Here is a 144,179-nt window from a genome sequence, read left to right on the forward strand (position 1 = left end):
CGTTTTTAGTAAAGAGCATGCTATGACCCTGCCGCCGCACCGTCCCTACAATTGTGCCATCAACTTGCTGCCCAATGCCCCACTGCCAAATTCAAGGTTATATCAGGTCTCTAAACTGGAGCAGGAGGCAATGAGGGAAAACATCTCCTCTTCCTTAGCTGCTGGCCTTATTCGCCCTTCGTCTTCTCCTTTGGGGGCAGGGTTTTTCTTTGTCGGCAAAAAAGATGGGGGTCTTAGGCCGTGCGTTGACTACCAGGGTCTTAATGAGATTACTATAAAAAACAAATACCCCTTACCATTGTTGGATTCGGCTTTCGCCCCATTAAAATCAGCCACCATTTTCACGAAATTAGATTTGCGCAGTGCTTACCACCTGGTCAGGATTCGTGAAGGGGATGAGTGGAAAACCGCTTTCAAAACACCGCTCGGGCATTTTGAATACCTGGTCATGCCTTTCGGTCTGACTAACGCACCTGCGGTATTCCAGAGCCTCATAAACGATGTGTTACGCGACATGTTGAATGTATTCTGTTTTGTATATCTGGACGATATTTTAATTTTCTCAAGAAGCCTGCAGGAACATCAGCAACATGTCCGCCTGGTTCTGCAAAGACTTCTGGAAAACAAACTGTTTGTCAAAGCAGAGAAGTGCGAGTTTCACCGGGATTCAATACAGTTTCTGGGGTTTATTGTGGAAAAGGGACAGCTCCGGCCTGATCCCGCTAAAATTCAGGCAGTAGCCGGGTGGCCGACTCCAACATCGCGTAAGCAACTACAAAAGTTTCTCGGGTTCGCCAACTTTTACCGACGTTTCATTCGTAATTATAGTATGAGGGCCGAGCCCCTTACTCGACTAACCTCCAACAAAAGGCCGCTTACGTGGTCTTCGGTGGCAGAGGCCGCATTTGTAGGCCTTAAACGGGCATTTACGAGTTCACCTGTCCTGGCCCATGCTGATTCTGATCTTCCGTTTGTGGTCGAGGTTGACGCATCGAGTTCCGGAGTGGGGGCCGTCCTGTCCCAGAGGTCTACAGTCAACCAGAGACTGCACCCCTGCGCATTCTACTCCCGCCGCCTCACCCCAGCGGAAGCAAACTATGATGTCGGCAACCGGGAGCTACTCGCCATTGTGCAGGCTTTGCAGGAATGGAGGCACTGGTTGGAGGGGACAGAAGAGCCGTTCCAGATACTCACAGACCACTAAAACTTGGAGTACCTTCGGGCTGCCAGACGCCTCAACTGTCGCCAGGCCTGTTGGTCGTTGTTCCTGACCCGCTTTAACTTTGCAATTACTTACCGTCCAGGGTCAAGGAATGGAAAGGCTGACGCACTATCAAGGATCCATGAACCGGTGGAGGAGGGTCCTTCAGAGGAGCCGGTCGTACCTGACAGCCTGATTGTTGGGGCGCTACGGTGGGAGGTCGAGCGTCTGGTGGAGGAGGCCTTGCGGGGTGTAACAGTGCCTGGAGGCTGCCCCGCTGGCAAGTTATTCGTTCCAGATGCTCTACGTGCAGGAGTGCTGAAATGGGGTCACACTTCCAAATTCGCCTGCCACCCAGGTGTGTCTCGCACGTTCTCCCTCATTTCCCAGAGGTTTTGGTGGCCGGGTATGCGCAAGGACGTCATGGACTACGTCGCTGCTTGTACCATCTGCACTCGAGGCAAGGCGGTTCATCGTCCCCCACCTGGATTGCTGCATCCACTTCCTGTTCCATCTCGCCCTTGGTCCCATGTGGCGCTGGACTTCATCACTGGACTCCCGCGCTCCAAAGGTAATTCTGTCATCTTGACTGTGGTGGACCGGTTCTCAAAGATGGCACACTTTGTCGCACTCCCCAAGTTGCCCTCAGCTCTGGAGATTGCTGATCTGTTGGTGGCGCACATATTCCGGGCTCACGGCATTCCTACTGACCTGGTCTCTGATAGGGGGCCACAATTCGTCTCAAAAGTTTGGGGAGCGTTCTGCAAGGCATTGGGAGCCACGTCAAGACGGTCTTCTGGTTACCACCCGCAATCGAATGGACAGACAGAATGGGTCAACCAGGAGCTAGAGGCTGCCCTCCGCTGTGTTTGTCAACTTCATCCAGCCTCCTGGTCATCACACCTCTCGTGGGTGGAGTATGCTCACAACACCCTCGTTTGCTCGGCCACCGGGAGGTCACCATTCATGACCGCGTACGGGTTCCAACCCCCGTTGTTTCCGTCGCAAGAAGCGGAGGTAGTTGTGCCGTCTGTCCAGGTCAACCTGCGGAGGGCCCATAGAGTCTGGAGGAATGCTGCACTAGTCCGCACGGCAGCCCGCAACCGCCAGATTGCTGACCGCCATAGAAAGCCTGCTCCGGTCTATCGTCCGGGCCAGATGGTCTGGCTGTTGTCACGAGATTTGCACCTCGCTGGGACTTCTAAGAAGCTGAGCCCGAGATACGTCGGTCCGTTCGCTGTGGATGCTGTGGTGAATCCGGTCTCTGTCAGGCTGAAGCTTCCGAACTCCATGAAGGTCCACCCTGTTTTCCATGTCTCCCTGCTCAAACCGGTCTCCACCAGTCCCTTGAACCCCCCGCCAGTGCCTCCTCCTGCTCCTCGTGTGGTCGACGGTGGGCCAGTGTATACGGTGCGTTCCATTCTCGATTCTAGGAGGCGGGGTAGGGGGGTGCAGTACCTGGTCGACTGGGAAGGTTATGGCCCAGAGGAACGCCAATGGGTCCCCCACTCCTGGATCCTCGATCCGTCGCTGCTGCGGGATTTCCACTCCCTTCATCCCACGAAACCAGGTGGTCCGCCAGGGGGCGTCCGTTGGGGGGGGGGTTCTGTCATATTTGTGCGTGTTCTTAGTTCTCTTCTTAGTTCTTTTCTTTATGCAGCACCTGATTGAGCCAGACTGGCGGGGTAATGCGACACACCTGCGCTTGATTAGGAAAGCTCAGTATTTAAGGAAGCCTGTCACCATCTGCAAGTGTCGGACTATTGCTTGCTATTTGCCTTGCTTACCGCCTGTGTGTTCATCGTCAGCCTTCGAGTTTCCCGACGTTCTACGGTCGTATTTTGGTTTGGTCATCTTTACTTTAGTGCTCTTTTAGGCTTTGTAGTTAGATTCTTGTACTCTGTTATATTCATGCATTCTAGCGTGCTTAGTTATACTTTGTTAAACTCGCATTTCTCGCGTGCTCCCTTTGTTGTACTTTATTATACTCGCGTTTATTGGCGTGCTCTCTCAGTTTGTTATACTCGCATTTTTAGCGTGCTCCCTTTGTTGTACTTATTAAATAAAAACATTAGCTCTACCTGATCTCCTGGTCTGTTTTTGGGATCCACATCAACGGCTTGCCGTTCATAACAGTTATATAACTACCGTTTAGCAAAGCTAATGATATCTCAGCTGTGACGCCAAACAGAATTGTAGTCAAATTGAACATAATTGTTCAATCTTACTCAGACATTACACGTATTGATTAGCAGCAGTTGCGAATATAGCTTAGTAGTTAGCATGTGTCGACTTTTGCTTGTGGACAAAAGCAGTCGTGTTTTTTTAGTTCATGTTATTCCCTGACTAAGACGATTTTTGTTGTTGTATTTAATTCATTTAGACGGACAATTTTGAGTGGTATTAAGACAAATGTTCACTTTTTTGCATTCCTGGATACTAAAGAGATGATTAACAAGTTTGTATTTCTTATGTATGTTAATATAATCTTTGTTCGGATAATGCAATATAAATTTGCTTATATAATCCAGACATTTATTCTTGAAGTTTTCAAAATGTTTCTTAAGTAGTTTTTGAAAACAAAGGTTTGAATCGAACGGTGTATCACCTGAACCAATACATATGCACACCAGGATGCTGGAGCCTATCCCAGTTAACAGCGGGCAGTAGGCAGGGTACACTAGCAAATTGGTTGCCAGCCAATCACAGGGCACAATGCAACATATCGAAGCAATAATTTCTTTTTTAATCCCAACATCAACTGCTGCTATTACATGAGGAACAGTACAACTCTACCATTAAAATGAACAATAAATTATCAGTAATACAGCAGAAGTATCTATGCTAACTTCAGTAATATGAGAGAATGTATGAATGAATTTATAAAACTATTAAAAATAATTGTCATATCCGAAACATGGCTCAAAGCAGATAAAGGTATGGATTTTGAACTGGATGGTTATGAGTTTACACCAAAAGAATAAGAGTGGAGGAGGTGTCGCCTTGGGTGTAGATAAAAATTTGAACTACAAAGTTATACAAAGTATGAAAACTATGGTTGATAACCTTTTGGAATATATAGCAATTGAATTAGATGATGAAAAAGCAAAAATGTCATAATCAGCTGAATATAGAGAGCACCAGGCTCTAGTATGGAAGCATTCAGGGACTGGATAGGAGAAATGTTTTCAACAGCCATTCAAAAAGTTGTGTTCATTTGTGGGGATTTCAAATAATATTGATTTTCTCAATCTAAACAAGTACCAATCGGTTGATGAATTTATCAATACCATGTACAGTATGAGTATGTGTCCAAAAATCACTAGACTGAGTCGAATCACAACCCACAGTGCTACTTTGATAATGTGTTCTCCAATGACATTGAAAGTAATCCCGTAAGCGGACTGTTAATTAACAGTATGAGTGATCACCTACCAGTTTTTACAGTTTATAACGGCACCTAGCTAAGAAAGTTGCCAGAGCAGAATGTCAAGTACAGGCAAGTGAGGAACTCATTCAAAAAGAATTTATTGGCACAAATTTGGGAAAATGTATGCAATGGAATTGGCATTGACTGTGTATATGAAACATTTCCGAATATATTCACATCATTATATGATAAAAAACAAAAACAAAAAAAAAAACCTGCCCAATACAACGGCAGAGCAGAAAACAACAAATACATTGTATAGAGAATTCATAAAACAAAGAAATACAGAGGCAGAAAAAAATATATAAATATATACTGACCAATATCATATGGGTATGTAGGAAAGAATACAATGGTAAAATATTGTATAACAACAAAAACAATATTAAAGGAATGTGGGACATATTGAATGGAATTAGTAAAAATGGTGCAAAGCAAGTTTTCATCAATGCTTTGTGGAAAATGATGTGAAGAAGGATAATATGGATGAAAGTCAGCAGCTTCAATGATTTCTTTGTAAATGTTGGACCAAATGTGGCGCCAAAAAAAAAAAAGTTCATCTGAGGAGTGGAATGAAAACCTCATTGAAAGGAATCCCAGTTCAATGTTCCTTCCAGCAGTGGTGGAAGAAGAAATAATTGACACTGTAAATACATGTAAATGTAAAACATCCACTGATTCAAATGACATTGACACGGCAGTTGTGAAAAAGGTCATTGAGGGGATTTTAAAACCACTAACATATATCTGTAACTTATCATTTTCAACGGGTAAATTTCCAAACAAAATGAAAATAGCTAAAGTAGTGCCATTATACAAGACTGGAGATAGACACCACTTCACAAACTACAGGCCTGTTTCTCTACTTCCACAATTTTCCAAAATTCTTAAGAAAATTATTCAACAACAGATACAATAAATTCATAAGTACCAATAACTTACTTTTCGACAGTCAGGATGGATTTAAGGCAAACAGTTCAACATCACTAGCTTTCATTGAATATTTTAAGGAGATCAGTAATGCTATTGATCACAAATTACACTCAGAATATTCTTAGCTCTTAAAGCATTTGACACTATTAATCATGACATTTTGATTAATAAACTTGAAGAGTATGGGATCGGGGGGTGGCACTACACTGGTTGAAGAGGGTAACTATTCATCATTATGCTTGGACATTGCTTGTGGCGTCGCCTAGGGTTCAGTGTTAGGTCCAAAACTGTTTATTCTTTATATAAATGATATACGTAAAGTTTCAAGAATACTAAAATTGGTTTTATTTGCAGATGACACAAGGATCTTTTGATCTGTGGGATGGTTGAAGAAAACAACAGTTTGGACATTAGGTTATGGTGTCCTAAAAAAAGGGACCTTATTTGGCAAAAAAAAAAAAAAAAAAAGTTAAATTCTATTCTTGTTCTTTCGCACAGCCTGGATTGCCATATAACTGCTCATTTACAACCCGCATTTTAGCGGTGTAATTGACCGCTTGTCTGGCAACTTGTGTCACCTCATATGACGCACAAAAGAAGCAGCCAGATCTGTCGCGTCGGTACCGGCGATCCTTTGGGTATTGCAGTAAAGGCAGTACAGTCACATTTTCTGAATCGAAGAATCAACTTTATAACAAAGTATCGGTTTTAGTTACAACCCTAGTTTCGAGTTATAATATTATAATTATAATTAGGCTTGTTCTGAACAAAGGGAATAGGAAGTTAAGCCTGAATAAAAAGTTGTTTATAATGAATAAAATTAATCACAGTGAAGTACAAGCACTTTACATTCGAAGCAGAGTTGAGAGATTTTCATCGACGTGGGTGGGCCTGAATGATTAAAAGCACTAACAATTTTTATCATTATTGTCCAATTTGTCCGAAAAAGTATCAGGCCAAAATAAAGAAAAGAGGACTACGAGATTATAGTCGCACTGTTACGTAGGGGTAATGTAGCTGAATAAGCAGCAACGTACTTTCTGTAGCACTTTGCCACCTCCACTATAGTCAACAATAATGAAAGCATCTCGTGAGGCTGTGTTTTAGAATCAGTTTCCAAAATAAGAAAATCAGTTATCTTTTAGCTCATCTACATCAAATTATAATCAATGGAATTATTTTACTGATGCTTTGTTGGAGAGACCAGCTAAGGAACATGAACATAAAGTGCGTAGCCCCTTATTCAGCTACAGTACCCCAACGTAATAATACTTTTTTTCTTGTAGTAAGAGTACAACTTTAATCTCGTAGTCCTTTTTTTCCCTCCCTTTATTTGGCCCCAATACTCTGTCATAATATGTCACTGTCAATCAAGGGCAGTAATAGTAACTTTTTAAATTATATACTGTATAATCACCCCTCCGCAAGTAACAAATATTTGTGAGCCAATCATAATTTTCACATGTAAGGCACCAATACTGCCAATCCTCAACAGGATTTGAGGTAACTCTACAGACTACAATTGACCTCTGTGCAAAATCTGATGAAGGCAGCGTGGATGACAGGCAAAACAGTCATTTGCCAATGCTTCTCACACCAACACACACGTCTCTTAATCCAATCCTTGCGAGGGAATTTTTCACCACAAACTGAGCAGGAAAAAGGTTTTTCACCAGTGTGGGTTCTTTCGTGCCTTTGTAAGTGTGGCTTTTGAGAGAATCCTTGACCACAAACTGAGCAGGAAAAAGGTTTTTCACCAGTGTGGGTTCTTCTGTGTCTGTTTAAGGTGCTCTTCTGAGTGAATCTTTTTCCACAAACTGAGCAGGAAAAATGTTTTTCACCAGTGTGGGTTCTTGCGTGTACTTTTAAGGCATTCTTACAACTGAATCCTTGACCACAAACTGAGCAGGAAAAAGGTTTTTCACCAGTCTGGGTTCTTGTGTGTACTTTTAAGGCACTCTTATGAGTGAATTTTTGACCACAATCTAAGCAGGAAAAAGGTTTTTCACCAGTGTGGGTTCTTTCATGACTTTGTAAGTGTGGCTTTTGAGAGAATCCTTGACCACAAACTGAGCAGGAAAAAGGTTTTTCACCAGTGTGGGTTCTTCTGTGTCTGTTTAAGGTGCTCTTCTGAGTGAATCCTTTTCCACAAACTGAGCAGGAAAAGGGTTTTTCACCAGGGTGGGTTCTTGTGTGTATTTTCAAGTTTTGCTTTTTATTAAATCCTTGACCACAAATTGAGCAGGAAAAAGGTTTTTCTCCTGTGTGGTTTCTTGTGTGTGTGTTTAAGATGTTCTTGTAACTGAATGTTTTACCATAAGCTAAGCAGGAAAAAGGTTTTTCGCCAGTGTGGGTTCTTCTGTGTTGATTTAAGTGGCTCTTCTGAGTGAATTCTTCACCACAAACTGAGCAGGAAAAAGTTTTTTCACCAGTGTGGGTTCTTGCGTGTACTTTTAAGGCAATCTTATAACGGAATTCTTGACCACAATCTAAGCAGGAAAAAGGTTTTTCACCAGTGTGGGTTCTTTCGTGCCTTTGTAAGTGTGGCTTTTGAGAGAATCCTTGACCACAAACTGAGCAGGAAAAAGGTTTTTCACCAGTGTGGGTTCTTCTGTGTCTGTTTAAGGTGCTCTTCTGAGTGAATCTTTTTCCACAAACTGAGCAGGAAAAATGTTTTTCACCACTGTGGGTTCTTGCGTGTACTTTTAAGGCATTCTTACAACTGAATCCTTGACCACAAACTGAGCAGGAAAAAGGTTTTTCACCAGTCTGGGTTCTTGTGTGTACTTTTAAGGCACTCTTATGAGTGAATTTTTGACCACAATCTAAGCAGGAAAAAGGTTTTTCACCAGTGTGGGTTCTTTCGTGACTTTGTAAGTGTGGCTTTTGAGAGAATCCTTGACCACACACTGAGCAGGAAAAAGGTTTTTCACCAGTGTGGGTTCTTGTGTGTGTGTTTAAGGCGCTCTTCTGAGTGAATCTTTTTCCACAAACTGAGCAGGAAAAAGGTTTTTCACCAGTGTGGGTTCTTCTGTGTATTTTCAAGTTTGGCTTTCTATTGAATCCTTGACCACAAATTGAGCAGGGAAAAGGTTTTTTGCCAGTGTGGCTCCTTACATGCATACGACAACTATAAATATTAACAAAGGTTTTCCCACACTGAGAGCATTTGCAGAGTTTGTCGTCACGGTGAGATTTCTTCTGACCATCATCTTTGTAAGGTGAGAGTGACGTGGGGCCATTTCTATCTGATGGTGTGATGAAAATGTGTGCTTGCGATCCTTCTGTTGAGCTGCTGCTTGGAGGCTCCATCGCTCCGCTGGCCTCACTCGGACTATCCTCGCTATTCAAGGGCTCACCAGTCGACATGGTGATATCGTCCTCCTCTTTAATATATGTCAGCTCTACCTCCTCCTTTTTGATTGGAAGTTGTACTACTCTCTTTAGCTGTTGAGCGCCAGGACCAAGATATTTGCTGAAACCTGCAAGACACGAGAAGACAAATGATATATTTTATGGACCGTCTATCCAGCTACTACACCGTGACAGACTCGCTGAGAGAGCGAGTGAGAGAGTGTATGTACGCGCTCGTACAAGATGCATTCTGGGCTATCATTACCTTGACAACAATGCAATGATTGGCTGTTAGTCATCGTGCATTGACACGCCCTCATCCTTCAGGTGCAAGCAGTGGCAATTTAAACTTTTATAATTTATTGATTAAAAAAAAAAAGGCAAACAAAAATTTAAGCAGTTACAATTTTAATCATTACTTGAGTATTTTTCACACCAAATACTTTTTTACTAGTACTTCAGTAAAAAATGTTTGGGATTATTACTTTTACTTGAGTAATATTATTTTGAAGTAACGTTAGTCTTACTTGAGTCAAATTTTTGTCTACGCTACCCACCTCTTCTGAAAAGGAAGTGACTCAAGAATGTCCCCAAATGAAGTATTGAGAGGAAAAGAACACCCTATCTACTGTGAAGCACTGAGCGGAGGGGGGATAGGCAGTCATGCACTGGGGTTGTTTTGCTTCTTCAGCTACAGGGAATCTTCAGCGTGTGCAAGGTATTATGAATTCAGTTCAATACCAGGAGATCTTGGCTGCAAATGCCATGCACTCATTGACAAAGCTGAGGCTTGGGTGAGGTTGGACCTTCCAACAGGACAATGATCCTAAGCATACCTCAACATCTAACACATCATGGTTGCAAAAGAAGTGCTGGAAGATTCTGGAGTGACCATCGCAATTACCAGACTTAAATCCCATTGAAAATTTCTGGTGGTACTTTAAGAAGGCAGTTGCAGCACAAAAGCCCATAAAAGTTAATGAACTGGAGGCCTTTGCCCATGAGGAATGGGCAAAGATACCTGTGGATCACTGCAAGATACGTGCGTCAAGCTATGCTTCACGTCTAAAGGATGTTATTGTTGCAAAGGATGTTGTACTAAGTGCTAAAGTTATACCTACCTAAGGGGTTGAATAATTTTGTCAATGAAGTAATCACAGAAAGGCCATAAATTGGAATATTTCCAAAAATATTTTGGTAATTTCAGCTCTATTTGTATCTTTGTCATGTCATTATTTGATGTGATTATAGACCCTACCCACCGACGTCATAAAATCACGTGATTGCTGTATTGTTCCGCCCCCTTGTCCGTCATTTTGTGTCTGTATTATCAATGGTCTCAATTGATCGAGCAATTTATAATGCATTTCATGGAAGACCTGGTGCTTTCGGATGCCGTAAACTCACTTGATGCGTTGCATAAAAGACGTTATGTGGAAAAGCTTCAGTTTATCCATTCGTCAGATCCATATTTGATGCCTAAATCGATGTTTTTCGACCCGCTGTCTGCGCCGTGTTTGCCAGACATCTGCTAGCTACCCTGATATTTAAAACTATCTTGTCCACACAAAATCAGCCTATTCTCACGAAAGTTTGAAAAACTTTAAGAGCTTGGAGGCTTATAAATACTTCGTTGCTGGTTGGGTGAAACAGGTCCTCGTCCACGAAAATTCAAAAATTCGGCAGGAATCTATCTTGTGCTTGGAAAGGTGAGTTACGAAATTTTCAATTCAAAATCTTTTGTTCTTGCTAACATCCACTGTCAAGTCTAATGTATTTCATGTCATTTGTCAATGGAGCTAGGGCTTTTAATGTTTATATGGTTTAGCGATAGCACTCTCACTACATACATACGTGTATGTTGTCGGCGATTAGCCTAGCAATGATCTTAATTGTGGTTGTCAACCCCAAACCCTCTAAATATATATTAAATGCATCTTACCAGATATAAAATGACTACTACATAATCTGTGGTAATCGTTTGGGGCCCAGTTTTCTCGTCGAATTGCAGCAGCCCATCTCGCTCTCTACTCACCGGGTCACTCGGAATCCGGTAGAACTTCAAGTCTCTCCGTCTATCTTCACCGTTATTGCAACCGACCGCCACACATGCCTTCACCATTTTGATTATTAATGTTAACGAGCAGAAAAACACGCCGTAAATAGGAGGAATGTACGTAGCCGTAACAGGTAAACACGATGTGTTGACGGACAATTGGGCGGCACCAGTCAGGAGGGCGGAGTTGTGAAATCACGTGGGTAGGGTCTATAAACAAGGTTAAAAATGAATGTCAAACTTGCAAAAACACCGTCTACTTTGGGGGTTCAATAATTAGTTACACAACTTTATATGTAGTAGTATACTATAATATTAATGCTACATATTTTAGATATATATATTTTTTTTCAAGAATTGTTTAATAATCATGTTGGAAAGGTGAAATCACAGTGTGTTGCCTATATGCATCAGTATGGGAAATCAGTTGACCATTCGCAATGTGTTGGTGCCACCTACCGGTCAGAATAATTCGTTGCATCTTTTTTTGTCACAGTTTGGCTCATTCACTTCCACAGTCTGGTGTCTAGAGGTGGCATTGACACTCGTGAATGCTTTCTGTTACGTTTCTGCCCCGGAAATATATTTCTAAGTATTTTATGTTTATGATAACATGAACAGAGGGTATATAAACATCTCTGTGCAAAAAAGTTGTATGTACAAAACGGTCCTTAGTTGTTGTTGTGTTATAGAAGCCAGCCTGTGCTAATGCTAGTAGCTCAAGCAATTTATGTAATCCATATAACAGTTGTGTATATAAGTGTGTTGTGTAGTTTATTGAATATTGAGTATTGAATATGTGTATGTTTCTGTTATAGTTTCACAATATTATAACGAGATTCTGGCCAATATTATATAATATTACTTAAATGCCGAGAATTTGAGTCTTCCAAAACGTTTTTGTGATAACCACCATTGACTCACAAAAGTACTGGCTGTCTCGTTACATGTAGCCTTTGTTTCGAGTTTCGTCGCATTAATGTAATTGTAATTCCAAGTAGTGCTTGAATTGGATGCTTTTAGCGGTCGACAGTCTTTTTCAACCAGCGCAAAATTCGCAACACACGGAGATATTTTTGTCATCTTTACTAGACAAAAATGTGGAGTAATAGCTGTGTTTCCAGTGAGCAAATGCAGCCGTTTGTAGTACAGCTCCTGCCTCTTTCATTGCATCCTGGTGAGGTAGCAAGCCTATGTTGTTTTGGCCGCAAAATCCCAGCGCTCACGGCTCATGCAGCACGGTAATACACATGACCTGTTTTTTCCCCCCATCTCCGATTCGAAAATTTAACATGCGATGTCACTCCCATGACTACAGTATTCTTCATTCTACATACATTATGAGGCAATAACAAAATAGTAATGCACAGGCATCAAGGAAATTAACTTTAATCCGATTACTGATTTAGAAAAATGAATGCGTTAGATTGCTCTTTACTGAAAGAAAGTGATCAGATGACAGTTCTGCTTTTATATTACTGTTAAGTACACGAGCTTGACGCTAACTTAACGGAAGCTATTTTTTCACCGGAGATTTGGCTACCTCTGGCAGTGTTCAACGCAAGCTGCAACGAACGGCAGTAACTTTGTTACACCGCAAAATATGAAAACGATTGAAACCATTACTCACCAAATTCAATATGCTGGCAAATGCATTCATTTAAAAAATAACATTGGGTTTGAGACCTCTCCCCGTCCAGCGAACGTGAATTTGTGCTTAGGGCAAGATCATCTGTCGCAATTAGCGATCTTTTTCCACTTCAAATTTGTTTTTTCGCTGTGATTATACAGGCATGAAAATGGGTCAGGGTTAAAAAGGTGAGAAGGGTGTGGAGGAAATACTGTATGTTCCAGTACACTGTACACCCCAACAAAATATTGAGCTCTGTCGATCCACACTGTGTTTCAACAGGGCCGTGCAGAGACCGGTGGAGGGGCGGGTGCTCGTAGATCAAAAGGGGCACATGAACAAGTATTTAATACACCTTAAAACAACATAACTTCAATTTTAACCAGCTTTAGATAATAATTGGCTGCGACTGTGACATACTTTAATTGGGAGGGGGCAACAGTGAATAGAAATCAAAACTGTCATCAACACTTTCTGGCTGTGACTCAGTCAGTCTGCCTCTTTTCTTCCTTCAACCTCTGCATCAAAACGTCCTTCCTCAACTTGTTCATCTGAGAACAAACCACATCAGATGGTCACTGAGCCACCAACAGCAGTTTTCTCAAAACTTTTATTTCATTATTATCCATACTTAACAACTCTAGCACCTAATGATTAATAAAGCAATGACATAAAATGTTATAGAAAAATAACATTGTAATTGTGTTTATAATTGTATTTCATACCCGACTATCCTTGCAAACTTGTTCTTACCAGGTCTGCTATTCACCCAGCTGATGAGGTATCCACTGCCTTTAGCAGCCTCATCCAACTCCTTTTTTTATCCCTCAATCTCCTTTCCCCTTCGAGGCATGTCTATGTAATGAAATATAAATATTGAAGGAAGGGAAAAAAAAAAAAAAAAAAAAAAAACAGACTCCCCGGTGGCTTTTAGTTTTAAAGCTTTCTTAATTTCTTTCTCTCTCAATAGCGATGGAGATAGATTTGTGTTTTTATTATTCAATCAAAAAACAAAGTTACTTCTATCAAAAACAAAGTTGCTTCAATCAAAATACAGTATATACTTTTAATCCCAAAAAACTAACTTCAATAAAAAAAATGTTTTTCATTGCAAAAATAAGTTTGAGACAAAAAAAGCATTTGAAAACTATTTTTCTTGATTGAAACAAATTTTCCCATTGAAGTAATGTTGTTTTGCGTTTGGGCCACATTTTGGCTAGGACATTTGTGTCTTTATTATTCAATCAAATAAGTTGCTTCAAACAAAAAAATATATATAAAAAGAAAAACTTAGCACATGGTGTCAGTCACCGTTTAACAAAGCCTGAGAGGGTTTGAGTAGACTCACTATGAAGCATTTAATAAAGCCAAGCATTTTCTTACTACTTTATTCTTGTTTCATAATTCTTACATTTTGAAGTGCTTGAAAACCATTTATAAATGATACTTTGGTGAAAAAAGTGAAAAAACATGTCATATATATGTATCTTTTTTCCAATGTAAAATCTGAATAAATACATTGAACACTAGCGGTGCAACGGTTCAGTTAGCCCACGGTTCGGTTTGAACCTCGGTTTTGGGATCACGGTTTCGGTCCGGTTTTGGTTTGCGTTTTGCTTTTTAAAAAAAAATTTTTTTTAACTGCCTTTATTTTGCTTTTGAGAAAATGATATAAACACTTAAAATGTAAACATTTTCGACTGTTAAAATGCCTCTTAGCTCTTTGGCTAGTGTAGTGACTGACTACTGAAATACACACACAGTAATAAAAAAGTTACTTGGCAAAGTAACTGGTGTCACCTTTCATGTTTTTCTTTTGTTTTTTTTCCCATTTTTTCAAAAAAACAAACAAACAACCAAACAAACAAAAACATAGTAACCTTGGCTATGTTTGGAGGTCATTTAATGTTGTGAATCAACCGTTAAAGATGATAAAATTGCTCCCGTTTTTGCATTAATTCCCTTCTGTCTACTTTCGACATGTGAACATTTTAAAACAGTTTCATCCTTTAAAGATAGACTCAAGTCAAGATTTTGCCGATTTTTTACAGATGGACTCAAGTCAAGATTTTGCCGATTTAGGAGTATTTTAGATAAAAATGTACTTAGGTTCGCTAGGAAGGTTCACTACAAAAGAGCTTTTCTGAGAAGTTTACTGCTCTAAAATGGCGGCTGTTACTAACGCTACCGAGCCTGTCATTTCGTATGTAGTTCTATATGCATGAGATATCTAGGCGTAGATTGTAGGCTGAAATGTTGCCACACCGCAGATTTGAAAGAAGCCGGTGCTTCCTCAAAATTCGGTCTCTCCACTAGAGCCTAGAACTTGAGGCCGAGCCGGAACCCGACCCGACCCAGCCCGGCCCGAAATGTCAATCATTTACGTTCGAGTCGGGTAGGGGCCGGACTTCTCTCTCGCCATCTTTTTTTTTTTTTTAAATAAATATATATTTGTATACTAAAATGATGTATGGATGTTAAACTAAGGAATAATTGTTATAAAATAAAGAAATTGGATAAAACAGAGAGAAGGCGCTTTGGTACTCCCTATCATGAGCCGAATCACAGCCAGTGCATTGTTTGCGCACATGAACGCCGTGGCCCCGCCCTCCTTTTAATCTTCCCCTAGCGCTCTAGCGCTCTCCGTGAGTCTGCAACTCTGCATCCTGGTATTTCCTTTTCGAGTTTCGATGTAGAGCACCAAGAGGTGAAAAGAACACTAACGACGGGGGGATTGCAAAGGCAAGAATCCACGAGTGGTGTGTGGAAAGGATTTTAATTGATAGTGGAAGATGCGACTGAAAACAGTGTCGGCCTTGCAGAATGCAACAAATGTTGCGCTTTGCTCTCGTACTAGAGTAGAAAGACTGGCACATTGACGCTGAGCAGGCATTTTAAAAACTGTACTGGCCTAAAAGATGATATTAGCCAAACATCGTTATTATCATTTGTTTCGAGGGCTGCACCTCTTCGTGCTAAACAGGACATCGTGGAGTTCGTGCATGGTGTTCCTTAAAATGTGATTATTTATTTTGTTTCAGTGCTACTTAAGGCAGGTTGTTCTTTTGTGTGTTCTGATGCGAGTCATTAAAATAAAGAATGTTATTTAAAAGTTTTTTAGTTTATTTTTGTATATGCTGCTGTTCCTCTCCTTGTCAGAGAGGCGCTTCCATGTGAGCACAATATCCCAAACAGAAATATATTTAACAAACCTTTCCAGCGTTATTTCGTTGTGTACGTGCATTTATAATTATCATAAAAATATGTAGACGATTTAAACATGAAGAAAACCTGTGTTTTTTTTCTGCCAACTCGAAGAAATTAAAATAAATGTCTGTTGCTGTATTTTGTCAAGGAAATGACGCAGGAACTATCCACCTGATAGAACAGACACACAAATATAAACGATATGTTTATTGATTATGCATCTTACAGTCCTGTTTAACTGGGAGAATTTGTTACAAAAGAGAGGTTTTAACTTATCATTATGCACATAGGCATCATCACAAATGTGATCACACAAAACGCAACCACGCATCGCATCCCGCATTTGCTCCTCCTCGTGTCCTCACAATTAAAACGGGCTCGGGCCTACAAATGAAATGTACATTTTCGGGGGGGTTTCGGGCTCGAGCCTACAAATAAAACGTAAAATTTCGTTTTTTTTCGGGCTTGGGTATACAAATAAAAAATAAAATTTCGGGTTTATTCGGGCTTGGGCCTGCAAGTTAAGTTAATTGCTCGGGTCGGGCTGGATTTTTTAGGCCCGAACTAGGCTCTACTCTACACTCCTCCGCTCGCCACAGCTTTTTGTTTTCTTTCTTGTTTCACTTTCACTTCGCTCGTAAGCGAGAGAGTGCGTTACTTGGCTTCTATTACACAGGTGCTTGACAGCGATCGGACATTTACTTGCGGCGGGAATTTCTCCACAGCTGTGCTTCACGTCGCACAGTCACACAGAGCTCGACCAATTCATTCCACAAGCGTTCCGAATAAATTAATTTCAAAACCGAAAAGGCGCGGTTCATAAAGGCGTATTGAACCGTACAGGGCGAACCGTACGGTTCGGTTTTGAACCGCGAACCGTTGCACCCTTATTGAACACGCACAAAAAAATGGGGGGCGCTACTTCGCGGTTTTCACTTATTGCGGCGGGTTCTGGTCCCCATTAACCGCGATAAACGAGGGATCCCTGTATTTCTGAAAAGCTTTAAGAAACAAGAGTCATTCCCACCACTCGTCGGGCCGGTGTTGTGCCGACACCGGCCGTCAGCTCAAGTCCCAGCCGAAAATAACGCGTCTTAGGCGGACGACGGAAGCGATGCGATGCGCCCTCTCCATCCGAGAGCATGCCGCTTAATTTGACTCAACAGTGTGTTTCTTCGTTTATATTACCGCTAAATACACAAGCTTGACGCCAATTTAACGGGAGTCATTTTTTTTCATGGGAGATTTGGCTAGCTCTGGCAGTGTTCAACGCAAGCTGCAACGAATGGCAGTAACTTTTTTATATCGCAAAATATGAAAACGATTGAAACCATTACTCACCAAATTCAATCTGCTGGCAAATACAGGCAAGTGTGTATGCTGCGCTCTGGTCTGCCCCGGTGTGGATAAGGCCTGCTTTTTGTTTTCGCAGCTTTGCAATGCAACCAAAGGCTCTCCGAGCACTCCAGGAGTGCGCGCGTTTGGAATAATGGAACGCAGCTTGGGCCGATGATTGGTTCTCGTCAGCGAAGCATCTAGAAGGATTTGCTGACTGTCCAGGTGTCACTTTTTTTAAACAACCGATTTCTTAAGTGCTCAGTTTATGTACTAAGTTAATCACATGATGATAATAATAATAGTAATTAAATAAAACCTTCTGACCCCCCCCCTCCTCCGCCCAAAAAGAATTTCTCCTCGGATCTACGCAATTCACGTAGGTCGCCCTTTTTGACTTCGAAACGGCGAATTTCACCGAAAGGTGAGAGATTTTCATGCCTGATTATAACCTCAACAAAGTTGCTCTCCCAGCTAAGCCAAGGCTAACATTCGACTGTGTATTAAAATGACAAACCTGTTGTGATATTGGGCTACACAAATAAAATTGAATTGAATTTGTCTTTGTAAGTTTTTAGTTAGTTTGTATATTGAATTTGAAAGGAAAATGTGTGTTTTGTTTTTGGCGAACTTTTTCATGAAGCTAACCCGTTGAAGCTACTCACACATGGAAAAATACTATTGTATAACGTTTTAAATGTATTCATTTGGTATATTTCAGTTACCATGATTTGAGAGCTCAGTAAATTGAAGAAAAGTACGCCTTGTGTTTGGAGTGTTTGTTTTTGGGTTCGCTGGAATAGCGTCACTGACACACGCAGCATCAAACAGCGGAAGGGGTAAGCGCTGCCGCGCCAAGCCACTTCTGGCCTTATTTACTTCACAACGGCGAATTTGACCGAAAGGTAAGAGATTTTCATGCCCGATCCGGGCGTTGTTTGTAGCGGCTGTCGGCGATTTATCTAGCGGCATGAGTTGTGGTGGATATTTACTATCATTCCATTCCTTATTGCGTCCCGAAGGCCGCGCTGACTGTTTTTTAGTTCCGCTTTACTTAGCATATTTAAATAATTGGAATATGGATGTTTGTAAATCATTCTTGAATCTTCAGCGGCCGAATCGCGAATAATCTAAGAATCTGGAAATTTCACACAACTTTAATTGTCACACCCCTATGAGTAAATGTTCCACTTGATTTGGTGTGGTTGGAGTGACCAGATGTTTTCCATCAGTGTGTTTGACATTGCGTTACGCACTTGTTTGCGCTACTCAGTGTGTCTGTTACACACTTGTAACTGCGCGGAATATATCTACCTCATGTAATAACTTCAAACAAAGCAAATTTCTTTACATAGAAATAAATCTTTCTATCGGCAAACAATAGTCAAGTCGATGCCGTGGCGCAAACCTTACGTCAGTTCACGAGTCCATTGCACAGCTACTAAGAAAGCAAATCCACTATATTAGACTGGAAGACATTTTCGTACTAATGAGAAGGTACCATATTTGATTTCTGCCTCATCTTAAGGAAAAAAACAATGCTTGGGATGACCTTCATTGGGAATGGACTCTTCCTCCTTGATGTATAGCGACTCTTCCTCCTCCCCCTTGACGAATGAAGACTCCTGGTGCTCAAGACGACAGGCTTGGCTGACACATAGATCTGCAAGACCGCAAACAATTCTTATTTCTTCATTTGCAAACTTGTGTCCCCAAAATTGTTTTCTGTTGGAGAAAATTCCTCCTTGCCCATTTTTTGTTTAATCATGTTTTGTTGTCATCCAATCCAACACAAATGAATTCAAAGTGATTGACACCACATTAAAATCAGGAAAACATCAACAAAAACAGTCTCATAAAACACATTAAAAAGGAATAAAAGCATAAAAGAGGCCAAGCCATATATTAAGTATGTGCGTAGGGCAGTAAATGAATGGCTTTTACGTTCTGAAATGAATGCCTAAAACATTGGAAAACTTGAGACTCGACACCGTTTCCATTTTGAATGTAATCCACAGAGAGTGAAAATAAATCTCAACTCTTAGCCTATTGACGGCATGAAAATATAATTGAAGACCAAAGCATGCCCCAACAATTTGTGATAAAGAAAAGAACTCATTTTATTTCAATGTAAACAGAGAGGTGCTAGTGTTTTTTTCCTCTCATGTGCGACTCGACGGCTTTGTATGGTGGTCCAGATGTGCAAAAATTGAATGATAATATGTGTCGTTAAAATGCTTCTATATCAAAATGTATTTTTTAATTTCAATATTTATGTATTTATTTAAATTTGTATTTGTTTCACGTTTTATTTATTTATTAATTTATTTTTATTTCATCATTTATTCCAACATATATATTTATTTATTTCAACATTTATTTATTTCACTTTCTATTTATTTCATTCTTGCTACCTCTGTACTGAATGAAATCTTTTTATCTTTTATTTCACCTTCACCACATGGCAGCGATTGCTGAGGTTCTGCACGAGCTCTCTGGGGATTTATTAGACTTAGCAGAATATGTTGACGCAGAAAATTCGGACCCTGAGCATGTGGCTTACAAAAAAGGAATTTAGTTTATGACTGCGATCAGGCCAGCCTCCACAATGCTACCCATATCGGGAAAGAAAGAGAAATGGCTCGACTCGATCAACTCAAACCTCGTCCATCGAGTTTGATGAGCCAATGACAGATAAAATTATTTCATGCAGTTACAAGGGGAACGAGAGTGGAAGAATGAAATAAATATTGAAATAAATGAAAAAATTGAAATAAATGTTGAAACAAATGATTAATCCAGCTAGTGATTTGTGTATGTCGCCCTCTCGTGGTTGGCCACCATTACAGGGGTGTTTTCATGGCTCTACCAGCCCAGCGTCAGTCAATGAAGGGTGTGCCGCACAACCATACCATAACAAAAGCTGCCACGTCTTGCAAATGAGATGTTTTTTTCTGCATTTAAAAGATACATTCTAATTAATCAATTTTAATTTGTATAATTTAACATGACATCTATATGATTATATTTAGCTCATTATTTACGCACTAATTTGCCAGAAGTCGTCTGAAAGCATATCAAATACGACTTGTTCCCTTACACTCCAAATTTTTTAAAAATCACATCAGTTCTTCTTTGGCAAGCTTGTGCCTGACGACGTCGTCGCAGAGTTGGAAATTGGGAAGAAAGGTATCTCAAGATAATGAACGTAATTCTGTTTGAAGCCTGTGAAAACGCCATTAAAGTGCACGTGACACGAAAAAGCATGTTTATTTTATAATACGGTATTTTATGCTCCTGAATGATATGGACCGCTTGGATGTGTGTGGAAGCGATCACTATATTTATTTCGTTTTTTTTAATCCTGCGCCATGAAAATGAGTGACTTCCGGCTTCGGTCTTGCATCTTGCCGATCCGCGAAGACAATCGACAACCCACTCGTCATGTCAAATAATCCAGGCTAGTTATGTGTGATTTTCCGCTTCGAAGACTTTGAAACATCACTCGGTTCGGGTTAGCATGTCGGCTAGCTGTCACGCCTTTTGGTTTGTTTACATTCTCCGAAGCCGGGGAAATGACATATGTCTGATTTAGGTGTCGTAAAATATCGTTCGGGAGGTGCGACAGTAAAGGTGAAGTCGACAGTTTTGACCATTATGGAGTAATTTTGCCATGTCGTTCTGAATAAATTCATTTTTATTATATCATATTCCATTTAGCACAAGACTGTTATTTGTCATGACCATGCCATTTATTTAGAAATTGGGGAAAATACTTGGATAAAAAGAATATCCTGTAAAAATATTGATGTAAAGAGACAGAAACAATGACATTTTGCAGCTCTCGTCGCGTTTCCTCGTTGTGAATAGTTCCCCCTCGACGGGCTGACTGGTCCTTCTCAAGTCATTTATATAACTATTGGGGAAAAATACTTGGATAAAAAGAATATCCTGTAAAAATATTGGAGTAGAGAGACTGAAACAATGACATTTTACGGCTCTCTTCGTCGCGTTTTCCTCGTTCTGATTAATTCCCCCTCAATGGGCTGAATAGTAAAACCAATGAGCCCAGTCTACCGCTGACGTCATCCACCTGTTGGGGACGCTAAAGCCCTATAATGGTAGGCGTGGCTAACCAGCAGATTAAAATACTAATTTCTCGTCATCTGTGCTTTGCTAAATTGTTGTATATAGTCGAATCGTCTCAGAATATGATTCTAATTCACATAATAATGCCATTTAAGACTTTGTTTCTCATGTCGTATGCTCTTTAATATTGACATTCAAGTAACAACTATGTTCTTCCATCTTCTATCTGGAAAGAAAAAAGTTGTCAACGTACGAGGGTCCGTTAACAGAAGGACTTTTATTGTTGTGGTGATACAGTACGACAGAGTATTATGGCCAAATAAACAATAAATTAATTTTTAAAAAATAAGAGATTAAAGGCGTATTATTGCTGCCAGAAAAAAAGTTGTGTTATTATTCAAGGGTAATGTAGCTGTAAGCCGCTACGCACTTTGCATACATTCTAGACCAGTCGTCCCCAACCATTTTTGCACCACGGACCGGTGTGATGTGGGTCTTTTTTTCCACGGACCGGCAGAAAAATACAGTAAATATAAAATAACACGACAGGGCTAAAAAACGAACATTAAGTGCAGGGAAAATGTAACTTACTACACACTGAATCAAACTTTTTTTTTTTAACAGCGGCTTCTCGTAAAACTTGACAGCAAATATCTAGGTCACAGGCATAATCAATTCCTCTCTAATCATGAAAGGTTTCTTTGCATTAGCATTTGGTTCACCATGAGGTATGATGATCTCAGTGTATTTGCTTTTGTTGATTGGAGGCCCAAACTAATTGTTTCTGTCCTTCATGCTTGTGGTTTTTTGTTTCAAAAATTCTAAAGGCTTATCCATTATTTCAGGGTGCTTCGTCTCTATGTGCTGAAGCAACTTTGAAGGCTTCATTGCCTATTTTGCTAACTTTGGGCACATATTATGCAGAGTGGACTTCTCGTCAGGTGGCCTTTTCCCTGTAAACAGCTGTCCAAAGACGTCAGTATTTTTAAATGGTAAATGGTGTTATACTTGGATAGCGCCTTTCCACCTTTCAAGGCCCTCAAAGCACTTTACACTATCTCGCCATCCACCTACTGTTGACACACGAAGGTGGGGTTCAGTATCTTGCTCAAGGACACTTAGACGAGTTCATCAGGGCGGAGAGGTTGGGGGACAACAACTCTACCCTGAGCTACGCCACCCCATTTTAGTCATCTTCGCTAGCATGTGGGCTTATCATTTCCAGTAACAAATCTGATGCGCCTACGCCTAAGGGCGCATAGATATATTAAAAACATAGATGCTGGCTCCAACTGATTTCTATGACGACATCCTATCCAGTTTTATTATTATCTTGATATTTTGATTTTCTTTCCTTTTGGATGAGCGTCCGAGCAAAACGACCGGAAATACCCCGTCTGCCTTTGCAGCTAGCGTTAATGTTTACATTGACTGATGCTGGGTTGAGGTGTGTAAACACCACAGTAATTGAGGCCACCACTAGAGCGCTACGTCCACATATCTCTACTTGGACTAGTCAATAGGGTAGGCAGGCAGAATGGTGTGTCAAGAGGCAGAGCCCAGAATGCGGTCGTTAATAAATCATTATTTCTGTGCGGCCCGGTAGCATATGTGCCACAGACCGGTACTAGTCCCCGGCCCGTTGGTTGGGGACCACTGTTCTAAACCACAAGATGCTTTCGATTTTTATTCTCGTACTATTAGTTTATTCTCGTAGTAATAGACTTTTTTCTTGTACTATTATGACGAGAATTTTTAAAAATCGCATTATCACGTAGGGCTAATGTTGCTGAATAAGCAGCGACGTCCTTTATGTAGCGCATTGCTGCCTCCGTTAAAATCAATATTGAAGGTATCTTGTATTTTAGAATCAGTTCCACATATAAGGAAATACTTCATATTTTGACTTTGACTATTAATGGACCACCTATTGCCGATTTTGCTAATAAAACAGCCCTCAAATTGTTTTATTTTTTTTCTCAAAAAAAATCCAGGAAAATCAATTGTTCCTAGCCAGAATGAAACTTTGCAAATAGATCTTTTTTTATGGTTCTTATTGGAAAAAAGTGAATGTTGTTCATAAAAAAATCTCATTTGTCATGAAATGAAACAATTTTGCAGCGGCACGACTTGGTGCAGCCCACACACTCGCACCACAGCTTCAAAAAATCTTAAGGGAAACCCTGCAATGTAAACAGTAACGTTAACTGTTCTTGGCTGTGTGCTGCGGGCGACGACGTCTTTGCACAGCTTTTTTACGAGGGAAGCCAGAAGAGGAGCCTACAGCAGAGTCCATTCTGCATAATATGTGGCTAAAAGCTAGCAAACGAGGCAACAAAACCGAATGCACGGAGAGCATCATGCAGGCGACCAAGTTTTAAGAAATGCCGCTGTTAAAAAAAAAAAAAAAGGTTGATTCCGCGTACGGAAAGCGACATTTTCCCTGTACTTAAAGCGGATATGTGAAGTAAGGTTGGCCAACCATGTTTTTGAATAATATCAATGGCTAAACAATTATAAGCATATTTTCATTTTTTTTTTTAACGCAACCCTTCCAGATTCTTTGTTTAACCCATGGCAACGCCCTTGACAACGAAAATGCTTTTCTTCGGCAATCTTCGGAAATTACGTCACACAGAGATCTGCGAGGGAAGTCTGCCATAGAACAGTATTGTTGCATTGCTTCTCGGTAAGATGCCACGGCGGTGTGTGGCGATGTATTGTTCTCAATCTAAAGAAAACTTGTATGACTAGCCAAAGGATAGCAGGGCACGTAAATGGACATCTTTCGTTCGCACGACGCGAATGAATTTCACGCCATCATCGAGTAGTGTTCTCTGCTGCAAACACTTCGGAGATGCCTGTTTCCTCAACCGGTCTGCTTATGATCAAGGATTTGCCAAAAAGTAAGTGTGATTTTGGATAGATGACTGATGACTTTGTCAAAGCAGAGCTGCCAACTGTTGTGAAATGAACAGTCGAAGCTAGCGACGTTAGCCGAAATCTAACCCGTGGCAATCCCCGATCATACTTGTTGTTGTTGTGATCGCTAGGTTAAGCGTGTTTAAATTGTGCGTGATCTACGATCTTGTCCGAAAGGGTTAATCCACTGTCAATCGGGAAAGGGGTGTGGATGTGCATATAAGCGGGTCGGCGTCGCGTTAATTTACGGTCACGTTGCCGTAAGAGACACACACCGCCGGTGAGTTTGTGCACATTTATTTGTATTATGTATTTCCACCTTTATGCTTCAAGCATTGCATTGCTTTTGGACGGTTCGGCGTTTCTTTCACGGTGATCGCTTGATAGCCTTCTGTTGAAATTCGCCCCCCCGGCCACGACGCACTCGGGAACAGCGCCAGCCAAAACAAGTGATGCTCGACTGACGCTGCCTCGCGTGCGCCCGCCGGCCGGGCAGAATCTCGCGCGTCCCCTTATTATTTTAACCCTTTGCACTGACTCCATGTTTCAAAAGTTTGAAGAACACTCACCGAAAACAGGTTGACAATTTATTTGTCGACAATGGTAAAAAACAAGGCAAAAACAGACGACGGAGGGAAAATTCTGGATCTAAAACAAGGCTACATGTTTCCGAGCAGCAAAAAATCTGTGTTATCTCAGTGTCCAGTCTTTTTAAAGTCTCTGCTGAAGCGGGCCGTGTCGAAGGCGTGTCCGAAGGTGTGTCTGGGCGTTGCTTTTGGGTCTTCCCCTCGGTGGCCGGTTTTGGGCGGCTTAGGTTCGTACGCGGATGGGACGCCCGCTATCAACTTTGCCGTCCGGGCTGGCTGTACTTGTTTTAGGACAAAGTGCTTTGTCCTTTGAGTTTGCTGGGAAAGCTGATTGCAAGTGTTTGTGCGTCAATCTTGTGATAAGACGGCATTGTGTATCTCTTCTATTTTTTCTCATTAAAATACGATGTGCTATTTATTTTATATTAGTAGTGCAGTCCTACCGTAAATATGAAAATGATACAATTTCCTGATTAATTATATTACGTGTGTTAGAGTAATGCAAACAGTTAGACGGTGCCTACGAGAACCTGTACCATATGTATGTGTTAGACTATACTATATGTGTTATACTAATGCAAACAATTATATGGTGTGTGCGATGACGATATCTTTTCCCCTTCACTTCTAATTTGTGTTTTACGAGAGCCGCTGACAGGTGACAGTTGAAAACTAATAGAGGTGCACGATATCCATTTTTTAAACCATTTTTTATTATTCGGCCCCTTTACTTTCAGTGCAGCAAACTCACTCCAGAGGTTCAGTGAGGATCTCTGAATGATCCAATGTTGTCCTAAATGACCGATGATGATAAATAGAATCCACCTGTGTGTAATCAAGTCTCCGTATAAATGCACCTGCTCTGTGATAGTCTCAGGGTTCTGTTTAAAGTGCAGAGAGCATTATGAAAATCAAGGAACACACCAGGCAGGTCCAAGATACTGTTGTGGAGAAGTTTAAAGCCGGATTTGGATACAAAAAGATTTCCCAAGCTTTAAACATCTCAAGGAGCACTGTGCAAGCCATCATATTGAAATGGAAGGAGCATCAGACCACTGCAAATCTACCAAGACTCGGCCGTCCTTCCAAACTTTCTTCTCAAACAAGGAGAAAACTGATCAGAGATGCAGCCAAGAGGCCCATGATCACTCTGGATGAACTGCAGAGATCTACAGCTGAGGTGGGAGAGTCTGTCCATGGGACAACAATCAGTCGTACACTGCACAAATCTGGCCTTTATGGAAGAGTGTCAAGAAGAAAGCCATTTCTCAAAGATATCCATAAAAAGTCTCGCTTAAAGTTTGCCACAAGCCACCTGGGAGACACACCAAACGTGTGGAAGAAGGTGCTCTGGTCAGATGAAACCAAAATTGAACTTTTTGGCCACAATGCAAAACGATATGTTTGGCGTAAAAGCAACACAGCTCATCACCCTGAACACACCATCCCCACTGTCAAACATGGTGGTGGCAGCATCATGGTTTGGGCCTGCTTTTCTTCAGCAGGGACAGGGAAGATGGTTAAAATTGACGGGATGATGGATACAGCCAAATACAGGAACATTCTGGAAGAAAACCTGTTGGTATCTGCACAAGACCTGAGACTGGGACGGAGATTTATCTTCCAACAGGACAATGATCCAAAACATAAAGCCAAATCTACAATGGAATGGTTTAAAAATAAACGTATCCAGGTGTTAGAATGGCCAAGTCAAAGTCCAGACCTGAATCCAATGGAGAATCTGTGGAAAGAGCTGAAGACTGCTGTTCACAAACACTCTCCATCCAACCTCACTGAGCTCGAGCTGTTTTGCAAGGAAGAATGGGCAAGAATGTCAGTCTCTCGATGTGCAAAACTGATAGAAACATACCCCAAGCGACTTGCAGCTGTAATTGGAGCAAAAGGTGGCGCTACAAAGTACTAACGCAAGGGGGCCGAATAATATTGCACGCCCCACTTTTCAGTTTTTTATTTGTTAAAAAAGTTTAAATTATCCAATAAATTTTGTTCCACTTCACGATTGTGTCCCACTTGTTGTTGATTCTTGACAAAAAATTAAAATTTTATATCTTTATGTTTGAAGCCTGAAATGTGGCGAAAGGTTGCAAGGTTCAAGGGGGCCGAATACTTTTGCAAGGCACTGTAGATAATAACCAAATAACACTCTCTGGGTTCTTCACAGAAAAAAAGCCAGGAAATAAATAACACTATTTGGGGGGGATGGGTAAATCAAAATGCTCTCTGGTATTGTTCAGTGGGCCGGACCAAATGTGGAGGTAGTTTGTGGACCCCTGGTGTAAGTGATTGAACCAAACTACTGTAACATAATATAGATGCAGTGAATTATTCTGACCAGCAGGTGGGAGCAAGGGCCCGCAAATGGTCAACTGATTTCCCATACTAGAAACTGTAAAGCCAGAACAGTACATATTATCGGTCCTATTATAAATGTTATTGGATTTATCGGGATGACGTGATAATTCCTATTATCGGACCAATAATTATTGTGCATCAGTAAAAACTAGCATGTCTCGCAGCGAATCACCGAGCAGCGCAGGTCACGCAGTGAATCATGGGAAATGTAGTCTCGGGACAACACTGAAGTGGTGCTTGTAATCCGTTCGCTTGCGAGAAAAAACTACATTTCCTCACGCAATTAGACGCCACTCCAACTAGTAATTTAAAGCATTGGTCGGTGTTCGTAACTTGTTGAAATGAATTAATGCTTCGACTACTGCATTAATGAAACGATGGAAAAAATGTGACTTTAAAATAATGCGCAATGTTTGGTTATTGCAATCTTGATTGTGAATGAATTATATCTGTATTAAGCACAGTACATTATTTATTTACAAATTTGTATTAATGTATGTACATAAAACTTGGATCTCCTCACTTGCGCTCGATCTATCCCTTATAGACCCCACACACGACGTCACAACTAAGCCTGTCGCAATATGCAATAATTCCATTTATCGCACGGTAAATAAAAATGAAGGTGGTAAATTTTCCGCTGCGATTTATCGCCTCGCGTGCGCGTGCGGCTGACGTGCTGTTAAAAGTTCGGCTTCCTTGTTACCAACTGTAAGACAAGGCCCCAAAGCCTTATATAAAGGAATGTTGTTTTTAACCTCATCAACTGACATCAAGCTGCAAGGTAACATACAAATCGGAATGTGTTGTTTTCAACCTTACCAAGCTGACTCCCAAAACATCGGCAACCTTACCAAGCTGACTCCCAAAACATCGGCAACCTTATCAAGCTGACTCCCAAAACATCGGAATGTGAACATAACATGTTTTTCTCGTCAACCGTGTGAAACATCTAATCACTCGAACGGGAGGGGAAGTTACGGGGCGCGGTACTTGCTATAAAGAAGCGACGGAGACAAGTACAATCAGAGTCTTCTGTGGGTTCACGCGCGCGGACGCCCAGCCTTGGTATTTCCTTGCTCGCTTTACCGAGGACGCCCGGCTCTCCGTCCTTCCAGCACACGGTAATGAGATTTATGTTATTGCATGTAATCTATGAGCTGAAATACAATTGTTGCTTGTTTGCTTGTACACTTTATACTGTGGGTTAAATAAAATGTGCCGCTTGTTTAACGCAGTGAAGTGTTATTGTTTGCTGTCCATGTAAGTCGCCGACGATCCGCGATCCTGAAGTTAATAATAAGTCATAGCAATTGATTATGAGTTGTGACTATTATATTATTTGATACTGTAATTGATTATAAGCAGTGTCTACTCAAAGAATGCTTGTCTGATTGGATATAACAGACAAATTAACTCATTGTAGCCTGGTGATTGGGTATCAGCCTCGCTACTATTCATTTTCATTGATACTGTGATTGATCATAAGCAGTATCGGAATTGTTTCAAAACACCAACTACGCAAAATGAGTTTTCGTTCTGGGTCCGGCAAAAAATAGCGCCGGAGCCAATTTGTTCCCATTATATCCTACTGTTCAACATATACCGGCCCCGTCAGTGCTCCGGATTGACTGCTGAATATCTCCAGCGTGCCGGAGCTCGCCGGATGGTTTAGGCTATATTTTAGTTTAGTGCAGTTTAAGTTTGGTGCAGGTGGAGAGAAAAAAGAAAAGGTGACGATTACCATTGAAATGAAGATGTGAATGATAGCAAAATATAAAGCATGGTGTGTGCATCCATGGACTGGGTCGACAATAGGGCCGTAGAATGTCTATCTCGGCTGGCGGTTCTCCTCCGTTCGCCAGACTTTATAAGTTAAGATGACAGTTCTTATTGTGGTAACATTGCCAAAGAAATCGCCAGCTTCATCAGGTTTCTAATCAGTTATTCCATCAACTCGCCGAGTGTCCACTGCTGTTGACGCCAGGATCGAAACAGAAAGTAAAGTAGCGCTCTCCTGCTCACCGTCAGCCCCACAGTGCGTTCAGGTACACCAAATAAAGTCCGCGACATTAGAACCAGATTCGTTACATTACAGGTACTGTACTGTATTATTATTATAATTGCTATTATTATATTATTGTTATTCTGATTTTTATTAATATTCTATTTGTTTTCCTCTTTGTAATTGCTATTTGCAATTGTAACAGCAGTATTTATTAAGGATGTAGTGTGGGTTTTTGGGCTGTGGAACGAATTCATGGAATTATAATGTATTCTTATGGGAAAATCCTGCTCGACATACGACCATTTCGACTTACAAACAAGCTTCTGGAACGAATTAACTTCGTACGTAGAGGTACCACTTTATTACACATGGAACGCCATAGCAGAAGCTATAAGGGGATTAGTTTTCATTTGCCTAGATGCTTGAATTATTAAGTGGAATTTAATTTTTTTCTTAAAAAACACATTTTATTTATTCTGTGTTTCTGTGCAATATAAATATTGTTGTCTTTTTACTTAAAAGAGGCATGGTGTATTGTTTTTACTTGTGATTTCTTAAAAAGTATTTTTGAATTTGAGAGTAAACATTTATTGCGTTTAAATGGGTGTACGTGATCAATTAATATGTTATTGTATTTTTTTTTTTTTTAATGGGGTCGCAATAATATCGCATATCGCAATAATTTATTAAATAAATTATCGCTCACTAAAATTTGTTATCGCGACAGACCTCGTCACAACCACGCCTCCGCGCCATATTGTCCGTAAGCTTGTTGTGTTTACGCAACACATTACGTGTCACATTTGCTTTATTATTTTTATTTTTTATTCATAATTTCAACAATCTCGCCTTTGTGGCGTTCTCTTTCGACACTTGGGCTCTTGCGAAATACTGCTGCTGTGAAATTAAACTAGCTTCAAGTTGCTTTCATTTCTCGCTGCGTATCTTCCCTGTAATGTTGTCGTACACGTCAGCGTGTCTTGTTTGGTAATATCGCGTCACATCGAACTCTTTGGAAACAGCGACTGTCTCTTTGCAAATGAGGCAGACACAGTTGTTGCGTATTTTACTGAAGAAATAGTCCAAAATCCACCTATCCTTGAAGCGTCAGCCATCGCAGTCAACTTTTTTTTAATTGATTGTCGCTATTTTAGAAAATTGGAAGTAAAGGGTCACACGGGGTAATGGTGCTTAAAGCGCTACTCTTAAAGTTTTTTGTTTTTTCTTAAAGTTGCATGAGAATAGAGCCTACCCACCAACGTCATAAAACCACGTGCTCGCTGTATGGTTCCGCCCACTTGTCCGTCATTTTGACTCTGTATTAGCATTGGTTTCAATTGATGGCGGAATTTAAAATGCATTTCATGGAAGACCCGGTGCTTTTTGATGCCGCAAACTCACTGGATCTGTTGCATAAAAGGCGTTATGAGGAAAAGCTTCGTTCTATACAGTCGCCAGATCCATATTTGATGCCCAAATCGATGTTTTTCGACCCACTGTCTTCGCCCTGTCTGCCTGACATCTGCTACGCTGATATTTACAATTATCTTGTCCACACAAAATCAGCCTATTCCCACGTAAATTTGAAAAACTTCAAGAGCTTGGAGGCTTATAAATACTTCGTTGCTGGTTGGGTGAAACAGGTCCTCGTTCGGCAGGAATCTATTTTGTGCTTGGAAAGGTGAGTTACGAAATTTTCAATTCAAAATCTTTTGTTATTGCTAACATCCACTGTCAAGTCTAATGTATTTCATGTCGTTTGTCAATGGAGTTAAGGCTTTTAATTTTTATATGGTTTAGTGATAGCACTCTCACGACATACATACGTGTATGTTGTCGGCGATTAGCCTAGCAATGATCTTAATTGTGGTTATTTGTCAGCCCCGTAGACGAGGCCAGTTTCTTTCACTTGGTACCAGCTAAATATTATTCAAAAAAATAACGATGGTGGAAGAAAGGGAAGTCACAAACATCTTGAATTTGAAACTATGTCGTACTACGTCGTATGTTGTCGGCGATTAGCCTCGCAATGATCTTAATTGTGGTTATTTGTCAGCTCCGTAGACGAGGCCAGTTTCTTTCACTTGGTACCAGCTAAATATTATTAAAAAAATAACGATGGTGGAAGAAAGGGAAGTCACAAACATCTTGAATTTGAAACTATGTCGTACTACGTAGTATGTTGTCGGCGATTAGCCTCGCAATGATCTTAATTGTGGTTATTTGTCAGCCCCGTAGACGAGGCCAGTTTCTTTCACTTGGTACCAGCTAAATATTATTCAAAAAAATAACGATGGTGGAAGAAAGGGAAGTCACAAACATCTTGAATTTGAAACTATGTCGTACTACGTCGTATGTTGTCGGCGATTAGCCTAGCAATGATCTTAATTGTGGTTATTTGTCAGCCCAAAACACCCTAAGTATATCTTAAATGCATCTTACCGGATATAAAATGACTACTACATAGTCTGTGGTGATTTTTTGGTGCCCAGTTTTCATGTCGAATTGCAGCCGTCCATTTCGCTCTCCTCTTTGGATCCCTCGGAATACGGTAAAACTTCAAGTCTCTCCTTCCATCTTCTCTGTTAGTGCAACCAACAGCCACACACGCCTTCACCATTTTGATTATTAATGTTAAGGAGCAGAAAAACACGCCGTAAATAGAAATGTACGTAGCCGTAACAGGTTAACACTATGTTTTGACGGACAAGTGGGCGGTACCATTCAGGAGAGCGGAGCTGTGACGTCACGTGGGTAGGGTCTATAGGCTGAGTTTCTGTGGACAAGATAGTTGTGGATATCAGGGTAGCAGATGTCAGGCAGAGAGGGCGAAGACAGCGGGTCGAAAAATATCGATTTAGGCATCAAATATGGATCTGGCGAATGGATAGACTGAAGTTTTCCACATAACGCCTTTTATGCAACGCATCCAATGAGTTTACAGCGTCTGAAAGCACCGGGGCTTCCATGAATTGCACTATAAATTGCACGACAAATTGAAACCATTGAGAATACGGATAAACAATGACGGACAATATGGCGGCCGGATACAGCGACACGTCATTGTGTGACGTTGGTGAGTGGGGTCTATATCGCTATTTGAATCCTTGTTTGAACGGCTAACTGCTTGAACATGAAGTCTGATTATTTTTTTTTAAACAATGTAATCTGACAAAAAAATAAAATTATGTGCAAATGCCTGCATCTTCAAATCATAAAAGTAATACTGGCCTATATCTTACCAATCTTGTAATCTTGATGGGTCTTGTCCATGTCAGGTCGTGTGGGCACATTGTTTGCATCCTGATTAGCATCTGGCAAATACATGTAAGGTCCAACATAAAATTTCAACCTCCTTGTCTTCCTCCAACTCTTCAAAAACTTGGATCTCCTCACTTGCGCTCGATCTATCCCTTATATCGCTGTTTGAATTCTTGTTTGAAGGGCTATGTATGACGGCCGTGTGGAACGCTGCCATCGCCGTTTTCTCTGTGTGACGTATCACTTTCGGGTTCGTCCCCTTTCAGGCTCGAACTTCGGAAACGCGATTATTTTGTCAAATATACAACATATACATTATTTTTTTCATGCTTTATTTGTTGAACAATGTTTAATTACTTTAATTGTGAACCTATTTGGCATTTTATGAAATCACATTTCTTCTTTAATGTTCGTTTTCAGCCCCTTCGTGTTTATTTTATATTTACTGTCATTTTCTGCCACACATTGCCGGCCCGGGAAAATAAGGCCCACATCACACTGGTCCGTTGAGCAAAAAGCTTGGGGAACACCGGTTTACAGTATACGTATCATCGAAAGTGAACCAACCTTCGAGTCTGCGAAGAACAACCTTTGCGTGCATCATTTTGCACATAGTCGAGTCTTGGTGACGTGGGGGCTCCTCTTTTACTCCACAAAGTTCCTCCTGGAACTTTTCTGCAGCCGGTGTAGTTCTCGCGAACATATTTTGATATCTGAACGCTTGACGACGTGCCTTGCAGCTGTGTTAGCAGTTGGCCAGCTAGGCTAGGCTAGGCTAAAGTAGGCGACAAAACTTCAACGAGTGCCCAGACTTGAAAACTGATGTTTGAGTCCGTACTGTAGCTAATACTGGACACGTCGTCGAGACTTCGATTTAGTTAAGTGACTGAAATAGAGGAAAAACAATACGTGCATAAATAAAATACTGCTCCAATTTGGCCAGTCTTTTTATTTTCCAACCAGCATTGCATGATGGGAAAGACAGTCTCCAGCCCAATCACAACGTAAAACCCGCCGATTTCAATAATAAAACAAAAGTAGCCGAAATTACAACTTTCCTTTTAAAATACAATTATTTATGCTATACAACTTAATCTATATTTTGACATGATAGGGAAAAAAATCAACAGTGGGATCGTAGCGTTATCATTCAGTGCGTTCAGCACAGCCCTGTGGCGGTATTATTTTTATTTAAAAAATACAATATTATTTAACGGTCTATATATTCATTAAATTACTAAACATGTTGAGGTGGTTGCAGCTTAACGTTGCATTCGTAGGAATAATTTACGGAGATTAAGTTTTCTTTCTGCCAAAACTCGGTGCGTTTAATTTCTATCGACATGACCGACATGCATATTTAGGCCAGGGTCTCCGTACGTCGGACAATGAAAAGTACGCCAAAAAAAAAAAAAAAAAAAAAAAAAGCAAGCGGCGTCGTGTACGTGCGCGTCATTCGTCATGGCGTAGAGGACGTAAGTGGCTGGAGTAGCCGTCCGATTGCTTTGGAAAAGTGGTGCTTTGAAGACAATCCACTTGGCCCCACGACGCAATGTAATCGACTGAAAGGTGTCAGATATTTTTGGACAGGAATCCGTTCAATCTCGCTACTGCTTCGAGTCGTTTGGGTGCACGTTGAAACTTCGAGGCCTGCTTTGTTAGCCTAGCCTAGTTTAGCCGCTAACAAAAGAAAACAAACAACGCGCCTGGGATAAACACGTCGCCGAGTAAGGAAACGTCAAGTCCCAAAATGTCAGGTGAGTAAGTTAACTTTTGACTGAACTGTCTCGCAAATGCTATACATTAACTCGAATGTTTAAAGAGACAAAATGTCTGATTAGTGCTTGACACGCAGCACCCCATTTGTGGCTTTCTATCTTCACTGTTTTTGTTAGTCTCTTTCTAATTTCAATGTGATGTAGAATACTTGAATTAAAATATTCTCATGTAACAATTCTACATATTTACCAATCGGTAAATGGAGAAACGACTTCTTCTTCTTTTTGTTTATTGGCAGTTTACCCCTCGGTGCCGTGGGGCATTACCGCCACCTACTGGACCGACGGTTTAGCACGAGATCTGGCAGTTACAGACTGAAAGTAATCCCTCCTGACAACCAGTGAAACACACCCAGAGTGTAGATCAAACCCGAGCCAAAAAATTGGATAACTGACATAGTAACAACCGAATTAAATACTAATGAATTACCCTCTTCCTATATCCTGTCCAACAACCCTGTGTCCCTGAGAAACTTTATTAGCCCTTTTTGAATATTGGCCCTTTTCATCTGCAGAACATTTCCCATCCCAAATGTCTCTTCTGCCTGGTGCAGCACCATTCTGAACCGATCCCTCTGCTCTCCATACTTCCCGCATACCATTAGAATGTGTTCAACCGTTTCACGCTCCCCACAGTGTTTACATTTCCCATCTTTGTGTTTTCCTATCCTATGCAACGAATCATTTAGCCCCGTGTGTCCTATCCTCATTCGACTCAACACCACCTCCTCCCTTCTGCTTCTCCCCAATCTCCTTCCCACACCCACCTGTGACTGTATTGAGAAAAAATGTCTCCCCGTTTCTTGTGCTTCCCAATACTCTTGCCACCTCTTTTGTATGTAGCCCCCAATAATGGATTTCCCTTCCGCTCTACTCAGGACGCCCTGCCTTTCTATCCCCAGTGCTCTCAGCGATTGCTTGGCCAGGATGTCCACTACCTCATTTCCCTCAATCCCCACGTGCGCCGGGACCCACACAAACTCCACCCTGAGCCCACCTTTCTGTGCTTCATACATTAGCCTGTGCAATTCAAATACTAAGTCAAGTCTACTGGACTTCATGGTTAAAATACTCGTGAGCGCCGACCAACTGTCCGAAGCAATCACTGCCAATTTTATCCCATTTGTTTGAACCCAACCAAGTGCCATTATAATTGCTGTTACTTCCACTGCATAAACAGACAGGTGATCTGTACACCTCGTTTTAATGTCCACATTGTAACTCGGCACATGTACCGCCGCCCCAGTACGTCCAGTTTCCGGATCCTTCGACCCGTCCGTAAATACCAGAACGCTTTGCCCATACCTCTGTCCCAGATACTCCTCAGCCACCATACCCTGGTTTCCCCTCTCCCGGATCACTTCCTTAATCCCAAAATTTACCACCGGCATTGTGAATAGCCAGGGCGCAACACTGGATACTGGTACTGTTTTGCCGAACTCCAACTGGCTAAGCCCTGCCAGTTCTGCCACTGCATTCCCCACCCCGCTGAAGGTCATCTTCTGTTGATTTGTGTCCTCCCACCTGTCCATCAACACTTTCTTTACTGGATGTGTGTCTCCATGGCCCCTTACACTCACCCAATACGCAAGCATAATTTTCAATCTTCTAAGTCTCAACGGGAGCTCCCCCAATTCCACCTGTACTGCTGCGACTGGTGACGTTCTGAAAGCTCCACTGCATATTCTCAGACCGTGCGCTTGTTGCACCTCCAGCTTTCTGAGGTGGGAGTTCGCTGCCGAGGCATAAGCCATACACCCATAATCAATTGAAGACCTCATGATCGCCCGATATATATTGAGTAAGGCAGCTCTCGCTGCTCCCCAATCCCTCCCTGACAGGCACCTCAATATGTTATTGACCTTTTTACATTTTTCCACCAATCTATCTATATGCTGTGCCCATGTAAGCTTTTCATCAAACCACATCCCTAAAAACCTCACGCTTTTTACCTGTTCAATTACTCGTCCATACAATTTTAACTCCACCTCCCTATGTCTCCCATAGAAGCATATTGCCTGCGTCTTCACAATCGAGAACCTAAAGCCCCACCTGTCCGCCCACTCCTCAACCCTATTAATAGCCATTTGCATCTTCTTTTGAAGAAAGTCGCCATTTCGCCCTCTCACCCACAACACCCCATCATCGGCATACAATGCCCTCCCTACTCCTGGTCCAACATCATCAAATATATCATTAATCATAATATTAAATAAGGTTGGACTACAGACACTCCCTTGGGGAGTCCCATTGTCCACCTGGTACACCCCAGACAAGTCTGCACCTACCCGCACTTCTATTTTTCTATTCAACATAAAACTCAATATCCAATTATACAATCTCCCCTTCACCCCCAATCTAGTCAATTTAATAAGAAGCCCCTCTATCCACAACATATCATATGCTTTTTCAATATCGAATAATACAGCTATCACCATTTCCTTATTTACTCGGGCCCTACTAATCTCGGATTCCAGACATATTATATTATCCATCGTTCCTCTCCCTTTTCGGAACCCACTTTGACACTGAGTTAAACAGTTGTCCCACTCCAGAGCGTGATTCAACCTATGCACCACCATTCTCTCCATAGTTTTCCCCAATTGGGAGGTCAGCGCTATAGGCCTGTAATTTTCCGGCCTCGTCGAATCCTTCCCTGGTTTTAGAATTGGAATCACCACTGCCTCCTTCCACTGCACTGGCACCTCACCCGTTTCCCAGATTCTGTTAAAAAGTTTTAGGACCACTCCCAACCCTTGTTCACTCATATGTGCCAACATACTATAACACACCGCATCCTTCCCCGGTGCTGTGTATTTGCGCTTCACGTTCGCTAATGTTTTCTTCAATTCATATAAGCCGAATGGCACATCGAAGTCCCCGCCTGTCACCGGCCTCCTATTTTTAGTTCCCGGATACCGACTGAGAGTCTCCTCCCTACTCGCTTTGGCTCCATGTGTCAAATTCCCCATGCTGTGAATCCCAACAAACGTCTTAGCCAGCAATTCTGCCCTTTCAGCTCCCACCACTGCTTTGTCCCCCTCATGTAGAACTGTTGAAACGGTGCCCCCTTTAAGTCCATTCATACGCCGTATCATGCCCCACACATCCGACAACTGAGTTTCCCTACCAATTTTATCACAATAACCTCCCCAAAATGCACGTTTTGCCGACCTTATGCGCCTTCGTACCACTGCTTGTTTCTGCTTATACTGACATAATGTCCCCATTGTGTGGTGCCGTTTGAGGAGCCTGAACGCTCTGTTCCTTTCCCTAATTGCTTGCCTACACTCATCATTCCACCACGGAACCCTCTTATTGTAAGTACTCCCACGTGACCTAGGGATGGTATCCTGCGCCGCCTGCACTATGGCCCCCACCACTGCTTCATTAAATACCCCCGTGTTTTCCATCCTTTCTTCTGAAATTTCTCCACACCTGTCATCACTCTTAAGCCTGAACCCATCCCAGTCCGCCTTGGCGAAGTTCCATTTCATTGTTCGTACCTCACCAATCCCACACGGGTCAGTTCCTATCTTGCAAATAACTGGGTAGTGATCACTCCCCACAGTTGTCCCTTTGAGTACTCCCCATTCACAAAATCCAGCCAATTCGGCTGATACAAGTGTCAAATCCAGTGTACTTTCAGTGTTCGATGCACTATTATATCTAGTCCCACCACCATCATTTACGCACACCAGATTATTTTCCTCCAAATAGTCTTCTAATGCTGCCCCATTCGTGTCCGTATGTTTGCCACCCCACAACGTGCTATGTGCATTAAAGTCACCACACCATACCACTCTTCCCCCCTTCTGTCCCCTCACCATATCAAGATCCCCCTTATCTATTCTATTGCCCGGATTGTAATAATTTATTATATCCACGACACCCAGCCCAGTCCACAGCTTTATTCTAATCGACTCAAACCCCGCACCCTTTTCCTCTACCTTATAGTTTAAACCCCTTTTAATAAAGGTCGCCACCCCGCCCCCTCTCCTATCCCCCCTATCGTTCCTCACTGTTTCATATCCACCTATTCTGAAATCCCACTGCGGCTTTAACCACGTTTCCTGGATGCAAATAACATGTGGTTCCACCCTCAATTCCGCCACAAACCTCTTCATCTCCTGGCCATTGGCTATAAGGCTTCGAGCATTCCATTGCATCAAAACTAAGCACATGACGGCCCACCATTCCACACTTGTGAGCTCAGAGTCTCCCCCGCCAGTTTTTCCGTTACAACTTCCCAACGTAGATCCTTAATATTCAGATATTTCTCAGCCGCTTTAACAATAATCTTGATTTTCTCAGTTTTGCTACTTGTCTGCGCAGTACAATTTATCGCCTCAACCATAAACAAAACGAAGTCCCTCTTACTCACTATTAGAGAGTCTTCATTCATTTTGACACCGCCCACGCACGCTCCATTATCCCCTAACGCCGCTATGTCAGTACCGTCCAGTCGCCTTGTCCCCACTTTCTTTGCCGCATCAGCGTACGAGATCCCCTGCGTAACCCGCATCCTTTGTATCTCCGCTGCTCTCTGACTAACCTCACAGCCCCTATACGCTGAGGCATGCTCCCCACCACAATTACAGCACTTCAGTCGAGCCTTATCCCCACACTTCCCATACTCATGCTCCCCCGCACACCTTCCGCACCTGAGCTTCCCCTTACACACTGCCGCAATATGACCAAACCTTTGACACTTATAGCACCGCAGTGGAGGAGGAACAAATGGTCGCACTTCATAACTAAAATACCCCAAGAACACTTTAGTAGGCAGCGATCCCCCCTCAAACTTAAACATAACCGATAAACTGTCAACTTTATTCCCATTCCTATTAGCCTTCAATCGGACGACCTCTGCCACCTCAGCCCCCTTCACATTTTCTTTAATCTGGTCCACAGTCACACTCGTAGGGATTCCAGTAATCACTCCCCTGTTCAGGCGTCTCTCATCCGGCAATGAACAAATCACCTCTTTCCCGTCAATTCTAGTCAGCCGCAGTGTCTTCCCCTGTTGCACTCCGTTCTGGCACAATATTAACAGCGATCCATTCCGCAGTTGTTTTACCGACTTCGATTCCCCTATAGCCCTATGGATTGCTTTAGACAGTTTAATCGGGTTCCACTCACCAAACGACGCCCCTTCCTGCGCCAGCTTCACAAATACCTTGTATTCGTCGCTTTGTCTTTCTCGATCACCGCGTTCACCGTCACTACTCGACTCCAAACACTCCAATTCCCTTCTCCTCGTCTCCTTTTCCGATTTCTTGCGCTTTTTCCGGTTTAACTGCCGTTCACCCACCTTACTCCACCCGGCATTTTCCCGGTTCGCCGTTTGACATCCCATCCCCTCCATCTCACTTCCGACTTCGTCACTTCCCTCTGCCATCACTCCCGCCAAACCGTGAGCCAATCCGACCGAGAAACGACTTTTCAGTAACATCCGATAATAGGGAATGGGACGTACTACGTCATTGTTTGGACCCGCCTCCATGCTGGCAATATAATTCACTTCCGGGCCGGCAGAGTCAATGCGGATTGTAACGTGTGATAGTGCTAAGCTAACTCTTTCGGTGTTTTAGAAAGAAAACATGGGTGCTTTATTGTTGCGTTACCGGGTGCAACAGCGTCTCCTACGACAAAAAAAAGGGGTGAGGAAAAATGGACTCACTTTTCACCGTTTTCCTGCATGGAGGACCAAATATCAGATCACGAAGGTACGACGGATGGCTGGATTGCAGCGGTTCGTCGGAAAAGCATTTCTTATGATCATATTTCTGCTGGAATGAGAGTGTATTCCCCTCATCTCTACTCTTGTAAGTTGAACGATTTATCCGTTTTGGTTTCAATACGTTTTTTGTTTTTTTCTTTACTGTTGTGTAAATCTGCCTCGGTAGCAATGCTAACCTACTCCTCCTCATCACCTACCTGTTGTGTTACTAGGAAAACCTGCATATGAAATGCTGACAACACATCCCGATTGGTCACCATATCTCTTCTTGGGTTATTCTGAGATCAAGCGCACCACATCGGAGCGTTGAGAGGTTGGAAAGGCGAAGAGTGCACGCTGAAACTTCAGTTTGCTCTGCTCTTACAAACACGATCCCAAGTGTTATGAAAAGTCAATAAAATATGAATACCAAAACATGACTTGAACAACTTCTTGACTAACTGTAACTGCTTGTTGTTTACTTCAGGTCTTCATAATAAACAGGTGTAATAATTACAAAGTCAGGTGACTTAATTTTGTTAGTCTATTTGGAATATGCATTGACAATTTTTGGACAGTGTTGTAGACAAGAACTGGGACTGATAAGTTGCAATAGATTTATTTCAAGTAATGCAATTTCTCCAATACGATATTTGAATTGACAGTTTAAAATCTTTAAATAAGTGCAAACAAGGCCCACCCTCTGACGGTGGCAGCAAATATTATATAATTATAAGTAATACACAAATACAAGATCACAATAAACGTGTCTTTGTCAAAGCAGTTTAAAACACTATTTACTGGCCTTGGGTAAATTGCCAGACAGGATAAATATGTGCTTTAAAGTTCTTGCATTTCCATTTTAAGTATTGCAAGTACTAGTCTCCAACACAGTATTTGAACTGACAGTTTAAAATCATTTTAGTACAAAATGGCCCACACTCTGGCAGGGGGCAGCAAATATTATAATACATAATACATTATAAAAAGCTATATACTATATAAATACAAGATCACAACAAAACCTGTATTTTTCAAAGCAGTTAAAAAACATCCAGTGGCCTTAGGTAAATAAAGGTGTATAAATATGTACTTTACAGTTCTTGCATTTCTATTTTAGGTATTGCAACTTTTCCAACACTATTTGAATTGACAGTCTAAAGTCTACATAAGTGCAAATAAGAATATTATAATTTAAAAATAATAATAGAATATATAAATTCAACATTACAATGAAAGGTGTCTTTGTCAAAGTGGTTAAAAAAATAAAATAAAAAAAGTCACTGGCCATAGTTAAATAGCCAGGCAGAATAAATATGTGCATTAAAGTTCTTGCATTTTCACAAGTTAAAAGCCCGCAGTTCATCGACGAGAAGGGCAGACCCAGATGGCGTCTGCTGCAGGGGCTTGTTTGAGTCCGACACAGGACAAATGGAACCACTCCATTGAACAAATTTTCTTTGTCAAATGATCCAAGAAGAGAGATGGTGACCAATCGGGATGTGTTGTCAGCAGGTTTACCTAGGAACACAACAGGTAGGGGAGTCGTAGTAGGCGAGCATACCTCCGTGAAGTTGGCCCCCCATCAGACGCAAATTTATATAAAAATTATGTCAATCGTTTGTGCTATGATTGTGCTGGTTTGTGCTGCAAAAAGTTTCGTTTGTGCCATCATCGTTTTGCAGTTATTAAACATTGTTTTTTAGGTCATCCAGAGTTCACCCAGCCCCCCATCTGTGGCGGAATGGAACCCCGGTGGTGTCATTTGATTCTGCCTCGTTAGTGCTGGATTGTGCTGAAAAAAGTTTTGTTTGAACTGCTACGGTTTTCGAGATATTCATAAAAATGTATAGTGATGACGTCACGCGCAGCCCCCCATCAGACGCAAATTTATATAAAAATTATGTCAATCGTTTGTGCTATGATTGTGCTGGTTTGTGCTGCAAAAAGTTTCGTTTGTGCCATCATCGTTTTGCAGTTATTAAACATTGTTTTTTAGGTCATCCAGAGTTCACCCAGCCCCCCATCTGTGGCGGAATGGAACCCCGGTGGTGTCATTTGATTCTGCCTCGTTAGTGCTGGATTGTGCTGAAAAAAGTTTTGTTTGAACTGCTACGGTTTTCGAGATATTCATAAAAATGTATAGTGATGACGTCACGCGCAGCCCCCCATCTGCGGCGGAATGGAACGGCGATGATGCCATTTTTTTCTTCGTCGTTAGTGCTGGTTTGTGCTGAAAAAAGTTTTGTTTGAACTGCTACGGTTTTCGAGATATTCATAAAAATGTATAGTGATGACGTCACGCGCAGCCCCCCATCTGCGGCGGAATGGAACGGCGATGATGCCATTTTTTTCTTCGTCGTTAGTGCTGGTTTGTGCTGAAAAAAGTTTTGTTTGAACTGCCACGGTTTTTGAGATATTCATAATAACGTGTAGTGATGACGTCACGCGCAGCCCCCCATCTGCGGCGGAATGGAACGGCGATGATGCCATTTCTTTCTTCGTCGTTAGTGCTGGATTATGCTGCAAAAAGTTTCGTTTGTGCCATCATCCTTTTGCAGTTATTAAACATTGTTTTTTTTTTTTTGTAATGAAGACGGTGCTCAACTTTTTTTTTCGGTCATCAAGAGTTCAATTGACCCACCCCCTCCACTCCTACTTTACCCGGAAATGTTATCTTTCATTTGTCCCGTTAAAAACTATAATTTTTGGTTTGCACTGCTTCGTTTTAATAGATATTGGTGTCGCAACCACAAACAAATGTTTTCTTAATCGATATACATTTTTTATGCTGTAGTGGTCACGTCACCAACACATACTCCTGACGCAGCCTTCATTTGTTTTGGTGCCGTCGCATAAGGTTTGTCTCGTCCAACTACACACAGTCAATTGCTTTTGTTGTTTTTTTTTTCATCACAGGTTTATAACCTGGAATTGACTATAGGTTTTTTTGTTTTCTTAAAAAAAAAATTCTGCCCATTTGACATTCTCAATAGTCAGGATATGCCACTGTTTTGGGGCGAGCTTGCTGCAAATCGTAACATTCGGTGAGTACAGTCAGATTCGTCACAAAAAGAACATTCTAATTCCTCCAAAAATTAATGCATGTGCAATTAAACTGCGGTCACCGCAGTATTAAATTGATGAGTGCCTGTAGAAGAAACTTAAAGAACCATATGCATCGCAACAGTTAAAAGGAAACTTGAAATAATAACTTTTATTTAACATTTAACAATTAGTTTTGTTAAAAAATATATATATATATATCAAACTATATACATTTTAACAATTGAACAATCAACTATATACACCAGATCAATGTCAATATCAAACATTCACTGCTTAAAACATAAACTGTATACACTGTAACAATTAAACAATCAACTATATACACCAGATCAATGTCAAGATCAAACATTCACTGCTTAAAACATATCAAACTATATACACTTTAACAATTAAACAACTATATACACCAGATCAATGTCAATATTAAACATTCACTGCTTAAAACATAAACTATATACACTGTAACAATTAAACAATCAACTATATACACCAGATTAATGTCAAGATCAAACATTCACTGCTTAAAACATATCAAACTATATACACTTTAACAATTAAACAACTATATACACCAGATCAATGTCAATATTAAACATTCACTGCTTAAAACATAAACTATATACACTGTAACAATTAAACAATCAACTATATACACCAGATTAATGTCAAGATCAAACATTCACTGCTTAAAACATATCAAACTATATACACTTTAACAATTAAACAACTATATACACCAGATCAATGTCAATATTAAACATTCACTGCTTAAAACATATCAAACTATATACACTGTAACAATTAAACAATCAACTATATACACCAGATCAATGTCAATATCAAACAGTCACTGCTTAGTATAAAACAAAGCATGTGGGGTGACCTTTATGTTATCTGACTTTGCTTTCACTCCACTTCCAAGGTCATCGTACATCTCCCATGAACATGCAGCCCTCCTGCAGAATGCCACATAATGTCCAAGAGAATCCTGGGTCAAGCCTCTTTGAAATGCTATGACTGCTCTCAAAGTAAAGGTGTTCTCTTGCAGCACCAGACTGGAGGGAAATTCCAGCAAGGCAACTTCTGCAGTACTGCTGCCAAAGTCGGTGTCAATCCACACAAATGCTCCCATACTGTAGCTGTGGCAAACATTCCCTGAACATAGACCCGCTTCTGTAATTTTGCCTTGTTTTTCAAATGCAGATGTGCATTGAGATGTTTTTGGGATTGACCTGAGGCAGGTGGAGTCGGGAAGGCTGAGTCCTGCTTCAACAGCTGCCTGAAGATGAGCCATGCCACAGGTCTGCAGCATGGCGATGTCGGTACACACAAGGGGAACTTCCCTTGTCACCTGTGTGCTGAGATCACATAACTGTGAGGAACATTGTTTTTTCAGGAAAACACTTGGAAGATTTTTCATGGCTCTTCCAATCAGAGTGGAAATGTGGCAATTTGCATCTACTTGGAGAGCACCGGAGGTCAGGTGGACAGATTTGAAGATTTCTCTCAATAGTTCTGCTCTCTGTGAGTACACTTGCTGGGTGACACCCCGTGTAGTAACCGTTTTCACAAGGCTGAAGAATTGGTTGTCACATTCAGGGCTGCGAACAGCATTTTCAAAAGAAACGCTGTCACAAAAAGCACAACATAAACTTTGGAAAAGCGCATCAAATGCACATGTATTTAGGACAGAGATTTTGAATTTGCCAACTTTCACAGGCTGTTGGTGGTTCCCATTCTTTAACACTGGCACCTTAACTTTTTTGCGTCCTACAGATGGATCCACATGGAGCCATTCAGAACATGGCGAGAGATAGGAACTCAGCTTCCTTTTTTTGGGTGGAACCACGAGACCTCTCCAATTTTCAACCTCATTCTCATCCATCTTTTTGTGGGCAGCAGCGTCAGACTCATTACTGGGGTGATCATCATTTTTGTTTTTGTTTTCATCACTGTCAGCCTTTTCAAATTTTTGTTTAGCAGCGCAAATTCTCATGTTCCCCTCAATAAAGGACAGATGACGAGAAATGAAGCGGTCAACACGAAGAGGCAGGCTCTCGTGCTTGAAAAGCCCATTTTTTATGAGGTTGAACTCTGCTTCAACAGCAGCGGAACTTGCAGTGATGCTGGTGCTTTGGAAGAGAGGGACCATTATTCCTGTCCAAAGTGGTAAGTAGCATCCAAGTCTTATTACGTGGGCAATAATCTCAGGGAGGAAATGGATGTTATCTCTGTCCCCATCAGCCTTGGCAAGTGACCTGCTCTCTTCACATATTTCTGTCACCCACTGTCTGGCATCTGTATGGATCTGATGACTATGCGCATCCAGTGGTTCTTGTCCCACAACCTCTTCAACTTGGGAGCTGACAAGTTCTTCAGCAATTTGAGATTTCAGGTACATCTTGCACCTTTCTGATGGGAGAGGGGCTCCAGAACTGTCATTCCCTTCGTATTCACTAAGTGCCACAATAGTGATGGCACTTAGAAGTTTTTTTGCGTGCTCCAAACTTTGTGACTTGACAAGCTGTGCTAATGACCTCACAAAGAAATCTTTAACACGGTATCTTTTATTTTTCAGGCAGTCCCACCGGCAGATCATCTTGATGCAGTGTGCAACATCTACCCTGACAAAACATGGGGGCAGCTTTGCAGGTTGATTGCCAAGCAATACTTTAAAGCATTCATTGATGTAAGTCTTCAAATCAGGATGAGGGGTGAAAGCCTTGACTAGAGCTCCAAGAATGGCTAGAGAAAAATCGCTCACAACCTCTTTTGGAACAGGTGCTCCAGCATGAATCCATTCCTTTAGCCATTGTGTGATCGCACAAACATCATGCTTCTCTGACAGCATCTGCACCACTGGTACACTCGAGCTGTCATGCCCTGTCATAACACCTTGATAAAGGAAGATGTGGCCAGAAGAGCCATTCGGTCTCACCAATTTTTTAACTACTGAGCCAGTAGCATCAAAACATACTGTTGGGTGAGATTTTTTGTGTAGTGTCTTGTACACGTGCATTTGCGTTTGACTCCAGTAGTGACAGAAAAACTTGTCCAGTCCAATGTCTTTAATGCTACCAGTGTGAGGCGCACTGTACTTCATTAATTGCAATGACAAAATGGGATTTTTGTCACCTAATGCCATATCGTTTTTCTCTTGTTTTGCCTTGCGCAGGGTGGCCAAATTTGGTAGATGACTCGGCTCAGGATCTCCAAAGTTCATCAGTTTCTCTGCCTGTGATGCCCGCCATACATGCGGTTCCATCCTGCCCTCCACAAGTTCTGTGGCAATCTGGGAACGCAACTGCCCAGACATGAACCGCTTTGAGTTGCCAGTGTGCAGGGAGTCATCACTGTTCTTAATGTAACAGTTGAGCATCATTGGACTGTTGATTTTGGGCTCTCTGTCACAATTGAGGTTGAGAAGACCATGACACTCCTTGCAGTATCCTCTGATGTCAATATAATTATTTGTTGCCAAAGGATACACCTTAGCTCTTTTAAAAATAAAGGTGCAAGGACTTTTTACTGCTTTCCAGATTTGTTCATTTATAATGTGGGTCCAGGTGCCAGGCTTCAAAATTGTATATTTTCTTTTTTGGGTTTGACAGTACTTATTTCTGTATACAGCCTCTTCTGGAATAAATTTCCTCCACTCATCAAAAGGCACTTGAAGCTGAAATGACCTTTCAGGGTAAAGGTCATCCAATTCAGAGCTTGTGTCGTCATCACTTGTTTGAGGATCAGTTTCATGATGACTGAATCCCAAAGCTGACAAGATGTTGTGTCTGTCTGTTTTAACAAAGGTGTAAAGAGACTTTGCCGACATTTTCCCGCCCAGCTCCTTACTAAGTTCCATCCAAACAGTGGCATTTGGAGTGGCTATGTTGCCAGTTTGAAGTATGGCCTCCTTGAATGAGCAGAGAACTGCAAAAACTGAGTCCCTGTCTACTGCTGGTTGTTTGGGCATCTAGTTTAAGGACAAAAGAAAATAATTAGGATTCATTGCTTCAGTTATATTGGCCTTTACCACCAATTATAATGTGCTATGTGCTATACTTCTAAACACTTGTTACACTTGATGAATGTAACTATTAAAATGCAAAATGAAGATTAATATGGGTCGGCTGCATTCATAAATTAATAGCAGTAGACCATGCTCTGCACATATATACTTCTTATAAATGTATATTTCTTGACTTATTTGACTTAGAGGTAAGAAAAATAATAAGAAAACCTGGAAAATAGCCAGGCAAAACTGCACTAGATGAAGTGTTCCCTTCTTGTGCACTACAGTTGCTAAATTACAATGTGCATTATGTTGGCTAGCTAACCTGCAGGGGGGGGATCATTTATTTTGCAGACAATGTCCCAAAACTAGCAGTGATGGCACACAGTTTTATATGTCGTATTAACTAAGTTTACTTACCCTTACTTTACCCTACTTGAAATTAACCTTGAAACTTGGAACGTAAATGGACCAGAAAGATTCAAATTACGACGAGTATACAGGTTATTTTTATGCACATGCCGGGGCAGGAGGGGCTTAAATTCAAACTGCATGAAATAACTTTTTCTTTCTGTGTCTATTACCGGGCAGGTTGCTGTGGGTGGAGTTGTAATGCGACCCGAGAAAACTTTTTCTCTCGACATGTCTAACAGATCAATGTCCTCATTTGTGACACAAACTTACATCTTTCTCTGCATTGACACAGCATTTCGAGGAACGTACAAATGCCGACAGTTGTGTGAGGCTGGGTGCATTCTGGATGACCTAAAAAGAAGCTTAAAGTTTTGAGAGTTTACATTACAAACCAAACATACTATTTCACCCGTGATCATCACGAGAACAGAGAAATGAAAAAAAAATGTAGAAATGTGTTTATTAGTATGCCTGGACAAAAATGATTGTACACCTTTATTACTGCATTTTGTTTCACAACCTTTTGAGGCAATCACTGCAAACATGACTTTAACCAGAATTGACAATTCCGCACCTCTCAGCAGGCAGTAGGTATTAGCACACTGACGGAGCACTCACGTTATCAGAAATTAAAATTCACAAAGGAACCGCCATATGTGGAGGTGAGGGGGTGAGTCAATTGAACTCTTGATGACCGAAAAAAAAAGTTGAGCACCGTCTTCATTACAAAAAAAAAAAAAAACAATGTTTAATAACTGCAAAACGATGATGGCACAAACGAAACTTTTTGCAGCACTAACGACGAAGAAAGAAATGGCATCATCGCCGTTCCATTCCGCCGCAGATGGGGGGCTGCGCGTGACGTCATCACTACACGTTATTATGAATATCTCGAAAACCGTAGCAGTTCAAACAAAACTTTTTTCAGCACAAACCAGCACTAACGACGAAGAAAAAAATGGCATCATCGCCGTTCCATTCCGCCGCAGATGGGGGGCTGCGCGTGACGTCATCACTATACATTTTTATGAATATCTCGAAAACCGTAGCAGTTCAAACAAAACTTTTTTCAGCACAAACCAGCACTAACGACGAAGAAAAAAATGGCATCATCGCCGTTCCATTCCGCCGCAGATGGGGGGCTGCGCGTGACGTCATCACTATACATTTTTATGAATATCTCGAAAACCGTAGCAGTTCAAACAAAACTTTTTTCAGCACAAACCAGCACTAACGACGAAGAAAAAAATGGCATCATCGCCGTTCCATTCCGCCGCAGATGGGGGGCTGCGCGTGACGTCATCACTATACATTTTTATGAATATCTCGAAAACCGTAGCAGTTCAAACAAAACTTTTTTCAGCACAATCCAGCACTAACGACGAAGAAAAAAATGGCATCATCGCCGTTCCATTCTGCCGCAGATGGGGGGCTGCGCGTGACGTCATCACTATACATTTTTATGAATATCTCGAAAACCGTAGCAGTTCAAACAAAACTTTTTTCAGCACAATCCAGCACTAACGACGAAGAAAAAAATGGCATCATCGCCGTTCCATTCCGCCGCAGATGGGGGGCTGCGCGTGACGTCATCACTATACATTTTTATGAATATCTCGAAAACCGTAGCAGTTCAAACAAAACTTTTTTCAGCACAATCCAGCACTAACGAGGCAGAATCAAATGACACCACCGGGGTTCCATTCCGCCACAGATGGGGGGCTGGGTGAACTCTGGATGACCTAAAAAACAATGTTTAATAACTGCAAAACGATGATGGCACAAACGAAACTTTTTGCAGCACAAACCAGCACAATCATAGCACAAACGATTGACATAATTTTTATATAAATTTGCGTCTGATGGGGGGCTGCGAGTGACGTCATCACTATACATTTTTATGAATATCTCGAAAACCGTAGCAGTTCAAACAAAACTTTTTTCAGCACAATTCAGCACTAACGAGGCAGAATCAAATGACACCACCGGGGTTCCATTCCGCCACAGATGGGGGGCTGGGTGAACTCTGGATGACCTAAAAAACAATGTTTAATAACTGCAAAACGATGATGGCACAAACAAAACTTTTTGCAGCACAAACCAGCACAATCATAGCACAAACGATTGACATAATTTTTATATAAATTTGCGTCTGATGGGGGGCTGCGCGTGACGTCATCACTGTACATTTTTATGAATATCTCGAAAACCGTAGCAGTTCAAACAAAACTTTTTTCAGCACAATCCAGCACTAACGAGGCAGAATCAAATGACACCACCGGGGTTCCATTCTGCCACAGATGGGGGGCTGGGTGAACTCTGGATGACCTAAAAAACAATGTTTAATAACTGCAAAACGATGATGGCACAAACGAAACTTTTTGCAGCACAAACCAGCACAATCATAGCACAAACGATTGACATAATTTTTATATAAATTTGCGTCTGATGGGGGGCCAACTTCACGGAGGTGGCGAGCATTGCTACCGAGGCAGATTTACACAACGGCGTAAAAAAACAAAAACGTATTGAAACCAAAAGTGGATAAATCGTTCAACTTACAAGAGTAGAGATGACAGGAACACACTCTCATTCCAGCAGAAATATGATCATAAGAAATGCTTTTCCGACGAACCGCTGCAATCCAGCCATCCGTCGTACCTTCGTGATCTGATATTTGGTCCTCCATGCAGGAAAACGGTGAAAAGTGAGTCCATTTTTCCTCACCCCTTTTTTTTGTCGTAGGAGACGCTGTTGCACCCGGTAACGCAACAATAAAGCACCCATATTTTCTTTCTAAAACACCGAAAGAGTTAGCTTAGCACTATCACACGTTACAATCCGCATTGACTCTGCCGGCCCGGAAGTGAATTATATTGCCAGCATGGAGGCGGGTCCAAACAATGACGTAGTACGTCCCATTCCCTATAGTTGCTGGACTCAAATCTGTAAAAATACATTTACCTCGACTACGAATCGGTCTTTGTCAGTCACGTGCCCAAACTAGCAGACACGCCCCCATGCGCCATTTTGAGTGTATCACGGATGTAAACAAACCAGAACAGGAGTAGCTCCGACGCCACATTACTGCCTCCAACTTCATCGCTGGATATAAAAAAAAGTCCCTCGTTTACGGTATCAGCACTTACATTTTAAAAACTATAAATCTCTCGAATCTCACGGACATTGAACGAATGGCTCGGTGCAGGAGCTTCGCATTTCGACCGCAGGACTGCGACAACACAGTCGTCACTCGTTGCTACTCTCAGAAACATGATACAGCTCTTACTTGAACATCCTTGAACTTGAATTGTACCTTGAATATAATCTTAAACATCACATGACTAAAACAGGTGAAGGAACTGTCATAATAACATGCAAATTCATGTATATTGCACAATATATTGTTTGTGTTGACATTGCCATGCAAAGATGTGCAATTCTCTCAATGCAGGACTTATAATGTGAAATGGGACAAATTTACTTGAACACGTTATTCTACAACTAGTTATTTTACTTCATATGCACGTTTTATATTTCCTTGTATTGCTATTTTCTGTTTACCATTGTGCTGCTGCTGTGTTTTGATTGAGAATTTTAGTAAAAATTATAAATCCAAAAAAAGTAAACCTGTCAAACATCTCGTTTTGTTAGCAAACATTGTATTTCCTATTCAGTGTTTATCTCCACAAAATTGTTTGAATGTAATTAGTAAAAAAAAAAAAAAAAAAAAAAAAGTACTTTTCATTATCAAAACCAACACTAGTGTTTTACGTACCTAAGAGAGGCAAGGAGTCAAGACTTCAAAATTGTCACTGACATACTTTATTAAACAGGTTTAAGTCATCTACAAACGTATAAAAAAACTGCTTGTACAAACACTACGAAAAGAAAATTATACTGTTGGGCAATGGCTTATCAGGGCACAGCAGAAAGTGACCTTATCCAACATTGTGGCTTCTTCACCTTCACATAGAAGAATCATGTTTATGGGTATGGTTCCTGTTAAGATCTTATACTTCTGACAAACATTTCCGATGACCCTTTCAACATGGATTCTCAAATGTGCTGACAGCGGCCTTTTGTAAATGCTGGGAGTTTGACATCTGAACACTACATGCCCACACATTCTTGTGTGTCAAAACCTCTGTCAGCCAAGACAATGTCCCCAGGTAACAAATTATCCAAAAAAAAAAAAAAATCACTGTTCAGGGTTATATGTTTGTCACTTGTACGCCCTCCCCAGCCTTTTGATAAGAAACAAATGGCTCCCTTGGGTGTAATACATATTAAATACTTCATAGTGTGGTGGTGCTTGTAGCTGGAAAACATTTGGGCACGTGCTTTCAGATTTGATGGGTTTTCTGTGAAAATTTCAAAACTGTCAATAATCACAGTCTGTGTCACATCCTGATTGGTGTTGTGCGTCTCATCCTCTGTGATTAGCTGATCACCTTCTTCTCCAGCTTCATGTATCCCCTCTTCAGTCTGTAGCTGACCACTTTCTTCTCAAGCGTCAGGTGTCCCTTCCTCATTCTGTTGGTGACTGTTTATTTCACCAGGCTCAGATGGTCCCTCCTTGGTCTGCAGTTCATCAATGTTTGCATCCTGCTGGACCCCCATCTCTGGTGCTTGCAGTGTCTCTTTCCGTAGCTGCTCACGTTCGTCTTGCAGAGCGTGCAGTGTTTGTCGGTGTAACAGATGTGTGTCCCAGATGTAGGGATGGTGCCCAGTCTGGGTCAGTCTCCATCATTTCATACGCTGGTTCACCTGCAATCACAGGTTTTATTTAGAAAGCTAGGTAAGATTGGATATTTCCATGGCATTTCACTTTCTTAAACACTTAATCAGACATGCTACCATCCCATCAGATCTCTCAGATCACAAAAGGAAATCTCGCGCATTGATAAATATTTCTGTGCATTTTTGCTGTTTACCTTCATCTTTTAAATCATTCACTCTATAATGTTTTTATAAACGATGACAGAATACATTAAACACTGATTTATCACGTACAAATTAACCCATTTCAACTGCCCTCCCTCTTTGCCTGTAGTTTACAAGTGAGGCTAGCTAGCTAAGGTTAGCCAATGAGAAAATAGCGACTTTAGAAAGCAAAAAAAACAGCATATTCAGTATCAATACTTTGAAAAAAACTGACTTGCCTTTATGAAAATGCCGAGAGCAAACACGCCGGAAGGGAGATATGGTGTAGAAAGTCGTTTCACCGCTGCGACCCAGGCCATCCGACGCCGCTTCGTTAGTTCCTCAACCTGCTGTCTATAACCTCTTTTCCAAGAGGGAAAACGAAAAAATCTTACGTCGTGGTCAACTTTGCTGCCATTTTTGTCGTGTGATTTAGTATGGCAGCCTTTCAAACAACACGAGTGTCCCATTTATCAAAGACAATGATGAAAGCAAAGACGATTCTCACTGCTCAGTTGTTTACAATAAATGTACACTCAAAATGGCGATTCAACCCACAATGCACTGCGGCTTTTGACAGCCTTACGTCACCTGACAAAGACGGATAGCAATCTGCAATTTATCCAATTTAAAATACTGCACAGATGGCATAGAATTTAATTTAATACGTACAAAATGGGGTTTTCCCAATCCAATAAATGTCCAAACTGTCAGTAGAATACTCCAGATACATATTTGCATGCTATTTGGCAGTGTGAACCTGTACAACATAGTATTGTATCGGTCGTGAACGATTCGTTCTTTTTGAACGAATTGTTTGGGTGAAGGAGACCGAACTAATCACCTTCTGCACTGATTCGTTCTATGAAGTTGGGGCTTGCCTTGTTAGCTGCGTGGGAGGGCGTTCAGCAAGCGGCAGCGTCTACTGACATAGCACACGACCAATCAGACGCCAGCCTCATTGCGGGCAGGGGAGGGAGCGGAAACAGAATCAGGGCGTCTGTCACTCACTTCCACGTGTGGTCAATAAGCAGCCAGCGTGCAGGCAGGGGGCAAGACTGAGTTATGTCACTTCCCGTTCACTGACTCTCCGTTCTACCGAGAATGCTTAGAAGATTCGTTCTGCTAAACTGCTACGCTAATTTATAGTGCGCTTACACCGGCAGTCACGCAGCAGCGCTGCGGCAGTGAACGAGCTAAGGACTGAAAGGAAAGGGCTTTATCACATATTCTTTCATGTTGAGCCTATCATATGCTACTCAAATGCACAAAAATCACCACATAAACACAGTGAGCAAAGTTTACTGTGCTTTTCTCAACAGACTCGAGACTACATATGACGACATTGTATCCACTTTACAGTACGTTAAAACTTTCGCCAGTAGCTACAAGGCGATAAGGCTGAGCTATGGAGACGTCGCGGGGGCGGGCGAGAAAGCTGTCAAGAGACTAGCTGGACTTCATGGCAGCGAAATTTATCTAATCTGTGCCCATGGAAAATGACTATTTAGTATGATCACCATAATACTGATTTGTTATGAAACGGTAGTTTCATGACATATTTTTCCGAGTTTTTTATTTTTTTTTTTCTCCGTGTCACAGCTTGTCGGGTTGGGGCGCAAATTAATTAACGTTGAGTCCATCAGTCCATCCTGTGCGACTAAAGCGTCCAAAAATTAAACGCGGGGACGTAGGATGTGTATATATACATGTATGTCTCCATTTTCTTAACATACCAAGAGAGTGGAATGGTTACATTGTAAAGAGCAAACGATTCTTTTTTCGTCAGCATTTGGCGATCTGAGGTCGGGAGGGGATGACTGCGTGGAGTTGATGGGATTATTTATATATTAATACCAGTGCAAAAATGACATTTCAACACGATTTTTAGGTAATATTTTTTCGAGTGTTGTTTTATTTATTTATTTTCGTGTCAGAGAAGCCAAATAATAATAATAATAATAAATTTTATTTATAACGCTGATTTAATATTTATTAATATACATTATAAATTGATTATTTATTAATATTTTTTATATTTTCTTATTTGTGTGCAATAAATCTCACTCAACCAGAAAAAATAGCCGAAGACAGTTTATTTAAATTCCACATTTATTTGTTCTTCAGCCAAAATGATTTGGTGGTATATCAAATGGCTTTCATGAGCAGCCAGCTCACGTAAACACGTGTTTAAGCTGCGAATACGGAAGGGAGCGTACACGCAATTTAGCGTGATTGAAAAAGTTTATGCTTAAAAAAAAGGGGAAATGTTTAACCGTTTCCTATATCAAAGTGAAGAAAGCACAAGCCATGGCTTTGATCCCATAGAAATATGATAGACGCGGAAATTCTCATTGCTGCAGCGGCTGGGGAGACCCGGGCGCCGGCAAAGACGAGGCAGTGGAAAAAAAAAACAGAAAAACACAGTCTGTCACTCACTTCCGAATCTACGAAGAGAGCGGCCAATGAAAAGCCTGTGTACAGTGCAAGAGGGGGAGGGACCAAGCCTTCCTGTTCAGTTATATATGCTAAGTTGTCTTTTGGTGATTAGTTTGGCAACGTCGCTTCCCGTTCACTGACCGAACGATTCATTTGGGCAGTTGTGGGTGGGGGGGGATGAGGACGGCGAACGATTCGTTGAACGATTTGTTTGAACGAATCTTTTTACTGAACGAACTGGAATTGATTCGTTTCCTCAGGTGAACGACTTTTCCCGTCACTAGTACAACAGGTCTGGCTGCGGGTATTGAAGGAACTCTCATCCCTTTCGAACTGCAAGATTCAATTGTCTCCAAATTTTGGTCTGCTTGGCGATATTAATGCTGTGAATATCACATGCAGTGTTGTCACAGATTACTTGAAAAGTAATTTATATACTGATTACTAAGCCTGTCGCAATATGCAATAAATTCATTTATCGCACGATAAAAAAAAATTAAGGCGGTAACTTTCCCCGCTGCGATTTATCGCTCAGCGCGTACGTATATGTGTGTGTGTGTGTGCTCGAGCGTGCGTATGCGTGCGCGCGCCTGTGGCGAACATACTGTTAGTGTACTATAAATATTGCTTCCTTGTTGTGCAGTATGCTGTGACGAAGACTCTGTTTTGACTTCTGGGTATGTTCGTTTTATACATTTGAGTTTGAGTGACCATCATGTCAATCATTCAATTGAGGGAGGCGGGGCAGAGTGCACAGTCGACTGCCACCAAAACTAAAAGAAGGATACGCAGCAATGAGCGAGCACAGTGGGAAAGATGAAAAAGGGAACATCCTTATTTCCAAGCCAAACGCCACAGCCTCGGTGTGGGAATATTTTGGTTTTAAACCAAATGAGGATGGCGAGCCAGGCAACAAGGACGAACCAGTCTGCAAAATTTGTTTTGACGTTGTTTCAACGAAGAGGGCCAACACAACAAATCTTCACGCTCACTTGAGACACCACCACCCTCTTCAATATTCACTGCTTGGTAAGCAAACTGCACCGCAGCAAGCAGAGCCCCTCTCGCTACGTCAATCAACAATTACGGAAGGGTTTGCTCGATGTCTAAAATACAAACGCGACAGCGCGAAATGGCGTTCCCTCACAGACAGTGTTGTCCGCTACATTGCCAAAGAAATGAGACCGTTTAACACTGTTGATAAAGCAGCATTTCGAGACATGCTGCGAACATTTGACCCACAGTATGAAGTGCCAGGGAAATCCTATATCTCACAAACTGCAATTCCAGCACTGTACAATAAAGTGAAAGATGACATATTAAACGAGATAAAAAATATTTCATTTTACTCCGCCACGACAGACATGTGGTCAAGCTCAAACATGACTCCCTTCATTAGTTTGACAATACACTATATCACAGATGAATGGACTCTGCACTCAAAATGTTTAGAAACAAAATACACCTCAGAAAGCCATACAGCCAACACCCTGGAGGAAAACCTAAAAGCAGCTTTTGCAGACTGGGGACTGGATGAAAGCAAACTTGCATGCATTACAACAGACAATGGGGCCAACATTGTGGCTGCAATAAGGAACCTCGGCTGGCCATGGCTAAACTGCTTTGGCCACAACCTTCATCTTGCTGTGTCCCACGCTTTGGACAGCGAAAAGGAACGGACAGCCCGTGCCATTGGACTGTGTCGAAGTTTAGTCAACATATTTCATCTGAGTTGGAATAAGAGGAGGGCCCTGAGGAAGGCACAGAATGATGCTAATCTTCCCCAACACAGTCTAGTTCTGGTGAGTGACGTTTAATTCATTGACAGCTATAATGCAAAATTACATACTGTATATTAACAACACAATGTGGAAATTAATGATAGAGGATGTGCATTTCTTAATTCTTAAGACTGTTGATGTAGCCAAAATGGTGAAAAATCTACATGAAGTATTATATGTCCCACAGGATGTTGCCACTCGATGGGGCACTAAGCAGAAAATGGTTGAGAGGGTGCTGGAGCAACTCCCAGCCATAAGACATGTTCTGGTTGAGGACAGAAAACATGGTCACCTCAACCCAACGTGGCAGGACATTTCTGTTTTGGAGTCCATCAACGCAGCAATGAAACCTGTAGCTGACTTCACAGATGTCCTCTCAGGGGAAAAATATGTCACTGTGTCCTCAGTTAGGCCTGTGCTGGAACTGATGACCGCTGATCTTCTCTCTCCAGGCCCTGATGATAATTCACTGACAGCCAATATTAAGCAAAACATGTGCAGGGTGTTAATGAGTAAATATAGCTCATCTCCAATCCAACTCCTCCTGAGAAAGGCCACCATCTTGGACCCAAGATATCGTGCATCAATGGAGGCGGATGAAACATTGGAAGATATTAAAAATCAGCTAGTGCAAGAGATACTGGATCTAAAGGATCCAGAAAAAAGTGGAGAAGGTACCAGCTCAGAAGATGCCAGAGGAAATGCGGTTGTGTCTCCTCCACCCACAAAAAAGAAGAAGCTGAGTGACCTTCTTCAAAACAGAAAAGCTCAGCTCAAGTGTCAAGCTAATGTTCCAAAAAGTGTGCAGGTTGAAGCAGAGCTTTCCATGTACCTCCAGGAACAAACCCTTGATTCATCATCTCACCCCCTGACGTGATGGCGTGAAAATCAAAGAAGATATCCTTGGATGACCAAATTGGCCAAAAAATACATGGGCATCTGCGCAACAAGCTCCAGCTCAGAGAGAATGTTTAGCACAGCTGGCAACATTGCTACTCCACAGAGATCCTGCCTTAAACCAAATAAGGTCAACATGTGTGTGTTTCTTTCAAGGAATCTCCCAAACTAAAATAGCCAGAAATATATGCAGATAGACTGCTCATACTAAAGTGTTAATGTTCTTCTGCACTTTTTTGTTTTACCTTTGACAAACTGGATTGGCAGTTTTTCTACTTTATAGCAACTTGATACCTCAGTTTAATGTTGTATGATACTTAAAGCCATTTTTGTTGTTGCTGCTACTTTATTACTCTATTTTTTTTCTGTTGTTGAAGTGCAATTGTTCATGTTACAACTTTATACCTCTGCCTAAATGCTTGTTATTGAAGTGCAATTTTTTTTTTTTTTTTATAAAGACATTTTATTTATTATTCTGTGTTTCTGTGTGATATTCCTTAAAAAAGGGTATCGTTTATTGTTTTTGGGTGTGATTTTTCAAAAAGTATATTTGAATTGTTTAAGAACAAACATTTATTGCTATTTATTGATACCTCGGTTTAATGTTGTATGATACTTATTAAAGCCATTTTTTTGTTGCTGCTACTTTATTACTCTATTTTTCCTGTTGTTGAAGTGCAATTGTTCATGTTACAACTTTATACCTCTGCCTAAATGCTTGTTATTGAAGTGCAATTTTTTTTTTTTTGAAAAAGACATTTTATTTATTATTCTGTTTCTGTGTGATATTGTCTTTTACTTAAAAAAAAGGCATCGTTTATTGTTTTTGGGTGTGATTTTTTAAAAAGTATTTGAATTGTTTAAGAATAAACATTTATTGCATTTAAATGGGTGTACTTGCTCTATTAATATATTTTGTATTCCCACTTTTTTTGTGTGCAATAATATCGCATATCGCAAAAAATAATGAAATAATTTATCGCCCACTAAAATTTGTTATCGCGACAGGCCTACTGATTACGCCTCAAAAAAGTTATCTAGTTACTTTACTGATTACTTCATCATAAAAGGAACTACGTTACTTTAAAAGTAATCTATCAGTTACGTTTTACCGATTTTTCTCCCTTTGCCGCCTCAACACAAGAATGACAACAGAAAAATTACGTAGCTGAATAAGTAGCTATGTACTTTACGTAGGGCCATGCCGCCGCCGTTAAAATCAACAATATTGAAGGCATCTTGTGTTTTAGAATTTGTCTTACAAAAAAGGAAATTCTGAATATTTTGACTCATCTACATCAATTGATGATCAATTGACAGATGCATAATCTAATGCTTCGTCATAGCTCCCTAACGCGCGTAGCAATTTACAGCTGCATTACCCCACGTAATAATAATGACTTTTTTCCTCGTAGCAATAGTACTCCATTCTCGTAGTTCTTTTTTACTTAAGGCCGTATAGCCCATCCCTAACTCATTCACTCTCAGCCATTTTCACCGGAGCAAGGCCCTTCGCTCCTGGCCGTTTTACTGCATTTTGACTGATTTTGCAAGGCCCACAGAAAATTCTGTTCTATTGCTATAGACCCTCCCCACGTGACGTCACAACTCCGCTCTCCTGAATGTTACCGCCCACTTGTCCAAAGATCCAAAAGGGATCCAAAGAGGAGAGCGAAATGGACGGCTGCAATTCGACGTGAAAACTGGGCACCAAAAAATCACCACAGACTATGTAGTAGTCATTTTATATCCGGTAAGATGCATTTAAGATATACTTAGAGGGTTTTGGGCTGACAAATAACCACAATTAAGATCATTGCTAGGCTAATCGCCGACAACATACGACGTAGTACGACATAGTTTCAAATTCAAGATGTTTGTGACTTCCCTTTCTTCCACCATCGTTATTTTTTGAATAATATTTAGCTGGTACCAAGTGAAAGAAACTGGCCTCGTCTATGGGGCTGACAAATAACCACAATTAAGATCATTGCGAGGCTAATCGCCGACAACATACGACGTAGTACGACATAGTTTCAAATTCAAGATGTTTGTGACTTCCCTTTCTTCCACCATCGTTATTTTTTGAATAATATTTAGCTGGTACCAAGTGAAAGAAACTGGCCTCGTCTACGGAGCTGACAAATAACCACAATTAAGATCATTGCGAGGCTAATCGCCAGCAACATACGACGTAGTACGACATAGTTTCTAATTCAAGATGTTTGTAACTTCCCTTTCTTCCACCATCGTTATTTTTTTAATAATATTTAGCTGGTACCAAGTGAAAGAAACTGGCCTCGTCTACGGGGCTGACAAATAACCACAATTAAGATCATTGCTAGGCTAATCGCCGACAACATACACGTATGTATGTAGTGAGAGTGCTATCGCTAAACCATATAAACATTAAAAGCCTTAACTCCATTGACAAACGACATGAAATACATTAGACTTGACAGTGGATGTTAGCAATAACAAAAGATTTGAATTGAAAATTTCGTAACTCACCTTTCCAAGCACAAGATAGATTCCTGCCGAACGAGGACCTGTTTCACCCAACCAGCAACGAAGTATTTATAAGCCTCCAAGCTCTTGAAGTTTTTCAAATTTTCGTGGGAATAGGCTGATTTTGTGTGGACAAGATAATTGTAAATATCAGCGTAGCAGATGTCAGGCAGACAGGGCGAAGACAGTGGGTCGAAAAACATCGATTTGGGCATCAAATATGGATCTGGCGACTGTATAGAACGAAGCTTTTCCACATAACGCCTTTTATGCAACACATCCAGTGAGTTTACGGCATCAGAAAGCACCGGGTCTTCCATGAAATGCATTTTAAATTCCTCGATCAATTGAAAACAATGCTAATACAGAGACAAAATGACGGACAAGTGGGCGGAACCACACAGCGAGCACGTGGTTTTGTGACGTCGGTTGGTAGGGTATATATAAACATGGAACCCACCATATGAAAGATTAGACTCTCTTCTTTCAGCAGAAAACGAAGTTAGTTCATATCTTTTTCCATTCTTTAGAAATCAGCATTAGAAAATAGTTTAGTTTGAGCAATTTTCCAATTTCTGATGAAAAAACAGAGAAATTGAGCTTTCTGTAAAAGCATACATTTCAAACATAGCTTTGACTTTAACACGGCTACATTTCACTTTTGTGACATCCCAAACATCTGAATAATGTTTTCGTTCTACTACATGACAAATAGAGCTTTTGATCGCAAAGTAACAATTTATTTACACATAACTAAACTATTGAACTGTTGAACTATTTGCACACATGACAACGGGGAAGGCTCTCGGCTGCTCCCGGTTGAATGAGGTGGCTCCCAGTAATCTGATGAGCCCGGATCAAGATCGGTCTCACTTTTTTCATCATCTTCATCGTTGGTTTCAACTTCAGGCTGAGGAGTAACACAACCTGAGCTCCGCAGAACGCGTGTGGAACCTGACGCTGTTGTGGCCGTCTCGCAGACGGGGTAAACTTCTCTCTCATCACCGTCTCTCTCATCAAGATAGATTTTTTTTATCCTTCTTTGACGATGGCTTAGTTTTCTTTACAAAACACTCCTCCAGTGTCGTTTGCCTTTCTTCCCCCGATCATTCTCTGCATTTTTCTCGCGTCTTCACAAGATCCCTCCAACTTCCGTTTCCTGACTATTTTTCTTCACTTCCTTTCTTGGCCCAAGCTGAGTTCTTACAAAATGCACTACTGCCCTCCAGTGGCCAGTTTTATGGCTTTAAAATGGGTGTTGAGGTTTGTGCATTGCAGTTTAGGTGCGTCAGGACCTCCTAGAGATGCGCCTTGTCAAAAAAAACCCATTAAAGACGTATAAATACGTTTTTGGGACACTGAAACAATTAAAAATATAACTTCAGTGTTTCCCACCAATGGAAGAGAGTGTGGCGGCCCGCCACAGTCTCGTTTGCGCCCCCCCCCCGCCGAAAAAAAAAAAAAAGATACTAATCAGATGCGTCAGTCAGCCGATTACACAGCTGTAGCCCACTCCACTCTACTACCCGCGCGAGTGAGAGCAGCATTTTAGAGTAGTATTTTATTTATTTATTTATTTATTCATTTAAGAGACGCAAGGGGAACGAGTAGGAAGAATGGGAGAACGAGCGAGATAGCGAGAGATAGCGGTCGCATGTCGTAGCAGCCCGCTGTTATTTTGTTATTGTTTTTCTTTATTATTGTTACCACAATCAAGTGGGTAAGCAAATACAGACTTCTCTCCTTCTTCCCCATATCCGGGGCATTACAATAGTTTGGATCGGACTTTTTGGCGAAAGTGAGCGGTGGACGGCCGTCTTGGACGGAAAGCAAACTTTGATTGAACTTGCGCAGAGAGGCGGGGCCCAAAATAAAGCCTTGCTCTATTTTCAGAGCGTTGGTCACAGTAAAGTATTTATTAGTTCAAGCAGAGTAAAATGATACATATTCACGGTACAAGAACGTCGTTTCCGTGTCCGTCGATTGGTAAGAAAAGGCTGTTTGTACGAGTGACGTGTGGGCGCTCCCGTCGGGGGGACATTTCGCGTGGAGTGGCTATTTTTCGGCACAACACCGACGCGCCAACTTCAGACAATTACGGCTGACGAAAGTTGGATAAATGCGCCCCCCCAATTTCGCGAGCTCTGGGACACTCGAAAAATGACTCTCATACCTCTCCTTGCTAAGTTAATGGTACCTCGATGTGCGTTTGTGTGGAAATTTAGTTCACGAACAACGGGGAAAAAACTATTCACCTTCTCACCGAATCAAGAAAAACTTTACACGGCCATTAGAATTCCCCCAGTCCTGTAAATGGGTCAGTTGACAGAAGGACTGTTATTGTTGTGGTAATGTAGTACTTATGAGGGTCAAATAAAAAGGAAAAAGGAGGGCTACGACGGCGGTCTGAAACCCGCGGCTCTTGGGCCGCATGCGGCTCTTTAGTGCTGCTTCGGAGGTTTTTTTTTTTTTTTTTTTTTTTTTTTAAATGGAAAAAGATGGGGGAGGGAAATAAATTTTTTGTTTTAATAGGATTTCTAGGAGGACAAACATGATACAAACATTCTTTCAATTCATTAATATTGTAATGAAGTTAAACTTGTGGTGTCATCGTACAACAGAGTAGTCACGTGGTGCGCTATAGGATCCACTGCAGGGAAAATAAACATTTAATCATGAAGGCTAATTATGTATTTCTAGCCAACTTATTCATTTTTATAGTAGGCTAATATAGCTAGTATTGATAATTATAAGGCTTGTACAAGGCTTTTAATTTTTTGCTGCTCCAGACATACTGTATCAGTTTTTTTTGGGGGGGGGGTGTCAAATATGGCTCTTTCAACAATTTGGGTTGCCAACCCTGAGTCACTACGAGATGTAAGTCGTACTATTGCTACGAGAAAAAAAGTCGCATTATTACATAGGGTAACGTAGCTGTAATCAGCAACGCATTTTACATACATGTACCGTAGCTGAGAGCTATAACATTAGCCTAGCTAATGAAATATTTCAAATATATCTTTGTTATGGTTCTTCTTGGGGGAAAAAAATAATGAAAAAAAAAAAAAAATTCGCCGTGGCACGACATGATGTGGCTGTCCGACTCCGATGCAGCCCACCACCACAGTTTCAAAAAAATCCTATGGCCAGAGAGCCTCCCACCACAGTCTCCTAAAATCCTGTGGGAAACACTGAACTTATTTATACGTTTTGGGGAGAAAATGAGTTAATATAGACTTAAGAGAGACTGCACACGACAGTGACACCCTCCTTTTATCCGTTGAATTAAGTCCATGCTTTGGCCACTGTGGTCTGATTTTTTTGCTTTGTGCCGCTTTCCTCGCTTGCAACCCGAGCGTCTGACATTCTCAATTTTACACGCATGTATTTTATTCATTTTTTACTCGCTGTTTTGAAACACTTTTTAGATACTGCTTATCCTATACAGTATGTCTAAGGGCCCAAAGATAGGGTCGTGTGATTTATACGCAATTACCACACGAAACGGGGAATATCACAATTTTATAACCAATAATTGTGATAGATTTGCATCAATACTGCTTACAGTCAAATACAGTATCTTACCAGATGTCAGGCCTATTACAGTTTATGATCAATTACTGTAATAATATGGCCTATTGGGATCGAGGAAAATCGGCAACACACACACACACACAAGGCTCTAACACTTCTCTGCGTTAAACAAGCGGCACATTTTATTTAACCCACAGAATAGAAGCGTTACTGTACAATCGCTCTAAGCAAAGGCTTAATTACCGTGTGCTGGAAGGACGGAGAGCCGGGTTGTCCTCGGTAAAGTTGAGCAGAAAGTGCCTGGCTGCACGTCTGACGCGTAAGACCACAGCAGACTCTCAGATTTAACACTGCTCCCTCCTTTACTTATATACTCTCGCCCCTTCTGCTTACACTATCTGTTTTCCTAGAACTCGCGAGTTGCGAGTTGTTTTTTCTCTGTGGTTACACCTGCTGCAACAGAAAGTTCATAAGTGCAACAGATCCACCACGAGTTTGCAAGTTCATAAGTTTCGTTTTGAATCAGCGTTGAAGAGGGCGAAAAGCAACATGTCTTTAATTTCCACTCCATTCCACTCCTGGTGCTTTTCGACCACTTACAACTTATTTCCTAATTAATTAAACCTTGCGCGTAAAATCTCCAATTCATTTGAATCCATTGGAGCCAGGGATCTCCCCATAAATTGGCGTATGCTAGCAGATCGTGGTCTGATACTATTATTTCCATAGCTGCAGTTAACATATCTAAGCGATTCTCATGTTGTTCTATTCTACGATAATAGAAGCCATCCCTATTATCCTGATAATCAATTATATGCCCCTCTTCCTCCGGAAATATATCTATGCAACATGCTGTTTGTGCGACAATGTTTCCTCGCGCCCTTATGTCGAATGTTTGGATCAGTATTTTCATGTTTATAGACGATGAAATATTTCGCGGGCCAACATTCTTTTAATTCGTCTGACATAGCAACAAATTCCAATATTGCAAAGCGTAGTTAAAGCAATGGCTATTAATAATTTTAGCTGCATGCAAAATTTCTCCTTTAGCCACTAATGTTGATATCATCAGTTGGGAAACATTAGACGCATGGGACTTAATCAATTTCTGGATCTCGGTGGACTGTTCCAATGCGCATTTGAAACGTTCCAAGGAGATTGACCATGGGGTGCGGAGCACCTCCCATTGCACAGCCGTAAACCGGTTAGCAACCGTGTAATTTGTCAACTGATACGTCCCGTTTCCCCACTGGAAGAAATGAACATCATATAGGCATCCTACGAATGGAACTGTTGGCAGCATGGAGTGATTTTGGGCCGTGGCCACACAAAGGGTGTGTGGTCCCACCTGCCACAAAATGTCCCTGCTGGGTTCCCTAGACCAGTCGCATAATACAAAATCTCCTGCTTTGATTAGACACGGGTTGATAATTTCAACATGCAATGTACAAGCTAGTCCTTTATCGGTTGTCTGACAAAGATCGGTATCAAAGGTTTGGTTTGTTTCTGGGTTAAACCATTCTCCTTCTATATGTAAAAACCAATATCCTAGTTTAGTTATAACGGGTAGTATCAGGAATTTGCATACCGTAACGTTGGAGGCTACTTTATAGGTTGTCCAACATCCCCGGCATTCGGTCCCATTACAGATAGTATGTTCCGAATGCAGTTGTAACCATAACGTCGAAGATATATTCCAAACCCTACGCCACTCCTGATAATTCCCTGTAGTCATTATTCGTTCAAAGCGTTCTTTCTGCGCCCTTGCATTTAAATTTTGTATACTACATGTAGTCCAATTTAATTGTTTAGTAGCGTTGGTTAATACTTCACTAGTGGCGTTCCACATGTTTAATTCCCATTCAAATACATTTTGCCATAATTTAGCATTTTCTTTTTGTCCCACTATTGAATTAGGAAGCCACATTCCTACTTTTAGTAGGGCATCATGAGTTCCCTGTCCGGTTCCAGCTAATTTATATCGCGTTACCTCATTATCAATGGTATTGGATACCCCTAATAACGTCCCTGTTCCCCCTAAAAACGTGTCATACTACTCTCTCTTCCTCCGAGCACACGATGAAAAAACAGGGAATACAACTTTCCAGTGCATTTTCGTAGTTGTCACTGATTGTGTCAAAGGTGTAATTTCATGTTAAGTACCTGTAAATTACACACAGTCATATTCAATGCATTAGAAATATTGGTTAATACTTCTTGTGTCGCATCCCACATCTCTTTATCCCATGACAATTGTGCTAAGAAAGACGCCGCTTCTTCATGAGGCGCGATAGATGTGGGCATCCAAAGCCCTACGGTCGAAAGACCGTGCGCAATGTCACTTCCGGTGTTGGACAACATAGTTCTGGTGACTTCTCCATCAATCGGGTTAGAGATGCTTAACACGATTCCGGTTCCACCCAGAAGGGTGTCGTACCATGCACGCTGTTTCCGTGTGGCACATGTGGGGAAAGGGGGAAACAAGACGATCCAGTGAATCTCCGTGTGCGTTTTCTTCAATCTGGGGACAAAGGGGGCAAAGGGGCCAATAGGGGGATCCAAAGGAACAGGAGCAGCAAATATGGGCCATAGAACCCATCCGATCCCTCGAACTTTCGTGCTGTTCGAGATCCATAGGTCAGACGTGACCTCGGTCATCCACTCAGTGCCATTGCGTGAGTGACACGTTTTGTTGTCGAGATGCCACAGAACGACAGGTGTTTCAGACGTGACCGTGATTAGGCATCCTGCAGCCACCATGGGAGCCCTGCGAACCCTTCCTGCATTGTTGACTCCTGAGGTGCAGGGGGGGGGGGGTCCAGAGGAGCAGGGACGACCTTCCCTGGACACCGGACTCCCCGGGCGTCCTCCACCATGCAGAGCCGTAGCGATCTCCCAGCAGATGTCCCAATAAACCGCCTCCACATCACATTACCAATTGTCAGGCTGGAAGAAGCAGAAGAGATTTCAAACGCTTCGGACCAGACACATTTTTGTAAGTCAAATTGTATATGACAACCCCCAATTCGCCTTGATAATCAGCATCAATAACCCCCAGCAAGTATAGTTACCCCTTTAAGTGACAATCCAGATCTAGGTAAAATGTGCCCGTAGTGTCCCCTGGGACATTTGAGTCGTAAATCAAGACCAGCCGAACCCGGAGTAGCTCGAACAGGTAACTCGGCGGTTTCTGCAATCTTATAAGTTGTCCTGTATGTCTTCCACTCACATTCCCTGGCTAAAGGTACCCTTTGATGGCACAGAAAGCACCTTCTTTCTAACATTGCAAAGTCAAAATCATTATAATTATTTCCACTTGGCGAAGCGCCAATATTCACTTCTCTCTTCAGATTGTTCAATTCCGTCTTTTGTAATTTACTGTAATTCTATACATTATAAATTTTGCCATGGTCACTCATTACAAAATTGGCCACTATTCCACGTGACGACAAAATCTAGAATTGTCTATTAGCCATTGAGGTCACAGCCGAACAAAGACAGCCAAATTCCATCAGCATGCGATCCAAAGGCCGTAAGCCTAGACAATATTTCGTATCTTCAAAATTCCTTTAAAAAAAAAAAAAAAATTCAAATTCAAATTATCAATAAAGCAACTCATGACAGTCAAATTCAAGTTATCAATAAAGCAACTCATGACAGTAAGTGTACATTATTAACCCTTAAGTTGCCAATACCACACCTCAACTGTTACAGCCGCATCAAGGTGAATAATCACTTTATCACTGTTCCCATTAACATAATTTGTCAACACTATCAATAATCCTTGTTGTTTTGAACTTCTGGGCGGGAACTGGAATACCGTCATCTGTTGATCAGGCAGATGCTGGCATGCAGCTGTCCCCACCCTCAGTCATATTCGATTAATCAGTTAATCAAATGTCTAAACACAGTTTAATCCATGAGCTTGTTGACAATTAAATTAACTACCCTTAACATTCTATAAATTTCAATGGAGCTCAACAATCTATTCTCATCTCTAATGAAATTCCATTTCAAAATCATTTTTGTTTTACCTGTTTTCCCAATTTGTTTCTCAATTTTATCCTAAATAATATAAGGAAAAGGCTGGAATATTCCCAGCTGCAATCACAACCTCCCCTTATAATCCATTTGGGCAAAAACCCAGCGAATGCCGTCGAGGACCCCATGTTGCAAATAGGGGCCACCGAAGGGCCGCACTCCTCATGTTGAAAAACGTTCCCTTCTTCCCATTTTGCGCAGTAAACGGTCAGCTATTCACACACGATCCCACGCAAAAAATCATAATCAGTCACGCGACCATAACTACAATTATACACACGCAATAAACGTTTAACTATTACACATGAGCTTCCCAAAAAAGAATCATGACGCGACGCAGCCTCACGTTCAGTCACACCACAACAACCATCCCCAATGACTTATCATACAGGACAGCACAATTTCAAATACAAATCAAAATTACCGTACATTCTACCAGTGGCTCACACCAGACCAAACATAAAAACATACAATTTGAGCTCAATGACAAACTAACTGTCAACACAGATCCACAGAAATTCCAATTTATCTGACGATAATTTTGGGTAGATGGACGGGATCGTTTCTGGTGGCAATGTTTTTTCATCCCCGTCCCCCCACAAATCTCCTTTCCAGCCCTCGGGCTGCCATTCTTTTGACAACTCGCGAGTAAACGCGCGCACTGATTTTGGTTCAATGTGGCGATTCACTTTCCGCTTACTCGCCCGAATTTTCTTGGAAATGTGCATTACGGTAGTGTCCAAGATCGCATTAACCCGTCCTACTTCTTGTTTTAATCGCTTTATTTCTTCAAACTGCTCATCAATAATTTTCTTTCGTTGCGCATCTGACATCACGGCTTCGTCTACTGCTTTGTTACGATCTTTCCATGCCTCTGCACAAATCCACATCATTTCCCTTACACCCCCTAAAGGCGCTCTCTTACGGACCTCCACCGCATTTAGCATATCCTTAACTAAAGTTGGATTAGTCCCCCTTACTTCACGCTGTCGCGGTCCAGGGCGTCCCCCGTTACGCCGCAGCAACTTTTCAATCTCCCTGTACTCATGACTGTCCCACCCCGGAACCTCCGAGACACAGTCCTCTGCCGAACCCTGAGGTTCGTCCAAAAGTTTACTCTTGCTCAAGCAACAAGCCATACTAGCTGTACTCACGGCTGTCCCGCCCCGGTATTACTATCTCTGCAACCTTCCCGGGACGCCCGGTGTTACTATCTTTGCAACCTTCCCGGGACGCAAGTACAACTGTCCCACCCCGGTGTTACTATCTCTGCAACCTTCCCGGGACTCAGTTGTCAATCGAACCCAGCGGTTCGTCAAAAGTCTAGCCACAAGATGTATTAGTTGCAGTTTTCCTACAATCCCATCCTCGTCGCCATAAAATGTTTTGAAACACTTTTTAGATACTGCTTATCCTATACAGTATGTCTAAGGGCCCAAAGATAGGGTCGTGTGATTTATACGCAATTACCACACGAAACGGGGAATATCACAATTTTATAACCAATAATTGTGATAGATTTGCATCAATACTGCTTACAGTCAAATACAGTATCTTACCAGATGTCAGGCCTATTACAGTTTATGATCAATTACTGTAATAATATGGCCTATTGGGATCGAGGAAAATCGGCAACACACACAAGGCTCTAACACTTCTCTGCGTTAAACAAGCGGCACATTTTATTTAACCCACAGAATAGAAGCGTTACTGTACAATCGCTCTAAGCAAAGGCTTAATTACCGTGTGCTGGAAGGACGGAGAGCCGGGTTGTCCTCGGTAAAGTTGAGCAGAAAGTACCTGGCTGCACGTCTGACGCGTAAGACCACAGCAGACTCTCAGATTTAACACTGCTCCCTCCTTTACTTATATACTCTCGCCCCTTCTGCTTACACTATCTGTTTTCCTAGAACTCGCGAGTTGCGAGTTGTTTTTTCTCTGTGGTTACACCTGCTGCAACAGAAAGTTCATAAGTGCAACAGATCCACCACGAGTTTGCAAGTTCATAAGTTTCGTTTTGAATCAGCGTTGAAGAGGGCGAAAAGCAACATGTCTTTAATTTCCACTCCACTCGCCTTTAACCGCCGACGAGATATTGTGCTCGTTGACACATTTACTTCATCGACTATGTCAACAACTTCAAGTCGGGACTGCTCTATTACATTGGGTCGTAGTGGATGACAACAAGATACGAATAAATACAAAATGGTCGCAGAGGATTACTTCTGAAGCAGTACATTGTAGGGGGGACCTATTATGGCAAATGAAGACATAAAATTTGGCCCATGTGTGATTATGGTCTTGGTCTTGCAGATGTCAGTCAAGCGCAACGTCCTGAACGCCAGGAGTCTCCTGGCATGGAGGCAGAGTCGCCATACATCAATAAGGTGGAGGAAGAATTCGTCCACATTAAAGAGGAGCAGGAGGAGTATTTCAATAGAGTAGTGAACCCCCACGTTGAGGAGCAGCAACAACCTCATCCCCTCAAAAAGGAGGCGGAGGACCCTCCATATGTTAAAGTGGAGGTGGTGGACATCCCCAAGTGGACTGATGAGCCCTTGAAGGGTGAAGATGGCGGTGTGAGTGAGGCCAGCAGAGGGACGGAGCCTCAGAATATCAGCAACAGCAGTTCAAAAGAAGGATCCCAAGCAGACAACCTCATCGCTCAACCATCAGCGAGTGACGATTTCACATCACTCTCCCTGTTCTGTGAGTATCACATTACTCAGCTTGAGGGGAGTGCCGGGCTCTGTCTGTAGAAGCCAGAACTGTCATTTGGTGGCATTCGTTCAATCCGTTTCGTCTTTATGCGATAGTATGTCCAATTCTTGTTGATTTACGAAATATGACTGACTAATTTTGACATCGGGACATCAGCGCATTTTTAAGGTGCAACACTGGTGTAAACTTAAGAAACGGAAGCGCGTGGCATCGTCTGCAAAACAAGCATGTACACCATGATTGTGTGAAAGACGAACACATGGCAGAAAACACTCAGGTGGCTTGAGGTTCCGTTCTGAGACCCCCAATTCAGCCATATACAGTGCCTTGCAAAAGTATTTGGCCCCCTTGAACCTTGCAACCTTTCGCCACATTTCAGGCTTCAAACATAAAGATATAAAATTTTAATTTTTTGTCAAGAATCAACAACAAGTGAGACACAATCTTGAAGTGGAACAAAATTTATTGGATAATTTAAACTTTTTTAACAAATAAAAAACTGAAAAGTGGGGCGTGCAATATTATTCGGCCCCCTTGCGTTAATACTTTGTAGCGCCACCTTTTGCTCCAATTACAGCTGCAAGTCGCTTGGGGTATGTTTCTATCAGTTTTGCACATCGAGAGACTGACATTCTTGCCCATTCTTCCTTGCAAAACAGCTTGAGCTCAGTGAGGTTGGATGGAGAGTGTTTGTGAACAGCAGTCTTCAGCTCTTTCCACAGATTCTCGATTGGTTTCAGGTCTGGACTTTGACTTGGCCATTCTAACACCTGGATACGTTTATTTTTGAACCATTCCATTGTAGATTTGGCTTTATGTTTTGGATCATTGTCCTGTTGGAAGATAAATCAGGTCTTGTGCAGATACCAACAGGTTTTCTTCCAGAATGTTCCTGTATTTGGCTGCATCCATCTTCCCGTCAATTTTAACCATCTTCCCTGTCCCTGCCGAAGAAAAGCAGGCCCAAACCATGATGCTGCCACCACCATGTTTGACAGTGGGGATGGTGTGTTCAGGGTGATGAGCTGTGTTGCTTTTACGCCAAACATATCGTTTTGCATTGTGGCCAAAAAGTTCAATTTTGGTTTCATCTGACCAGAGCACCTTCTTCCACATGTTTGGTGTGTCTCCCAGGTGGCTTGTGGCAAACTTTAAACGAGCCTTTTTATGGATATCTTTGAGAAATGGCTTTCTTCTTGCCACTCTTCCATAAAGGCCAGATTTGTGCAGTGTACGACTGATTGTTGTATGGACAGACTCTCCCACCTCAGCTGTAGATCTCTGCAGTTCATCCAGAGTGATCATGGGCCTCTTGGCTGCATCTCTGATCAGTTTTCTCCTTGTTTGAGAAGAAAGTTTGGTAGGACGGCCAGGTCTTGGTAGATTTGCAGTGGTCTGATGCTCCTTCCATTTTAATATGATGGCTTGCACAGTGCTCCTTGAGATGTTTAAAGCTTGGGAAATCTTTTTGTATCCAAATCCGGCTTTAAACTTCTCCACAACAGTATCTCGGACCTGCCTGGTGTGTTCTATGGTTTTCATAATGCTCTCTGCACTTTAAACAGAACCCTGAGACTATCACAGAGCAGGTGCATTTATACGGAGACTTGATTACACACAGTTGGATTCTATTTATCATCATCGGTCATTTAGGACAACATTGGATCATTCAGAGATCCTCACTGAACTTCTGGAGTGAGTTTGCTGCACTGAAAGTAAAGGAGCCGAATAATATTGCACGCCCCACTTTTCAGTTTTTTATTTGTTAAAAATTTTAAATTATCCAATAAATGTTGTTCCACTTCACAATTGTGTCCCACTTGTTGTTGATTCTTGACAAAAAAATTAAATTTCATATCTTTATGTTTGAAGCCTGAAATGTGGCGAAAGGTTGCAAGATTCAAGGGGGCCGAATACTTTTGCAAGGCACTGTATAAAAAATGTCAACATGCATGTGTAATACATCAATGGAAAATTTAAAATACAGGATATATTTTTTTCTGAGCAGAAGGGAATTTTAGACACCCTTAAAAGTAGGTCAAATCATGTGAGCTAAAAATCGAGTTTCTCATTTTAAGTTTTGGACATCCATACTGGTACATATTAAATAACTAACACATCAAGTCACATTTTGCAACAGAAAATTTATTAAAATCAACAAAATGGAGATAATTAGGTAATTTTGGAGCAGGAGAAGTTTTTTTTTTTTTCTTAAATCAGGGAAACAAAATCAACAACTACATCTTGAAGAGGAAGACCCCCCTTTTTCTAATTTCATAGTTCGCAGGAATAAGGACGGCATCTGTAGTAACAGGTGGCCGTTCTCGGATGATGCCAACAGCTTCATCTCTGCCAAATGTATTGAGGCTTCTTGAGGTAATGCACCGAGAAGCCATTGTCATCATCATGCATTTCATTTTTTCGTCTCGCACAACTGATACTCGAGGGTTGAAAGTGTCTGCGGTCTTTGTCCCACCAGACTGACGTTATTCCAAACTGCCGCCCAACATAAATTTGTGGCAGTCTTTGTCGTTGTGTAGCCTATCTTCCAGCAATTGAGCATTTTGTACTCAGGAAGTATTCAAGGGTAAGGTTTACAAACGCTCCCATGTGTAAAACGAGGCACAGAAATGTCTCGTCTGTACTGTTTGCCTCCATGGTTTACAAAAATTTGTGGTATATAAACATGTGCAGGGTACCAGTTTGAAGGCATAACGCAGTATGAAAACGTCATGGTTTCAAAATCACTAAGACTTTCAGTCATACAGTTCCTGCGGTGTTAGCTATTCTTTGTATCCCAAAAATGCAGGGAGAAATTCCTCGCAGCTGCAGGTTGGGCTCACCCCTCCCCTGCCACTCCAGTTGTTGCTCAGTGTGTCAGCTGTGCTACATGATGGCAGCAGGAGGTGAAACAGTCCAATGTTTTCCCTCATCGAAGAAAACAAAGTTACTGGTATGGGTTTGGTTAGGTTTCTAACTTTGACCTAGCAAGAAAAGTCTCTGTAGCTCTACAATCGAAGGCTTCAAATGTGCCAATCATCGTTTAATTTGTTTCACACCAGTCTGTGGCAATTTATTCAAGTGAGAGGCTGTTGTCAGTCACTCAAATAAGCCTTTAACCCTTTAACACCTAAGCCTATTTTCGCCGAATTTGCATGCATTTGATGTTGAAAAAATTGTTTACAATGGCCAAATTGGGTCCCTTTTTTCAGGACACCTTGAACTTCATGTCTAAACTGTTGTTTTCTTTACTGACCAATTATAATCCACATTTTGGACCCGAAAAGACAAAAAAAAATCCCCAAATCTTTTTCCAAAATTTGTAATGTTGATGTCCCATTGACAACCAAACATGCTCGACCAACCGTTTTGAAGCTTGATAATATTTATTCAACTTCTTAGGATAAACATTCAATAGAAAAAAATAAGATTGAATAGTTTTATGTTTGACAATTCAACACAAACAGCAGGTATGTTCATAGGCGTTTTTGGCCTTTACACATACTATGGTCAAAACAGGTTATATAGTGTGCAAAATAGTGAGAAAAAAAATTATATATATATCATCTAACACAAAAAGGGTTTGGAAGATATCTCTTTGTGAAGTTAGGTGTTGTACCCATCACCTTATCAAAAGTATATACGAACATGCAATCAAGCTTCTCGAACACACATCTACATAAAAATTGAAAAGATTATAGTGAAGAAAAAATATATATATCATTGAAAAAAAGTATTTTAAAAAATATTTACTAGTTGAATTCAAATGTTTCAGGTATGCGACTCAATAAAGGTTTTTTTTTTTTTTTTGCGCACTCAATAAAGCTTCTTCTTGAACAGGTCATGGAGGGAGCTGCGTCACAAACAACGTCACACAGCCTACTCTTTCGCCGTTTGCGCTCTACTGTCACTTCTACTCGCCGAGACGCCGATTCATCAGAGGAAAACTACGACAAATACGACTCATCTTCTTCCTTGAGTTAATGAAATAATGCATTAGCTTGTGCTAAATGTAGTTTTAGATTCATTCTGCACGTTTCAAAGTCGCTCGCTCAAACAAACCGGTGTCACCGGCCGTTGCTTGCTTCGCATGCCTCCCTTTCAATAGTTGGCGCCTCGCTCGGAAATTTATTAAAAATGATCACATTCGGTTCGTCCTTCCTGACATCACAACAACACTTGGGATAAGTAGTCTCTTGTGCTGCTTTCGGTTTTGAAAAAGGACAAGAAATGATGGAAATATGGAGATGGATACATGGGCCATGCTGCGTTTTAATGCATATTTATGAGTGCAATAAAACTATAAAACTCAAATGACATTATCTCCCGTTTTTGTTGGCTGATTGACTTCAATTAAAAACTGGTGTGGACATCAACTTCCGCACTTTCAAAGGAGACCAACCAGCAGCACGTGGGTGATGTAATTACAGCGTGACGAAGCTTCAAAGACGATATGCGTAAACGCGTCGCTGCCGACACGTTCGGTGTTAAAGGGTTAATAAAGACAAGCATTTTTTCTTTGTTATTCTTGTTTAAAAATAATTCACATTATGAATAGGGGTGGGAACCTCTTGGTACCTCATTAAACGATACGATTTATGACGTAAAGCTCACGATAACGATCTCACGAAATGGCGAGACAACGAGTATTGATATATTGGTCGGGAAATTGTTCTACAAAACAACTAATAAACATGAAAAACAAGCTATTCTCATCCTTCTGCTGTGAGTTTATCACTGGTAGACGTCCGATCCATTTGAACTGGTAGTGTGAACGAATGTTCATTTGCTTCCATCTAGGCATGTGCCGGTATGAGATTTTGACGGTTTCACGGTATCACGGAATTGCAATTATAGCTCCCAAATTTTGAGATGTATGGGTTTAAAAAAAAAAAAAAAAACTTTTTTCCATTGAACAGGTTTTTTTTTTTCAGAACATATTTGCAAATTGGAACATGAATATAATGTGAAAATAAATAAATTAACAAAAAATAACAAATATTTTATATAAAATTAAAATAAATAGAACCTAGACTATACCCACAGCCAGAGCTCAAGTTGCTCAATAATAGAGCAAGAACAAAGTAATTGCTATAAAAAAGTAAGAACACTTCTAAATAAAATTAAAAATATATACTGTATGACTTTTTTTGAGGGGGAGAAGCTGAAGTTTCGCCATTTTCAGCCACTGTGTCAACTCTCTTCTACATGATGTCATGCCTTTGTGTTAAAAAGAACAAAGAATTCATAAGTTAATAAGTTAGTTAAAAATGTATAAGTTAGTTTTATAAGTTAGTTAAAATGTAAATATTGTTGAGGTTTCAAGGTTTCATCTAAAACAAAAAATGAGGAGTGAGACCCCCTTTCGCAATTAGCGATTTTTGACGCGATCCTTTTTTTTTTCTCCCCCCTTCATTCAAGCTTGTTTCTCACTCAGCGGCTGTGAGACATAAAACGTCGACCAAGCTGCTCTCCCAGCTTAGCCTAGGCTAACATTCGTCTTTGTAAGTTTTAGTTAGTTTGTATATTGAATTTGAAAGGAAAATGTATGTTTTGTTTTTGGCGACCTTTTTCATGGTGCTACTGCTATCCTGTTTAACCTACTCACATGTGGAAAAATACAATTGTATAACGTTTTCAATGTATTCATTTGTATATTTCACCACGATTTGAGAGCTCAATAAATTGAAGAAAAGTACGCCTTGTGTTTCGAGGGTTGGTTTTTGGGTTTGCTGGCTGTTTAGCAGAATAGCGTTACTGACACTCACGGCAACAAACGGGAAGGGTGAGCGCTGTCGCACCAAGCCACTTCGGCTGCATTTTGGCACATGAAAAATAGCAAATACCGTACTAAGGTATGACGGAAAATTTTAGTGGTTTTGAAACCGCGACGTTTTCACACCACGGTAAACCGTGAAACCGGTAACCGGCACATGTCTACTTCCATGCCTCCCACTTCAAACTGATCAGATGTCTATAGCGGTCAATGGGAACCAATGTGTTTAATTTAGGGGCATTTTAGGTCAATTATTGTTCATTTTGGGGCCTTTTTGACTCACTTCCTGTTGATTCTTCCAGTCTAAGTGGATTGAGAGTCTAGCTCCGTCAATGACAGCCAGAGTAAAGAGACAGTGCAACAAAATACTGCAAAAGTAAATTTGCAGTAATGCATCTTTAATTATTGATGAAGCTTCTCTTTATACACTAACAGTAAAACTAGTAAAGTGAACAATATGATTCACATAAACTACAATTTACACAAACAGATGCTTCAGTTGTTTGTTTACTTTCACGCTTGCTTCAGTCGTGAATGGTGTCGCGCATACTGTGATGTTGTACATCTTTCAAAGGAGACTTCACGTCTCTTCTCCGTCCATGGCAGCTAAGGAGCTAAATATTAAAATAAAACAAATATTGATCATTGTTGTTTTGTGCCGATGTGTCGCTCATCATCACAGGATGTGGGTGACGCATGCAAAGTAGCGGAGCTACTCACGGAGCTAGCCACATCGATATTTGTCTGATTTGTCTGCACATGCGCGCCACCATCTCGTTGCCACACTAGTGACGGGATAAACAGTTCACTTGAGGGAACGAATCCATTCCGGTTCGTTCAGTAAAAAGACTCGTTCAAATGAATCGTTCAACAAATCGTTCGCCCTTCTCACCCCCCAACCACCCCCACCGAATAAATCGTTCGGTTAGTGAACGGGAAGTGACGTTGCTGACATATCACCAAAGGCTGCTTAGCAATATAAATGAACGGAATGTGATATTGCTTGGTCCCACCCCCCGTTGAAACAGGCTCCTCATTGGCCGCTCGTTGTAGATTCAGAATTGAGTGAAGGATGCAATTATTCTGTTTTCTGCCTCGTCCCTCCTCCACTGCTGCAATAGTGAGAGGGAACTTCGTCTGTCATATTTCTATGGGATCAAAGTCATGGCTCGTGCTTGCTTGAACCAATTGTTTTTGGACATACAAAATGATTGATTCGACTTAATTTGATTAGAACTTTTACCTTTTTCCGAATCCCCCCTATCCCTCCTCTCTTCTGCTGAGAAAGCTGCACATTTGGCCTTATCTGTTACCTTTTGCCAACAAGCCAAATTCAGTAAATGACTAATAACTCCCTCGTGCAAGGTGCAGTCTTTTTGTATCTGGCATGTATGAGAGGTATCCCAGCCTGAACACGGCTGCATTGAAATATTACCCATTAGGCCTAGTGCCCCCAAGTTGGAACGAGAAGCGCCTTTTTTGTAAGACAGGCTCGTCCTCCAATGGAAAGAAATCAATTTATCTCAAACCTGCAGGGAGCCTTAGGACATGTGTTCAGGTGCCTGATGAAAAATATTGAGGTTTCGTTGAAGCAGAGGGGTCCAAACAGGAAAGTGAGAAGACCGTCGCAATTTTGTCTCACCACATATTTTGAACAGTCATAACTTGGCAGATATACTGCGCTGCAGTATTGGTATGTTCGATACAGCAATGCAACGCTCCTATTGATACGTTCAATACGGCAACGCGACGCCTCCATTGGTGGTGAAAAGAGAGCTAGACTCCTGTGCTAATTTACTGAAGCAACATCCCGCTGCCAATCTTTGCAACCGCTACAGTATTAATTAATATCTAACTTTAGAACTGATATAATCTACTTATTTAAACCAACCGATCACCTTAGAAAATAAAAGGATCACCAGGATCACCGTAAGAGCTTTGCCTCTTTCAGAGGGGCCGCTACACTATATAAAAACTCCTTCAAGTTACAAACATTGCAAAACACGCGGAACAGGAAATACACCAAAATAAAAGCGTAACAGGAAGTTGTGGTGCATTACAAAATAATTTACATTTGTGAGACAGAAATTAGCCTTCGGGTATTTACACTCCCACCAAAATGATGCATACTAGTAACAACAAACAAATGAATGGTTTTCAACAATTAAATAACCGCAATTCAGAAAGCTTTCGAACATTCCAACACAAGAAATAGCTTTTGTACAGGACGCTCCACAACAGAAGGCTTACGAGTGTGTTGCCCTTTGTAATTCAGTCTTTCATCTCCAAAGGATATTTTCACTTTCCATCAAGTCCATCCTTGTTCCAAGTTTGCTATCAAATGTTTTGAACAATATATTCTTGAATTTCTGACAAACAAGCTTATTTTAAGATTATATATACACTAACTTTTTGCCCAAAATGAGTCTGATAAGAAAAATAGCTAGCTGAAAATAAGCTTAATTCAGGATATCTGAATGAAATTTGGCTGATAATTTCCTGTATTTCTAGTGTATTTACACTGAAACAAGGGGATTTAACTAGTTTTAAGGAGGTGTGTTTTTGCAGGGTAGCTGCAATAGATAGTCCAATCTTGATAGTCCTTATTGTCTGAACAGTTTTAATGTGTGAGTTTGTTATACTTGTCAGGAATACGCGGGCAGGCAGGTGGTGTGTGTACCCAAATGCAAGGAAAGGGAAGCAGGGCAGAATGGCGTTGCAAAAGGTTTTAATTAATGCTAACAAAAAACAAAGTACCAACCAAACAACTGGGGTATCCAAAAACTCTTAACAAACAATAGTCAGACTAACAAATCAACTTACTTTCAAAGCAGGGTGAGTAACACGAGGAAATGGGGGGGGGAACGCAGGCATGAACGAGGACAAGTACATTGACAATGAGTGACAAGAGACTGGGTGCTTATATACACACACGCAGACAAGGGGTAACGAGACAACGAGGAACAGCTGGGTAACACAGGAGGATGCAGATTGGAGGATACACTAGGAGAAGGCACAACAGGTGAAATCAATGGGCAATCACAGGGACAAGTCACACTAGGAAAAAAGGAACACAAAACCTAACAATACTATACTCCCATTGTGGTTGTTCATTATGTTTTATTAAGTTGTATGCCATAATTGGACCTTACCCAGGTCAAAGCAAGATTCTTCCTATGGTTAAAGCAGGACTCATGAGATTTTTGCCTTTTTCTGTGGGCCAAATCAATTGTATTGAGGTTTTTGCTGCTGTAGTTTCATTCTTTTGATAAGACAAGTAACTTGCTATGATCCAGGGTTTTGAACAGGCATGCGTACCCATGGGTACGCATCTGATGTTGCTCACCGTGGTCCGCAGTGTGCACAGGGAGTTTGTGTGTCTGCTCAGACACATGAAAAATTAGAGGGAACATTGCGTGCATACACAACTTTTATATGGATAGCACAAATTGCTTGAGCTACTAGCCTTAGCATAGGATGGCTTCTATAAAACAAGAACAAATGAAGATGTTTTGTACATACAGCTTTTCTCCACAGAAGTATACATATACTTCGTATTCATATGTTATAATAAACATAAAATACTTAAAGACATATATTTCCGAAGCAGAAACGTAATAGAAAGCATTCACGAGTGTCACTGGTACCGCAAGACACCAGACTGTGTAAGTCACAGGTGTCAAACCGATTCCAGAAAGGGCCAAGTGGGTGCTGGATTTTGTTCCATCCGATACAACGCAGAGAGTTTAACCAATGAACTTCCTGCTGAAACAAGCAGCACCTGACAAAGTTTAACTGATTACACATGTAAAAGATCTAATTGGTGAAAAGGTCTCCTCTTCATTGGTTGGAAAGCAAACCTGTACCCACTTGGCCCTTTCTGGAATCGGTTTGACACCTGTGGTGTAAGTCATGGGTGTCCAAACCTGTCCTCAAGAGCCGCTGTGGCAGTGGCGCCACCAGGGGGTGGCCAGGGGTGGCCGTGGTAAATTGGTTGGCCACCCCACTGGCCACCCCGCTTGCCAGTATATCGTTAGATTGTTGTAGCATCAGTTATGCATTTCATCCCAAATGAATGCATTTTGTTTTGTTAAATGTAGGGCTGTCAAATTTATCGCGTAATTAATTAAAAAAAATTAATCACGTGAAAATATTAATCGCAATTAACGCATTCGCTGTACGACTCATTCACGCATTGCCGCAAACAGCCTACAGTGGCGCCGTTTTACTTATACACAGAGATAAGAGGCAGTGTCAAGTAAGTGGAGTAGATACAAGCATTCATTGGGGCCGTGCTTTTAATTAGCAAAAGCTTTGTCATCTCTCCCAGAGCAACTATAAATATTGTGGGAAGCAACGTGGGGAAGAATGACAGGAGTTGATCTTTTTCTTAATACCCTGTAGTGTACCCAACGCAGAGAAGATATAGCATTTGCAGCCACCACACACAGTCATGGTTGCACCACTTCCCATCATGCATTTGGGCAGAACAGTTAAGTCGCTACAGTATCATTTACTGAAAGCTCAACAAATACACTAGATGGCAATATTTAGTCACTATATACAAACTCACATTTATTGTGGATTTATTGTTCTAATAAACAAATACAGTACTTATGTACAGTATGTTGAATGTATATATCCATCTTGTCTTATTTTTCCATTCCAACAATTAATTTACAGAAAAATATGGCATATTTTACACATGGTTTGAATTACGATTAATTACGATTAAATAATTTTAAAGCGGTGATTAACTCGATTAAAAATTTTAATCGTTTGACAGCCCTTGGTGAATGTACACCTTATGCCTAATATATACATAACACAATAAAACAGAATTGTTGTGGAACTCAATGTTGACTGGACAGTTATGGACAATGCACATTAAATCATTAGTAACATCAAATATTACAACACCAAAATATATCAGTAGCCGTGTCCTTAAGTCTTTCTGATAGTTTTCCCCTGACCTTTTTACTGCAATAATATAATGAAAACCTGAAATTATGGCTTTTAGTTTTGGCCACCCCAAGATTTTAAGTGGCCCCATCTGGCCACCCCTATGTAAAATTTCTGGAGGCGCCACTGCGCTGCGGGTCCTGGTTTTTGTTCCTACCAATCGAGCATACAGTTTAACCAATGAAGTTTGTGCTAAAACAAACAGCACCTGACTGCAATTAACTGATTTCACTTGTGAGACACCAGATTGGTGAAAAGATGTCGTCTTGTTTTGTAGGAATGAAATCCAGCACCCACTGCCTATGTGGAATAGTTTAAAATATGTAGCATTAATATTATAGTATACTACATGTACAGTTGTGTAGTTAATTTTTTGGAAGTATTTTGCCAAGAACAAGACTATAAGGGACAAAAAACAGCCCTGTCGACAGTGCCTCGCCGTGGTTGCCTCAACAAGAAGTAATCCGTCGAACATGTGGGACCATTTAAAACGCAGGTATCTATGCATTCCTGCTACGAGCTTCCCATCAGAGACCTTTTAGTACAGGTGGGAACATTGTTACGTGCCAACGTTCTTGTCTCAAGCCTGCAATAGTGGATAAACTAATAGTCTTGGCCAAAAACCTATGAGACCCAGTTGAGAATTGCTGAGCAAGGAAGGTGGACGATATGCAGACAAATAAATAACACAGCTGCAGGAATGTCTTTTCTTTTTTTTATTCATGTGACAGCTATCAGGAAGGCAGGAAATTTGGGAGTTAAAATGGTTCTGTTATTCATACCAGTTATTTGCAGTTATTCAGTTCAATTATTTACAAGTTCAATTGAGTTTCTGTTTCTTTTATCTTTAAATTTATTGTAAATCATATTTTTCAAATAACTATATATAGTACAGCTGCACATAAAAGTTTTGATACTTAATATTTTTGTTTAAATAATTTTACAACTTTGTTGCCGTTTTGCAGTTTTATATTGTTATATTTTGTGTAAACAACTCAGGGGACTAATGCACTTGCACTTTTATTAGTCAGATTTAATATTTAAGTTCAAATATGTTGACAACTTTGTTGTTTTACTGAGGTTTTTATTTATTGTTATAGTTTGTGAACAACTCTTTTATTTGTCATATGTAATATTTTTGTTCAAATATGTTGACAACTTTGTTGTTTTACTGAGGTTTTTATTTATTGTTATAGTTTGTGAACAACTCTTTTATTTGTCATATATAATATTTTTGTTCAAATATGTTTACAACTTTGTTGTTATTTTACAGAAGTTTTTATTTGTTATATTTTGTCAAAAACTTAGGGGACTAATGCACCTGCTCTTTTATTTATCATTTAATGTATTTGCTGCTGTTGAAGTGTTAAATATTGTGTTCAATAAATGATCTATTTTGTGCAGACATGGCTTCCTGGATCCCTTCATACAGCAATCTTCATCATTCACAAATGAAACGGTATTATATGAATACACTGGTCACGCTGTGTTATGTAAAGTATTTCTAAACAGCTATTCAAGTCATTTAGTGAAAATTTCTTTAAAAACGATATATATATATATTTTTTTAATATCGCAATATAATATCGCAATATATTGCAAACCTAAAAAAATCGCAACAATAGTTTTTTCTAATATCGTTCAGGCCTAACCCCCACAGTAGATGATGTTCTTGCATGGAACCCATCATTTTGCTGTGTGCGTTTTATTGTCTGAGGTGAAACCTGAATACATTCCAATGACATGTCCTGTTGTAGTTAATCAGTTACCACCTGGGGATTTTTCTCCACCTTTTGCTTCAGGTATTGCACAACAGTTGCAAACAGTAACCCTCTTTTTACCACGCCCAGGTAGCGGTTTCACTGTGCCTTTAGCTTTAAACTTGCGGACTACTCTCCCAATTGTGTGTCTTGACATTTTTAATCCTTTTGCTATCTTTTTATATCCATATCCTTGCTTATGAAGTGAAATGACCTCCTCTCTGAACTTTTTTTTCCCATTCCTTGGGCTTCATCATGTTGTAAATATGTCATTAATTGCCAAGAAGAGCTATGTGTCAGTCCTTTTAAATCTGCTTAATTGCTGCTCATTAGGGTTCCGTTCACATCTACAGATGTTTTCATCAACTGTTTGACAACACCTGAAGGAAACCTTTGTTCTTAAGAGTCTTAAAAGTGTCAGTAAATTTCAATGCGCGCTAATTGGTCCCGTGAAAAGGAATGAAAACAGACATTTTCATGAATTCATAAAAACACCACCGGCCACCCCGGTCAGGATGTAAAAAGGGGCATGTCCAGGCAAAAGAGGATGTTTGGTTCAAGCCTGGGCGCTATGACAAAAATTGTTATCGTAACAAAAAACGTTCTTAACAGTCGAAATTGATAATTATCACAATATTTTTTTCTTTCAAATATGAAGTCTGATTTCAGGGTTTCCCCTACATATATCAGATTGTGGCGCAGCGCCACACCAAAATAAAATTCAATTCAATTTAATTTGTATAGGCCTATATCACAGCCGGTTTGTCTCAGAGAGCTTTACAGAGTCATTTTGATAAGAAGTCAGATACAGTAGATGAATGAATGACGAATGAAGCCGCTACTCCCTGCAAATGCAATGTTTTATTTAGTTATATTTTTTAGACCGTTTCAAACTAGTGGCAGCCTAGTGTGAAGGGTTCAGCGGCAACTTATTCATTATATATTGTAATGTCCATAACAATGCTTGGCCCCCTTAAGACTGCTTAGCTGTGACGTAGGGGCAAGCGAGTTGGGAATGAGAATCGGCGAGTTAGCGATCGCATGTCGCAGCAGCCCGCTGTTATTTTGTGATTGTTTTTCTTGATCATTGTTGCCACAATAAAGTGGGTAAGCCAATATCAACTCCTGTCTTTCTTCCCCCCATCCGGGGCATTACAGTATTTTGGATCGGTCTTTTCGGCGAGAATGAGTGGTGGACGGCCATCTTGGACGGAACAGCAAGTGTGAATGAGTTTGCGGCGAGAGGCGCGGCCAAAAATGGAGCCTTGCTCCGCCGCGCTAACGTCAACAATGCATCCAATAGCAAAGGGGCAGGCGTACTTATAGTTGTGCTATCAGGCTGTTTCAGCGGACAGATACGTAATGGTGGATGACGAAACCTTGATAAATGCGCTTTTTTTTCCAAGTTTCGCGAGCTCTGGGACACTCGAAAAAGGATTCTCTTACTTCTCCTTGCTAAGCTAATTGTTATCTCGATGTGAGTTAAGGTAGAAATTTAGTTCACGAACAACAACAGAAAACTATTCACCTTCTCACCGAAACTAGGAAAAACTCTTTACTCGTGTATTAGACTTTCCTCCTACTCCTTGAAATGGGTCCGTTAACAGAATGACTATTATTTTTGTGGTAATGTAGTACTATTAACTTCAATTTCAATTTATTCACACACACATTCATATTCACGACGTGTACATCATCTCATAATGCTGAGCTAGGATCATGTGTTAGTCCGGTCTCCTTAACACACACACACAAAGAAATACTTCCCGAGAACAGGAGAATTTTTAACCTCGATATGTTGGAATTTTTATATTTACTGATCAGACTGCTTTTTAGCATCATTTTAAAGTTGGAGATGGATTTCAACACTTTTAGCTTGTCGTCGAGCTCATTCCAAATTAGGGCCATATAAAAGAGAAAAAAAAGGACTACGACATGTAAGTCGTACTATTGCTATGAGAAAAAAGCCCTATGATTACAAAGAGTAACGTAGCTGTAATTAGTAATGCACTGTGTGACTCCGATGCAGCCCACCACCACAGCTTCAAAAAATCTGAGGGGAAACCCTGGATTTATTTATTTGATTAATACTTCCTTTGGGGACATTCTTGAGTCACTTCCTTTTCAACAGGGGAGGGTAGATTAGATAAAAATTTGACTCAAGTAAGAGTAGCGTTACTTTAAAATAATATTACTCAAGTAAAAATAAAAGTAGTCATCCAAAAAATGTACTCAAGTACAAATAAAAAGTATTTGGTGAAAAGAATACTCAAGTCATGAATAAAATTGTAACTGCTTAGATTTATGATTTTTTTAAAAAAATCAATAAATAATAATAATAAAATAAAGAAAGAAAATTGCCACTGCTTGCGCCTGAAGGATGAGGACTTGTCAATGCACGATGACTAACAGCCAATCGCTGCATCGTTGTCATGGGAATGAGAGCCCAGAGTGCATCTAGTACGCGCGCGTATATACACTCACTCCCTCAGCCAGTCTACCCCCACGGCCTAGTAGCTGGATAGACAGTCCGTAAAATATATCATTTGTCTTCCTGTGTCTTGCAGGTTTCAGCAAATATCTTGGTCCTGACGCTCAACAGCTAAAGAGAGAAGTACAACTTCCAATCAAAAAGGAGGAGGTAGAACTGCCATACGTTAAAGACGAGGACGACATCACCATGTGGAATGGTGAGCCCTTGAATAGCGAGGATGATCCGAGTGAGTCAAGCAGAGGGACGGCGCCTCCAAGCAGCAGCTCAACGGAAGGATCGCAAGCACACATTTTCATCGCACCAACAGATAGAAATGGTGCCACGTCACACTCACCTTACAAAGATGATGGTCAGAAGAAATCCCACCGTGGGAAAATCTTTGCTAATAACTATACTTGTCGTATGCATATGAGGAGCCATACTGGTGAAAATCATTTTGTCTGCTCAGTTTGTGGTCAAAAATTCACTCATAAGAGCAACTTAAATCGACACACAACAACCCACACGGGTGAAAAACATTTTTCTTGCTCAGTTTGTGGAAAAAGATTCACTCAGAAGAGCTCCTTAAACAGACACACAAGAACCCACACTGGTGAAAAAGCTTTTTCCTGCTCAGTTTGTGGTCAAGGATTCTCTCAAAAACAACACTTAGAAAGTCACGAAAGAACCCACACTGGTGAAAAACCTTTTTCCTGCTTAGTTTGTGGTCAAGGATTCAGTCATAAGAGTGCCTTAAAAATACACACAAGAACCCACACTGGTGAAAAACCTTTTTCCTGCTCAGATTGTGGTCAAGAATTCAGTTATAAGAGTGCCTTAAAAGTACACACAAGAACCCACACTGGTGAAAAACCTTTTTCCTGCTCAGTTTGTTGTCAAGGATTCAGTCATAAGAGTGCCTTAAAAGTACACGCAAGAACCCACACTGGTGATAAACCTTTTTCCTGCTCAGTTTGTGGTCACGCATTCGCTCAGAAGAGCAACTTAAATGGACACACAAGAACCCACACTGGCGAAAAACCTTTTTCCTGCTTAGATTGTGGTAAAAAATTTCGTTACAAGAACGACTTAAAAACACACACAAGAACCCACACCGGTGAAAAACCTTTTTCCTGCTCAGTTTGTGGTCAAGGATTCTCTCTAAAGCAACACTTAAAAAGTCACGAAAGAACCCACACTGCTGAAAAACCTTTTTCCTGCTCAGTTTGTGGTCAAAGATTCAGTCATCAGAGTGCCTTAAAAGTACACACAAGAACCCACACTGGTGAAAAACCTTTTTCCTGCGTTGTTTGTGGTCACACTTTCGCTAACAAGAAAAACTTACAAACGCACACAACAACCCACATTGGTGAAAAACCTTTGTCTGCTCAGTTTGTGGAAAAAAAATCACTCAGAAGAGCAACTTAAATGGACACACAAGAACTCACACTGGCGAAAAACCTTTTTCCTGCTCAGTTTGTGATCCAAAATTCGCTCGCAAGGTTCAGATTAAGAGACACGTGTGTATCGGTGTGAGAAGCAGTGGCCAATGTTTCGCCTGTCATCCACGCTGCCGTCATCAGATTGTGCAAGCGGGTCAATTGTAGTCTGTAGTGTTTCCTCAAATCCTGTTGAGGAGTGGCAGTGTTGGTGCCTTACATTTGCTTTGTCCAATCCTTCTATGATGTGAATCCACAGTATTGCCAAAAGTATTGGCTCACCTGATATACAGTGGGGCAAATAAGTATTTAGTCAACCACTAATTGTGCACGTTTTCCCACTTGAAAATATTAGTGAGGCCTGTAATTGTCAACATGTGTAAACCTCAACCATGAGGGACAGAATGTGGGAAAAAAAACACTGAAAATCATATTGCTTGATTTTTAAAGAATTTATTTGCAAATCATGGTGGAAAATAAGTATTTGGTCAATACCAAGTTTATCTCCATAAGTTGTTATGCACCCTTTGTTGGCAATAATGGAGGCCAAAGGTTTTCTGTAACTCTTCACAAGCTTTTCACACACTTTTGCAGCTATTTTGGCCCATTCCTCCATGTAGATCTCCTGTAGAGCAGTGATGTTTTGTGGCTGTCGGTGGGCAACACGGACTTTCATCTACCGCCACAGATTTTCTATGGGGTTGAGATCTGGAGACTGGCTAGGCCACTCCAGGACCGTGAAATGCTTCTTACGAAGCCACTCCTTTGTTGCCCTGGCTGTGTGTTTGGGATCATTGTCATGCTGAAAGACCCAGCCACGTCTCATCTTTAGTACACACTGATGGTAGATTTTCACTCAAAATCTGTCGATACATGGCCCCATTCATTCTTTCCTTTACACAGATCAGTCGTCCTGGTCCCTTTGCAGAAAAACAGCCCAAAAGCATGGTTTCCACCCCCATGCTTCAGAGTGGGTATGGTGTTCTTCAGATGCAATTCAGTATTCTTTCTCCTCCAAACACGAGAACCTGTGTTTCTACCAAAAAGTTCTATTTTGGTTTCATCTGACCGTAACACATTCTCCCAGTCCCCTTTTTGATCATCCAAATCCTCTCTAGTGAACCGCAGAAGGGCATGGACGTGTACTTTCTTCAGCAGGGGGACACGTCTGGCAGTGCAAGATTTGAGTCCCTGGCGGCGCATTGTGTTACTGATAGCAGCCTTTGTTACTATGGTCCCAGCTCTCTGTAGGTCAATCACTAGGTCCCCCCGTGTGGTTCTCGGATTTTTGCTCACCGTTCTTGTTATCATTTTGACGTCACAGGGTGAGATCTTGCATGGAGCCTCAGATCGAGGGAGATTATCAGTGGTCTTGTATGTCTTCCATTTTCTAATAATTGCTCCCACAGTTGATTTCTTTACACCAAGTGTTTTACCTATTGCAGATTCAGTCTTCCCAGCCTGGTGCAGGTCTACAATTTTGTCTCTGGTGTCCTTCGAGAGCTATTTGGTCTTGGCCATAGTGGAGTTTGGAGTGGGACTGCCTCAGTTTGTGGACAGGTGTCTTTTATACCATAGAGTTAAATCAGGTGCCATTAATACAGGTAACGAGTGGAGCCTTGTTAGAAGAAGTTAGATCTCTTTGTCAGCTAGAAATCTTGTTTATTTGTAGGTGACCAAGTACTTGTTTTCCACTGTAATTTGGCAATAAATTCTTTAAAAATCAAACAATGTGATTTTCTGTTTTTTTTTTTTCCCCACATTCTGTCTCTCATGGTTGAGGTTTACCAATGTTGACAATTGCAGGTGGTTGGTGGTTGACTAAATACTTATTTGCCCTACTGTAACTCTCAAGTTGAGTGGCATTATTTATACAATACTTTCCCTCTTTCAAACTACACTTTTCACAGCTAATATTTGAAACACTAGAGCCCAAATTACAAATATTCTAAATCATTCATCAATAATATAATTAAATAAATATGGAAAATTATGATTGTCTCAAAAATATTGATTTTTTGGGGAGGGCTAATTATATATAATTTTAAAAAATTACTACTCTTGATTGACATTGACATATTACGACTACTCTTGATTGACATTGACATATTACGACAGAGTATTGGGGCCACATAAAGGGAGGGAAAAAAAGACTGCGAAATTAAAGTTGTACTCTTACTACAAGAAAAAAAGTCTTATTATTACGTAGGGGTAATGTAGCTGAATAAGGGGCTACGCACTTTATGTGCATGTGCTTTAGCTGGGAGCGCCGACAAAGCATCAGTAAAATCCTTCCATTGATTATAATTTGATGTAGATGAGCTAAAAGATAACGGATTTCCTTATTTTGGAAACTGATTCTAAAACACAGCCTCACGAAATGCTTTCATTATTGACTTTAGGAGGCAGCAAAGCGCTACAGGAAGTACGTGACTGCTCATTCAGCTACATTTCTCCTACGTAAATAGGACTTTTTTTTTTCTCGTAGTGACAGTACGACTATAATCTTGTATTCCTCTTTTCTTTATTTTAGCCAAATACTTTGTCGTACAAATTGGACAATGATGATTAAAATTGTTTGAGCTGTCGATGAAAATCTCCCGACTATGCTTCGAATTTCAAAGTGCTTGTACTCCACTGTGCTTGTTAATTTTATTCATTATAAACAACTTGTTTTAGTCAGTCCTAGCCTCCACTTCCCTTTGTTCAGAACAAGCCTAATTATAACTCAAAACCAGGGTTGTAACTAAAACCAATACTTTGTTACCAGGTTGATTCTAAGATTCAGAAAACGTGACGGGACTTCCTTTTCTGCAATACTCGAAGTATCACCGGTACCGACGCAGCAGATCTGGCCGCTTTTTTTGTGTGTGGCATACGAGGCTGCAGAAGTTGCCCGACAAGCGGTCAATTACACTGCTGAGATGGGGGTTGTAAATGAGGAGTTATATGGCAACCCACGCTGTGCTAAAGAACAAGAAAAACATTCAACGTATGCAACATGGCAGTGACGTGCATTTACGTGGTTTTATTATTTTTTTTTTCCAAACTTTTTTTTAGTGTAACCCTTTAACACCCAAGCCTATTTTTTCCCCCAAATCTGCATACCTTTGATGTTGCCTTTATATTTCAAAGAAAAAAAATCAAAATTGCCAGATTGGGTTTTTAGGACACCATAAGTCCATAACCTTCATGTCCAAACTGTTGTTTTCTTTAATTATAATCAACATTTTGGACCCCCCCCCAAAAAAAAAACATTTTTGTCAAAATTTGTAATATTGATGACCCATTGACAACCAAACATGCTCGACGAAATGTTATTAAGCGTGATATTTATTCAACTTGTTAGGATAAACATTCAACAGAAAAAAGCTCGGAAAACCACTTAAATGCAGATAACACTGCTTTTGGCACAGTTATTCATATAACACAAACGCATTTTCATTCAAAATTTGTTTTTTTTTTCCAATGATTTACAAAAATAAAAGTTAACAGAACAAGCAGTAACCCCGAACTCCATCTCCTAATTTTGCCCCACACATTTCCTAAATGCAAAACCTCAATTTTAACTACTTAAGAACATTGGATGTTTATTATAATAGCGTACCGTACGTAACACGTCACCTTTTCTCATTAATATTCATGACGTGAGCAACTGTTGCTAAGGGGGGTCAAACATGCATTTGTCCCTCATGCTAGATGTTGCACGTCGTTTTTGTTGTTATACAATTTTTTACGATCGTATTGTTTCCTACATACCCTTATGATATTGGTCAGTTTATTTTTATATTTTTTTCTGCCTTTGTAGTTCTTTGTTTTATGAATTCTCTATACAGTGTATTTTTCTTCCTGAAAGCATTTTTTAATCCCTTCGTGAACCATGGTTGATCTTTGTACTTTTGTTTTCTGCTCTACCGTTGTATAGGACAGTTATAATCATATAACGATGTGAATATATTAAATGTTTCATATACACAGTCGATGTCAATTCCATTACATATATTTTCCCAATTTTGTGCCAATAAATCCTTTTTAAATTAGTTACTCAATTGCCTGTACTTGACATTCTGCTCTAGCAACTTTCTTAGCTGTGTGCCGTTATAAACTGTAAAAACTGGGAGGTGATCACTAATATTGTTCATTAACAGTCCGCTTACTGGATTACTTTCAATGTCATTGGTGAGTATATTATCAAAGTAGCACTGATGGCTGTGATTCGACTCGGTCTGGTGATTTTTGCATACAAACTTATACTGTACCTGGTATTGATAAATTCATCAAATTGGTACTTGTTCAGATTGAGCAAATCAATAGTGAAATGACCATAACTTTTTGAATGGCTTTTGAAAACATGTCTCCTACCCAGTCCCTGAATGTTTCAATACTAGAGCCTGGTGCTCTATATATACAGCGGATTATGACATTTTTGCTTTTTTCATCTAATTCAATTTTTATATTATATTTTATTCCAACAGGTTATCAACCACAGTTGTCATACTTTCTATAACTTTGTTGTTCAAATTTTTATCCACATAAAAGGCGACACCTCCTCCACTCTTATTCTTTCGGTTTAAACAGTTAAATTCATAAACATCCAGTTCAAAATCCATTCCTTGATATGCCTTGAGCCATGTTTCAGATATGGCAATTATTTTGAATGGTTTTATAAACTGATTCAGATATTCTCTCATATTACTGAAGTTAGCATACATACTTCTGCTGTATTACTGATAATTTATTGTTCATTTTAATGGTAGAGTTGTACTATTCCACCATGTAATAGCAGCAGTTGATGTTGGTATTGAAATAAATTATTGGATGGATATGTCGCATTATGCCCTGCAATTGGCTGGCAACCAATTCGGAGCGTACCCTGCCTACTGCCAGTAGTTAGCTCGGATAGGCTCTAGCACCCTGGTGTGCAGATGTATTGGTTCAGGTGACACACCGTTCGACTTGCACATGCACAAAGTGTTAAAAACAAAATAAGAAATGGAATCATGTTGTCCAAAAGTTTTATTGGGACCAATATCTGCAACAAATAAAAGAATGACATATTGCTTGTGTTTATATGGATCCACATGGGTGATAAACTCATAATATCATAACTATAATCTATCCGTCATATTATTTGTAATTTCGCTTCATTTTGGTCACTTAGTTGGCAGGCGTATCAATCTCCACCTCATGTTAACACAGGCTGCACAGACTGTTAGAATTTTGTCCACGAATGATCAACGAAGTGATAAGAACAACATTTTAGTTGGATCCTTTAAGTTTTAAGCGAGCCACATTCTTAACTTATTATCTACTGCTGCATTTGATTTAAGGCGTATGGTGAGTTCGATCCACACTGGTCTTTTTCGAACAGCTGGTCGCTGATCAAAACATTCAGCTTCAAACCATGTACTGAATGTAGGCGCTTCCAGGAGTTGACACAACCAAGCACAGCACAGAGAGTCCAGTAGCCTTATCTACGTCGTGCTGAATTCATTTTTGATGATTCTGTTGGTTGCTCTGATTGATTTTGCAGTTTAAATTTGTCTGACACCGCTTACTTCAGCCACACTTCATGTTGTTCTACCTAAACTGAAAGTCTGTCGCAGAAAATGTCAAAGATGGCGCCGCCCAGGTTTCGCTCAGGAAACTTGTCTATACTGCTATCAGATGAGACATATTCAAACGGACACAAACCTTTCAGCTGCTTGCTGGCCAGGCACAGAAACAGCAGACTAGTTCTCCAGGGCCCGGGCAAGATTTTCTTTTTTGATTTTAATGAATATTTTGGAGAAGCCTTGTCAGTTGGATGCAGGGGGGGTGTACAGCTTCAATATCTGGGAGATTTCATGTGTTGACAGTGCTGTGACATTTCAATTCAGGCTAACAAGCACAGCTAGATCATCCACTACCTCCCAACCAGGTACTTCTCTTTGGTCACATCGATTATGCTGGCAAAAAAGCACACAAAAACATTCTTACACAACTTATGTAAAAGTAGAGATGAATTCATCAATGTGTCTTTGATCAAATGCAAGTTATCCGGGGTCGATGTCCGAAGCCTACTTGAGTCCATGTTATCCAATGATCTCTTAACAGTGCTGTGAACCGAGCTGTGAGAGACGCTGCTGTCAGATGTGGTCTCCTGTGTGGTCCGGTGTGGTCTCCTCCTAAAAATGCCATTCGTGTAAATTAATGAATTGCTCAATACAACATTATAAACTGGGTATAATTATTTGTGAACCTACTCATAAGCAGTTATGTATTTAATAATACTCATTTTATTTTGCAGTTTTCATGAAGTTCAATGATGCTTCAGAAGAAGGATGGAAACACAATCGTAAACATGAAATAACAAAATATTAAAATAAAACAAGCAAAATATTAGAAGGTAAATTTGTGTATAAGAATCACATTTATAAGAGAAAAAGACACAATAGTGAGAATAATAAAGTAACAATACATCAAAAGCAGATCAGAACAGATGAAATTTTGGAGATTTTTAAAGGGAAGGAGAATTTAAACAAAACGGTTACTGTTCTTGAAGTGACGTTAAAGGGCTAGTTCGTGGGAAGGACTAATTGTAAACAGGATGGTGTGCCGATCGGAGCACAGGTAGAAACGTGATGTGAATCCACTGCTGAATTCAAATGGCTTTAATTTGCCTTATATTCACCCAAATCTTCCTTGATGTGCAAAAAATTCGGAATTGTAATTCCACAGGGCATAAGGTATGACATCAATCTGTGAACAATACAACAAAAAAGGAATAAGCTAAAATACTATAAATTTAAATTTAATACAGTCAAGTGCACACATTCACTGACAAGCATATACTGTATTAGGCTCGAGCGTTTACGTCACAGCAACACGGGATCATGCGAGATTTGCGACAACGCAGCCATATTAGAAGCACGTCTGCATCACGGGACATTTAAACTTAACGGCAAGTACAATTCAACTACGAGTGCCAAAGATGGAAAAAAGTAAGGAAAACTTGCCAGTTCGATACAGAGACAAACTTGTTACCACGGCGAAGGACAGATATGTGAGCAAACTTAAGCATGTGAACCCTTACGAGCAAGCCGAACACAAATGGAATAAAGATGTCGACAAGCTCCCACCACTACGCGGAATTGACATCATGCTGTATTTCGTGTTTGAAACTACAAATCGCTACAAAGCTACGAACAGTTTTTCTGCGGATCGTTGCTGGACCTGCACATTATGACCGTAGCAAACGGCAACACCATCGTTCTTGCAAAGGTAGTCAATGTATGTTTACATTTTAATTGTCATGAACATCTGAATTTGTGCTGTGCTGAGCTGTGATAGTTAAGTGACAAATCAATGCTGTGTTTTAGAAAACAGATTTGTTGCAGACAATGTAGCCTGTGTACAAATTCTTTGCCACTATCTCACGGCAACATGTTACAGCTTTTTCATTTAGAAACGACAGGAATTATGTCTTATGAAGACAATGCACATGTATGCATGCTAGTTGTTTAGCTGTAGCTATAGCTAACAACAGGCCGACTTAGGGCATAAAGTTACCGAAATTTGCGTAGACAAACGAAATTAACTTACCAGAGTGGAAGTGCATAGAGCAAACTATGTGTGTAACTGGAGAATCAAACGTTATGCCCTTCCTTCTGATCGAGGCCACCCATGCCATTCTTCGACGTTTGGTAAGTTCAGATATGATAGGGTGACCAAACGTCCTCTTTTGCCCGGACAAGTCCTACTTTCACGCAGTATCCTCGTTGTCTGGGCGGGTTTTATAAATTCATAAAAATGTCCGTTATTTATGATTTTTTTTTTTTTACGGGACCAACTTGAAGAGAATTCTTCCGGCCGCTAGGGGGCAGCGCTTGCCTGCGTTGACGTTGCTCCTACTAGTAAGGGCGGGAGAAGGAGTCGAGCTTCTTCTTCTTTTTTTTGGCAGTTCACCCTTTGTTTCATGGGTAATTACCACCATCTACTGACGGTTTGGCGAGAGCTCAGACTACAGTAATGAGTTCAATAAGAAGTTCTAAAAGACGTGGCTCCATACACCTTTCTGTAAGTTTCTCCAGTTAATGTCGATCACGTGTCTTCTGTTGTACATAGGGTTATATGTGTACACAGAGATGCAGTATATTGTATGAGTCTTGTAATTGTTCTGCGTTAGTTAGTGGTTGAATGCTAGTATAGCTAAATAGCTGTGTTGCTTATGACTTTTTTTTTAACGATAAATACGTATATAATGGCAACTGTTGACTTCCGTCGAAGATTTGTACTGGTGTAATCTGTAAAATCCCGTTTTTTGTCGCATCTTTGCGCTGCCGATGGTAGTAAACTTTTATAGCAAAGTCTGATTTTGCCTCGGCTCCCGTATTCGCTAATAGGGTAGCAATCAGTGAGCTCAGCTGCGCTAGCCATTATGGGCAATGTAGTTTTGAATTTGAACTGCTGCTTTTGGAAACATGCTGGTTGAATCGCTTGTCAGTTTATTTCAGTTATTGTTTGCGTACAATTTAGAACATTGTATGAGAATAAAAATTGAGTGGGAATAACATTTTGTCAACGACAATTGTCGTGATCGTAATTTAAAAAATGTTGAGTTGGCGCATAGCCAACTGTGTGTGTATTAACTGGACTACATTTCCATGAGTCTGCATTATATTATTTTTTTTTAATAATTCTTCTTTTTTTTTTTTTAATATTTTTTTAATTTTTTGATTATTTTTTTTAAGGAAGAATAAAGCCTGTTGAGTAAAAAAAAAAGTGGGAGATGTACGCATCTTTAAGTGATCTTGGAGTAAAATTCAAGTATCTCAAGGCCGGGCCAAGTGTCCTCTTTTTTGAAATCAAAATATAGTCACCCTAAGATAAGAGCTTTTCCTCGCCTTTTCTCCATGTAGGGAGCCGGAAGAAACTCCGTGGGGTTCCGTCGAGCTGTACGTTCTCCTTTCTATTCGATCGGTTGTTGCAATTCTTTTCCGAACAATAATTTCCAATTATTTTTAAAGAGCGACCTGAGTCGAAATGCCTCATTGTTTATGTTTCCCGGAGTTCTGACACCTAACTTCCTGCTTCCAACATGGCGATAGGGGCGGAAACCTCGCGAGTGCTACGTCATACGCTCGAGCCTAATTATGACTGAATTCGCTTACAACAAATGGACGAATGCTGTCATCTAGCGGCCGTAATGGAAAACTACCGTACACAGCAAATAATACAGATCATACAACATCAACATTGTATTTGCATCTCGAAGGCATAAAAAATACATACAATGCACATATACAACTCCATTAGCGACCGTTAGCGATAGCGACCGATGCTAATATGCTAACGAATTCACAAACGTAAATCTTCCATAAAAGTGTCTGAATGTAAAGTGCTTTGACAACGATGAACAGCCCTCTTCCGCAATCGGACCACGCTCGTGATTGGCTGTGCGATGTTGAGTCCCTTGCAACAGCCGCTCTCCCGATTGGCTTTTTATGAGAGAAAGAGATCAAAGAAATAAAGACATAAAGGAGATAAAAGCTAAAGACATGCCATTTTTTCCTCTTTTCTCGACGGTGCACCCAGCATTATGGTCTAAAAAATTAATATCTAATCTTCGTCTCAGCATTCAGAAATCAAGTGGGAAAATGTCCGCGAGACCGGAGGAACTTTGCGGAGTGAAAGAGGAGCCCCTACGTCACCGACACTCGACTGTGTGCAAACTAATGCACGCTAAGGTTGTTCTTCACAGACTAGAAGGTTGGTTCACTTTCGATGATAAGTACTGTATTACTGTACATGACAGATTGCGGTGATGAGAATTCATTTTTAATGTTAACAGTAGTGCTGTCAAGGGGTTCCAATTTGTAATCGCAGTTATAGTGATGTCAAGCACTTTGAATGACTTTTGTGCTGGATTAGAAAACAACAAAACACGAATAAACAAAAAATGGCAAGGATGTATTTTCTCCAACAGAAATCAACTTTGGGGACACAAGTTAGCAAATGAAGAAATTGTGGCAAATGAAGAAATTGTGGTGACCCTTTGTTGTGACATAATTCACCCACCGAACTTGTGTATGAATTTGGCTGAGCGCGTTACCGGCCACGTCACAGTCACGTGACAGATACCTAACAGCCGTGCGCGTTCCGGCTGAGTTCAGAGTTCACAGAGAGTTCCAAGCGGCCGGACACAGCAACTTGTCTGCTCAACGGGCTAACTATGGAGGTAGATTTGTGTCTTTATTATTCAATCAAAAAAAAAGTTGCTTCAATCAAAATATATATTTTCAATCGAAGAAAACGTCACTTCAATTAAAAAAAAAAAAAAAAAAGTGTTTGAATGCAAAAATACATTTGAAACTCAAAAAAATATATTTGAAAACTATTTTTCTTTGATTGAATTTTATTTTTTTGATTAAAGTCAATTTTTTTTTTTTTTTTGATTGAAACACCATTTTTGATTGAAGTCATGTAATATTGCGTTTGGACCACATTTTGGCTAGGACATTTGTGTCTTTACTATTCAATCAAAAAATAAATTGCTTCAAACAAAAAAAAAAATATTTTCAAAAGAAAAATCACTTCAATCAAATGTTTTTTAAAAATCAATCGTAGAAAAAAAGGTTTGAATGTGAAAAAATATTTGAGACTCAGAAATTCGCATTTGAACACTTTATTTTTCATTCAAACTGTTTTCTTTGATTGAAGCAATCCTTTTTGTGTTTGAGCCATATTAGGGGTAGGACATTTGTGTCAAAATCATTCAATCGCAATAAAAGTTGCTTTAATCAAAAAAACTTTTTAATCAAAGAAAAAAATCATTTGCAAAAACTTTTTAAAAAAAATATATTTTCTATTTGAAATATATATATATATATATATATATATGGATGGAGCCCTGGTGGCCATTATGCTTGCTTCATACTTTTATGTCATTGGCGTAGCCACCTGCCAATCAAACACACCGGAACTAGCGTTGAAGTTGAATCTTTGTGTCAAAATGATTCAATCGAAAAAAAGTGCCTTCAAAACTTTTTCCACTTTAAAAAAAAAAGTGTGTTCAAAACTTTTTCCACTTTGAAAAAAAAAAAAAGAGTTTAAAACTTTTTGCTTTTCAAAAAAAGTGAGACTTCAATAAAAAAATATATATATTTCAAATAAAAAATATATTTAAAAAAAAAAAGTTTTTGCAAATGATTTTTTTCTTTGACTAAAAATAGTTTTTTTGATTAAAGCAACTTTTATTGCGATTGAATGATTTTGACACAAATGTCCTACCCCTAATATGGCTCAAACACAAAAAGGATTGCTTCAATCAAAGTAAACAGTTTGAATGAAAAATAAAGTGTTCAAATGCGAATTTCTGAGTCTCAAATATTTTTTCACATTCAAACCTTTTTTTCTACGATTGATTTTTAAAAAACATTTGATTGAAGTGATTTTTCTTTTGAAAATATATATTTTTTTGTTTGAAGCAATTTATTTTTTGATTGAATAGTAAAGACACAAATGTCCTAGCCAAAATGTGGTCCAAACGCAAAATTACATGACTTCAATCAAAAATGGTGTTTCAATAAAAAAACAAAAACTTGACTTTAATCAAAAAAATAAAATTCTATCAAAGAAAAATAGTTTTCAAATATATTTTTTTGAGTTTCAAATTTATTTTTGCATTCAAACACATTTTTTTTGATTGAAGTGACGTTTTCTTCGATTGAAAATATATATTTTGATTGAAGCAACTTTTTATTTGATCGAAGCAACTTTTTTTTGGATTGAATAATAAAGACACAAATCTACCTCCATAGCTAACAAGACTCCCCGCATCGCCTACCGCCACAAAATAAGATTTATTTATGGTCTTGCAGATCTATACGTCAGCCAAGCCCATTATCCTGAGCACCTGGAGTCTGCATGCATCAAGGACGAGGAGGAAGAGTCGCCATCCATTAAGGAAGAGTTGATACACATTAAAGGTCATCCCAAGCATTGCTTTTTCCTCATTAGTCCAGAAATGTTTTTCAGTCTAATATAGTATTTTTCATTCCTTTAACATCGTGGTGTTGCTTACTTAGTAGAGTAGCTGTGCAATGGACTCGTTACCCAACATCAGGTTGCACCACTGCATCGATTGAAAGATTTCCTTCTATGTAAATGATTTGCTTTGTTTGAAGTAATTACATTATGTATGCATATATGGCGGAAAACACTGAGGTGATTTGAGGTTCCGCTCTGAGACCCCCAATAGACCCCACTCACCAACGTCACACAATGACGTGTCACTGTATCCGGCCACCATATTGTCCGTCATTGTTTATCCGTATTCTCAATGGTTTCAATTTGTCGTGCAATATATAGTGCAATTCATGGAAGTCCCGGTGCTTTCAGACACTGTAAACTCATTGGATGTGTTGCATAAAAGGCGTTATGTGGAAAAGCTTCGGTCTATCCATTCGCCAGATCCATATTTGATGCCTAAATCGATATTTTTCGACCCGCTGTCTTCGCCGTCTCTGCCTGACATCTGCTACCCTGATATTTACAACTATCTTGTCCACAGAAACTCAGCGTATTCTCACGATAGTTTGAAAAACTTTAACAGCAGCACTCTAAGCAACATTACCCCCGTGTGACCCTTTACTTCCAATTTTGTAAAATGGCGACAATCAATTAAAAAAAAAAAAGTTGACTGCATGCATTCTTCAATAAAATACACAACAACTGTGTCTGCCTCATTTGCAAAGAGACAATCGCTGTTTTTAAATAATTTGATGTGACGCAATATTACCAAACAAGACACGCTAACATGTATAACATTACAGGGAAGATACGCAGTGAGAAATTAAAGCAACTTGAAGCTAGTTTAATTTTACAGCAGCAGTATTTTGCAAGAGCCAGAGTGTCGAAAGAGAACGCCACAAAGACGAGATAGTTGAAATTATGAATTAAAAAATAATAATAAAACAAATGTGACACACAGAAGGGCTTGCTAAAATTTGTTTAATTTTAAATATATTGTTCTATGTAATTCAGCCAAGGTAGCCCCCCGCATTTTTACCACACCAAATCTGGCCCCCTTTGCAAAAGGTTTGGACACACCTGTATAACTGATGATCCATAGACGAGGCCAGCTTCTTTCACATGGTACCAGCTAAATATTATTCAAAAAATAATGATGGTGGAAGAAATAAGCATCTTGAATTTAAAACTGTATGTTGGCGGCGATTAGCCTCGCAATGATCTTAATTGTGGTTGTTAGCCCCAAACCCTCTAAATATATATTAAATGCATCTTACCAGATATGAAATGACTACTACATAATCTGTAGTGATCGTTTGGTGCCCAGTTTTCTCGTCGAATTGCAGCAGTCCATCTCGCTCTCCTCTCCGGGTCTCTCGGAATACGGTAGAACTTCAGGTCTCTCCGTCAATATTCTCTGTTACTCCAACCAACCGCCACACACCATTTTGATTATTAATGTTAACGAGCAGAAAAACACGGCATAATAGGAGGAATTTACGTAGCGGTAAACACTAAACAGCTAAACAGCTAACAGCTAAACACGACGAGTTGACGGACAATATGGCGCGGAGGCGTGGTTGTGACGTCATGTGAGTGGAGTCTATTTGGCCAAATTTCAAAATTGTCCTATATGCACCCTAACTGGAGGTGAGAGCATGAGAAAGCATAATTAAAGGCGCCATGATGTTAACGTGATATTATCGCATACTCACCTTGTTTCGATCCAAAAACTCCATGTAGCATGTATCACCGAGTGTCAAGACACAGCCGTGAATGGCCACAGCTGGATTTTTGAGGGAATTTGTGGGTGAAACACGGTAATATAACAAGGGTCGCGATGCAGAAATCGCAGACATCAAAGAGTGGTCGAGATTTTCATATATCTACCGTTTTAAACGGTTTTTTTTTTTTTTTTGGATCCATTATTTATCATCTAAAATATTGGGGAAAATGCGACTGTACAAAAAATACAATTAAGCGAGAGTTATGAGGTAGATATCTCCAATTTTTTCATTGTGATGTAATTTTTTAAAAAGTTTAAAACATGTGAGTGAATCATTTTTTAAAGTCCTTTGTTTTTTAAAACGACATAGCTAAAAATGATAGACATTTCAAATAATAAATACGATTACCTACCTTCTTTTTATGGCTAAGTTGGAACAAAAGCGCGACGTCTGTAAACGGGGGTTTCCAGGGTAAACACAAACACAACAGTTCTTTTGGCTTAAAATACAGCAGTTTATTTTAAAGAGTGGTGCAAGAGCAAAAACTGCTTTTTCAGCCTTGTCTGTGTTTTCCGCCATATATACGCGCAATGCACTGTAGAAACTGTGAACAGGGTTAAGTCATATTTGCAAAATAAATATGAGTATACTATACATAAAAACGGAACCAAACTGAACTGATTTCACCAAAATTTGAATAATTTATTAAATTCATTCAGATCTTTTTTTAAAAATTAATTTTCTTTTTTTAATAAAATAGGCTAAGAACCACTGAGTAGAATTTAATTAATCTTGTCAAAAAAGTCAAAAGTGCAGAAAATTGATCAATTTTACTCATTAGGAGGTCTTAGTTTGAACCACCTGGCCTACATTGCCCCCCCCCCCCCCCCCCCCCAAGGCATTTTTCATCAAGAATTTTGGAAACTTGGCATTAAACAACATTTAGTGCTGTCATTGGTCTGGGTAATATTTTAAGATTTTTAGTACAATAATAGAGTGTGAATCAACAGTGTGTGGGTAACGATGGTAGGTAGATATCAAAATATAGATATTTTAATTTTCGAACTATAAGCCCCTCCTTTTTTCCCTCATTTTAAATCCTGCGACTTATAGTCCAGTTGTTTGTTAATTTATTGGGTTAATAGGTAACATTTTATTTGACAGCGGCGTCATAAGAATGTCATAAGAATATCATAATTATGACATGAGGCTATCATGGGCAGTAATTAATACATATGACAGATGTCATTAAGTATTATCCGACAATATATGTAACTACTGAAACTTTTACATCCATTCAAAATTGAGATCATTTGTCAGATGACACAAAGTAATATTTGCCATAAAAGCAGAAAAAACGTACAGTTAGCATATATTTTCCGTAAATATTGCGTACTATGATGCTAGTCAGTCAGCAAATGTAGTGGCGGCAACAAAGAGCTTTTTCCGTTGAAAATTCTTGTGAATAAATGCTTAAATCCCTGAATTCTTTATAGATATGGACGTAAAACAGTCTCGACTCTTGGTTTCAAGCAAAAAAAAAAAAAAAAAAAGTTCAGTTAGCATTTATTTTACGTAAATATTGCCAACTATGACGCCGATGCTGTAGCGGCTAATTTCTCCCATAGATTTTTTTCACGTTTCAAAATGCACGCATGGTACGAAAAATATAATAATCACCTTGAATGCTTGAACAAATAACGACTTAGACAATCCTTCCTGTTTGTATGCGGTAAAGCTTTTGTACTTTTTCAACTTAAATCCGGCGTCGGATCGCTACATGTGTTTTGAGAATAACGGCGACCGACTTCGACCGACTGAAGTGGAATGTAGGACGGCCCCCTACTTGAAGGCGTGAAGAAGTGTCTGGGGAATGTGACCCGTCAATATGATTATGAAGTCTATGATATGATCAAATTGATTTTATGTAAAAAATATTCCACTACTACTATTGATATTAATTAGTTGAATATTAATGGAGAGCGAGAGTGAGAAACAGAGCGCGTGTGTATGACTCGAACCATTATTTACACAATATATACACACCCACACGCACCCCTTCTCTCAACACACAAAGTGGCCAAAGAAAAAAAACACATCAGGATGTATTATGAAATTGTTATTGCATTTAAATCAGTTTTTTAAAAATAAAATCAGCTAAGATTTAATTTAATTAATTTTATCAAGAAAGTCAAAAGTGCAGAAAATTACTCAATTCTACTCATTAGGTCTTAATTTTGACCGCCTGACAGTGGTGTTACCTGGATGCCAGGGGTGGGTGGGCATTAGTCTTACCATTGGGGGTGTTGGGGGCTACTGCACCTTAAAACATGTTTTGTTTTCTCCTTGTGATAACTGTTGTGATTTGGTCTAAACAAATAAAAGTTGATTTGATTTTATTTGACCTAGAACACATCCATAACTGAACAGTATGGACATGCAGGTGACAATGTTTTTATAGGTAACCTATTGCGGTTCCTCAGTTTTACTATTATCATTATAGTTATTCTTTGTTCCGCAGCCTCTTTGAGTTCAATTTGACCCCCTTAGAATGCTTCAAAATGCACCAAAATCGGCAGGCACGTCAATACAGGTGAAATCTTTGATACTGTGTAAAGACACATTCCAAATACACTATGGAGCGCCCTCTAGCAGTCATTCTTTGTCCTGCCAACGCTTTGAGCCCTACTTTGACCCCGTCAGAATGCTTCAAAACTCACCAAACTCAACAGCCAGGTGAACACTGGTGAAAACTTTAATAAAATTTATTTTAAAAAAAAAAAACCTAAAATGAGTAAAAGTGTGTAGCGTCCCCTAGGAACAAAACCAACATTCTTTTTTTTTTATGGCGAAAGAGGAGGTAACAACGCAAAGGTTAAAACTTAGAACACATCAGTACTATATCAATGGGATTATTCTGTCCTGTGTGCGTGCACAAATTGACAGATAGCGAACATAAGAAGCTCCAAAGAGAAATCGGACGTTGTGGCAAAGTTGAATGGGCTTTACTGAAGTCATTTGTCTTGACAGGAGCACGTTTCTGATTATATTTGTAAAACTGAAAATAATAAAACATTGTGTCCATAACTTGCACAAATCACAAAATAACACAAAGTACACTCACACACGTTGTCCATTTGAGTAGTCGCACGAGACAATTAGCTCACAAGCAACAAACAATATAACTACATTTGCCATATATGTAAACAAAATGAAATACACATTACTAATAACTATGCAATGCTGATGAATATATCCAAAGAAGAAATATAACACACAAGCGATGCATGTATTAGACACAAACAGTGTGATGAGACTGTGAATACTGCCATTGAGTAGTGGAAGTAGATGTTAGCTGGTCTGTATAGACCCCACTCACCAACGTCACAGAATGACGTGTCGCTGTATCTGGCCACCATATTGTCCGTCATTGTTTATCCGTATTCTTAATGGTTTCAATTTGTCGTGCAATTTATAGTGCAATTCATGGAAGCCTCGGTGCTTTCAGACGCTGTAAACTCATTGGATGCGTTGCATAAAAGGCATTATGTGGAAAAGCTTCAGTCTATCCATTCGCCAGATCCATATTTGATGCCTAAATCGATATTTTTCGACCCGCTGTCTTCGCCGTCTCTGCCTGACATCTGCTACCCTGATATCTACAACTATCTTGTCCACAGAAACTCGGCCTATTCTCACGAAACTTTGAAAAACTTTAAGAGCAGCACTCCAAGCAACATTACCCCGTGTGACCCTTTACTTCCAATTTTCTAAAATGGCGACAATAAGAAAAAAAAAAAGTTGACTGCGATGGCCGACGCTTCAAGGATAGGTGGATATTGGACTATTTCTTCAATAGAGTACGCAACAACTGTGTCTGCCTCATTTGCAAAGAGACAGTCGCTGTTTTCAAAGAGTTCAATGTGACGTGATATTACCAAACAAGACACGCTGACATGTACGACAACATTACAAGGAAGATACGCAGCGAGAAATTATAGCAACTTGAAGCTAGTTTAATTTCACAGCAGCAGTATTGCGCAAGAGCCCGAGTGTCGAAAGAGAACGCCACAAAAGGCGAGATTGTTGAAATTATGAATTTAAAAAATAATAATAAAGCAAATGTGACACACAGAGGGGCTTGCTAAAAATTGTTTAAATATATTGTTCTACGTAAATCAGCCAAGGTAGCCCCCCACATTTTTACCGCACCAAATCTGGCCCCCTTTGCAAAAAGTTTGGACACCCCTGTTTAACTGATGATCCGTAGACGAGGCCAGCTTCTTTCATTTGGTACCAGCTAAATATTATTCGAAAAATGATGATGGCGGAAGAAATAAACATCTTGAATTTGAAACTGTATGTTGTCGGCGATTAGCCTCGCAATGATCTTAATTGTGGTTGTCAGCTCAAAACCCTCTAAATATGTATTAAATGCAACTTACCAGGTATAAAATGACTACTACATAGTTTGTGGTGATCGTTTGGTGCCCAGTTTTCTCGTCAAATTCCAGCAGTCCATCTCGCTTTCCTCTCCAGGTCTGTCGGAATAGGCAAGGCAAGGCAAGGCAAATTTATTTATATAGCACAATTCAACACAAGGCAATTCAAAGTGCTTTACATCACATGAAGACCATAAAAATCACATTTAAATCAACACAACGTAAAAACCAAGACAAATGATCGCATTTAATCACAGAATAAAAATAAATAAATAAAAATAAAATAAAAATAAAGCAAAAACTACTACTACTAATAATCATTGAAATCAGCAATGGAGATAAGCACAAGAGGAATAGAAGGCAGGTAGGTTGAAATATATAGACAGTTATGGATATGCAGTGCCAAACAAAAGTGTTTTTAGCCCTGATTTAAAGGAGCTAACAGTTTGAGCATACTTCAGACGTTCGGGTAACTTGTTCCAGAGGTGAGGAGCATAATAACTAAATGCTGCCTCACCCTGCTTGGTTCTTGTTCTTGGAACATGCAGAAGACCCGTTCCAGACGACCTTAGGGGTCTAGATGTCTCATAGGAATCTAACAAGTCAAGCATGTATTTTGGTCCAAGGCCATTAAGTGTTTTGTAGACGAGCAGTAGTATTTTATAGTCTATCCTTTGACTCACTGGAAGCCAGTGTAGCGATTTCAAAACCGGTGTAATGTGGTCCAGCTTCCTTGTATTTGTGAGGACTCTGGCTGCAGCATTCTGTACTAGCTGCAGCTTCCTGACTGATTTTTTATCAAGACCTGTAACTATACCGTTGCAGTAGTCCAATCTGCTGAAAATGAATGCATGCATAAGTTTTTCCATGTCTTGTTGAGTCAGAAGCCCCTTAATTCTGGTTATATTTTTTAGGTGGTAATAAGTGGATTTAGTGACGGACTTTACATGGCTATCAAATTTTAGGTCTGAGTCAATAATTACGCCAAGGTTTATGACTTGATTTGTAGCTGTAAGTGACATTGTGCTAAGTTGGCTGCTTATCTTTGACCTTTCCTTTTTTGGCCCAAAAATGATCACCTCTGTCTTCTCCACATTTAACTGGAGAAAATTCTGGCACATCCATTCATTGATTTGACGAATGCATTTACTCAGGGAGACTAAGGGACTATAATCATGTGGGGACACAGAAATGTACAGTTGTGTGTCATCTGCATAGGCGTGATAGGAGATGTCATACTGTTCCATTATCTGAGCTAACGGAAGCATATAGATGTTAAATAAGAGTGGTCCAAGAATTGACCCTTGAGGGACTCCACACGTGAATTTGATTCGTTCTGACTGATAGTTTCCAATTGACACAAAGAAATCTCTATCATGTAAATAGGATGTGAACCACTGAAGAATAGTGTCAGTAATCCCTACCCACTGTTCCAATCTGCTGAGTAGTATATTGTGATCAACCGTGTCAAATGCGGCGCTGAGATCCAATAGTAGCAGAACAGATGATTTGCCTGCATCGGTATTCCGACGAATATCATTTAGGACTTTGATAAGCATGGTCTCGGTGCTGTGTTGTGGCCGAAATCCAGACTGAAATGAGTTAAAAAGATTGTTTTGCATCATAAAAGTCTGGATCTGTTCAAACACAACCCTTTCGATAATTTTCCCCAGGAATGTCAGATTTGATATTGGCCTGTAATTACTAATGGTTGAGGCATCCAGATTAGTTTTTTTTAGGAGAGGTTTTATTACTGCAGTTTTTAAAGTCTGAGGAAACTCTCCTGTTTGGAGGGAAGTATTTATAATCTGAAGTATGTCTGGGGCTATGCAATGAAAAACAGTTTTGAAAAAGTTTGAAGGAAGGATGTCAAGGCAGCATGTTGTGGGCTTTAATTTCAACACAATTTCTGTTAAAGTGGCATAGTCCAGGAGGCTAAACTGTCTAAGATTGACGTGGGGGACATTTTGGGAGGCGTTTAGTGTAACATTTGTGAATCCGGAGTTGCACACAGTCTGTCTAACCTTTAGTACTTTGCGTGTAAAGAATGCTGCGAAATTATTACAGGACACCTCAGATGCCAATTCCTGAGGTATTGATGCTTGTGGGTTTGTCAGTTTGTCAACAACAGAAAATAGTGTGCGAGTATTGTTGGTGTTTCTACTAATGATCTCTGAAAAATATGATTGTCTAGCATTTTTCAGCTCCTGGTTGTATTTGCGAAGACTCTCTTTGTAGATATCATAAAAAACTAGGAGTTTGTTTTTTCGCCATCTGCGTTCTGCTCGTCTACAAACTTGCTTTTGTTTTATAGCTAGTATGGCATTTCTCCAGGGTGACCTCTTCTTTCTTGACAAAGTTTTTGTCTTAATCGGGGCAATATTGTCCATTACAGTCATCACACTGGAACTGAAACTGTTTACAAGTTCTTCCACTGGAGCTATTGTAGGGGTTAATGATGAGGCATAGGCCTGTGTGAATAACGCACATGTGTTATCACTTATGTAACGCTTCCTAATCACCTCTGTTTCCCTTTTCAGAGGATGGATAGGGGTGGTGGTCATTTTAAACATAATGCAGTAGTGATCAGACAGAGCAACATCATTCACTGTGACCTCAGAGATGTTAAGACCTTTGGATATTATTAAGTCCAGTATGTGCCCTCTGTTATGTGTTGCAACTGTGACATGCTGAGATAAACCAAATGTATCCAAAATATTTAAAAGCTCTCTAGCACATCCTTCTTCAGGATTATCAACAAGAATGTTAAAGTCACCCACTAAAACAACACAATCAAAGTCCATGCAGACGGAAGACAGTATTTTGGTAAGCTCGTCAAAAAACATTGTGTTATACTTCGGTGGTCTGTAAATTGTTACCAAGGCAGCTCTGCAAGGGCTTTTTAGCTGAATGACAATATATTCAAAGGAATCAAACTGACCACATGAAATATTCGTGCATTGAAAACTGTCCCTGATCAGACTGGCAACCCCACCTCCTTTCTTATGGGTTCTTGGCGCACTAAAGAAATTGAAGTTTGTGGGGGTTGCCTCAATCAGAACTGTCGAACTCTTATCTTGATCTAACCAAGTTTCTGTTAGGAACAACACGTCAAGGTTATGTTTGCTGATAAAATCATTAATTAAGAAAGATTTGCCAGCTAAAGATCTAATATTTAGCAGAGCCAATTGGAGATGCCAGACTGGATTCACTGGTGAGTTTTGGGAATGACATACTATGCTTAACAGGTTGGCAGAGTTGATTGAACGTTTTTTATTTCTCACCAGCCTAGCTCCTTTTTTTTTTTGTTTATCACCACTGGGATTGTTGAGCATACATACTGTACTCCATAAGGCCCCGGCTTTTGCTGTCGGGTGTGACAGGTACAGGGTGGAAGCGAAGACATGAAGTTGAGGAGATCAAGAAACTGGTTAACCTTGCTATCTAGATCCATTGAGTCCCAATCAGGTTGACTCATTATTCCATCCAAACTAAGTCGTCGGCGGGGTGGCTTCCGGGACTGTGGGGATTTAGGCCTTGATGAGGCCTTAGCCTGACTGAGTCGGCGGAGTGGTGGCGTCTTGGAGTGTGAGGATTTGGTGCTGGATGGGGCCTTATCCTGGAGTCGGCGGCATGGTGGCGTCTTGGAGTGTGAGGATTTGGGGCTGGATGGGGCCTTAGCCTGGAGTCGGCGGCGTGGTGGCGTCTTGGAGTGCGAGGATTTGGGGCTGGATGGGGCCTCGACAGCAGAGGATTGCATGGTCGGGTCGTTCTCCTCCTGTTGAGCTGATGGAGCCACTTCTTGAGTCTCGTCTGAAGGGGGTCGATCACCTGCTACCAGGGTCTCCTCCCGTTGAGGCAGTGGAGCCTCAGCAGAGGAGGGTTGGTCACAGCCTGGCAGGGCTGGCTTAGTCACTTCCCCTTCAGTGACTATCGGCTCCATTTTTGGAGGAGACATTGATCCTGCATGCACACTGTCTGATTCAGCACTCATCCCAGCCACCATGTTTATCGGATGTTTTGGGACCGCTTGCCTCCTTTCCTCGAGATAAGCAGACTGTCTGTGCCTCAAGAGATAAAACATGCTGCTGCTTAGTAACCGCACTCCTGACTTATTTAGGTGAAGGCCATCGTTCTTAAAGAGATGCCTGCGCCCTGAAAATATGTTGAAATTGTCAATGAAGTACATTGATTGTCCAGCGCATGTTGCTTTGAGCCATTTGTTGAGCATCATCACTCTGCTGAAACTTTCATCCCCCAGCCTGGGCGCGGGTATGGGTCCACTGAAAAACACCTCAGTATTTAAAGTTCCGACTTTGTTTATCAGTTCAGTGAAGTCTTGCTTTAAAAGCTCTGATTTTTGCTTCACAATATCGAGGGCTCCTGTGTGTATTATCAGAGTAGTGGCTGTTGGATGCTGAGCAGCAATGCTCAGGATATTTTCAGAGATAACAGACACCGTAGCTTTGTTAAAACAACATACTCTGGTATTGTTGCTACAAAAGTGTTTCATCCCATTCACAGCAAAGTCGCCCACTATCAGAGTGCGGGGCCCATTGGGTCGCTTTCTCTGTAGCCTGCTAGCACATGCATTAGCATCGTACCTCTCTTTCGAGCTGGGTGTTCCAACTTTCCCTGGGTCAGGAGTCTCGGAGAGTGGCGTAAATCTATTTTCCAGTAGAATTCCAGCAGCTTGAGGCACTTTGCTTTGAGCTTTTGTTGTTGCCTTGATCTGTGATAATTTTCTTTCTGGTGCCAGAGTAGATGACGCTGTCTTCTGCAGAGGAGGCCATTCCTTTTCATCGTAAATCTGCCAGTGCTGGGTTCTGCCAGGGTCCCGTTGAGTCTTGATGGTGTTTGTTTGTATTCTGTGGGTCCGCTCCCACTCGCTGTTTTGGGAGATCGGCAGAGTGGTTTCATTCCCGAGCTGTCCATTTACCTCCATATTCACTTCAAGCCGGTAGATTTTTGTTTCCAGTACTGCTATCTTCTGGAGCAGTTTGTGGTAATCATCCATTGACAGGGGAGGCATGTTGCTGCTACTTAGCTTTCGTTAGCCGAATTCCTCAGCTCCGATAAGGCAGACTTGTGTTCCAGTAATGACAAAAAAGCACTTTAAAAGGCTCAAAAATGCTCAAAAAGCCTTTGTTTGAATATAAACAAGATTAAAAGAAAATTCCAAGACTTACTGAGTAATTTAGAGGTGATTAAAAATTATTAAAAAGATGATTGAAGCTTGAGAAGCAGGAGCAAAGCAGAGAGACGTCTGCACAGTAACGAAGCAGCAAAGAAAACATACGGTAGAATTTCAAGTCTCTCCGTCTATCTTCTCTGTTACTGCAACCAACCGCCACATACGCCTTCACCATTTTGATTATTAATGTTAACGAGCAGAAAAACACGCCATAATAGGAGGAATTTACATAGCGGTAATGCGTAAACACGACGAGCTGACGGACAATATGGCGCGGAGGCGTGGTTGTGACGTCATGTGAGTGGGGTCTATAGCACTGTCTGTTTGTATGCGTTCACGTCAACATATAATCACGTCAGCAGAGAGCGCAGATACCCATAAAATCAGTTGCAACCAAGCGCCAGCAGAGGGCAACAAAACCCCAAAAAAACACATGTAAGTTACAAGTGGACATGACAGGGATACCATATGTGGTGCCCAGACTGCAGTTAGTACTACATCCAGTTTTCTCTGGGTGGGAAAGCGTGTCCGTGGGTGGGCACTGCCCACACCTGACCCCCCCCTGCCACCTGACCTATATTGCCGCCCAAGGCATTTTTCATGAAGAATTTCTGGCATTAAACAACATTTAGTACTCTCATAAGACAACAAAAATAGGGCGTGAATTACCAGTGTTAGGGTAACGGCGCTACTGCAAAAGAATGAAATGTAAAAAGATTCAGAACACTGACTTCACCTTTCCAACATGATTCAAAACACTTCTTTAAAAAAATCTACAAACAAAAAATACATAGCATTGATATAATAGTATACTACTACATGTACATACATAATAGGTTATAATATAAAGTAACATTAGAGTAGTCATGGACTATAACAGGCTAGTGTTTCCATTTTTTTTTTTAATCACACGAGGTTCATATGTCATTCAAGAAAAGTTTAGCCTCAAAATTAAACCGCATATTTTTTTGGATACTTTTTAAAACCACACCATGCACTGAATCTACAACACCGCAAGGGATCACTGTACTTGTTTCAGACGTGGTGGTAGTCCATAAAAATATATCAATGGTTTTCCTGTGCTGGCAGGTTTCAGAAGATATCTTGCTGGGCGGCAGGAGCTAGAATCTCCTGGCGTTAAAGAGGATGTTGAGCTCCCCCAAATCAAAGCGGAGGAAGAGCCAGAGCCCTGTCAACAGAAGCAACTTCCAATCAAAAAGGAGGAGGAAGAGCTGCCATGTGTTAAAGAGGAGGAAGAGGAGGAGCATATCACTAGGTCAAATGGTGAGCCCTTGAAGAGCGAAGATGGTCCGAGTGAGGCTGGCAGAGGGGTGGAGCCTCCGAACAGCTGCAGCAGCAGCTCAACAGAAGGATTGCGGGCAGACAGTTTCATCGCGCCATCAAACAGAAGTGGCACCACATCACACTCACCTTACAATGACGATGGTCATAAGAAATGTCAAAGTGACGACAAACTCTGCAAATGCTGTCAATGCGGGAAAACCTTCCCTACCAGGCAAACTTGTCATGCGCGTATGAGGAGGCACACTGTTGAAAAACCTTTTTCCTGCTCAGTTTGTGATCAAAGATTTACTCAGAAGGAACTCTTAAAAATACACACAAGAACCCACACTGGGGAAAAACCTTTTTCCTGCTCAGTTTGTGATCAAAGATTTACTCAGAAGGAACTCTTAAAAATACACACAAGAACCCACACTGGGGAAAAACCTTTTTCCTGCTCAGTTTGTGGTCAAGGATTCTGTCTAAAGAAACACAACGTCACGAAAGAACCCACACTGGCAAAAAACCTTTTTCCTGCTCAGTTTGTGGTCAAAGATTCTCTCAAAAGCAACACCAACAAAGTCACGAAAGAACCCACACTGGCGAAAAACCTTTTTCCTGCTCAGTTTGTGGTCAAGGATTCGCTCAAAAGCAAAACTTAAAAGTACACACAAGAACCCACACTGGCGAAAAACCTTTTTCCTGTTCAGTTTGTGGTCAAAGATTCGCTCAAAACCAAAACTTGAAAGTCCACTTAAGAAACCACACTGGCAAAAACCCTTTTTCCTGCTCAGTTTGTGGTCAAAGATTCTCTCAAAAGCAATACCGACAAAGTCACGAAAGAACCCACACTGGCGAAAAACCTTTTTCCTGCTCAGTTTGTGGTCAAAAATTCACTCAGAAGTGCCACTTAAAAACACACACAAGAACCCACACTGGTGAAAAACCTTTTTCCTGCTCAGTTTGTGGTCAAGGATTCTCTCTAAAGCAACACTTACAACGTCACGAAAGAACCCACACTGGCAAAAACCCTTTTTCCTGCTCAGTTTGTGGTCAAAGATTCTCTCATAAGCAATACCAACAAAGTCACGACAGAACCCACACTGGCGAAAAACCTTATTCCTGCTCAGTTTGTGGTCAAGGATTCGCTCAAAGGCAAAACTTAAAAGTACATACAAGAACCCACACTGGCGAAAAACCTTTTTCCTGCTCAGTTTGTGGTCAAAGATTCTCTCAAAAGCAACACCAACAAAGTCACGAAAGAACCCACACTGGCGAAAAACCTTTTTCCTGCTCAGTTTGTGGTCAAGGATTCGCTCAAAAGCAAAACTTAAAAGTACACACAAGAACCCACACTAGCGAAAAACCTTTTTCCTGCTCAGTTTGTGGTCAAGGATTCGCTCAAAAGCAAAACTTAAAAGTACACACAAGAACCCACACTGGCAAAAACCCTTTTTCCTGCTCAGTTTGTGGTCAAAGATTCTCTCATAAGCAATACCAACAAAGTCACGACAGAACCCACACTGGCGAAAAACCTTTTTCCTGCTCAGTTTGTGGTCAAGGATTCGCTCAAAAGCAAAACTTAAAAGTACACACAAGAACCCACACTGGCGAAAAACCTTTTTCCTGCTCAGTTTGTGGTCAAAGATTCTCTCAAAAGCAACACCAACAAAGTCACGAAAGAACCCACACTGGCGAAAAACCTTTTTCCTGCTCAGTTTGTGGTCAAGGATTCGCTCAAAAGCAAAACTTAAAAGTACACACAAGAACCCACACTGGCGAAAAACCTTTTTCCTGCTCAGTTTGTGGTCAAGGATTCTCTCTAAAGCAACACTTACAACGTCACGAAAGAATCCACACTGGCAAAAACCCTTTTTCCTGCTCAGTTTGTGGTCAAAGATTCTCTCATAAGCAATACCAACAAAGTCACGACAGAACCCACACTGGCGAAAAACCTTTTTCCTGCTCAGTTTGTGGTCAAGGATTCTCTCAAAAGCAACACCAACAAAGTCACGAAAGAACCCACACTGGCGAAAAACCTTTTTCCTGCTCAGTTTGTGGTCAAGGATTTGCTCAAAAGCAAAACTTAAAAGTACACACAAGAACCCACACTGGCGAAAAACCTTTTTCCTGCTCAGTTTGTGGTCAAGGATTCTCTCTAAAGCAACACTTACAACGTCACGAAAGAACCCACACTGGCAAAAACCCTTTTTCCTGCTCAGTTTGTGGTCAAAGATTCTCTCATAAGCAATACCGACAAAGTCACGAAAGAACCCACACTGGCGAAAAAACTTTTTCCTGTTCAGTTTGTGGTCAAAGATTCGCTCAAAACCAAAACTTGAAAGTCCACTTAAGAACCCACACTGGCCAAAAACCTTTTTTCTGCTCAGTTTGTGGTCAGGGATTCTCTCTAAAGCAACACTTACAACGTCACGAAAGAACCCACACTGGCAAAAACCCTTTTTCCTGCTCAGTTTGTGGTCAAAGATTCTCTCATAAGCAATATCGACAAAGTCACGAAAGAACCCACACTGGCGAAAACCCCTTTTCCTGTTCAGTTTGTGGTCGAAGATTCGCTTTAAAAAATTGCTTGAAAATACACACAAGAACCCACACTGGCCAAAAACCTTTTTCCTGCTCAGTTTGTGCTCAAGGATTTGCTCGAAAGCAAACCCTACAAAGTCACGAAAGAACCCACACTGGCGAAAAACCTTTTTCCTGCTCAGTTTGTGGTCAAAGATTCGCTCAGAACAATCGGATGAAGAGACACGTGTGTGTTGGTGTGACAAGCAGTGGCTAATGACTGTTTTGCCTGTCATCCATGCTAGCTTCATCAGATTTTTTATAAAGATTAGGTTAGAGTTGGGGGTTATGTTCGTATTCGTGGTACACTTTATTTTTGTGATTGCATTTTTGTTTGGACTTTCCCATTTTGTGCTTTACCTTTTCTGCCCCTCAATGTCTTTCCCTTGGTTCTCTCGCCGACTGGCATTATTTATATCATAATCTCCCATTCAAAATTCAAAATCATTCATAAATATTGCCATTAGATAAATATGGAAATTTAGAATATATTGTTCAAAATTGCAAAAAAAAAAAAAAAAAAAAAAAAAAAGATAATAATGGCTCACAAATAAGTGTTTTTTGTGTGGGCGTTAATGTAAATATATATATTTTTAAAATTACTTTTACGACTGGTGATAGACAGAATATGAGGGCCAAATAAAGAAAATGAAGAAGAAGAAAACAGTAAAGTAGTGTTCTTACGACAAGAATTGTTTTATTTTTGTTGTTTTGGTATATCATTTTTGTTAAAAATAAATATCTAAAGAAATAAAACACACGGACTCATTTCTGTATTTAACTTTGCAGATTATATATGTTTTGTGTTGAAAATGTTTTTGTTTGTTAATAAGATGGTCACCACCTGACACCTACAGGGGTCGCACTGAATAAGGCGCTATTGGAACGGAAACGTTCACTGTTGCTATGGTTTTTTTGTAATAAATTCTACACAAACTTCCTCGTCTGTGTTTGAGCCATGTAATACGGCTCGCCGCTTCATTACAGAATGGCATCATTCATGTCATACTCTCCCTTTCAAGCTACACTTTTCACTTTTAATATTTGAAACAGCGGACCCCAAATTCAAAAAATTCAAAATCAGTCAAAAATAATGTCTTTAGATAAATATGGAAAATTAGAATATACTGATCAATATTGCAAAAATACTAATTATATATAAAAAAAAAAAAAAATTAAGTTTATCTTTACAGTAGTTATTATTGAGGTAAATATGATGTATTTAGTCAAATTTTCTTTTTGCAGGTTGTTATGGCAGTAATTTCCATCATGACTGATGAGCAAATTGGCAAATATATCACTTCATATGGTGGTCGAGTAGCTACCCTTTCCTTCTGCCAACAAAAAAATATCCAGCACCAATAAAGAAACTCTTTTACAAAATCAAGAAAAAAATGTGTACCTGGTGGATCCTCCACTGTGCCCAAAAATGGAGGTCAGGGAATGGCAATCGCACGGCAAAAACAAGTTTCATGCAGAAAAGACAGCAGAAAGATTGAAATTGGATGGCTCCATTTTAATACTAATGATTACTTTCAAGTGAAGACAAAAGATGTCAGAGGAACGAGAAATGCTACCACAAAAAAAAACAACGGTTGCTCAGATTTTGGAATTGGGTAAGGAGTTGTTTTTCCCAGATGGAATTTCATCCAATGGAGAAGTTGGTGTGTGTGATTTTAAAAGAAAGGAGATTTCTCTTGATGAAACGGTTGACAGACTTAAGAAAAGACCAAACTGAGGCTGCTTAGATTTTACATTTGCACAAAAGAACGGTTTTCAACATCTCAAGTGGATTGTGAAGATCCATTATCTGATGATTCATCTCTTAGCATGTCTGAGGGAGCACTTTCACAGTGGTTTGGAGAAGAAGATCATGCTTATACATGTGTACGGAATCATAAAAAAACTCACCCGACAGTGACCAAAATGAGGAGGTTCGTGTCAGTTGGTACAATATTTTGTATGTGAACTAAAAACAACGTGGGCAATCACAACAACAAATTTAAGGTAATATACTGGCATGTGTTATAGACCCCACTCACCAACGTCACACAATGACGTGTCGCTGTATCCGGCCACCATATTGTCCATCATTGTTTATCCGTATTCTCAATGGTTTCAATGTGTCGTGCAATTTATAGTGCAATTCATGGAAGCCCCGGTGCTTTCAGACGCTGTAAACTCATTGGATGCGTTGCATAAAAGGCGTTATGTGGAAAAGCTTCAGTCTATCCATTCGCCAGATCCATATTTGATGCCTAAATCGATATTTTTCCACCCGCTGTCTTCGCCGTCTCTGCCCGACATCTGCTACCCTGATATCTACAACTATCTTGTCCACACAAAATCAGCCTATTCTCACGAAAGTTTGAAAAACTTTAAGAGCAGCACTCTAAGCACCATTACCCCGTGTGACCCTTTACTTCCAATTTTCTAAAATGGCGACAATCAATAAAAAAAAAGTTGACTGCGATGGCCGACTCTTCAAGGACAGGTGGATATTGGACTATTTCTTCAATACAATACGCAACAACTGTGTCTGCCTCATTTGCAAAGAGACAGTCACTGTTTTCAAAGAGTTCGATGTGACGCAATATTACCAAACAAGAAACGCTGACATGTACGACAACATTACAAGGAAGATACGCAGCGACAAATTATAGCAAATTGAAGCTAGTTTAATTTCACAGCAGCAGTATTTCGCAAGAGCCCGAGTGTCGAAAGAGAACACCACAAAAGGCGAGATTGTTGAAATTATGAATTTTAAAAAAATAATAATAAAGCAAATGTGACACTCAGAAAGGCTTGCTAAAAATTGTCTAAATATATTGTTCTACGTAAATCAGCCAAGGTAGCCCCCAACATTTTTACCACACCAAATCTGGCCCCCTTTGCAAAAGGTTTGGACACCCTGTTTAACTGATGATCCGTAGACGAGGTCAGCTTCTTTCACTTGTTACCAGCTAAATATTATTCAAAAAATAATGATGGTGGAAGAAATAAGCATCTTGAATTTGAAACTGTATGTTGTCGGCGATTAGCCTCGCAATCATCTTAATTGTGGTTGACAGCCCAAAACCCTCTAAATATATATTCAATGCATCTTACCAGGTATAAAATGACTACTACATAGTCTGCGGTGATCGTTTGGTGCCCAGTTTTCTCATCGAATTGCAGCAATCCATCTCGCTCTCCTCTCCGTGTCTCAGAATACGGTAGAACTTCAAGTCGCTCTGTCTATCTTCTCTGTTACTGCAACCAACCGCCACACACGCCTTCACCATTTTCATTATTAATGTTAACGAGCAGAAAAACACATTATAATAGCAGGAATTTACGTAGCGGTAATGCGTAAACACGACGAGCTGACGGACAATATGGTGTGGAAGCCTGGTTGTGACATCATGTAAGTAGGGTCTATATACCTTTTCATACCATTTCCTCCATACCCAGAAACTTTTTATCTTTTAAACCTTCACATTTCACAAATTATACAATATGTGTGTTTTTTTTTATTGTGGTACATTCTGAAATATCTACATCCTAAAATATCTATTTAAAAAAAAAATTTAAAAAAGGAAAATGTCTGCCTACTTATTTTTTAAATCGACTGACATATTGTAAAATAACCTTTTCTTTGTCAGGCCTTTCGATGTTTGCGATGTTCGGTGGAGTAGTAGTTGGAGGCTTGAAATAGAAGTCTGGATCAGCAAACTTTACAGATGAATCCTGCCGTCTTTCCAAGACACGCTCCACCAAATTCTCTCTGAATGTCTGCATTGTTGCCTCGTAAGGCTCCGGGCAACCCATCTTTTTGTTTGCTTTGGAAACTCCAAGCTGTATTTAAAAGTGCCTAATAGAGTAAATTTGATAGAGATATGTACACGATAAGAAAGGTAGAGTGCAATTGTTAATGGGACAAATGTTGACAGATTTCAATTTGGTCCATGACGTATGAGTAAGCCTACCATCAGCGTTCCGCTGTTGCTGGGGCCCGACATTTTCATTGTGGTCCATAACAGACATCAGTGTCCTTGCCTTCATGGAGTTATTGACAAAGTGGAGCCTCTTTTGGGTGTACTTCAGCATCGCACTGTGGTATACCTCCAGGTCACCTACAGATCACAATAAAAAGTAGCTTGTTAGATATGTCATGATAATACGCCAGTGTTATAGACACAGCCGCACCACGGAATAAGGCAAACCCTAGTTATCAGAAAAAAAAATAATGCAGTATTTTCATGTTCAGCCCAAAAAAAGTTTTAGAAGTAATTTTTTCTCTAATATTAGAGCATTGTTTAACCCTTTCCCAAAACTTAGTTTATTCCATTATTTCTTGCAAGCTAGGTAGGTGTCACTAAACTAAGGACATAGAAAACTAATGATTATCACTCAGTGTATGCTCAAAAGGTTTCTTCTCAATTTTCCATGAAAGTGATAAAGTTCCAATATCCCCCAGGTCACTCACAACCCTTATTATAAATAGCCCATCAATAACTGATTGCGGGATGTGTCTGGGGTGAATGGTAATGGGTCAAAAATAATGTAGGATTGACATGTTACACAAGAAATTATCAGAACAGTACAGTTTCCAGGCTGTGGCATCCTACTACAAGTTCCACTGAGGCAGAGTCAGAGAAGGTGTCTGTGTAGGGTGGGGGTGGGGGGGGGGGCCTGGGCAATAAATACAAAGTTAGACAGCGGTACAACATACCTGTATGTTTGAAGAGAGTCATGTGGTTTAAATCTTTTAAAAGGTTCTTGTCCAGGACATGGTCAGACAGTGTCCGGAGTGCAGGGGAATCCTTGTGCAGCCATTTCTTCCGTCTCTGCTCTTCCGCACTGAGGTGCTGGTGGTAGCAAGTTCGCTCTACCCCATCTTCTTCCCACCGATGGATGCCACAAATGTGATGAGGATGGACGTCCAGTGGCGTTTCAATTCCTGACAAAGCACATGTTTTACAGGGTAACACTTTGGGATGGCCACTGCCCTTTAGCTTTTACACATAACAAAAATAAATCATGGTTGAATGTCAGGCACAAAAAAGTAGGATTTTAATTTCAATAAAGTACAGGGTGTTGCTTTGAAGGTTTTCAAGCCATGGTGGACAGTATTGGCATATTAATTTTTTTCTTACCCAAACAGAATGACAAATCATTTGATTAATGCATTTTGTCAAAAACATTAGCATTTAATACTGTATATTGTGAGCAAAATGCTCCTCAAAGCTGTAACATCATCCTCTCCAACTTGAAGACATGGGGTGTGCTCAATTTTTCTTCCCTAGAATAATGAAAATATCTTTGATTTTACCTCTGAATTCCCACCACATGTCTGGCATGACCACCACAGATGATTGTTGATGGATTTGAGTCAAGGCAGCAGATCAATGTTTTTTTTTTTTTTTTTTGCCGCAGCCATCAATTTCTTCCTAATCCCTGAGACAAAGAAGATAATGAAGCAAGGGATGAGACAGTAAATGGGATTTAGGTGTCTTGAAGTGAGCAAACATGCAACAGATTTAGGCCTACCTTTGGCAACATGCCAAGTATCAAACTGATGCTCAATAGCAGGGTAGCTGTCTCTTCCTTATGTAAGGAGAACAGTCTGTGACGAGAACATCCACTCCTATTCCTGCCTGAAGTAAACGGTCCAGGCCTCTCTGAAATCCGAGTGTCTCCATGGCTGGAGAGCTGCTTGCCTCTGTAACCTTGGTAATGACAGACTGAGTGAGCAAGTAAAATCTATTATTACATAGTATTATTAATTTGTTTGTGTGTGCTAAATTACCTGAACTAGGTCAACCATGATTATTTCTTTGGTTTCATCACTCATGAAACTATACGTTGTGTACTTGGCCCATCACCACAGATTGAAATCCCTCCACCGAGTGACAGTAATTTCATTCTTCTCATTATGTCTTCGTGATGTTCCTGATATGCATGCTCTATAACAGGTATGAGGTATGTGGATTGTAGTGAATAAAAAGTTTTTTTTCTGGGGATTCGAAGATTTATTAGTTCAGCCCAATCTGATATTTCTGTGAAGGTTGATCCAACAAAAAGGATTGAGGAGGCAACCAACAAGTTGTTTTCTGGCATCCCACGCACTTGGGGGCTTGATTCCCAATCTCTGTTGTGATTATTTAGACAGCTCCACTTGATGTGTATGCAGGTTCCGGAAGTTGTCACTTTCTTGTCCTCCTCTTCTATGAAAACCCCACACTGATGGCATGTTTTGAACAGCTCCATTAGCTTGGACTCATTGACAATCCATTTTGGTTCTTTCCCTTCTGCATCTTTCATCTGTGACCGTATATCAGGACAAGAGGAAGCAGAAGTGCTTGAGGTGCTGGACAGTCGAATAAAGCTTTCATCCATCTGGTGTCCTGATAAGCCAACAACTGAGCAAAAACTCATGTCCAGTTCTTCATCTTCTGCTACTCTTCTTGTATCCTTTGAAATCATAAAAGTGCAATTATATTGGCCTTGTATAAATGGAATGGAGATGTCTATGCCTGATTATTGTCACAATATATGTAGACAACCTTGAATTAAATCCAACGATTTGTCTAAACGAATATACTGCAATGAATTATTTGGGTCAACTCTTTTACTTGTGGTAATGGTGGTTGTATTGCCCTCAGCTGACCTGATGTTGATGGACTGTCCATCACTGGAGTAGACTGCGGTACAGTAAATATGTCCTATATTTCATTGTCACAAAAAAAAGACAGAGTATGAACAATTGCATGGTAAGGCCGTAAACCAGACCGAGCTTGGCAATACAGGAGACCAAAAATATTTAATCCATCTGGTGTCCTAATGAGGCAACAACTTGGTCAAAATTTTGCTCCTGTCGATCATCATTGTGTATTTTTGTTTTAAACAAAACTAAAATTGCATTTATATTTACTAGGGATGCCAATGGCAGAGGATACCATTTTCTACTGCATTAAAATAAATGTTTGGAAAATTGCTTATAATTCAATCAGAAATCAAGTGAGCTATTAGTGTTGTAAGTAGTGTAGTAGTGTGTAAAAGGTCGAGTCCTTCAGTGTTTTGGAATGTCAATCTATCTCTCATAGTTGAAGAGGCTAAACAAGCAGGATGCATGTTGTCTAGAGGTGTGACAATATATAAAAAAAAGGTGATATATCCCGATAGTCTGTAGCACAAAAGGTTATCGATATACTCCCACCAAAAAGTGATTTATATTTAAAACACTAGAAGTGCCGGGGGATTGTGTTTTTGGCTATGAAGAAAGACCAGAAAGTCATTAGATGACCCCTATAGATCCCAATCACGTGATGTCACAACTCCGCCCCCCTGACTGGTGCCGCCATATTGTACCTCAGCTCATTGTGTTTACATATTACCGCTACGTACATTCCTCCTATTACTGCGTGTTTTTCTGCTTGTCTAAGGAATCACCGCCTAGTAAACGAACCCAAAAACCTTCCTGACAATCGTTAACACTGATTAATCAAAATAGTGAAGGCATGTGTGGCAGTTGGTTGCAGTAACAGAGAAGATAAATGGTCATTTTAGTAGTAGCTATGTACTCATTGTTAAAAGGGCAAATCTTGAAACCATCACGGTTTGTTTTATCTCAGTCCATGATGCGTTTGTGTCTACAGCCGTTAGACAGCGGCGAAGACATCAATATGATGCCAACACGATCGCAGACATCATCAGATGGAGACCACGAAGCTCGTCGCCACGGTCGCGCAGCAGGAAGGTGAGCGCAACAACACGTGTTGTGCCGAAAAATAGCCGCCCTGCCTGAAATGTTCCCCCGGACGGGAGCACCCACACAGAAACGACTTTCTTGTACCGTGAATATGTATTATTTTACTCTGCTTGAACTAATAAATGTCATACCTGTGTGATTGTCATTGGGATATGGTCGTGAAAACCTGTAAACTAATACATTTCTGTTCAAAGATGGTTATGTGGCCCAGTCCACGATTTGTTACTAAAATACAGTACTAATATTTTGTGTAATTTAATTTTTAATTATTTAAAACAGATCTGACAGTCGTAAATCCATTACTGTAATGCGTCCATGAAAACATATGATGTTTTCACATCAATAAAGCGTTATAAATAAGCGCTCCCGTCAGGGGGGACATTTCACGCGGGGCAGCTATTTTTCTGCACACACCGGCCCGTTGTCGATCAAGTTTCATTTTACAATCGTGACAAAGATGACGCTCAGCTGACCAAATGTCGGTTTATATTCGGGCCGGTGCCGATTTTGAGTATCCGACTCCTCATCGTGACATAAACTGGAGTATGATTGGAAATTTTGTGGTCTGAGAACGAGCTCTGACGCACGGTACAGGACCGGACGGGAGGAAACAATAACGGCTTTTATGCAACTCATCCAATGTGTTTACAGCGTCTGAAAGCACCGGGGGTTCCATAATTTGCAAGTGAATCCACCTTTAGAAACTACGATCATTGACAATACAGACACACAATGACGGACAATATGGCGGCACAATACAGCGATCATGTGATTGTGTGACGTTGGTGATTGGGGTCTATACCAAACTCAGGTGGATAGGTACAATTAGCATCTGAATGTTTGCAAATACAGGACTACCTTGGCTTTGTCAAACAAAAGACCCTACTCACATGACGTCACAACCACGCCTCCGAGCCATATTGTCCGTCAGCTCGTCGGGTTTAAACATTACCGCTACGTAAATTCCTCCTATTATGGGGTGTTTTTTTTTTTGCTCGTTAACATTAATAATCAAAATGGTGAAGGCGTGTGCAGTGGTTGGTTGCAATAACAGAGAAGATAGACGGAGAGGCTTGAAGTTCTACCGTATTCAGAGAGACCCGGAGAGGAGAGCGAGATGGACTGCTGCAATTCGACGAGAAAACTGGGCACCAAACGATCACTACAGATTATGTAGTAGTCATTTTACATCTGGTAAGATGCATTTAATATATATTTAGAGGGTTTTGGGCTGACAACCACAATTAAGATCATTGCGAGACTAATCGCCGACAACAAACAGATTCAAATTCAAGATGCTTATTTCTTCCACCATCATTATTTTTTGAATAATATATAGCTGGTAACAAGTGAAAGAAGTTAAACAGGGATGTCCAAACCTTTTGCAAAGGGGGCCAGATTTGGTGTGGTAAAAATGCGGGGGGCTACCTTGGCTGATTTACATAGAACAATATATTTAACCAAATTTTAGCAAGCCCTTCTGTGTGTCACATTTGCTTTATAATTTTTTTAATTCATAATTTCAACAATCTCGTCTTTGTGGCGTTCTCTTTCGACACTCGGGCTCTTGCGAAATACTGCTGCTGTGAAATTAAACTAGCTTCAAGTTGCTATAATTTCTCGCTGCGTATCTTCCCTGTAATGTTGTTGTACATGTCAGCGTGTCTTGTTCGGTAATATCATTATCGCGTCACATCGAACTCTTTGAAAACAGCGACTGTCTCTTTGCAAATGAGGCAGACACAGTTGTTGCGTGTTTTATTGAAGAAACAGTCCAATATCCACCTATCCTTGAAGCGTCGGCCATCGCAGTCAACTTTTTTTTTATTGATTGTCGCCATTTTAGAAAATTGAAAGTAAAGGGTCACACGGGGTAATGTTGCTTAGAGTGCTGCTCTTAAAGTTTTTCAAACTTTTGTGAGAATAGGCTGATTTTGTGTGGACAAGATAGTTGTAGATATCAGGGTAGCAGATGTCAGGCAGAGAGGGCGAAGACAGCGGGTCGAAAAATATCGATTTAGGCATCAAATATGGATCTGGGGAATGGATAGACTGAAGCTTTTCCACATAACGCCTTTTATGCAACGCATCCAATGAGTTTACAGCGTCTGAAAGCACCGGGACTTCCATGAATTGCACTATAAATTGCACGACACATTGAAACCATTGAGAATACAGATAAACACTGACGGACAATATGGCGGCCGGAAACAGCGACAAGTCATTCTGTGACGTTGGTGAGTAGGGTCTATAGACCACTCAAACAAGCAATCAAGCAGAGGGGTCGCTGCCTCAGTGTGAAGGGGTGGGCACGCTTTATAGTTGCAATTAGCATTTGAATATTTGCAAATGCAGGATTCCCTTAGCTGCAGTTTCCTACTTACGTACGTTAGTGCCCTGAGGAATTCTGTGGCCAAGAGCAGGTGGAAATGATCCTGAATGAAGTCCACCCATGTGACTGAGATGTTGTGTTGAGATGCTGTTTTTTTCTTTCTTCCTAATTTTGTCAAAACGAGCACAATTCGATCACATTAGACAACCATACTGAGCAGTTAACAACACTAAAACATATTGATCAGGACATGAAGCTATAGAGATTTATAGTGTAAAATAGAGGAAGTAAGTAAGTAGAGAGTAAATGAGAGGTTGTGTCGTAACCTTCCTCCTCAATTCACGTACAGGAATATGTAAAAATGTCGTCTGCTTGATTTTCTGACAAAGTCAAGGTAGCCCTGCATTTGCAAATATTTAAGATGCTTGCTAGTGTGAATGCGAATGCCAAATGAGGACCTAAATGCTCAAAACAATATTCTGATTAGAGTTAGATGACCCTTCTCTGGTAACAACAGTGATTTGTATCAACTGATCCACCCTTCCCCTGGCCAGTGTTAAAAAGGTGTCACTGTTTAAAAATATAAAATAAAGAAAATCTTTGATTAGATGACTGTCTATGTTCGCTCAATGGCTGCCATTGACGCCGCAAGATATGCAATTCATTTTAAGTGGACTGGACATCGAGCACCGTCAATGGCTCTGAAACCAGAGCATGTCATTTACAGGTCATTTCTTGTTCATTTTAGGGCATTTTACAGGTTACTTCCTGTTGCATTGGAGTTGCTTCCTAACTGTTTGGGGACATTCTTGAGTGGTCAGTAAGCCTAAATCAACAGGAAGTGACCCATAAAAAGGAAGAGATCGAAAATAAACTAGAAATGATGTGAAATGCCCCAAATCAAGCTCATTGACAAATTTGACAGCCATATACGTCCAATCCATTTGAAGTGGAAAGCTGGCTCGCAGCGAATAACCATCGACTGCCATCCCTTCCTCTTCCAACTGATTGGATCTCTAGTAGAGGTCCAATCAGTTTTTCAGTTTATTTATTTTTTTTAATATCCTAGAAGCATTTCCTGACCGATGTATCGATAATTGTTGTATCACCGTTTTGTGAGATCATCTTTATCGTAAGTCTTGTATCGCAAATCATATCGTATCGTGAGGCACCCAGAGGTTCCCAACTAGAGGTTAGATTTTGTGCCCCGACCCGACCCGACATTCGGCTCGGGTCGGGCCCACATTTTAAGCATTCACGCTCGGGTCAGGTCGGGTCGGGCCGCCATGCCGGACTTATAAATTATTTAAAAAAATAATAATAATAATAAAAATAAATAAATGGAGAGCAGGCTCTCTGTATTGCGCTTTTGCTTGTGCGTGTGCACGAACGCCGTGGCGCCGGCCGCTTTTTCTTCTTGTCCTCCCGCTGTATCGTTTGCGCACGGCCGAGGCACCGCCCTCATTTTCATTTCCGTGTCAGAGAGGCGCGTCCATGTGAGAACAATATCCCACACACTCAGAAATATGTTTAACAAACTTTCCCAGCGTTATTTCGTTGTGTGAATGCTTTGATAATTCTCAAAAAAATATGTAGATTATTTAAACATTAAGAAAACTTGCGTTTTTTTCTGCCAACTCGAAGAAATGAAAATAAATTGCTGCTGCTGCGTTTTTTCCGCGTCACTCAAAAAAAAAAAAAAAAAAAAAAAAATCGGGTTTTTCGGGCTCGGGCCTGCAAATCTAGTTAAGTGATCGAGCTCGGGCCGGGTCGGGCCTCAATACCAGCGGGCCGTGTCGGGTCGGGCTGGATTTTTTAGGCCCAAACTAGGCTCTATTCCCAACCCTAATGTCATGTGGCAATTATTACTAGATGATCACTTACTCGTGATGGTTGTTGAATTGTCTCGGCTGGCCTGATGTTGATGTGGTATCCTTCACTGGTGTGGACTGTGGTACAGCAGATCTTACCTATTTTTCATTATCACAAAACACAAAGTATGAACAAATGTTCGGCTTAGTAAGGCCTATCATACAAAAGAGAGAGCTAATCGCTTTATTTTTTTCATGTCATTTCAGGCATTTACATTAATATTTACAAATACAGTTCTGCTTTTACACGAACGACAAAATTTTAAATAAATGCCTGAATGGGAGTGGGACGAAGAAAACTACTTACTATAGGTAGAGTGACAATATTTTGATTTCCAAAAAAAGGGGAAATTCGGCCCGGCCTCGATTACTTAAATTATAATATATTTACACAAATTGTACTATAATATAGGATGATTAAAAAAAAAGTGCCAAAAATCATCATGTGATAGAGTGCAAGTATATAAGTTACAGAACTCTAGCTTGGACACATTTTCAATTCACCCAACAAATAAGCAACACTGGACTATAAGCAGCAGAATTTAAAATGAGGGGAAAACATAGCGGATTATAGTCAGCAAATTACACAACTTGAAGTTTTTAAATCAAGTGCTCAAGGGGGCCACTTGTAATTCATGAAATAATACTTGAAGTTATATGTCCGCGTTTTATAAAGAGAAAGAACGCAGATAGAAAAAGCAGCAGCATAAACATGAATTTAGAAAACCACTCGGGACACGCGAGGACATGACAGAACACAAGATCACCCTACGAAGTTACGAACGGAACAACATAAACCAATTATGAACCATTTGTAAACTGAACCCAACCCAAATTGGAATGATTTACTGCATTTGGGATGGTTATTTGAAAATTGATCGTTTCCTATTTAAAAACACGAACCATAAATATGGCCTATGTTCGTTACAAGTAGCTCGCTTTTGGCGTGCATGTACACCAACACCTAGTAGAAGTGTATATGCGATATATTTCCATACATTATTTTTTTTTTACCTGTTTATCAGAAGATCTTGAGGCTGTTTGGGCAGTCGGAGGCACAGCAGTTGGTTTCAGGAGAGAATAGCCACAAAATGTTTTCCTGATATCTGTCATTGCGAAATGCTTGCTGCAAATTCGCCATTTCAGTCCTTTTTCCACCGGTGTGTGAATGTCATATCCAGCAGAGAGTAACCAAAGTTTATAAAGTTCCTCGTTCTTCACAGGGAACTGGTGGAAACTTTCTTTTGTCCATTTCTTCTGTATGTTTCCACAACTTCTAAAAGCACATTTCACAATGTTGGCGTCCTTTGGTGAACCTTTAGAAGAGCAGAATGACGTGAAGACAAGTGGCCGTAGCACTGCTCTCTAGTGGGGTGTCATTACGCATATGAAACAATAGTCCCGCAGAATTAAATAAATTACGGCAGTTTGGTGCGACATTTTTTTGGCTGCAGGGGATTTTTGTACATTGAACTGCGTTTTCAATTTATTTGACTGTGTTAGATCTGTGAATATCGCTTTTTATTAGCATGCTAATTTGGCATATTGACTTGCACTAGCATAATCACTCAGGAAAAATAATAAAAAACAAACGCTACGTAATATTTCGAAAATCTACTCCACTGACTAATCAACCCCCCCCCAACTCAAAGATTAAGCCTGATGTCAAAAAATCCGAACTACCACTTTAAGTTTGATCACATATCTGTTCTTCGCCTTAGTAACGAGTTTGTCTCTTTATCGAACTGGCAAGTTAAAGTTTAAAGCGGAAATGTGAAGTAAGGTTGGCCAACCATGTTTTTGAGTAATATCAATGGCTAAACAATTATAAGCATATTTTCGTTATTTTTTTTAGCGCAACCCTTCCAGATTCTTTGTTTAATCCATAGCAACGCCCTTAACAACGAAAATGCTTTTCTTCGGCAATCTTCGGAAATTAGGTCACACTGAGAAGTGCGAATGGAAGTCCGCCATAGAACAGTATTGTTTGTTGCATTGCTTCACGGTAAGATGCCACTGCGGTGTGCGGTGATGTTTTGTTCTCACTCAAACGAAAAGTTGTATGATGATGAAACTTTTTATTTCAAGCATGCACACACAAAAGAAACAAAAAACATACAATTCAACAAAAATAACTGCACTCGAAAGGGAGTAGGAAGAAGAAAAAACGTATTTTATCCCACCCCTGATCTCATTGTCCAGCATCCTTACTCGTGGGATACTCCTGTCCACACAATGAAAAAGAAGAAAAAAGGAAAAACAGACATGTTGATGTGGTATGTATGAGTGGCCAAAGGATAGCAGGGCACGTAAATGGACATCTTTCGTTCGCACGAAGCGAATGAATTTCACGCCATCATCGAGTAGTGTTCTCTGCTGCAAACACTTCGAAGATGCCTACTTCCTTAACCGGTCTGCTTATGATCAAGAATTTGCCAAAAAGTGTGATTTTTGGATAGATGACTGATGACTTTGTCAAAGCATAGCTGCCAACTGTGGTGGAATGAACCGTAGAAGCTAGCGACGTTAGCCAAAAGCTAACTAGTGGCAATCCCCGAGCATAGTTGTTGTTGCGTTCGCTAGGTTAAAGGGGGAGTTCGGAATTTTGGACATCAGGCTTAATCTTCGAGTTGGGGGGGTTTATTAGTCAGTTAAGTTGATTTCAAAATATTCCAAATCATGTGTTAGTCTTTAATTATTGTCAGGGCTCCTGAGTGATTATGCTAATGCAAGTCAATATGGCCAATTAGCATGCTAATAAAAAGTGATATTCACAGATCTAACATAGTCATATAAATTGAAAACGCAGCTCAATGTACAAAAATTCCCTGCAGCCAAAACAATGTCGCCCCAAACTGCCGTAATTCATTTAATTCTGCGGGACAATTGTTTCATATGCGTAATAACACCCCACTAGAGAGCAGTCTTTTTTTTTTTTTTCGTCTTCACGTCAGTCTGCTCTGCAAATAGTGACGGGATCTGTCGTTCACTTGAGTAAACGAATCCATTCCGGTTCGTTCAGTAAAAAGATTCGTTCAAACAAATCGTTCAACGAATCGTTCGCCCCCTTCATCTCCCTCCCCGCCCAAATGAATCGTTCGGTTAGTGAACGGGAAGTGACGTTGCCGAAAGAATCACCAAAGACCGCTTCGCGCAGTATAACTGAACGGGAAGTGACATTGCTTGGTCCCTCCCTCTCTTGCACGCAGGCTCCTCATTGACCGCTCGTCGTAGTTTCAGAAATGAGTGACAGGCGATATCATTCTGCTTTCACAGACAGCCTCCTCTCCCTCCCGCTAGTGACGGGATCTGTCGTTCACTTGAGTAAACAAATCCATTCCGGTTCGTTCAGTAGAAAGATTCGTTCAAACAAATCGTTCAACGAATCGTTTGCCCCCCTCATCTCCCTCCCCGCCCAAACGAATCGTTTGGTTAGTGAACGGGAAGTGACGTTGCCGAACGAATCACCAAAGACCGCTTCGCAGTATAACTGAACGGGAAGTGACATTGCTTGGTCCCTCCCTCTTTTGCACACAGGCTCCTCATTGACCGCTCGTCGTAGTTTCAGAAATGAGTGACAGGCGATATCATTCTGCTTTCACAGATAGCCTCGTCTCCCTCCCACTGCTGCAAAAGCTCTGTGCACATATGAGGTAAATATCGCTGCCATGAAGCCTCCATATCAGGGGTCCCCAAACTACGGCCCGCGGGCCGAATACGGCCCGCAGCCACATTTGGTCCGGCCCCCTGAACAACAACAACAACAACAACAACAACAACAAAAAAAAAAAAAAATTTTTTTTTTTTTTTTTTTTCAATAGAGTTATTTATGTCCTGGCTTTTTTCTGTGAAGAACTGAGCAATGGTTATTTGGTTATTATCTATTTAATTAATACAGTATTATTATATTATATTACATTACATGATATTATATTATATTATATTATATTCAGGGGTGCACATAAGTGGTCCGCACATGCGTACTGGACGTAGACAAACGCGCTGTCCCTCAACGGCTTCCATACGCTTTTGCGTACCGATGGCTGACCACTATTTGCGGCGGACACGAGAAAATAACTTCTCAAAATGTCGATGAGGCAGGCCACACTGAGTAATTACTTCCGTGTTCCCCCACCCCCGTCAAAAGACAGACAGACGACAGAGACGTCACCGGAGCTACCGAAAAAAAGGACTTTTGCTGAAAAGTGGCTACAGGAGGTACCATGGCTAGAAGTGAATGATGCTCGCACGGAAATGCGGTACAAAATGTGTCGTGAGAATCCCAATGTCGCCGATTAGAGCAACGCATTTTATGTAGGGTCAAAGAATTTCAGCCATCCAAACTTTGAAAAGCACGAAAAAAACAGAGAGCATGTGGCAATTAAGCAAACTATCGATGTCAAACAGGACCCCACTCGCCCTATGGACATGTGGCGGAATAGGGCGGAATAAAGGTAATGAACAGCGACATGCACTGACAAACGTGTTTTTGCTCGCATTTTACAAAGCTAAACATACACGTTCAATGAGGTCTTATGAGGAGGACATCCCACTTTTAAAAAGGCTTGGAGTTAATGTGGGAGCCGCATAATGCCCTTTATTTTGAATTGGTGCTTTTATGTTTATTTCTTTACATTTCACTTCAAAGTAATGGCAATTTTGTTGTGCCAGTTGATGTTAATCAAGCATTAACTGTTAATATAATTAATCAAAGTTAATTGGCTCTAAGTAAAGCTTGTCATAAATTTATCGCATCAGGTGGGTCGGCTCTCAAGCTCAATGAGGACCAAGTCACATCTCCAGGTCCTCCTCTGAGAACCTGGGCAAAAAAATTATGTGCACCCCTGATTATATTGTATTGTATTATATTATATTATATTATATTATATTAAGGGCTGTCAAAGTTATCGCGTTAACGGGCGGTAATTAATTTTTTTCATTAATCACGTTAACATATTTGACGCAATTAACGCATATGCCCCGCTCAAACAGATTAAAATGACAGCAGTGTCATGTCCACTTGTTACTTGTGTTTTTTGTCTCCCTCTGCTGGCGCTTGGGTGCGACTGATTTTATGCACCATGAGCATTGTGTAATTCTTGACATCAACAATGGTGAGCTACTAGTTAATTTTTTTGATTGAAAATTTTACCAATTTTATTAAAACGAAAACATTAAGAGGGGTTTTAACACAAAATTTCTATAATTTGTACTAAAATCTATCTTTTAAGAACTACAAGTCGTTCTATCCAGGGATTGCTTTGACAGAATATTAATGTTAATGCCATCTTGTTGATTTATTGTTATAATAAACAAATACAGTACTTATGTACAGTATGTTGAATGTATATATCCGTCTTGTGTCTTATCTTTCCATTCCAACAATAATTTACAGAAAAATAAGGCATATTTTAGAGATGTTTGAATTGCGATTAATTACGATTAATTTTTAAGCTGTGATTAACTCGCTTAAAAATTTTAATCGTTTGACAGCCCTAATTATATTATATTATACTATATTATATTATATCATTTTTATTTTATTTACTTTGGTTCCGTGAAGAATCCAGAAAGGGTTATTTGATTGTGGCTTTCTGAAAAACAATACATTTTTACATTTAGGCACTCCTGCAATCGTCACACTTTTTCTGTTACAAACTGACCCCGGCCCCTCATCAGAGAAGAGAAGGGTTATGTGGCCCTCACAGGAAAAAGTTTGGGGACCCCTGCTCCATATAGTGACAGTTCTCAGCCCCCTTCACTGCCGTCACGCGACCGCAGCTCAGCTTTTGCTTGCCTCGTAGCCACCCGTTTTAAATTACTGTAAATTTGATAATATGTCGTCATAGGTAGTCCCGAGTTTGTTGAGAAAAGTAGTACACTAAACCATGCTCGCTAGATTTGTGTGGTGTTTTTGTCTGTTTGAGCAGCATTTGATAGGCTCCACGTTAACAAACATGTGACAAAGTCATTTCCTTTCATTTTTTGATTCGTTCACCGCATAGTCATTACTGGAAAGTCAAGTTAGCAGCAAGCTAGGTCAGGAAATGGAGGACCGAGTCACTGAACGGGAAGTGACAAAACTCAGTCTTGCCCCCCTGCCTGCACGCTGGCTACTTATTGGCCACACGTGGAAGTGAGGGACAGACGCCCTGATTCTGTTTCCGCTCCCTCCCCTGCCCGCGATGAGGCCGGCGTCTGATTGGTCGTGTGCGATGTCAGAAGACGCTGCCGCTTGCTCAATGCCCTCCCACGCAGCGAACAAGCACCAACTTCATAGAACGAATCAGTACAGATGGTGATTAGTTCGGTCTCGTTCCCCCAAACAATTCGTTCAAAAAGAACGAATCGTTCACGATCGATACAACACTACTGCAAAAGGTTCACAAAAGGACATCAGCATGGTGAAATGTGCTTTTAGAAGTTGTGGAAACATACAGACGAAATGGACAAAAGAAAGTTTCCACTGCTTCCCTGTGAAGAACGAGGAACTAAATAAAGTGTGGTTACTCTCTGCTGGATATGACAAACACACCGGTTGAAAAAGTACTGAAATGGAGAATTTGCAGCAAGCATTTCGCAACAACCGATATCAGGAAAACATTTTGTGGCTATTCTCTCCTGAAACCAACTGCTGTGCCTTCGACTGCCCAAACATCTTCAAGAGCTTCTGATAAACAGGTAAAAAAAAAAAAAAAAAAAAAAAAAAACATATATGGAAATATATCGGATATACACTTCTACTAGTGTACATGCACGCCAAAAGCGAGGTACTTGTACCGAACATTGGGCATATTTATGGTCCGTGTTTTTAAAATGGAAACAATGGTCAACTTTCATACCACCATCCCAAATGCAGTAAATCATTCCCATTTGGGTTGGGTTCGGTTTACAAATGGTTCGTAGTTGGTTTATGTTGTGCCATTCGTAACTTCGTAGGGGGATCTTTTGCCCTGACATGTCCTCGCGCATCCCGCATGGTTTTCTAAGTTGATGTTTATGCTGCTTCTTTTTCTATCTTCGTTCTACTTTCTCTTCATAAAACTCGGACATATGGAAATGTGTTGACCATAACTTCAAGTATTATTTCGTGAATTACAAGTGGCCCCCTTGAGCACTTGATTTAAAAACTTCAAGTTGTGTAATTTGCGGACTATAATCCGCTATGTTTTTCCTCATTTTAAATCCTGCTGTTTATAGTCCAGTGTTGCTTATTTGTTGGGCGAATTGAAAATGTGTCCAAGCTAGAGTTGTGTTACTTATATACTTTTGCTCTATCACATGATGATTTCGGCACTTTCTTTTTTAATAAACCTATATTATAGTATAATTAGTGTATATATATAATAATTGTGTTTTATGTATGTTAATTTTATATCCCGATAGCCTGCCATATTCCCCTAACATATTCATTAATTTGGGTAATGTCTGTGTTGGTTGTGCTATGGTCAGCAATAGGTCATCTGCAAATAATGCCAATTTTTGTTCCCCTGGTCTCATGGTTATACCTTTTATGTCTAGCCTTTGTCTGATCCATTGGCTCAAGGGTTCTATGAATATGGTGAAAAGGAGTGGTGACAGGCAGCAACCCTGTCTTGTTCCCCTTTCCAGTTTAAAAGGCTCACTCAGTTCCCAATTAAACCAGTAATGTGAAGTAATTTCATAACATGCCAAATAGGGTCACAATTAAAGTAATTAAACATTGTCCAACAAATAAAGCATGAAAAAATAATTTATATGTTGTATATTTGACAAAATAATCACGTTTCCGAAGTTTGAGCCTGAAAGGGGACGAACCCGGAAGTGATACGTCACACCGAGAACAGCGATGGCAGTGCTCCATACGGCCGCCATACAAAGCCCTTCAAACAATGATTCAAACAGCGGTATAAGCGATAGATCGAGCGCAAAGGAGGAGATCCAAGTTTTTGAAGAGTTGGAGGAAGAAGAGGAGGTTAGAATTTTATGTTGAACCTAACATGTATGAGCCAGACGCTAATCAGGATGCAAACAATGTGCCTAGACTACCTGACATGGAATGGAGACAAGACCCATCGAGATTACAAGATTGGTAAGATACTGTGTAGGCTGTTATTATTTCCATGATTTGAAGATGCAGGCATTTGCACATAATTTTATGTTTTTATCGATCTGATATATTTTTTAATTATAATCAGACTGCATGTTCATTTTGGCAGATTCGGCAGCTCTCGTGCATATAAAATAATAATATAAAAACGTTGGGGGGAAAGAAGGAGATGAGTCGTTGATGGCTTTCTCCACTTTATTGTGGCAACAATAAGAAAACAAAATAATGGCGGACTGCTGCCACATTCGACCGCGAAGTTTTGCTTCTCACTCATCTCCGCCTCGCCTCATACTACCAGCTACTACTACTTCCAGTCCCAGCGTCTCTTAAACGGATCGTGCATAGTGTCTTGTTATGAGCTTTTCGTTGACAAAGGTATCGAACACACGACGTGCTGACAACTTTATTAACACATGGAGCTAACAGTAGCTGGGACTCTCGGCAGGAAGTGGCGTCTAATGGCGTGAGGAAATGTAGTTTTTCACACAAGCGAACAGATTACAAAGTACCACTTCAGTGTTGTCCCGAGACTGCATTTCCCATGATTCACGGCGTGACTTGAGCCGCTCGCTGATTCGCTGCGAGATTGACTCAATGCCAACACGCTCGTTGTCACCTGTCAACGGCTCTCGTGAAACACAAACTAGAAGGCTATCAAGCGATCCCCATGAAAGAAACGCTGAACCGTACAAATGCAATGCAATGCTTGAAGCATGAAGGTGGAAATACATAATACAAATACAAATAAATGTGCACAAACTCACCGGCGGTGGGTGTCTCTTACGGCAACATGACTGTGAATTACCGCGACGCCGACCCGCTTATATGCACATCCACACCCCTTTCCCGATTGACAGTGGATTAACCCTTTCGGACAAGATCGTAGATGACGCACAATTTAAACACGCTTAGGTGCCAAGCTTCTTAAACCTACCGCAATCAACGCTCTGGGAGGTCGCATTTGACAGCATTCTGCCGCGGTCCTCCTCGCCAGCTGTTTGCTCGCCATTCACGCTCGTTTGCATTTGATCGCTAGACTGATACACTCCCGCTTTTTCGGTGATGTCTTTTGTGTTTATTTGTTATTGGATCGTTTTTGTTCACCACTGTAAATAAGAGCACTAAAGCAAGTAGGGGTAAGTCGTCATTTCTGTTCAACCCGTTTTCTCCTGTTTTGTTTAGCGTAAGAAGCTAGGTTAGTGGCTGTCTTTTCTTTGTTCTTTTTCACGATCAGGGTTTAGTTAAGGCCGAGTTATACTTCCGCGTCAGACAGACGCCGTCAAGGAAGAATCGAGTTACGACCCTACGCCGTAGGCTGACGCGCACCTCTCGAATTTTCTAACCTTCGCGTCACCTAGACGTGTATGACGTGGCGAAAACGGACTGTGATTGGTCCGCTCAGACTGTTGTTTCCTGTTTACCGCGAAAACACAGCCATTGTAGAATAGAATCAAACATTATTTTCTACACGCAAAAATGCACCAAGCCGACGGGAGTATCATCGAAGAGCAAGTCTCGTCAAGACATTATTATTGTGATTGCCAAATGGCAAGGTCGGCGATCGGGAAAAAAAAAATGGAAGAACCACCGAGACGTGGGTGTTCGGAATCGAGTGGCCACACGAAGCGGTGACCCAGTCGGCCAAAAACTGCCAACTTTTTATCACTTTATGTCGTATTTTTGGTTGGTGCACTTCATCATTTACTGTGTACATATGTTTGCTGTGAGTCTGTGACTTGTTTACGTGTCACACTCCAAGTATATGAAGAATAAAGCACAGATTTGGTGTCAAAAGAGTTGTTTTGATCTTTAATTTTCAATAACAGACAGTTCACACACACAATACATCATCACTGATTGAGAGTGCCTCGGTGCTTTTTATGATAACGTTAAAATCAAGCCTCCCAACGCAGTTTGGGAAGTTCCCTAGACGCCAGAAATCTGCTATGGCTTCCCACTGGCTGGTTGTAGGACACGGCAAACAAATCAGGCTGGAGGGCTTTGCAGACCTTGAACGCAGTGCTCGACGCCAGTTTGAAGCTAGCCGCCACAGCTAGCTCTCTCCACCCGAGTCTAAAACTCTCTGTGCGGCATCAAAAGTCGGCCAGACCGCCTCGAAACCGTCTTCTGCGTCGCCTGCCCGTCAACATTTGTATGTTCAATATTTATTCAGTGTTGATGAGCAGAATATTTACTTTCAAGAGTTCCATCTTGCATTGTTTATTTTTTCTCCGACTAGCGGAAGTAAACAAGCATGCCCCAAAACCGTACAAACATAACGCCACATCCCTCTAGTGGCTTGGCGGTGAATTACAGAGCAACGCGTTCCCTCACCGCAGAACTATCGAATGTCGAATGACGCCGTAGTCGCTACGCCGTCACCGCAACGCGGGAGTATAACTCAGGCTTTAGCGGGTGGGGTTCAAGTGTAGATTTTGTTTGTTGTTTAAGCCTGGGCTTACCCTGAAGCCGCGCTTCATCCACATTTTGTACATATTCATTGCGAGTTTGTTGTGTAAATAAATTTGTGCCATTTGTGAAATTGTGTGGCTCGTTTTATGTTACGCCCTTCGCGAGCCGTCCTTGGGACGTAACTCTAGCGAACAGGACAGCAACTACGCCACGACTATTGCCACGAGTTGGGTTTTGGCTAACGTCGCTAGCTTCTACTGTACATTCCACAACAGTTGGAAGCTCTGCTTTGACAAAGTCATCAGTCATCTACCCAAAAATCACACTTTTTGGCAAATCCTTGATCATAAGCAGACCGGTTAAGGAAGCAGGCATCTTCGAAGTGTTTGCAGCAGAGAACACTACTCGATGATGGCCTGAAATTCATTCGCTCCGTGCGAACGAAAGATGTCCATTTACGTGCCCTGCTGTCCTTTGGCCACTCGTACATACCACATCAACATGTCTGTGTGTGCATGCTTGAAATAAAAAGTTTCATCACCATACAACTTTTCGTTTGAGTGAGAACAAAACATCGCCACACACCGCCGTGGCATCTTACCGAGAAGCAATGCAACAAACAATACTGTTCTATGGCGGACCTCCCTCGCACTTCCCGGTGTGACTTAATTTCTGAAGATTTCCAAAGATTGCCGAAGAAAAGCATTTTCGTTGTCAAGGGCGTTGCTATGGGTTAAACAATCTGGAAGGGTTGCGTTAAAAAAAAATAACGAAAATATGCTTATAACTGTTTAGCCATTGATATTATTCAAAAACATGGTTGGCCAACCTTACTTCACATTACTGCTTTAAGTTGCTCTTGCAACTGAATCCTTCACCACAAACTGAGTTGGAAAAAGATTTGACTCCAGCGTGGTCTCTTGTGTGTTGTGTAAGGTATTTTTTCTGAGCGAATCTTTGACCACAAACTGAGCAGGAAAAAGGTTTTTCACCAGTGTGGGTTCTTGCGTGTACAGTTAAGGCACTCTTAAGACTGAATCCTCAACCACAAACTGAGCAGGAAAAAGGTTTGTCGCCAGTGTGGGTTCTTGCGTGTACATTTAAGGTACACTTATGACTGAATCCTCGACCACAAACTGAGCAGGAAAAAGGTTTTTCGCCAGTGTGGGTTCTCATGTGTGTTTTTAAGTTTTTCTTTTCAGTGAAACTGTGACCACAAACTGAGCAGGAAAAAGGTTTTTCACCAGTGTGGGTTCTTGTGTGTACTTTTAAATGGTAATATTGAGTGAATCTTTGACCACAATCTGAGCAGGAAAAGGGCTTTTCACCCGTGTGGGTTCTTGTGTGGCTTATTAAGTGTTGCTTTAGAGCGAATCCTTGACCACAAACTGAGCAGGAAAAAGGTTTTTCACCAGTGTGGGTTCTTCTGTGTCTGTTTAAGTTGTACTTCTGAGCGAATTTTTGACCACAAATTGAGCAAACAAAAGGATTTTCATCAGTATGGGTTCTTCTGTGTCTGTTTAAGTTGTACTTCTGAGCGAATTTTTGACCACAAATTGAGCAGACAAAAGGATTTTCATCAGTGTGGGTTCTTCTGTGTCTGTTTAAGTTGTACTTCTGAGCGAATTTTTGACCACAAATTGAGCAGACAAAAGGATTTTCATCAGTGTGGGTTCTTCTGTGTCTGTTTAAGTTGTATTTCTGAGTGAATTTTTGACCACAAATTGAGCAGACAAAAGGATTTTCATCAGTGTGGGTTCTTGTGTCTTTTGTTAAGTAGTCCTTCTGAGCGAATCTTTGACCACAAACTGAGCAGACAAAAGGTTTTTCACCTGTGTGGCTCCTCATATGCATACGACAAGTATACTTATAAGCAAAGGTTTTCCCACACTGAGAGCATTTACAGAGTTTGTTGTCAAGGTGAGATTTCTTATGACCATCATCTCTGTAAGGTGAGTGGGATGTGGTGCCTCTTCTATATGATGGTGCGATGAAAATGTGTGCTTGCGATCCTTCTGTTGAGCTGCTGCTTGGAGGCTCCGTCCCTCTGCTGGCCTCACTCGAACCATCCTCGCCATTCAAGGGCTCACCAGTCGACATGGTGATATCGTCCTCCTCTTTAACGTATAGCGGCTCTACCGCCTCCTTTTTGATTGGAAGTTGCACTTCTGTCTTTTGCTGTTGAGGGTGCTCTGGCTCTTCCTGTTTCATATGCGGATGCTCCACTTCCTTTTTAACGCCAGGAGACTCAGACTCATGCCACTCAGGAATAAGATATTTGCTGAAACCTGCAAGACACAAGAAGACAAATGATATATCGTATAGAAATTCTATGCAGCTGGTAGGCCGTGAGGGAAGAATGGCTAAGAGAGCTAGAGTGTACAGTATATACTAGAGGTGTAACGTGTTAGGTTTTGTGTTTGGTTTCTCCTTGTGTGACTTGTCCCTGTGATTGCCCATTGATTTCACCTGATGTTCCTTCTCCTAGACTATCCTCCTGTGCTCACCTGTTCCTTGTTGTCTCGTTATCCCTTGTCTGCTTGTGTGTATATAAGCTCCCATTTTCTGTTCACTCCTTGCTGCGTCATTGTCAATGTCTATGTCAATGTCAGCGTCTACGTCCATGTCAAAGCCAAGATCTGCCAAGCCCTCGTGTTCCGTGTAAGTTTTGAAAAGCAGTATTTTGTTAGTAATACTTTTGTTTGCCTCAGTGTTAAGACTTTTTGGATTCCCCGGTCGTTTTGTTGATACTTTGTTTTTTGTTGGCATTGATTAAAACGTTTTTGCACCGTCTACCTGCCTCGCCTCACTTTCCCTGCATTTGGGTCCACACACCTCCTGCCTGCCCACGCATCTTCGTGACAGAATGACGCAGCCAAATATGGACCCAGCGGGAAACCTCCGACCCGCCAGCCTTGCTCCTCACCTGTTTCTGGATTCAGATTTCTCCGATTGTGAAGAAGGCCCTGACTTAATTAACATTCTTTCCGACAGCGATCCCGACTCAGAGTTTGAGTTCATGCCCCTTTTTTTTTCACCCTCTCGGTTTTTTTCAGGCCTACCTCATTACACGTCCCCTTCCCAGCCTTTTTCCCTGGACCCTTACCTGGGTTCCCGTTTGGCCATCTACCCTGGACCTCCGCGTGGCGGCCAGTGGGGGCGCCCAGGTAAGGGCCGTAGTTCCTTCACCCCTCCTGCAATCCCACCAAGTAATGTGCCACCCAGTCTGTCCATGAACCGTTTCAAAAAGCCCCGGCGTGCTCGTCCACGCCGACGTCGTGGGCTCGTCTTGACGGCTCGGCTTCCCGAGGCTACTGTGCCGGCTCCACGCAGTCAAGTTCCCCCCGCGCCGGCTCCACGCAGTCAAGTTCCCCCCGCGCCGGCTCCACGCAGTCAAGCTCCCCCCGCGCCGGCTCCACGCAGTCAAGCTCCCCCCGCGCCGGCTCCACGCAGTCAAGTTCCCCCCGCGCCGGCTCCACGCAGTCAAGTTCCCCCCGCGCCGGCTCCCCGCAGTCAAGTGGCTCCCGCGCCGGCTCCCCGCAGTCAAGTGGCTCCCGCGCCGGCTCCCCGCAGTCAAGTGGCTCCCGCGCCGGCTCCCCGCAGTCAAGTGGCTCCCGCGCCGGCTCCCCGCAGTCAAGTGGCTCCCGCGCCGGCTCCCCGCAGTCAAGTGGCTCCCGCGCCGGCTCCCAGCAGTCAAGTGGCTCCCGCGCCGGCTCCCCGCAGTCAAGTGGCTCCCGCGCCGGCTCCCCGCAGTCAAGTGGCTCCCGCGCCGGCTCCCCGCAGTCAAGTGGCTCCCGCGCCGGCTCCCCGCAGTCAAGTGGCTCCCGCCAGCAGTCTCCTGCGACTCAGCTGCTGTCACGCCAGCGGACGACCACGCTGCTGTCACGCCAGCGGACGACCACGCTGCTGTCCCGCCAGCGGACGACCACGCTGCTGTCCCGCCAGCGGACGACCACGCTGCTGTCCCGCCAGCGGACGACCACGCTGCTGTCCCGCCAGCGGACGACCACGCTGCTGTCCCGCCAGCGGACGACCACGCTGCTGTCCCGCCAGCGGACGACCACGCTGCTGTCCCGCCAGCGGACGACCACGCTGCTGTCCCGCCAGCGGACGACACCGCTGCTGTCCCGCCAGCAGACGACACCGCTGCTGTCCCGCCAGCAGACTCCGAAGTTCCTGACCCTCGCCCCGACGATGCTGCTCCTCGTTTCCTGCCACAACGTGGCGGTATGGACGACCGAGCACTACCTCGTCTGGGACGCCCGCCTGATCTGCCCGTGCGGTCACCCAATGTCTGGCGCCCCGGGCGCCCTCCCGAACGACCCGTGCGATCGGCCCACGTCTGGCGTCCTGGACGCCCGCCTGACTGGCCGTGACAGGCTGGTGTTGCTCCCTCCTCCGAGCAACCTTCTGACTTGTTTCCTCAGGACGTCTGGGATCCGTCCCTTGAGGGGGGGGTACTGTTAGGTTTTGTGTTTGGTTTCTCCTTGTGTGACTTGTCCCTGTGATTGCCCATTGATTTCACCTGATGTTCCTTCTCCTAGACTATCCTCCTGTGCTCACCTGTTCCTTGTTGTCTCGTTATCCCTTGTCTGCTTGTGTGTATATAAGCTCCCATTTTCTGTTCACTCCTTGCTGCGTCATTGTCAATGTCTATGTCAATGTCAGCGTCTACGTCCATGTCAAAGCCAAGATCTGCCAAGCCCTCGTGTTCCGTGTAAGTTTTGAAAAGCAGTATTTTGTTAGTAATACTTTTGTTTGCCTCAGTGTTAAGACTTTTTGGATTCCCCGGTCATTTTGTTGATACTTTGTTTTTTGTTGGCATTGATTAAAACGTTTTTGCACCGTCTACCTGCCTCGCCTCACTTTCCCTGCATTTGGGTCCACACACCTCCTGCCTGCCACGCATCTTCGTGACACGGAAAATCTCGGTTCGGTACGTTCCTCGGTTTTGAGGTCACGGTTCGGTTCATTTTCCGTACAGTAAGAAAACAAAATGCAAAATATTAATGTGCTAGTTGTTTATCACACACTTTTGTGCTTTCAACAATAGGAACATTAGCCGATACAAAGCTAGACTTCTACTCAAAAAGTAGCGGGTATTTAAAGATAATAATCCAACAACAATTTGCTTTTCAGACCCCGCGTATTGGTCAGCTTTGTTTCTGAAAGAAAGAAAAAAAGTCCTGTTCTAAAGAGAAAAGCAATCCCAATGACAAAGATTTTAACATGTATTTTACAAATGAAATGCCTCAATGAATCATTTTTTTTCTTATGAACGGTTTTTAAAAGCTTTATCGGTGGATTTTCTCAAGTTAAAGCGCCACACAGAAATGAATAAATTTAATTGTGTAAGCAGGATCTGTGTATTATTATTATTTAATGACAGGTGTTTCAGCTCATTTCAATGTATTTTATTTAAATGGGCTATTATTTATTTGATTATGTGTTTATATTTTACAAATGTGATGTAGTATTCATTTATATTGTATATTTTATGTTGTATAACTTTAGTTCCCATGTGAATATTAATTCCTACTTGTTTTGTTGTGGTAGGAGGGTTTTGTATTGAACACGGGGCCGTGTTGGTTATTATTATAGCAGAGAAGACAGCAGTAAATCAACAAAGACAAGTCAACTGTGGCCCGATCTACCACTCAAGAGATCTGATGGACTCAAAAAGTGGGTTACGATTGCATATTAGTTTGAAAATCAACCGGATCCACTGTATTTTTACACGAGTGACTTTCAGTGTTGTGCCGAGCTATTTCTCGGCACAACACCTGTCTGCCCGATCCTAGCTAGTAGTATTGACGCAGGAGGGCCGCGTCTCGCATCAAATAATAAACTCTGCCGTTCTTTTCTCGTGCGTCGTGTTGAGCTGCTTCTGGGACGCGTCTAACACGCGGCCACACTTCGACTGGTGTGCATTGGCTTTTTGACTTTAACGCCCTCGTTCTCGCGGCGGCAACGTTAAGAAAAAAATCACAGATTGTGAACTCATGACGGAAACGGTGGCGAGTTTTTATCTCGTCTCATAAGACGACAACTGGCATCCGTTTCGTTACGTTTTAGCGTCTCCCAAGACACTTTTTCAGCGAATCATTGAGACAACATCATCATGAAAAAATTAAGAAAAAACAAAACTGCTCCCAGCGTACCAACTCCTTCTCTGAGAGAGTGAAAACATTTTCTCAGAATATTGACAATGCAAAGCACATTCATTTGAAATGAATGAAATACAATCAATTTTAAACTAGCCCGACAAGCAGGACTGACCGTGCCCGCGCAGTTTGGCGCAACTCAGACGTCACGCAATTCGGACGGCATGCAGGTCAGGGTGGTGGCAGATCGGCCTCCCCCTCATCATCTCATGAGAACCTAACTTCCTGGAAACTCGCCTCTTTTTTGGGGATTAGAAATACATTCACACACCTAGGAGAAAAAACCCGATTGAAGAGGGTCCTCCAAAAATGGGGGTGCAGCCATGCCCTTATTCAAAACCAAAATATATCTTCTAATTGGGCCAAATTGACCAAGTGTGCCAAATTTCGTCGCTCTAAAAGCTGCCCAAGTCCCCGAGAAAATCTACTTTTAATGGCGAACAAAGGGTCAACAGATTCAGTGTAAGCAAACAACGGTGTATCCCACATGACTTAATGTTCCACTGGGCTCCAGTGTGTTTCACACAGCGCTACGTAATATATCTACATCATGTAATTACTTCAAACAAAGCAAATTCGTTTGCATATATAAAAAAAAAATAAAAATCTTTCAATCTGCAATTACAGGTTTACGAACGAGTTTTGTTCTGAGGCTGGCGACGTAACCCGAATTTCTGCGTAAGTGTGAAGGAACCCTTTAAGTACCTCCAAATATAAAATAACTGTCCAAAAACATGGACTATATGTCATATTAATAAGATCAAGTAAAAAATAAGACCGTGTGGTATGTTGTGTTAAATGCTGTTACTGTATTAAATATGAGGGCTTTACTGGTGGGTGAGTCACTTTGCTCAGAAAAGGACTCTGTGCAAAGAGTACTGGAGATGACAGCGGACGGGCACCGACGCCGTCAGTAACTGCAGGACGCCGGCGACGCTGCTGGGTAGGAGGACTTTTTTTTCCTCGTAGCAAGAGTACGACTTTGATCTCGTAGTCCTTTTTTTAATTTATTTATTTGGCCCCAATACTCTGTCGTAATATATAATTTTCAATCAATAGTAGTAATTTTTAAAATTACATAATGCGCACCATTAAGTTTTTTTTTTTCCCCCGTACTTCGCTCCACTGATACGTGACATTTATTTATCTATTCTGCTGGTGCTAGCTCTAATGCTTACAACAATATAAACAAATACCACAAAAAGAGAAAGTGAAAAGTGAAGTCACAGTGTTCTGAATCTGTTTGCATTCCATTCTTCTGCACTAGTAATGCCATCAGCATTTGACCTCATTTTTTGTGATTTATGTGTTTATTTGTACTTTGAGAAAGAATTTAAGTGTTCCAAAATGTTTTGTGAATTAATAATCGTGAACAAAAATGTAATTTCAAGTAAACAAAAAAACCCTGCCCTTTTTTGGGGATTGAAACAACTTTTTGATTGAAGTAATGTCATAATTCAATGGAAAAATAAGTTGCTTCAAACAAAGAAAAAAATAATTCCAAAAGAAAAATCACTTCAATCAAAAAAAAAAAAAAAAAAATTCAATCCAGGGCTCCAGACTGCCCCCAAATGGGGGCATTTTGCAACTAAAATTAGAGCCTGTGCGAGTATTATTTTCATCTACTTGCACTCCTTCAGTTAAATCGACTAATTCACTGTAATGTAACGAGCTGATTTGCCAA

The 144,179-nt window shown here is 40.9% G+C and overlaps 3 protein-coding genes and 1 pseudogene across 23 annotated transcripts in view; 2 read left to right on the top strand and 2 right to left on the bottom strand.

The window, feature by feature from the left end:
- Positions 1-4,741: 4,741 nt before the first annotated feature.
- Positions 4,742-33,399, bottom strand: LOC130928024 (oocyte zinc finger protein XlCOF6-like). 3 transcript variants are annotated; one of them, XM_057854203.1, is made up of 3 exons: positions 32,954-33,399; positions 18,699-18,809; positions 4,742-9,046 (listed from the first exon to the last, which is right to left on the bottom strand). In XM_057854203.1, exons 1-3 carry the CDS (start codon positions 33,087-33,089, stop codon positions 7,074-7,076), a joined length of 2,220 nt encoding a protein of 739 aa, XP_057710186.1. In that variant the 5' UTR covers positions 33,090-33,399; the 3' UTR covers positions 4,742-7,073. The 3 variants fall into 3 exon arrangements, with proteins under 3 accessions (XP_057710186.1, XP_057710185.1, XP_057710188.1); XM_057854202.1 differs by lacking the exon at positions 32,954-33,399 and adding an exon at positions 31,568-31,776; XM_057854205.1 differs by lacking the exon at positions 18,699-18,809.
- A 434-nt stretch (positions 33,400-33,833) lies between these two features.
- On the top strand, positions 33,834-90,649 carry LOC130928055 (gastrula zinc finger protein XlCGF57.1-like). Of its 17 annotated transcripts, none has more exons than XR_009066575.1 (12): positions 33,834-34,143; positions 34,404-39,992; positions 40,120-42,746; positions 42,883-42,933; positions 43,878-44,256; positions 44,352-44,479; positions 44,732-44,876; positions 44,968-45,124; positions 45,200-45,350; positions 45,534-45,644; positions 45,737-45,938; positions 46,131-47,177. XR_009066575.1 is itself a non-coding variant. In XM_057854261.1 (3 exons), exons 1-3 carry the CDS (start codon positions 34,137-34,139, stop codon positions 86,622-86,624), a joined length of 1,737 nt encoding a protein of 578 aa, XP_057710244.1. In that variant the 5' UTR covers positions 33,834-34,136; the 3' UTR covers positions 86,625-90,649. The 17 variants fall into 17 exon arrangements, 3 of the variants coding, with proteins under 3 accessions (XP_057710244.1, XP_057710246.1, XP_057710245.1); XR_009066580.1 differs by having other exon boundaries at positions 42,684-42,746; positions 46,131-47,172; XR_009066572.1 differs by having other exon boundaries at positions 40,120-44,057; positions 44,159-44,256.
- Positions 90,650-94,609: 3,960 nt separating this feature from the next.
- Positions 94,610-114,790, top strand: LOC130928013 (zinc finger protein 585A-like; annotated as a pseudogene).
- A 21,001-nt stretch (positions 114,791-135,791) lies between these two features.
- The window catches only part of LOC130928071 (gastrula zinc finger protein XlCGF8.2DB-like), a 24,137-nt gene continuing 15,749 nt past the window's right edge, over positions 135,792-144,179 (bottom strand). For all 3 annotated transcript variants that reach the window (XM_057854293.1, XM_057854292.1, XM_057854291.1), the window contains one exon: positions 135,792-138,619. In XM_057854293.1, the coding sequence (XP_057710276.1) occupies positions 137,373-138,542 (1,170 nt within the window). In that variant the 5' untranslated portion in view covers positions 138,543-138,619 and the 3' untranslated portion in view covers positions 135,792-137,372. The remainder of the gene's footprint in view (positions 138,620-144,179) is intronic.

Source organism: Corythoichthys intestinalis, chromosome 13 (genome assembly GCF_030265065.1).
Source record: "Corythoichthys intestinalis isolate RoL2023-P3 chromosome 13, ASM3026506v1, whole genome shotgun sequence".
Lineage (NCBI taxonomy): Eukaryota > Metazoa > Chordata > Actinopteri > Syngnathiformes > Syngnathidae > Corythoichthys > Corythoichthys intestinalis.

Excerpts from the sequence above, each read along its gene's own strand:
- LOC130928024 (XM_057854202.1), bottom strand. The coding sequence starts at position 31,745 with ATGGTGAAGGCGTGTGTGGCTGTTGGTTGCACTAACAGAGAAGATGGA. Across the intron at positions 18,810-31,567 it reads TAGTAGTCATTTTATATCCG|ATCTATGTGTCAGCCAAGCC; the intron begins GTAAGATGCATT and ends GCGGTCTTGCAG. Across the intron at positions 9,047-18,698 it reads AGAGTCCATTCCCAATGAAG|GTTTCAGCAAATATCTTGGT; the intron begins GTCATCCCAAGC and ends CGTGTCTTGCAG.
- LOC130928055 (XM_057854261.1), top strand. Across the intron at positions 70,214-85,290 it reads CACATCACTCTCCCTGTTCT|GTTTCAGCAAATATCTTGGT; the intron begins GTGAGTATCACA and ends TGTGTCTTGCAG.